This window comes from Gorilla gorilla, chromosome 17, assembly GCF_029281585.2.
Source record: "Gorilla gorilla gorilla isolate KB3781 chromosome 17, NHGRI_mGorGor1-v2.1_pri, whole genome shotgun sequence".
Classification (NCBI taxonomy): Eukaryota; Metazoa; Chordata; class Mammalia; order Primates; family Hominidae; genus Gorilla; species Gorilla gorilla.
The window spans coordinates 1,171,659-1,315,837 of NC_073241.2; positions in this window are offsets into that span (position 1 = coordinate 1,171,659).

A 144,179-nucleotide genomic window follows, 5' to 3' on the forward strand; every position below is an offset into this window, starting at 1 on the left:
TACAGTATATAATATATTTTTGGTGTACTTTCATATTTTATGTACAGTATATAATATATATTTTTTGAAATTTGATACATGTACAGTATATAATATATATTTGGTGAAATTTGATATTTTATGTAAAGAATATAATATATACTTGGTGTACTTTCATATTTTATGTACAGTATGTAATATATATTTTTTGAAATTTGATATTATATGTACAGTATTTAATATATATTTGGTGAAATTTGATATTTCATGGACAGTATATAATATATATTAGGTGAAATTTCATATTATATGTACAGTATATAATATATATTTGCTGTCTTTTCATATTTTATGTATAGTATATAATGCACATTTGCTGAAATTTGATATTTTATATACAGTATATCAAATATATTTGGTGAAATTTGATATTTTATGTACAGTATATTATATATAGTTGTTGAAATTTGATATTTTATGTACAGTATATAATGTATATTTGGTGAAATTTGATATTTCATATACAGTATATAATATATATTTGCTGTACTTTCATATTTTATATACAGTATATCATATATATTTTGTGAAATTTGATATTTTATGCACTGTATATAATACATATTTAGTGTACTTTCATGTTTTATGTACAGTATATAGTATATATTAGGTGAAATTTGATGTTTTATATACAGTATATAATATATGTTTCGTCTACTTTCATATTTCATATACAGTATAAAATAAATTTGGTGTACTTTCATATTTTATGTACAGCATATAATATATATTTGGTGTACTTTCCTATTTTATGTACAGTAGATAACATATATTTGGTGTACTTTCATATTTTATATACAGTATACAATATATATTTGGTGAAATTTCATATTTTATATACAGTATACAATATATATTTGGTGAAATTTGATATTTTATGTACAGTATATAATATATATTTGGTGAAATTTGATATTTTATGTACAGTATATAATATATTTTTGGTGTACTTTCATATTTTATGTACAGTATATAATATATATTTTTTGAAATTTGATACATGTACAGTATATAATATATATTTGGTGAAATTTGATATTTTATGTAAAGAATATAATATATACTTGGTGTACTTTCATATTTTATGTACAGTATGTAATATATATTTTTTGAAATTTGATATTATATGTACAGTATTTAATATATATTTGGTGAAATTTGATATTTCATGGACAGTATATAATATATATTAGGTGAAATTTCATATTATATGTACAGTATATAATATATATTTGCTGTCTTTTCATATTTTATGTATAGTATATAATGCACATTTGCTGAAATTTGATATTTTATATACAGTATATCAAATATATTTGGTGAAATTTGATATTTTATGTACAGTATATTATATATAGTTGTTGAAATTTGATATTTTATGTACAGTATATAATGTATATTTGGTGAAATTTGATATTTCATATACAGTATATAATATATATTTGCTGTACTTTCATATTTTATATACAGTATATCATATATATTTTGTGAAATTTGATATTTTATGCACTGTATATAATACATATTTAGTGTACTTTCATGTTTTATGTACAGTATATAGTATATATTAGGTGAAATTTGATGTTTTATATACAGTATATAATATATGTTTCGTCTACTTTCATATTTCATATACAGTATAAAATAAATTTGGTGTACTTTCATATTTTATGTACAGCATATAATATATATTTGGTGTACTTTCCTATTTTATGTACAGTAGATAACATATATTTGGTGTACTTTCATATTTTATGTACAGTATACAATATATATTTGGTGAAATTTCATATTTTATATACAGTATACAATATATATTTGGTGAAATTTGATATTTTATGTACAGTATATAATATATATTTGGTGAAATTTGATATTTTATGTACAGTATATAATATATTTTTGGTGTACTTTCATATTTTATGTACAGTATATAATATATATTTTTTGAAATTTGATACATGTACAGTATATAATATATATTTGGTGAAATTTGATATTTTATGGACAGTATATAATATATATTTGGTGAAATTTGATATTTTATGTAAAGTATATAATATATACTTGGTGTACTTTCATATTTTATGTACAGTATGTAATATATATTTTTTGAAATTTGATATTATATGTACAGTATTTAATATATATTTGGTGAAATTTGATATTTCATGGACAGTATATAATATATATTAGGTGAAATTTCATATTATATGTACAGTATATAATATATATTTGCTGTCTTTTCATATTTTATGTATAGTATATAATGCACATTTGCTGAAATTTGATATTTTATATACAGTATATCAAATATATTTGGTGAAATTTGATATTTTATGTACAGTATATTATATATAGTTGTTGAAATTTGATATTTTATGTACAGTATATAATGTATATTTGGTGAAATTTGATATTTCATATACAGTATATAATATATATTTGCTGTACTTTCATATTTTATATACAGTATATCATATATATTTTGTGAAATTTGATATTTTATGCACTGTATATAATACATATTTAGTGTACTTTCATGTTTTATGTACAGTATATAGTATATATTAGGTGAAATTTGATGTTTTATATACAGTATATAATATATATTTCGTCTACTTTCATATTTCATATACAGTATAAAATAAATTTGGTGTACTTTCATATTTTATGTACAGCATATAATATATATTTGGTGTACTTTCATATTTTATGTACAGTAGATAACATATATTTGGTGGACTTTCATATATTATGTACAGTAGATAACATATATTTGGTGTACTTTCATATTTTATATACAGTATACAATATATATTTGGTGAAATTTGATATTTTCTGTACAGTATATAATATATATTTGGTGAAATTTGATATTTTATGTACAGTATATAATATATTTTTGGTGTACTTTCATATTTTATGTACAGTATATAATATATATTTTTTGAAATTTGATACATGTACAGTATATAATATATATTTGGTGAAATTTGATATTTTATGGACAGTATATAATATATATTTGGTGAAATTTGATATTTTATGTAAAGTATATAATATATACTTGGTGTACTTTCATATTTTATGTACAGTATGTAATATATATTTTTTGAAATTTGATATTATATGTACAGTATTTAATATATATTTGGTGAAATTTGATATTTCATGGACAGTATATAATATATATTAGGTGAAATTTCATATTATATGTACAGTATATAATATATATTTGCTGTCTTTTCATATTTTATGTATAGTATATAATGCACATTTGCTGAAATTTGATATTTTATATACAGTATATCAAATATATTTGGTGAAATTTGATATTTTATGTACAGTATATTATATATAGTTGTTGAAATTTGATATTTTATGTACAGTATATAATGTATATTTGGTGAAATTTGATATTTCATATACAGTATATAATATATATTTGCTGTACTTTCATATTTTATATACAGTATATCATATATATTTTGTGAAATTTGATATTTTATGCACTGTATATAATACATATTTAGTGTACTTTCATGTTTTATGTACAGTATATAGTATATATTAGGTGAAATTTGATGTTTTATACACAGTATATAATATATGTTTCGTCTACTTTCATATTTCATATACAGTATAAAATAAATTTGGTGTACGTTCATATTTTATGTACAGCATATAATATATATTTGGTGTACTTTCCTATTTTATGTACAGTAGATAACATATATTTGGTGTACTTTCATATTTTATATACAGTATACAATATATATTTGGTGAAATTTCATATTTTATATACAGTATACAATATATATTTGGTGAAATTTGATATTTTATGTACAGTATATAATATATTTTTGGTGTACTTTCATATTTTATGTACAGTATATAATATATATTTTTTGAAATTTGATACATGTACAGTATATAATATATATTTGGTGAAATTTGATATTTTATGGACAGTATATAATATATATTTGGTGAAATTTGATATTTTATGTAAAGTATATAATATATACTTGGTGTACTTTCATATTTTATGTACAGTATGTAATATATATTTTTTGAAATTTGATATTATATGTACAGTATTTAATATATATTTGGTGAAATTTGATATTTCATGGAGAGTATATAATATATATTAGGTGAAATTTCATATTATATGTACAGTATATAATACATATTTGCTGTCTTTTCATATTTTATGTATAGTATATAATGCACATTTGCTGAAATTTGATATTTTATATACAGTATATCAAATATATTTGGTGAAATTTGATATTTTATGTACAGTATATTATATATAGTTGTTGAAATTTGATATTTTATGTACAGTATATAATGTATATTTGGTGAAATTTGATATTTCATATACAGTATATAATATATATTTGCTGTACTTTCATATTTTATATACAGTATATCATATATATTTTGTGAAATTTGATATTTTATGCACTGTATATAATACATATTTAGTGTACTTTCATGTTTTATGTACAGTATATAGTATATATTAGGTGAAATTTGATGTTTTATATACAGTATATAATATATGTTTCGTCTACTTTCATATTTCATATACAGTATAAAATAAATTTGGTGTACTTTCATATTTTATGTACAGCATATAATATATATTTGGTGTACTTTCATATTTTATGTACAGTAGATAACATATATTTGGTGTACTTTCATATTTTATGTACAGTATACAATATATATTTGGTGAAATTTCATATTTTATATACAGTATACAATATATATTTGGTGAAATTTGATATTTTCTGTACAGTATATAATATATATTTGGTGAAATTTGATATTTTATGTACAGTATATAATATATTTTTGGTGTACTTTCATATTTTATGTACAGTATATAATATATATTTTTTGAAATTTGATACATGTACAGTATATAATATATATTTGGTGAAATTTGATATTTTATGGACAGTATATAATATATATTTGGTGAAATTTGATATTTTATGTAAAGTATATAATATATACTTGGTGTACTTTCATATTTTATGTACAGTATGTAATATATATTTTTTGAAATTTGATATTATATGTACAGTATTTAATATATATTTGGTGAAATTTGATATTTCATGGACAGTATATAATATATATTAGGTGAAATTTCATATTATATGTACAGTATATAATATATATTTGCTGTCTTTTCATATTTTATGTATAGTATATAATGCACATTTGCTGAAATTTGATATTTTATATACAGTATATCAAATATATTTGGTGAAATTTGATATTTTATGTACAGTATATTATATATAGTTGTTGAAATTTGATATTTTATGTACAGTATATAATGTATATTTGGTGAAATTTGATATTTCATATACAGTATATAATATATATTTGCTGTACTTTCATATTTTATATACAGTATATCATATATATTTTGTGAAATTTGATATTTTATGCACTGTATATAATACATATTTAGTGTACTTTCATGTTTTATGTACAGTATATAGTATATATTAAGTGAAATTTGATGTTTTATATACAGTATATAATATATATTTCGTCTACTTTCATATTTCATATACAGTATAAAATAAATTTGGTGTACTTTCATATTTTATGTACAGCAGATAATATATATTTGGTGTACTTTCATATTTTATGTACAGTAGATAACATATATTTGGTGTACTTTCATATTTTATGTACAGTAGATAACATATATTTGGTGTACTTTCATATTTTATATACAGTATACAATATATATTTGGTGAAATTTGATATTTTCTGTACAGTATATAATATATATTTGGTGAAATTTGATATTTTATGTACAGTATATAATATATTTTTGGTGTACTTTCATATTTTATGTACAGTATATAATATATATTTTTTGAAATTTGATACATGTACAGTATATAATATATATTTGGTGAAATTTGATATTTTATGGACAGTATATAATATATATTTGGTGAAATTTGATATTTTATGTAAAGAATATAATATATACTTGGTGTACTTTCATATTTTATGTACAGTATGTAATATATATTTTTTGAAATTTGATATTATATGTACAGTATTTAATATATAGTTGGTGAAATTTGATATTTCATGGACAGTATATAATATATATTAGGTGAAATTTCATATTATATGTACAGTATATAATATATATTTGCTGTCTTTTCATATGTTATGTATAGTATATAATGCACATTTGCTGAAATTTGATATTTTATATACAGTATATCAAATATATTTGGTGAAATTTGATATTTTATGTACAGTATATTATATATAGTTGTTGAAATTTGATATTTTATGTACAGTATATAATGTATATTTGGTGAAATTTGATATTTCATATACAGTATATAATATATATTTGCTGTACTTTCATATTTTATATACAGTATATCATATATATTTTGTGAAATTTGATATTTTATGCACTGTATATAATACATATTTAGTGTACTTTCATGTTTTATGTACAGTATATAGTATATATTAGGTGAAATTTGATGTTTTATATACAGTATATAATATATGTTTCGTCTACTTTCATATTTCATATACAGTATAAAATAAATTTGGTGTACTTTCATATTTTATGTACAGCATATAATATATATTTGGTGTACTTTCATATTTTATGTACAGTAGATAACATATATTTGGTGTACTTTCATATTTTATGTACAGTATACAATATATATTTGGTGAAATTTCATATTTTATATACAGTATACAATATATATTTGGTGAAATTTGATATTTTCTGTACAGTATATAATATATATTTGGTGAAATTTGATATTTTATGTACAGTATATAATATATTTTTGGTGTACTTTCATATTTTATGTACAGTATATAATATATATTTTTTGAAATTTGATACATGTACAGTATATAATATATATTTGGTGAAATTTGATATTTTATGGACAGTATATAATATATATTTGGTGAAATTTGATATTTTATGTAAAGTATATAATATATACTTGGTGTACTTTCATATTTTATGTACAGTATGTAATATATATTTTTTGAAATTTGATATTATATGTACAGTATTTAATATATATTTGGTGAAATTTGATATTTCATGGACAGTATATAATATATATTAGGTGAAATTTCATATTATATGTACAGTATATAATATATATTTGCTGTCTTTTCATATTTTATGTATAGTATATAATGCACATTTGCTGAAATTTGATATTTTATATACAGTATATCAAATATATTTGGTGAAATTTGATATTTTATGTACAGTATATTATATATAGTTGTTGAAATTTGATATTTTATGTACAGTATATAATGTATATTTGGTGAAATTTGATATTTCATATACAGTATATAATATATATTTGCTGTACTTTCATATTTTATATACAGTATATCATATATATTTTGTGAAATTTGATATTTTATGCACTGTATATAATACATATTTAGTGTACTTTCATGTTTTATGTACAGTATATAGTATATATTAAGTGAAATTTGATGTTTTATATACAGTATATAATATATATTTCGTCTACTTTCATATTTCATATACAGTATAAAATAAATTTGGTGTACTTTCATATTTTATGTACAGCATATAATATATATTTGGTGTACTTTCCTATTTTATGTACAGTAGATAACATATATTTGGTGTACTTTCATATTTTATATACAGTATACAATATATATTTGGTGAAATTTCATATTTTATATACAGTATACAATATATATTTGGTGAAATTTGATATTTTATGTACAGTATATAATATATATTTGGTGAAATTTGATATTTTATGTACAGTATATAATATATTTTTGGTGTACTTTCATATTTTATGTACAGTATATAATATATATTTTTTGAAATTTGATACATGTACAGTATATAATATATATTTGGTGAAATTTGATATTTTATGTAAAGAATATAATATATACTTGGTGTACTTTCATATTTTATGTACAGTATGTAATATATATTTTTTGAAATTTGATATTATATGTACAGTATTTAATATATATTTGGTGAAATTTGATATTTCATGGACAGTATATAATATATATTAGGTGAAATTTCATATTATATGTACAGTATATAATATATATTTGCTGTCTTTTCATATTTTATGTATAGTATATAATGCACATTTGCTGAAATTTGATATTTTATATACAGTATATCAAATATATTTGGTGAAATTTGATATTTTATGTACAGTATATTATATATAGTTGTTGAAATTTGATATTTTATGTACAGTATATAATGTATATTTGGTGAAATTTGATATTTCATATACAGTATATAATATATATTTGCTGTACTTTCATATTTTATATACAGTATATCATATATATTTTGTGAAATTTGATATTTTTTGCACTGTATATAATACATATTTAGTGTACTTTCATGTTTTATGTACAGTATATAGTATATATTAGGTGAAATTTGATGTTTTATATACAGTATATAATATATGTTTCGTCTACTTTCATATTTCATATACAGTATAAAATAAATTTGGTGTACTTTCATATTTTATGTACAGCATATAATATATATTTGGTGTACTTTCCTATTTTATGTACAGTAGATAACATATATTTGGTGTACTTTCATATTTTATATACAGTATACAATATATATTTGGTGAAATTTCATATTTTATATACAGTATACAATATATATTTGGTGAAATTTGATATTTTATGTACAGTATATAATATATATTTGGTGAAATTTGATATTTTATGTACAGTATATAATATATTTTTGGTGTACTTTCATATTTTATGTACAGTATATAATATATATTTTTTGAAATTTGATACATGTACAGTATATAATATATATTTGGTGAAATTTGATATTTTATGTAAAGAATATAATATATACTTGGTGTACTTTCATATTTTATGTACTGTATGTAATATATATTTTTTGAAATTTGATATTATATGTACAGTATTTAATATATATTTGGTGAAATTTGATATTTCATGGACAGTATATAATATATATTAGGTGAAATTTCATATTATATGTACAGTATATAATATATATTTGCTGTCTTTTCATATTTTATGTATAGTATATAATGCACATTTGCTGAAATTTGATATTTTATATACAGTATATCAAATATATTTGGTGAAATTTGATATTTTATGTACAGTATATTATATATAGTTGTTGAAATTTGATATTTTATGTACAGTATATAATGTATATTTGGTGAAATTTGATATTTCATATACAGTATATAATATATATTTGCTGTACTTTCATATTTTATATACAGTATATCATATATATTTTGTGAAATTTGATATTTTATGCACTGTATATAATACATATTTAGTGTACTTTCATGTTTTATGTACAGTATATAGTATATATTAGGTGAAATTTGATGTTTTATATACAGTATATAATATATGTTTCGTCTACTTTCATATTTCATATACAGTATAAAATAAATTTGGTGTACTTTCATATTTTATGTACAGCATATAATATATATTTGGTGTACTTTCCTATTTTATGTACAGTAGATAACATATATTTGGTGTACTTTCATATTTTATGTACAGTATACAATATATATTTGGTGAAATTTCATATTTTATATACAGTATACAATATATATTTGGTGAAATTTGATATTTTATGTACAGTATATAATATATATTTGGTGAAATTTGATATTTTATGTACAGTATATAATATATTTTTGGTGTACTTTCATATTTTATGTACAGTATATAATATATATTTTTTGAAATTTGATACATGTACAGTATATAATATATATTTGGTGAAATTTGATATTTTATGGACAGTATATAATATATATTTGGTGAAATTTGATATTTTATGTAAAGAATATAATATATACTTGGTGTACTTTCATATTTTATGTACAGTATGTAATATATATTTTTTGAAATTTGATATTATATGTACAGTATTTAATATATAGTTGGTGAAATTTGATATTTCATGGACAGTATATAATATATATTAGGTGAAATTTCATATTATATGTACAGTATATAATATATATTTGCTGTCTTTTCATATGTTATGTATAGTATATAATGCACATTTGCTGAAATTTGATATTTTATATACAGTATATCAAATATATTTGGTGAAATTTGATATTTTATGTACAGTATATTATATATAGTTGTTGAAATTTGATATTTTATGTACAGTATATAATGTATATTTGGTGAAATTTGATATTTCATATACAGTATATAATATATATTTGCTGTACTTTCATATTTTATATACAGTATATCATATATATTTTGTGAAATTTGATATTTTATGCACTGTATATAATACATATTTAGTGTACTTTCATGTTTTATGTACAGTATATAGTATATATTAGGTGAAATTTGATGTTTTATATACAGTATATAATATATGTTTCGTCTACTTTCATATTTCATATACAGTATAAAATAAATTTGGTGTACTTTCATATTTTATGTACAGCATATAATATATATTTGGTGTACTTTCATATTTTATGTACAGTAGATAACATATATTTGGTGTACTTTCATATTTTATGTACAGTATACAATATATATTTGGTGAAATTTCATATTTTATATACAGTATACAATATATATTTGGTGAAATTTGATATTTTCTGTACAGTATATAATATATATTTGGTGAAATTTGATATTTTATGTACAGTATATAATATATTTTTGGTGTACTTTCATATTTTATGTACAGTATATAATATATATTTTTTGAAATTTGATACATGTACAGTATATAATATATATTTGGTGAAATTTGATATTTTATGGACAGTATATAATATATATTTGGTGAAATTTGATATTTTATGTAAAGTATATAATATATACTTGGTGTACTTTCATATTTTATGTACAGTATGTAATATATATTTTTTGAAATTTGATATTATATGTACAGTATTTAATATATATTTGGTGAAATTTGATATTTCATGGACAGTATATAATATATATTAGGTGAAATTTCATATTATATGTACAGTATATAATATATATTTGCTGTCTTTTCATATTTTATGTATAGTATATAATGCACATTTGCTGAAATTTGATATTTTATATACAGTATATCAAATATATTTGGTGAAATTTGATATTTTATGTACAGTATATTATATATAGTTGTTGAAATTTGATATTTTATGTACAGTATATAATGTATATTTGGTGAAATTTGATATTTCATATACAGTATATAATATATATTTGCTGTACTTTCATATTTTATATACAGTATATCATATATATTTTGTGAAATTTGATATTTTATGCACTGTATATAATACATATTTAGTGTACTTTCATGTTTTATGTACAGTATATAGTATATATTAAGTGAAATTTGATGTTTTATATACAGTATATAATATATATTTCGTCTACTTTCATATTTCATATACAGTATAAAATAAATTTGGTGTACTTTCATATTTTATGTACAGCATATAATATATATTTGGTGTACTTTCCTATTTTATGTACAGTAGATAACATATATTTGGTGTACTTTCATATTTTATATACAGTATACAATATATATTTGGTGAAATTTCATATTTTATATACAGTATACAATATATATTTGGTGAAATTTGATATTTTATGTACAGTATATAATATATATTTGGTGAAATTTGATATTTTATGTACAGTATATAATATATTTTTGGTGTACTTTCATATTTTATGTACAGTATATAATATATATTTTTTGAAATTTGATACATGTACAGTATATAATATATATTTGGTGAAATTTGATATTTTATGTAAAGAATATAATATATACTTGGTGTACTTTCATATTTTATGTACAGTATGTAATATATATTTTTTGAAATTTGATATTATATGTACAGTATTTAATATATATTTGGTGAAATTTGATATTTCATGGACAGTATATAATATATATTAGGTGAAATTTCATATTATATGTACAGTATATAATATATATTTGCTGTCTTTTCATATTTTATGTATAGTATATAATGCACATTTGCTGAAATTTGATATTTTATATACAGTATATCAAATATATTTGGTGAAATTTGATATTTTATGTACAGTATATTATATATAGTTGTTGAAATTTGATATTTTATGTACAGTATATAATGTATATTTGGTGAAATTTGATATTTCATATACAGTATATAATATATATTTGCTGTACTTTCATATTTTATATACAGTATATCATATATATTTTGTGAAATTTGATATTTTTTGCACTGTATATAATACATATTTAGTGTACTTTCATGTTTTATGTACAGTATATAGTATATATTAGGTGAAATTTGATGTTTTATATACAGTATATAATATATGTTTCGTCTACTTTCATATTTCATATACAGTATAAAATAAATTTGGTGTACTTTCATATTTTATGTACAGCATATAATATATATTTGGTGTACTTTCCTATTTTATGTACAGTAGATAACATATATTTGGTGTACTTTCATATTTTATATACAGTATACAATATATATTTGGTGAAATTTCATATTTTATATACAGTATACAATATATATTTGGTGAAATTTGATATTTTATGTACAGTATATAATATATATTTGGTGAAATTTGATATTTTATGTACAGTATATAATATATTTTTGGTGTACTTTCATATTTTATGTACAGTATATAATATATATTTTTTGAAATTTGATACATGTACAGTATATAATATATATTTGGTGAAATTTGATATTTTATGTAAAGAATATAATATATACTTGGTGTACTTTCATATTTTATGTACTGTATGTAATATATATTTTTTGAAATTTGATATTATATGTACAGTATTTAATATATATTTGGTGAAATTTGATATTTCATGGACAGTATATAATATATATTAGGTGAAATTTCATATTATATGTACAGTATATAATATATATTTGCTGTCTTTTCATATTTTATGTATAGTATATAATGCACATTTGCTGAAATTTGATATTTTATATACAGTATATCAAATATATTTGGTGAAATTTGATATTTTATGTACAGTATATTATATATAGTTGTTGAAATTTGATATTTTATGTACAGTATATAATGTATATTTGGTGAAATTTGATATTTCATATACAGTATATAATATATATTTGCTGTACTTTCATATTTTATATACAGTATATCATATATATTTTGTGAAATTTGATATTTTATGCACTGTATATAATACATATTTAGTGTACTTTCATGTTTTATGTACAGTATATAGTATATATTAGGTGAAATTTGATGTTTTATATACAGTATATAATATATGTTTCGTCTACTTTCATATTTCATATACAGTATAAAATAAATTTGGTGTACTTTCATATTTTATGTACAGCATATAATATATATTTGGTGTACTTTCCTATTTTATGTACAGTAGATAACATATATTTGGTGTACTTTCATATTTTATGTACAGTATACAATATATATTTGGTGAAATTTCATATTTTATATACAGTATACAATATATATTTGGTGAAATTTGATATTTTATGTACAGTATATAATATATATTTGGTGAAATTTGATATTTTATGTACAGTATATAATATATTTTTGGTGTACTTTCATATTTTATGTACAGTATATAATATATATTTTTTGAAATTTGATACATGTACAGTATATAATATATATTTGGTGAAATTTGATATTTTATGGACAGTATATAATATATATTTGGTGAAATTTGATATTTTATGTAAAGTATATAATATATACTTGGTGTACTTTCATATTTTATGTACAGTATGTAATATATATTTTTTGAAATTTGATATTATATGTACAGTATTTAATATATATTTGGTAAAATTTGATATTTCATGGACAGTATATAATATATATTAGGTGAAATTTCATATTATATGTACAGTATATAATATATATTTGCTGTCTTTTCATATTTTATGTATAGTATATAATGCACATTTGCTGAAATTTGATATTTTATATACAGTATATCAAATATATTTGGTGAAATTTGATATTTTATGTACAGTATATTATATATAGTTGTTGAAATTTGATATTTTATGTACAGTATATAATGTATATTTGGTGAAATTTGATATTTCATATACAGTATATAATATATATTTGCTGTACTTTCATATTTTATATACAGTATATCATATATATTTTGTGAAATTTGATATTTTATGCACTGTATATAATACATATTTAGTGTACTTTCATGTTTTATGTACAGTATATAGTATATATTAGGTGAAATTTGATGTTTTATATACAGTATATAATATATATTTCGTCTACTTTCATATTTCATATACAGTATAAAATAAATTTGGTGTACTTTCATATTTTATGTACAGCATATAATATATATTTGGTGTACTTTCATATTTTATGTACAGTAGATAACATATATTTGGTGGACTTTCATATATTATGTACAGTAGATAACATATATTTGGTGTACTTTCATATTTTATATACAGTATACAATATATATTTGGTGAAATTTGATATTTTCTGTACAGTATATAATATATATTTGGTGAAATTTGATATTTTATGTACAGTATATAATATATTTTTGGTGTACTTTCATATTTTATGTACAGTATATAATATATATTTTTTGAAATTTGATACATGTACAGTATATAATATATATTTGGTGAAATTTGATATTTTATGGACAGTATATAATATATATTTGGTGAAATTTGATATTTTATGTAAAGTATATAATATATACTTGGTGTACTTTCATATTTTATGTACAGTATGTAATATATATTTTTTGAAATTTGATATTATATGTACAGTATTTAATATATATTTGGTGAAATTTGATATTTCATGGACAGTATATAATATATATTAGGTGAAATTTCATATTATATGTACAGTATATAATATATATTTGCTGTCTTTTCATATTTTATGTATAGTATATAATGCACATTTGCTGAAATTTGATATTTTATATACAGTATATCAAATATATTTGGTGAAATTTGATATTTTATGTACAGTATATTATATATAGTTGTTGAAATTTGATATTTTATGTACAGTATATAATGTATATTTGGTGAAATTTGATATTTCATATACAGTATATAATATATATTTGCTGTACTTTCATATTTTATATACAGTATATCATATATATTTTGTGAAATTTGATATTTTATGCACTGTATATAATACATATTTAGTGTACTTTCATGTTTTATGTACAGTATATAGTATATATTAGGTGAAATTTGATGTTTTATATACAGTATATAATATATAGTTCGTCTACTTTCATATTTCATATACAGTATAAAATAAATTTGGTGTACTTTCATATTTTATGTACAGCAGATAATATATATTTGGTGTACTTTCATATTTTATGTACAGTAGATAACATATATTTGGTGTACTTTCATATTTTATGTACAGTAGATAACATATATTTGGTGTACTTTCATATTTTATATACAGTATACAATATATATTTGGTGAAATTTGATATTTTCTGTACAGTATATAATATATATTTGGTGAAATTTGATATTTTATGTACAGTATATAATATATTTTTGGTGTACTTTCATATTTTATGTACAGTATATAATATATATTTTTTGAAATTTGATACATGTACAGTATATAATATATATTTGGTGAAATTTGATATTTTATGGACAGTATATAATATATATTTGGTGAAATTTGATATTTTATGTAAAGAATATAATATATACTTGGTGTACTTTCATATTTTATGTACAGTATGTAATATATATTTTTTGAAATTTGATATTATATGTACAGTATTTAATATATATTTGGTGAAATTTGATATTTCATGGACAGTATATAATATATATTAGGTGAAATTTCATATTATATGTACAGTATATAATATATATTTGCTGTCTTTTCATATTTTATGTATAGTATATAATGCACATTTGCTGAAATTTGATATTTTATATACAGTATATCAAATATATTTGGTGAAATTTGATATTTTATGTACAGTATATTATATATAGTTGTTGAAATTTGATATTTTATGTACAGTATATAATGTATATTTGGTGAAATTTGATATTTCATATACAGTATATAATATATATTTGCTGTACTTTCATATTTTATATACAGTATATCATATATATTTTGTGAAATTTGATATTTTATGCACTGTATATAATACATATATAGTGTACTTTCATGTTTTATGTACAGTATATAGTATATATTAGGTGAAATTTGATGTTTTATATACAGTATATAATATATATTTCGTCTACTTTCATATTTCATATACAGTATAAAATAAATTTGGTGTACTTTCATATTTTATGTACAGCATATAATATATATTTGGTGTACTTTCATATTTTATGTACAGTAGATAACATATATTTGGTGTACTTTCATATTTTATGTACAGTAGATAACATATATTTGGTGTACTTTCATATTTTATATACAGTATACAATATATATTTGGTGAAATTTGATATTTTCTGTACAGTATATAATATATATTTGGTGAAATTTGATATTTTATGTACAGTATATAATATATTTTTGGTGTACTTTCATATTTTATGTACAGTATATAATATATATTTTTTGAAATTTGATACATGTACAGTATATAATATATATTTGGTGAAATTTGATATTTTATGGACAGTATATAATATATATTTGGTGAAATTTGATATTTTTTGTAAAGAATATAATATATACTTGGTGTACTTTCATATTTTATGTACAGTATGTAATATATATTTTTTGAAATTTGATATTATATGTACAGTATTTAATATATATTTGGTGAAATTTGATATTTTATGTACAGTATATAATATATTTTTGGTGTACTTTCATATTTTATGTACAGTATATAATATATATTTTTTGAAATTTGATACATGTACAGTATATAATATATATTTGGTGAAATTTGATATTTTATGTAAAGTATATAATATATACTTGGTGTACTTTCATATTTTATGTACAGTATGTAATATATATTTTTTGAAATTTGATATTATATGTACAGTATTTAATATATATTTGGTGAAATTTGATATTTCATGGACAGTATATAATATATATTAGGTGAAATTTCATATTATATGTATAGTATATAATACATATTTGCTGTCTTTTCATATTTTATGTATAGTATATAATGCACATTTGCTGAAATTTGATATTTTATATACAGTATATCAAATATATTTGGTGAAATTTGATATTTTATGTACAGTATATTATATATAGTTGTTGAAATTTGATATTTTATGTACAGTATATAATGTATATTTGGTGAAATTTGATATTTCATATACAGTATATTATATATTTGCTGTACTTTCATATTTTATATACAGTATATCATATATATTTTGTGAAATTTGATATTTTATGCACTGTATATAATACATATTTAGTGTACTTTCATGTTTTATGTACAGTATATAGTATATATTAGGTGAAATTTGATGTTTTATATACAGTATATAATATATGTTTCGTCTACTTTCATATTTCATATACAGTATAAAATAAATTTGGTGTACTTTCATATTTTATGTACAGCATATAATATATATTTGGTGTACTTTCATATTTTATGTACAGTAGATAACATATATTTGGTGTACTTTCATATTTTATGTACAGTAGATAACATATATTTGGTGTACTTTCATATTTTATATACAGTATACAATATATATTTGGTGAAATTTGATATTTTCTGTACAGTATATAATATATATTTGGTGAAATTTGATATTTTATGTACAGTATATAATATATTTTTGGTGTACTTTCATATTTTATGTACAGTATATAATATATATTTTTTGAAATTTGATACATGTACAGTATATAATATATATTTGGTGAAATTTGATATTTTATGGACAGTATATAATATATATTTGGTGAAATTTGATATTTTATGTAAAGAATATAATATATACTTGGTGTACTTTCATATTTTATGTACAGTATGTAATATATATTTTTTGAAATTTGATATTATATGTACAGTATTTAATATATATTTGGTGAAATTTGATATTTTATGTACAGTATATAATATATTTTTGGTGTACTTTCATATTTTATGTACAGTATATAATATATATTTTTTGAAATTTGATACATGTACAGTATATAATATATATTTGGTGAAATTTGATATTTTATGTAAAGTATATAATATATACTTGGTGTACTTTCATATTTTATGTACAGTATGTAATATATATTTTTTGAAATTTGATATTATATGTACAGTATTTAATATATATTTGGTGAAATTTGATATTTCATGGACAGTATATAATATATATTAGGTGAAATTTCATATAATATGTATAGTATATAATACATATTTGCTGTCTTTTCATATTTTATGTATAGTATATAATGCACATTTGCTGAAATTTGATATTTTATATACAGTATATCAAATATATTTGGTGAAATTTGATATTTTATGTACAGTATATTATATATAGTTGTTGAAATTTGATATTTTATGTACAGTATATAATGTATATTTGGTGAAATTTGATATTTCATATACAGTATATTATATATTTGCTGTACTTTCATATTTTATATACAGTATATCATATATATTTTGTGAAATTTGATATTTTATGCACTGTATATAATACATATTTAGTGTACTTTCATGTTTTATGTACAGTATATAGTATATATTAGGTGAAATTTGATGTTTTATATACAGTATATAATATATGTTTCGTCTACTTTCATATTTCATATACAGTATAAAATAAATTTGGTGTACTTTCATATTTTATGTACAGCATATAATATATATTTGGTGTACTTTCCTATTTTATGTACAGTAGATAACATATATTTGGTGTACTTTCATATTTTATATACAGTATACAATATATATTTGGTGAAATTTCATATTTTATATACAGTATACAATATATATTTGGTGAAATTTGATATTTTATGTACAGTATATAATATATATTTGGTGAAATTTGATATTTTATGTACAGTATATAATATATTTTTGGTGTACTTTCATATTTTATGTACAGTATATAATATATATTTTTTGAAATTTGATACATGTACAGTATATAATATATATTTGGTGAAATTTGATATTTTATGTAAAGTATATAATATATACTTGGTGTACTTTCATATTTTATGTACAGTATGTAATATATATTTTTTGAAATTTGATATTATATGTACAGTATTTAATATATATTTGGTGAAATTTGATATTTCATGGACAGTATATAATATATATTAGGTGAAATTTCATATCATATGTACAGTATATAATATATATTTGCTGTCTTTTCATATTTTATGTATAGTATATAATGCACATTTGCTGAAATTTGATATTTTATATACAGTATATCAAATATATTTGGTGAAATTTGATATTTTATGTACAGTATATTATATATAGTTGTTGAAATTTGATATTTTATGTACAGTATATAATGTATATTTGGTGAAATTTGATATTTCATATACAGTATATAATATATATTTGCTGTACTTTCATATTTTATATACAGTATATCATATATATTTTGTGAAATTTGATATTTTATGCACTGTATATAATACATATTTAGTGTACTTTCATGTTTTATGTACAGTATATAGTATATATTAGGTGAAATTTGATGTTTTATATACAGTATATAATATATATTTCGTCTACTTTCATATTTCATATACAGTATAAAATAAATTTGGTGTACTTTCATATTTTATGTACAGCAGATAATATATATTTGGTGTACTTTCATATTTTATGTACAGTAGATAACATATATTTGGTGTACTTTCATATTTTATGTACAGTAGATAACATATATTTGGTGTACTTTCATATTTTATATACAGTATACAATATATATTTGGTGAAATTTGATATTTTCTGTACAGTATATAATATATATTTGGTGAAATTTGATATTTTATGTACAGTATATAATATATTTTTGGTGTACTTTCATATTTTATGTACAGTATATAATATATATTTTTTGAAATTTGATACATGTACAGTATATAATATATATTTGGTGAAATTTGATATTTTATGGACAGTATATAATATATATTTGGTGAAATTTGATATTTTATGTAAAGAATATAATATATACTTGGTGTACTTTCATATTTTATGTACAGTATGTAATATATATTTTTTGAAATTTGATATTATATGTACAGTATTTAATATATATTTGGTGAAATTTGATATTTCATGGACAGTATATAATATATATTAGGTGAAATTTCATATTATATGTACAGTATATAATATATATTTGCTGTCTTTTCATATGTTATGTATAGTATATAATGCACATTTGCTGAAATTTGATATTTTATATACAGTATATCAAATATATTTGGTGAAATTTGATATTTTATGTACAGTATATTATATATAGTTGTTGAAATTTGATATTTTATGTACAGTATATAATGTATATTTGGTGAAATTTGATATTTCATATACAGTATATAATATATATTTGCTGTACTTTCATATTTTATATACAGTATATCATATATATTTTGTGAAATTTGATATTTTATGCACTGTATATAATACATATTTAGTGTACTTTCATGTTTTATGTACAGTATATAGTATATATTAGGTGAAATTTGATGTTTTATATACAGTATATAATATATGTTTCGTCTACTTTCATATTTCATATACAGTATAAAATAAATTTGGTGTACTTTCATATTTTATGTACAGCATATAATATATATTTGGTGTACTTTCATATTTTATGTACAGTAGATAACATATATTTGGTGTACTTTCATATTTTATGTACAGTATACAATATATATTTGGTGAAATTTCATATTTTATATACAGTATACAATATATATTTGGTGAAATTTGATATTTTCTGTACAGTATATAATATATATTTGGTGAAATTTGATATTTTATGTACAGTATATAATATATTTTTGGTGTACTTTCATATTTTATGTACAGTATATAATATATATTTTTTGAAATTTGATACATGTACAGTATATAATATATATTTGGTGAAATTTGATATTTTATGGACAGTATATAATATATATTTGGTGAAATTTGATATTTTATGTAAAGTATATAATATATACTTGGTGTACTTTCATATTTTATGTACAGTATGTAATATATATTTTTTGAAATTTGATATTATATGTACAGTATTTAATATATATTTGGTGAAATTTGATATTTCATGGACAGTATATAATATATATTAGGTGAAATTTCATATTATATGTACAGTATATAATATATATTTGCTGTCTTTTCATATTTTATGTATAGTATATAATGCACATTTGCTGAAATTTGATATTTTATATACAGTATATCAAATATATTTGGTGAAATTTGATATTTTATGTACAGTATATTATATATAGTTGTTGAAATTTGATATTTTATGTACAGTATATAATGTATATTTGGTGAAATTTGATATTTCATATACAGTATATAATATATATTTGCTGTACTTTCATATTTTATATACAGTATATCATATATATTTTGTGAAATTTGATATTTTATGCACTGTATATAATACATATTTAGTGTACTTTCATGTTTTATGTACAGTATATAGTATATATTAGGTGAAATTTGATGTTTTATATACAGTATATAATATATATTTCGTCTACTTTCATATTTCATATACAGTATAAAATAAATTTGGTGTACTTTCATATTTTATGTACAGCATATAATATATATTTGGTGTACTTTCATATTTTATGTACAGTAGATAACATATATTTGGTGGACTTTCATATATTATGTACAGTAGATAACATATATTTGGTGTACTTTCATATTTTATATACAGTATACAATATATATTTGGTGAAATTTGATATTTTCTGTACAGTATATAATATATATTTGGTGAAATTTGATATTTTATGTACAGTATATAATATATTTTTGGTGTACTTTCATATTTTATGTACAGTATATAATATATATTTTTTGAAATTTGATACATGTACAGTATATAATATATATTTGGTGAAATTTGATATTTTATGGACAGTATATAATATATATTTGGTGAAATTTGATATTTTATGTAAAGTATATAATATATACTTGGTGTACTTTCATATTTTATGTACAGTATGTAATATATATTTTTTGAAATTTGATATTATATGTACAGTATTTAATATATATTTGGTGAAATTTGATATTTCATGGACAGTATATAATATATATTAGGTGAAATTTCATATTATATGTACAGTATATAATATATATTTGCTGTCTTTTCATATTTTATGTATAGTATATAATGCACATTTGCTGAAATTTGATATTTTATATACAGTATATCAAATATATTTGGTGAAATTTGATATTTTATGTACAGTATATTATATATAGTTGTTGAAATTTGATATTTTATGTACAGTATATAATGTATATTTGGTGAAATTTGATATTTCATATACAGTATATAATATATATTTGCTGTACTTTCATATTTTATATACAGTATATCATATATATTTTGTGAAATTTGATATTTTATGCACTGTATATAATACATATTTAGTGTACTTTCATGTTTTATGTACAGTATATAGTATATATTAGGTGAAATTTGATGTTTTATATACAGTATATAATATATAGTTCGTCTACTTTCATATTTCATATACAGTATAAAATAAATTTGGTGTACTTTCATATTTTATGTACAGCAGATAATATATATTTGGTGTACTTTCATATTTTATGTACAGTAGATAACATATATTTGGTGTACTTTCATATTTTATGTACAGTAGATAACATATATTTGGTGTACTTTCATATTTTATATACAGTATACAATATATATTTGGTGAAATTTTATATTTTCTGTACAGTATATAATATATATTTGGTGAAATTTGATATTTTATGTACAGTATATAATATATTTTTGGTGTACTTTCATATTTTATGTACAGTATATAATATATATTTTTTGAAATTTGATACATGTACAGTATATAATATATATTTGGTGAAATTTGATATTTTATGGACAGTATATAATATATATTTGGTGAAATTTGATATTTTATGTAAAGAATATAATATATACTTGGTGTACTTTCATATTTTATGTACAGTATGTAATATATATTTTTTGAAATTTGATATTATATGTACAGTATTTAATATATATTTGGTGAAATTTGATATTTCATGGACAGTATATAATATATATTAGGTGAAATTTCATATTATATGTACAGTATATAATATATATTTGCTGTCTTTTCATATTTTATGTATAGTATATAATGCACATTTGCTGAAATTTGATATTTTATATACAGTATATCAAATATATTTGGTGAAATTTGATATTTTATGTACAGTATATTATATATAGTTGTTGAAATTTGATATTTTATGTACAGTATATAATGTATATTTGGTGAAATTTGATATTTCATATACAGTATATAATATATATTTGCTGTACTTTCATATTTTATATACAGTATATCATATATATTTTGTGAAATTTGATATTTTATGCACTGTATATAATACATATATAGTGTACTTTCATGTTTTATGTACAGTATATAGTATATATTAGGTGAAATTTGATGTTTTATATACAGTATATAATATATATTTCGTCTACTTTCATATTTCATATACAGTATAAAATAAATTTGGTGTACTTTCATATTTTATGTACAGCATATAATATATATTTGGTGTACTTTCATATTTTATGTACAGTAGATAACATATATTTGGTGTACTTTCATATTTTATGTACAGTAGATAACATATATTTGGTGTACTTTCATATTTTATATACAGTATACAATATATATTTGGTGAAATTTGATATTTTCTGTACAGTATATAATATATATTTGGTGAAATTTGATATTTTATGTACAGTATATAATATATTTTTGGTGTACTTTCATATTTTATGTACAGTATATAATATATATTTTTTGAAATTTGATACATGTACAGTATATAATATATATTTGGTGAAATTTGATATTTTATGGACAGTATATAATATATATTTGGTGAAATTTGATATTTTTTGTAAAGAATATAATATATACTTGGTGTACTTTCATATTTTATGTACAGTATGTAATATATATTTTTTGAAATTTGATATTATATGTACAGTATTTAATATATATTTGGTGAAATTTGATATTTTATGTACAGTATATAATATATTTTTGGTGTACTTTCATATTTTATGTACAGTATATAATATATATTTTTTGAAATTTGATACATGTACAGTATATAATATATATTTGGTGAAATTTGATATTTTATGTAAAGTATATAATATATACTTGGTGTACTTTCATATTTTATGTACAGTATGTAATATATATTTTTTGAAATTTGATATTATATGTACAGTATTTAATATATATTTGGTGAAATTTGATATTTCATGGACAGTATATAATATATATTAGGTGAAATTTCATATTATATGTATAGTATATAATACATATTTGCTGTCTTTTCATATTTTATGTATAGTATATAATGCACATTTGCTGAAATTTGATATTTTATATACAGTATATCAAATATATTTGGTGAAATTTGATATTTTATGTACAGTATATTATATATAGTTGTTGAAATTTGATATTTTATGTACAGTATATAATGTATATTTGGTGAAATTTGATATTTCATATACAGTATATTATATATTTGCTGTACTTTCATATTTTATATACAGTATATCATATATATTTTGTGAAATTTGATATTTTATGCACTGTATATAATACATATTTAGTGTACTTTCATGTTTTATGTACAGTATATAGTATATATTAGGTGAAATTTGATGTTTTATATACAGTATATAATATATGTTTCGTCTACTTTCATATTTCATATACAGTATAAAATAAATTTGGTGTACTTTCATATTTTATGTACAGCATATAATATATATTTGGTGTACTTTCATATTTTATGTACAGTAGATAACATATATTTGGTGTACTTTCATATTTTATGTACAGTAGATAACATATATTTGGTGTACTTTCATATTTTATATACAGTATACAATATATATTTGGTGAAATTTGATATTTTCTGTACAGTATATAATATATATTTGGTGAAATTTGATATTTTATGTACAGTATATAATATATTTTTGGTGTACTTTCATATTTTATGTACAGTATATAATATATATTTTTTGAAATTTGATACATGTACAGTATATAATATATATTTGGTGAAATTTGATATTTTATGGACAGTATATAATATATATTTGGTGAAATTTGATATTTTATGTAAAGAATATAATATATACTTGGTGTACTTTCATATTTTATGTACAGTATGTAATATATATTTTTTGAAATTTGATATTATATGTACAGTATTTAATATATATTTGGTGAAATTTGATATTTTATGTACAGTATATAATATATTTTTGGTGTACTTTCATATTTTATGTACAGTATATAATATATATTTTTTGAAATTTGATACATGTACAGTATATAATATATATTTGGTGAAATTTGATATTTTATGTAAAGTATATAATATATACTTGGTGTACTTTCATATTTTATGTACAGTATGTAATATATATTTTTTGAAATTTGATATTATATGTACAGTATTTAATATATATTTGGTGAAATTTGATATTTCATGGACAGTATATAATATATATTAGGTGAAATTTCATATTATATGTATAGTATATAATACATATTTGCTGTCTTTTCATATTTTATGTATAGTATATAATGCACATTTGCTGAAATTTGATATTTTATATACAGTATATCAAATATATTTGGTGAAATTTGATATTTTATGTACAGTATATTATATATAGTTGTTGAAATTTGATATTTTATGTACAGTATATAATGTATATTTGGTGAAATTTGATATTTCATATACAGTATATTATATATTTGCTGTACTTTCATATTTTATATACAGTATATCATATATATTTTGTGAAATTTGATATTTTATGCACTGTATATAATACATATTTAGTGTACTTTCATGTTTTATGTACAGTATATAGTATATATTAGGTGAAATTTGATGTTTTATATACAGTATATAATATATGTTTCGTCTACTTTCATATTTCATATACAGTATAAAATAAATTTGGTGTACTTTCATATTTTATGTACAGCATATAATATATATTTGGTGTACTTTCCTATTTTATGTACAGTAGATAACATATATTTGGTGTACTTTCATATTTTATATACAGTATACAATATATATTTGGTGAAATTTCATATTTTATATACAGTATACAATATATATTTGGTGAAATTTGATATTTTATGTACAGTATATAATATATATTTGGTGAAATTTGATATTTTATGTACAGTATATAATATATTTTTGGTGTACTTTCATATTTTATGTACAGTATATAATATATATTTTTTGAAATTTGATACATGTACAGTATATAATATATATTTGGTGAAATTTGATATTTTATGTAAAGTATATAATATATACTTGGTGTACTTTCATATTTTATGTACAGTATGTAATATATATTTTTTGAAATTTGATATTATATGTACAGTATTTAATATATATTTGGTGAAATTTGATATTTCATGGACAGTATATAATATATATTAGGTGAAATTTCATATCATATGTACAGTATATAATATATATTTGCTGTCTTTTCATATTTTATGTATAGTATATAATGCACATTTGCTGAAATTTGATATTTTATATACAGTATATCAAATATATTTGGTGAAATTTGATATTTTATGTACAGTATATTATATATAGTTGTTGAAATTTGATATTTTATGTACAGTATATAATGTATATTTGGTGAAATTTGATATTTCATATACAGTATATAATATATATTTGCTGTACTTTCATATTTTATATACAGTATATCATATATATTTTGTGAAATTTGATATTTTATGCACTGTATATAATACATATTTAGTGTACTTTCATGTTTTATGTACAGTATATAGTATATATTAGGTGAAATTTGATGTTTTATATACAGTATATAATATATATTTCGTCTACTTTCATATTTCATATACAGTATAAAATAAATTTGGTGTACTTTCATATTTTATGTACAGCAGATAATATATATTTGGTGTACTTTCATATTTTATGTACAGTAGATAACATATATTTGGTGTACTTTCATATTTTATGTACAGTAGATAACATATATTTGGTGTACTTTCATATTTTATATACAGTATACAATATATATTTGGTGAAATTTGATATTTTCTGTACAGTATATAATATATATTTGGTGAAATTTGATATTTTATGTACAGTATATAATATATTTTTGGTGTACTTTCATATTTTATGTACAGTATATAATATATATTTTTTGAAATTTGATACATGTACAGTATATAATATATATTTGGTGAAATTTGATATTTTATGGACAGTATATAATATATATTTGGTGAAATTTGATATTTTATGTAAAGAATATAATATATACTTGGTGTACTTTCATATTTTATGTACAGTATGTAATATATATTTTTTGAAATTTGATATTATATGTACAGTATTTAATATATATTTGGTGAAATTTGATATTTCATGGACAGTATATAATATATATTAGGTGAAATTTCATATTATATGTACAGTATATAATATATATTTGCTGTCTTTTCATATGTTATGTATAGTATATAATGCACATTTGCTGAAATTTGATATTTTATATACAGTATATCAAATATATTTGGTGAAATTTGATATTTTATGTACAGTATATTATATATAGTTGTTGAAATTTGATATTTTATGTACAGTATATAATGTATATTTGGTGAAATTTGATATTTCATATACAGTATATAATATATATTTGCTGTACTTTCATATTTTATATACAGTATATCATATATATTTTGTGAAATTTGATATTTTATGCACTGTATATAATACATATTTAGTGTACTTTCATGTTTTATGTACAGTATATAGTATATATTAAGTGAAATTTGATGTTTTATATACAGTATATAATATATATTTCGTCTACTTTCATATTTCATATACAGTATAAAATAAATTTGGTGTACTTTCATATTTTATGTACAGCATATAATATATATTTGGTGTACTTTCCTATTTTATGTACAGTAGATAACATATATTTGGTGTACTTTCATATTTTATATACAGTATACAATATATATTTGGTGAAATTTCATATTTTATATACAGTATACAATATATATTTGGTGAAATTTGATATTTTATGTACAGTATATAATATATATTTGGTGAAATTTGATATTTTATGTACAGTATATAATATATTTTTGGTGTACTTTCATATTTTATGTACAGTATATAATATATATTTTTTGAAATTTGATACATGTACAGTATATAATATATATTTGGTGAAATTTGATATTTTATGTAAAGAATATAATATATACTTGGTGTACTTTCATATTTTATGTACAGTATGTAATATATATTTTTTGAAATTTGATATTATATGTACAGTATTTAATATATATTTGGTGAAATTTGATATTTCATGGACAGTATATAATATATATTAGGTGAAATTTCATATTATATGTACAGTATATAATATATATTTGCTGTCTTTTCATATTTTATGTATAGTATATAATGCACATTTGCTGAAATTTGATATTTTATATACAGTATATCAAATATATTTGGTGAAATTTGATATTTTATGTACAGTATATTATATATAGTTGTTGAAATTTGATATTTTATGTACAGTATATAATGTATATTTGGTGAAATTTGATATTTCATATACAGTATATAATATATATTTGCTGTACTTTCATATTTTATATACAGTATATCATATATATTTTGTGAAATTTGATATTTTTTGCACTGTATATAATACATATTTAGTGTACTTTCATGTTTTATGTACAGTATATAGTATATATTAGGTGAAATTTGATGTTTTATATACAGTATATAATATATGTTTCGTCTACTTTCATATTTCATATACAGTATAAAATAAATTTGGTGTACTTTCATATTTTATGTACAGCATATAATATATATTTGGTGTACTTTCCTATTTTATGTACAGTAGATAACATATATTTGGTGTACTTTCATATTTTATATACAGTATACAATATATATTTGGTGAAATTTCATATTTTATATACAGTATACAATATATATTTGGTGAAATTTGATATTTTATGTACAGTATATAATATATATTTGGTGAAATTTGATATTTTATGTACAGTATATAATATATTTTTGGTGTACTTTCATATTTTATGTACAGTATATAATATATATTTTTTGAAATTTGATACATGTACAGTATATAATATATATTTGGTGAAATTTGATATTTTATGTAAAGAATATAATATATACTTGGTGTACTTTCATATTTTATGTACTGTATGTAATATATATTTTTTGAAATTTGATATTATATGTACAGTATTTAATATATATTTGGTGAAATTTGATATTTCATGGACAGTATATAATATATATTAGGTGAAATTTCATATTATATGTACAGTATATAATATATATTTGCTGTCTTTTCATATTTTATGTATAGTATATAATGCACATTTGCTGAAATTTGATATTTTATATACAGTATATCAAATATATTTGGTGAAATTTGATATTTTATGTACAGTATATTATATATAGTTGTTGAAATTTGATATTTTATGTACAGTATATAATGTATATTTGGTGAAATTTGATATTTCATATACAGTATATAATATATATTTGCTGTACTTTCATATTTTATATACAGTATATCATATATATTTTGTGAAATTTGATATTTTATGCACTGTATATAATACATATTTAGTGTACTTTCATGTTTTATGTACAGTATATAGTATATATTAGGTGAAATTTGATGTTTTATATACAGTATATAATATATGTTTCGTCTACTTTCATATTTCATATACAGTATAAAATAAATTTGGTGTACTTTCATATTTTATGTACAGCATATAATATATATTTGGTGTACTTTCCTATTTTATGTACAGTAGATAACATATATTTGGTGTACTTTCATATTTTATGTACAGTATACAATATATATTTGGTGAAATTTCATATTTTATATACAGTATACAATATATATTTGGTGAAATTTGATATTTTATGTACAGTATATAATATATATTTGGTGAAATTTGATATTTTATGTACAGTATATAATATATTTTTGGTGTACTTTCATATTTTATGTACAGTATATAATATATATTTTTTGAAATTTGATACATGTACAGTATATAATATATATTTGGTGAAATTTGATATTTTATGTAAAGAATATAATATATACTTGGTGTACTTTCATATTTTATGTACTGTATGTAATATATATTTTTTGAAATTTGATATTATATGTACAGTATTTAATATATATTTGGTGAAATTTGATATTTCATGGACAGTATATAATATATATTAGGTGAAATTTCATATTATATGTACAGTATATAATATATATTTGCTGTCTTTTCATATTTTATGTATAGTATATAATGCACATTTGCTGAAATTTGATATTTTATATACAGTATATCAAATATATTTGGTGAAATTTGATATTTTATGTACAGTATATTATATATAGTTGTTGAAATTTGATATTTTATGTACAGTATATAATGTATATTTGGTGAAATTTGATATTTCATATACAGTATATAATATATATTTGCTGTACTTTCATATTTTATATACAGTATATCATATATATTTTGTGAAATTTGATATTTTATGCACTGTATATAATACATATTTAGTGTACTTTCATGTTTTATGTACAGTATATAGTATATATTAGGTGAAATTTGATGTTTTATATACAGTATATAATATATGTTTCGTCTACTTTCATATTTCATATACAGTATAAAATAAATTTGGTGTACTTTCATATTTTATGTACAGCATATAATATATATTTGGTGTACTTTCCTATTTTATGTACAGTAGATAACATATATTTGGTGTACTTTCATATTTTATGTACAGTATACAATATATATTTGGTGAAATTTCATATTTTATATACAGTATACAATATATATTTGGTGAAATTTGATATTTTATGTACAGTATATAATATATATTTGGTGAAATTTGATATTTTATGTACAGTATATAATATATTTTTGGTGTACTTTCATATTTTATGTACAGTATATAATATATATTTTTTGAAATTTGATACATGTACAGTATATAATATATATTTGGTGAAATTTGATATTTTATGGACAGTATATAATATATATTTGGTGAAATTTGATATTTTATGTAAAGTATATAATATATACTTGGTGTACTTTCATATTTTATGTACAGTATGTAATATATATTTTTTGAAATTTGATATTATATGTACAGTATTTAATATATATTTGGTAAAATTTGATATTTCATGGACAGTATATAATATATATTAGGTGAAATTTCATATTATATGTACAGTATATAATATATATTTGCTGTCTTTTCATATTTTATGTATAGTATATAATGCACATTTGCTGAAATTTGATATTTTATATACAGTATATCAAATATATTTGGTGAAATTTGATATTTTATGTACAGTATATTATATATAGTTGTTGAAATTTGATATTTTATGTACAGTATATAATGTATATTTGGTGAAATTTGATATTTCATATACAGTATATAATATATATTTGCTGTACTTTCATATTTTATATACAGTATATCATATATATTTTGTGAAATTTGATATTTTATGCACTGTATATAATACATATTTAGTGTACTTTCATGTTTTATGTACAGTATATAGTATATATTAGGTGAAATTTGATGTTTTATATACAGTATATAATATATATTTCGTCTACTTTCATATTTCATATACAGTATAAAATAAATTTGGTGTACTTTCATATTTTATGTACAGCATATAATATATATTTGGTGTACTTTCATATTTTATGTACAGTAGATAACATATATTTGGTGGACTTTCATATATTATGTACAGTAGATAACATATATTTGGTGTACTTTCATATTTTATATACAGTATACAATATATATTTGGTGAAATTTGATATTTTCTGTACAGTATATAATATATATTTGGTGAAATTTGATATTTTATGTACAGTATATAATATATTTTTGGTGTACTTTCATATTTTATGTACAGTATATAATATATATTTTTTGAAATTTGATACATGTACAGTATATAATATATATTTGGTGAAATTTGATATTTTATGGACAGTATATAATATATATTTGGTGAAATTTGATATTTTATGTAAAGTATATAATATATACTTGGTGTACTTTCATATTTTATGTACAGTATGTAATATATATTTTTTGAAATTTGATATTATATGTACAGTATTTAATATATATTTGGTGAAATTTGATATTTCATGGACAGTATATAATATATATTAGGTGAAATTTCATATTATATGTACAGTATATAATATATATTTGCTGTCTTTTCATATTTTATGTATAGTATATAATGCACATTTGCTGAAATTTGATATTTTATATACAGTATATCAAATATATTTGGTGAAATTTGATATTTTATGTACAGTATATTATATATAGTTGTTGAAATTTGATATTTTATGTACAGTATATAATGTATATTTGGTGAAATTTGATATTTCATATACAGTATATAATATATATTTGCTGTACTTTCATATTTTATATACAGTATATCATATATATTTTGTGAAATTTGATATTTTATGCACTGTATATAATACATATTTAGTGTACTTTCATGTTTTATGTACAGTATATAGTATATATTAGGTGAAATTTGATGTTTTATATACAGTATATAATATATAGTTCGTCTACTTTCATATTTCATATACAGTATAAAATAAATTTGGTGTACTTTCATATTTTATGTACAGCATATAATATATATTTGGTGTACTTTCATATTTTATGTACAGTAGATAACATATATTTGGTGTACTTTCATATTTTATGTACAGTAGATAACATATATTTGGTGTACTTTCATATTTTATATACAGTATACAATATATATTTGGTGAAATTTGATATTTTCTGTACAGTATATAATATATATTTGGTGAAATTTGATATTTTATGTACAGTATATAATATATTTTTGGTGTACTTTCATATTTTATGTACAGTATATAATATATATTTTTTGAAATTTGATACATGTACAGTATATAATATATATTTGGTGAAATTTGATATTTTATGGACAGTATATAATATATATTTGGTGAAATTTGATATTTTATGTAAAGAATATAATATATACTTGGTGTACTTTCATATTTTATGTACAGTATGTAATATATATTTTTTGAAATTTGATATTATATGTACAGTATTTAATATATATTTGGTGAAATTTGATATTTCATGGACAGTATATAATATATATTAGGTGAAATTTCATATTATATGTACAGTATATAATATATATTTGCTGTCTTTTCATATTTTATGTATAGTATATAATGCACATTTGCTGAAATTTGATATTTTATATACAGTATATCAAATATATTTGGTGAAATTTGATATTTTATGTACAGTATATTATATATAGTTGTTGAAATTTGATATTTTATGTACAGTATATAATGTATATTTGGTGAAATTTGATATTTCATATACAGTATATAATATATATTTGCTGTACTTTCATATTTTATATACAGTATATCATATATATTTTGTGAAATTTGATATTTTATGCACTGTATATAATACATATTTAGTGTACTTTCATGTTTTATGTACAGTATATAGTATATATTAGGTGAAATTTGATGTTTTATATACAGTATATAATATATGTTTCGTCTACTTTCATATTTCATATACAGTATAAAATAAATTTGGTGTACTTTCATATTTTATGTACAGCATATAATATATATTTGGTGTACTTTCCTATTTTATGTACAGTAGATAACATATATTTGGTGTACTTTCATATTTTATGTACAGTATACAATATATATTTGGTGAAATTTCATATTTTATATACAGTATACAATATATATTTGGTGAAATTTGATATTTTATGGACAGTATGTAATATATATTTGGTGAAATTTGATATTTTTTGTAAAGAATATAATATATACTTGGTGTACTTTCATATTTTATGTACAGTATGTAATATATATTTTTTGAAATTTGATATTATATGTACAGTATTTAATATATATTTGGTGAAATTTGATATTTTATGTACAGTATATAATATATTTTTGGTGTACTTTCATATTTTATGTACAGTATATAATATATATTTTTTGAAATTTGATACATGTACAGTATATAATATATATTTGGTGAAATTTGATATTTTATGTAAAGTATATAATATATACTTGGTGTACTTTCATATTTTATGTACAGTATGTAATATATATTTTTTGAAATTTGATATTATATGTACAGTATTTAATATATATTTGGTGAAATTTGATATTTCATGGACAGTATATAATATATATTAGGTGAAATTTCATATTATATGTATAGTATATAATACATATTTGCTGTCTTTTCATATTTTATGTATAGTATATAATGCACATTTGCTGAAATTTGATATTTTATATACAGTATATCAAATATATTTGGTGAAATTTGATATTTTATGTACAGTATATTATATATAGTTGTTGAAATTTGATATTTTATGTACAGTATATAATGTATATTTGGTGAAATTTGATATTTCATATACAGTATATTATATATTTGCTGTACTTTCATATTTTATATACAGTATATCATATATATTTTGTGAAATTTGATATTTTATGCACTGTATATAATACATATTTAGTGTACTTTCATGTTTTATGTACAGTATATAGTATATATTAGGTGAAATTTGATGTTTTATATACAGTATATAATATATGTTTCGTCTACTTTCATATTTCATATACAGTATAAAATAAATTTGGTGTACTTTCATATTTTATGTACAGCATATAATATATATTTGGTGTACTTTCCTATTTTATGTACAGTAGATAACATATATTTGGTGTACTTTCATATTTTATATACAGTATACAATATATATTTGGTGAAATTTCATATTTTATATACAGTATACAATATATATTTGGTGAAATTTGATATTTTATGTACAGTATATAATATATATTTGGTGAAATTTGATATTTTATGTACAGTATATAATATATTTTTGGTGTACTTTCATATTTTATGTACAGTATATAATATATATTTTTTGAAATTTGATACATGTACAGTATATAATATATATTTGGTGAAATTTGATATTTTATGTAAAGAATATAATATATACTTGGTGTACTTTCATATTTTATGTACTGTATGTAATATATATTTTTTGAAATTTGATATTATATGTACAGTATTTAATATATATTTGGTGAAATTTGATATTTCATGGACAGTATATAATATATATTAGGTGAAATTTCATATTATATGTACAGTATATAATATATATTTGCTGTCTTTTCATATTTTATGTATAGTATATAATGCACATTTGCTGAAATTTGATATTTTATATACAGTATATCAAATATATTTGGTGAAATTTGATATTTTATGTACAGTATATTATATATAGTTGTTGAAATTTGATATTTTATGTACAGTATATAATGTATATTTGGTGAAATTTGATATTTCATATACAGTATATAATATATATTTGCTGTACTTTCATATTTTATATACAGTATATCATATATATTTTGTGAAATTTGATATTTTATGCACTGTATATAATACATATTTAGTGTACTTTCATGTTTTATGTACAGTATATAGTATATATTAGGTGAAATTTGATGTTTTATATACAGTATATAATATATGTTTCGTCTACTTTCATATTTCATATACAGTATAAAATAAATTTGGTGTACTTTCATATTTTATGTACAGCATATAATATATATTTGGTGTACTTTCCTATTTTATGTACAGTAGATAACATATATTTGGTGTACTTTCATATTTTATGTACAGTATACAATATATATTTGGTGAAATTTCATATTTTATATACAGTATACAATATATATTTGGTGAAATTTGATATTTTATGTACAGTATATAATATATATTTGGTGAAATTTGATATTTTATGTACAGTATATAATATATTTTTGGTGTACTTTCATATTTTATGTACAGTATATAATATATATTTTTTGAAATTTGATACATGTACAGTATATAATATATATTTGGTGAAATTTGATATTTTATGGACAGTATATAATATATATTTGGTGAAATTTGATATTTTATGTAAAGTATATAATATATACTTGGTGTACTTTCATATTTTATGTACAGTATGTAATATATATTTTTTGAAATTTGATATTATATGTACAGTATTTAATATATATTTGGTAAAATTTGATATTTCATGGACAGTATATAATATATATTAGGTGAAATTTCATATTATATGTACAGTATATAATATATATTTGCTGTCTTTTCATATTTTATGTATAGTATATAATGCACATTTGCTGAAATTTGATATTTTATATACAGTATATCAAATATATTTGGTGAAATTTGATATTTTATGTACAGTATATTATATATAGTTGTTGAAATTTGATATTTTATGTACAGTATATAATGTATATTTGGTGAAATTTGATATTTCATATACAGTATATAATATATATTTGCTGTACTTTCATATTTTATATACAGTATATCATATATATTTTGTGAAATTTGATATTTTATGCACTGTATATAATACATATTTAGTGTACTTTCATGTTTTATGTACAGTATATAGTATATATTAGGTGAAATTTGATGTTTTATATACAGTATATAATATATATTTCGTCTACTTTCATATTTCATATACAGTATAAAATAAATTTGGTGTACTTTCATATTTTATGTACAGCATATAATATATATTTGGTGTACTTTCATATTTTATGTACAGTAGATAACATATATTTGGTGGACTTTCATATATTATGTACAGTAGATAACATATATTTGGTGTACTTTCATATTTTATATACAGTATACAATATATATTTGGTGAAATTTGATATTTTCTGTACAGTATATAATATATATTTGGTGAAATTTGATATTTTATGTACAGTATATAATATATTTTTGGTGTACTTTCATATTTTATGTACAGTATATAATATATATTTTTTGAAATTTGATACATGTACAGTATATAATATATATTTGGTGAAATTTGATATTTTATGGACAGTATATAATATATATTTGGTGAAATTTGATATTTTATGTAAAGTATATAATATATACTTGGTGTACTTTCATATTTTATGTACAGTATGTAATATATATTTTTTGAAATTTGATATTATATGTACAGTATTTAATATATATTTGGTGAAATTTGATATTTCATGGACAGTATATAATATATATTAGGTGAAATTTCATATTATATGTACAGTATATAATATATATTTGCTGTCTTTTCATATTTTATGTATAGTATATAATGCACATTTGCTGAAATTTGATATTTTATATACAGTATATCAAATATATTTGGTGAAATTTGATATTTTATGTACAGTATATTATATATAGTTGTTGAAATTTGATATTTTATGTACAGTATATAATGTATATTTGGTGAAATTTGATATTTCATATACAGTATATAATATATATTTGCTGTACTTTCATATTTTATATACAGTATATCATATATATTTTGTGAAATTTGATATTTTATGCACTGTATATAATACATATTTAGTGTACTTTCATGTTTTATGTACAGTATATAGTATATATTAGGTGAAATTTGATGTTTTATATACAGTATATAATATATAGTTCGTCTACTTTCATATTTCATATACAGTATAAAATAAATTTGGTGTACTTTCATATTTTATGTACAGCATATAATATATATTTGGTGTACTTTCATATTTTATGTACAGTAGATAACATATATTTGGTGTACTTTCATATTTTATGTACAGTAGATAACATATATTTGGTGTACTTTCATATTTTATATACAGTATACAATATATATTTGGTGAAATTTGATATTTTCTGTACAGTATATAATATATATTTGGTGAAATTTGATATTTTATGTACAGTATATAATATATTTTTGGTGTACTTTCATATTTTATGTACAGTATATAATATATATTTTTTGAAATTTGATACATGTACAGTATATAATATATATTTGGTGAAATTTGATATTTTATGGACAGTATATAATATATATTTGGTGAAATTTGATATTTTATGTAAAGAATATAATATATACTTGGTGTACTTTCATATTTTATGTACAGTATGTAATATATATTTTTTGAAATTTGATATTATATGTACAGTATTTAATATATATTTGGTGAAATTTGATATTTCATGGACAGTATATAATATATATTAGGTGAAATTTCATATTATATGTACAGTATATAATATATATTTGCTGTCTTTTCATATTTTATGTATAGTATATAATGCACATTTGCTGAAATTTGATATTTTATATACAGTATATCAAATATATTTGGTGAAATTTGATATTTTATGTACAGTATATTATATATAGTTGTTGAAATTTGATATTTTATGTACAGTATATAATGTATATTTGGTGAAATTTGATATTTCATATACAGTATATAATATATATTTGCTGTACTTTCATATTTTATATACAGTATATCATATATATTTTGTGAAATTTGATATTTTATGCACTGTATATAATACATATATAGTGTACTTTCATGTTTTATGTACAGTATATAGTATATATTAGGTGAAATTTGATGTTTTATATACAGTATATAATATATATTTCGTCTACTTTCATATTTCATATACAGTATAAAATAAATTTGGTGTACTTTCATATTTTATGTACAGCATATAATATATATTTGGTGTACTTTCATATTTTATGTACAGTAGATAACATATATTTGGTGTACTTTCATATTTTATGTACAGTAGATAACATATATTTGGTGTACTTTCATATTTTATATACAGTATACAATATATATTTGGTGAAATTTGATATTTTCTGTACAGTATATAATATATATTTGGTGAAATTTGATATTTTATGTACAGTATATAATATATTTTTGGTGTACTTTCATATTTTATGTACAGTATATAATATATATTTTTTGAAATTTGATACATGTACAGTATATAATATATATTTGGTGAAATTTGATATTTTATGGACAGTATGTAATATATATTTGGTGAAATTTGATATTTTTTGTAAAGAATATAATATATACTTGGTGTACTTTCATATTTTATGTACAGTATGTAATATATATTTTTTGAAATTTGATATTATATGTACAGTATTTAATATATATTTGGTGAAATTTGATATTTTATGTACAGTATATAATATATTTTTGGTGTACTTTCATATTTTATGTACAGTATATAATATATATTTTTTGAAATTTGATACATGTACAGTATATAATATATATTTGGTGAAATTTGATATTTTATGTAAAGTATATAATATATACTTGGTGTACTTTCATATTTTATGTACAGTATGTAATATATATTTTTTGAAATTTGATATTATATGTACAGTATTTAATATATATTTGGTGAAATTTGATATTTCATGGACAGTATATAATATATATTAGGTGAAATTTCATATTATATGTATAGTATATAATACATATTTGCTGTCTTTTCATATTTTATGTATAGTATATAATGCACATTTGCTGAAATTTGATATTTTATATACAGTATATCAAATATATTTGGTGAAATTTGATATTTTATGTACAGTATATTATATATAGTTGTTGAAATTTGATATTTTATGTACAGTATATAATGTATATTTGGTGAAATTTGATATTTCATATACAGTATATTATATATTTGCTGTACTTTCATATTTTATATACAGTATATCATATATATTTTGTGAAATTTGATATTTTATGCACTGTATATAATACATATTTAGTGTACTTTCATGTTTTATGTACAGTATATAGTATATATTAGGTGAAATTTGATGTTTTATATACAGTATATAATATATGTTTCGTCTACTTTCATATTTCATATACAGTATAAAATAAATTTGGTGTACTTTCATATTTTATGTACAGCATATAATATATATTTGGTGTACTTTCATATTTTATTTACAGTAGATAACATATATTTGGTGTACTTTCATATTTTATATACAGTATACAATATATATTTGGTGAAATTTCATATTTTATATACAGTATACAATATATATTTGGTGAAATTTGATATTTTATGTACAGTATATAATATATATTTGGTGAAATTTGATATTTTATGTACAGTATATAATATATTTTTGGTGTACTTTCATATTTTATGTACAGTATATAATATATATTTTTTGAAATTTGATACATGTACAGTATATAATATATATTTGGTGAAATTTGATATTTTATGTAAAGTATATAATATATACTTGGTGTACTTTCATATTTTATGTATAGTATGTAATATATATTTTTTGAAATTTGATATTATATGTACAGTATTTAATATATATTTGGTGAAATTTGATATTTCATGGACAGTATATAATATATATTAGGTGAAATTTCATATCATATGTACAGTATATAATATATATTTGCTGTCTTTTCATATTTTATGTATAGTATATAATGCACATTTGCTGAAATTTGATATTTTATATACAGTATATCAAATATATTTGGTGAAATTTGATATTTTATGTACAGTATATTATATATAGTTGTTGAAATTTGATATTTTATGTACAGTATATAATGTATATTTGGTGAAATTTGATATTTCATATACAGTATATAATATATATTTGCTGTACTTTCATATTTTATATACAGTATATCATATATATTTTGTGAAATTTGATATTTTATGCACTGTATATAATACATATTTAGTGTACTTTCATGTTTTATGTACAGTATATAGTATATATTAGGTGAAATTTGATGTTTTATATACAGTATATAATATATATTTCGTCTACTTTCATATTTCATATACAGTATAAAATAAATTTGGTGTACTTTCATATTTTATGTACAGCAGATAATATATATTTGGTGTACTTTCATATTTTATGTACAGTAGATAACATATATTTGGTGTACTTTCATATTTTATGTACAGTAGATAACATATATTTGGTGTACTTTCATATTTTATATACAGTATACAATATATATTTGGTGAAATTTGATATTTTCTGTACAGTATATAATATATATTTGGTGAAATTTGATATTTTATGTACAGTATATAATATATTTTTGGTGTACTTTCATATTTTATGTACAGTATATAATATATATTTTTTGAAATTTGATACATGTACAGTATATAATATATATTTGGTGAAATTTGATATTTTATGGACAGTATATAATATATATTTGGTGAAATTTGATATTTTATGTAAAGAATATAATATATACTTGGTGTACTTTCATATTTTATGTACAGTATGTAATATATATTTTTTGAAATTTGATATTATATGTACAGTATTTAATATATATTTGGTGAAATTTGATATTTCATGGACAGTATATAATATATATTAGGTGAAATTTCATATTATATGTACAGTATATAATATATATTTGCTGTCTTTTCATATGTTATGTATAGTATATAATGCACATTTGCTGAAATTTGATATTTTATATACAGTATATCAAATATATTTGGTGAAATTTGATATTTTATGTACAGTATATTATATATAGTTGTTGAAATTTGATATTTTATGTACAGTATATAATGTATATTTGGTGAAATTTGATATTTCATATACAGTATATAATATATATTTGCTGTACTTTCATATTTTATATACAGTATATCATATATATTTTGTGAAATTTGATATTTTATGCACTGTATATAATACATATTTAGTGTACTTTCATGTTTTATGTACAGTATATAGTATATATTAGGTGAAATTTGATGTTTTATATACAGTATATAATATATGTTTCGTCTACTTTCATATTTCATATACAGTATAAAATAAATTTGGTGTACTTTCATATTTTATGTACAGCATATAATATATATTTGGTGTACTTTCATATTTTATGTACAGTAGATAACATATATTTGGTGTACTTTCATATTTTATGTACAGTATACAATATATATTTGGTGAAATTTCATATTTTATATACAGTATACAATATATATTTGGTGAAATTTGATATTTTCTGTACAGTATATAATATATATTTGGTGAAATTTGATATTTTATGTACAGTATATAATATATTTTTGGTGTACTTTCATATTTTATGTACAGTATATAATATATATTTTTTGAAATTTGATACATGTACAGTATATAATATATATTTGGTGAAATTTGATATTTTATGGACAGTATATAATATATATTTGGTGAAATTTGATATTTTATGTAAAGTATATAATATATACTTGGTGTACTTTCATATTTTATGTACAGTATGTAATATATATTTTTTGAAATTTGATATTATATGTACAGTATTTAATATATATTTGGTGAAATTTGATATTTCATGGACAGTATATAATATATATTAGGTGAAATTTCATATTATATGTACAGTATATAATATATATTTGCTGTCTTTTCATATTTTATGTATAGTATATAATGCACATTTGCTGAAATTTGATAATTTATATACAGTATATCAAATATATTTGGTGAAATTTGATATTTTATGTACAGTATATTATATATAGTTGTTGAAATTTGATATTTTATGTACAGTATATAATGTATATTTGGTGAAATTTGATATTTCATATACAGTATATAATATATATTTGCTGTACTTTCATATTTTATATACAGTATATCATATATATTTTGTGAAATTTGATATTTTATGCACTGTATATAATACATATTTAGTGTACTTTCATGTTTTATGTACAGTATATAGTATATATTAGGTGAAATTTGATGTTTTATATACAGTATATAATATATATTTCGTCTACTTTCATATTTCATATACAGTATAAAATAAATTTGGTGTACTTTCATATTTTATGTACAGCATATAATATATATTTGGTGTACTTTCCTATTTTATGTACAGTAGATAACATATATTTGGTGTACTTTCATATTTTATATACAGTATACAATATATATTTGGTGAAATTTCATATTTTATATACAGTATACAATATATATTTGGTGAAATTTGATATTTTATGTACAGTATATAATATATATTTGGTGAAATTTGATATTTTATGTACAGTATATAATATATTTTTGGTGTACTTTCATATTTTATGTACAGTATATAATATATATTTTTTGAAATTTGATACATGTACAGTATATAATATATATTTGGTGAAATTTGATATTTTATGTAAAGAATATAATATATACTTGGTGTACTTTCATATTTTATGTACAGTATGTAATATATATTTTTTGAAATTTGATATTATATGTACAGTATTTAATATATATTTGGTGAAATTTGATATTTCATGGACAGTATATAATATATATTAGGTGAAATTTCATATTATATGTACAGTATATAATATATATTTGCTGTCTTTTCATATTTTATGTATAGTATATAATGCACATTTGCTGAAATTTGATATTTTATATACAGTATATCAAATATATTTGGTGAAATTTGATATTTTATGTACAGTATATTATATATAGTTGTTGAAATTTGATATTTTATGTACAGTATATAATGTATATTTGGTGAAATTTGATATTTCATATACAGTATATAATATATATTTGCTGTACTTTCATATTTTATATACAGTATATCATATATATTTTGTGAAATTTGATATTTTATGCACTGTATATAATACATATTTAGTGTACTTTCATGTTTTATGTACAGTATATAGTATATATTAGGTGAAATTTGATGTTTTATATACAGTATATAATATATGTTTCGTCTACTTTCATATTTCATATACAGTATAAAATAAATTTGGTGTACTTTCATATTTTATGTACAGCATATAATATATATTTGGTGTACTTTCCTATTTTATGTACAGTAGATAACATATATTTGGTGTACTTTCATATTTTATATACAGTATACAATATATATTTGGTGAAATTTCATATTTTATATACAGTATACAATATATATTTGGTGAAATTTGATATTTTATGTACAGTATATAATATATATTTGGTGAAATTTGATATTTTATGTACAGTATATAATATATTTTTGGTGTACTTTCATATTTTATGTACAGTATATAATATATATTTTTTGAAATTTGATACATGTACAGTATATAATATATATTTGGTGAAATTTGATATTTTATGTAAAGAATATAATATATACTTGGTGTACTTTCATATTTTATGTACTGTATGTAATATATATTTTTTGAAATTTGATATTATATGTACAGTATTTAATATATATTTGGTGAAATTTGATATTTCATGGACAGTATATAATATATATTAGGTGAAATTTCATATTATATGTACAGTATATAATATATATTTGCTGTCTTTTCATATTTTATGTATAGTATATAATGCACATTTGCTGAAATTTGATATTTTATATACAGTATATCAAATATATTTGGTGAAATTTGATATTTTATGTACAGTATATTATATATAGTTGTTGAAATTTGATATTTTATGTACAGTATATAATGTATATTTGGTGAAATTTGATATTTCATATACAGTATATAATATATATTTGCTGTACTTTCATATTTTATATACAGTATATCATATATATTTTGTGAAATTTGATATTTTATGCACTGTATATAATACATATTTAGTGTACTTTCATGTTTTATGTACAGTATATAGTATATATTAGGTGAAATTTGATGTTTTATATACAGTATATAATATATGTTTCGTCTACTTTCATATTTCATATACAGTATAAAATAAATTTGGTGTACTTTCATATTTTATGTACAGCATATAATATATATTTGGTGTACTTTCCTATTTTATGTACAGTAGATAACATATATTTGGTGTACTTTCATATTTTATATACAGTATACAATATATATTTGGTGAAATTTCATATTTTATATACAGTATACAATATATATTTGGTGAAATTTGATATTTTATGTACAGTATATAATATATATTTGGTGAAATTTGATATTTTATGTACAGTATATAATATATTTTTGGTGTACTTTCATATTTTATGTACAGTATATAATATATATTTTTTGAAATTTGATACATGTACAGTATATAATATATATTTGGTGAAATTTGATATTTTATGGACAGTATATAATATATATTTGGTGAAATTTGATATTTTATGTAAAGTATATAATATATACTTGGTGTACTTTCATATTTTATGTACAGTATGTAATATATATTTTTTGAAATTTGATATTATATGTACAGTATTTAATATATATTTGGTGAAATTTGATATTTCATGGACAGTATATAATATATATTAGGTGAAATTTCATATTATATGTATAGTATATAATACATATTTGCTGTCTTTTCATATTTTATGTATAGTATATAATGCACATTTGCTGAAATTTGATATTTTATATACAGTATATCAAATATATTTGGTGAAATTTGATATTTTATGTACAGTATATTATATATAGTTGTTGAAATTTGATATTTTATGTACAGTATATAATGTATATTTGGTGAAATTTGATATTTCATATACAGTATATTATATATTTGCTGTACTTTCATATTTTATATACAGTATATCATATATATTTTGTGAAATTTGATATTTTATGCACTGTATATAATACATATTTAGTGTACTTTCATGTTTTATGTACAGTATATAGTATATATTAGGTGAAATTTGATGTTTTATATACAGTATATAATATATGTTTCGTCTACTTTCATATTTCATATACAGTATAAAATAAATTTGGTGTACTTTCATATTTTATGTACAGCATATAATATATATTTGGTGTACTTTCCTATTTTATGTACAGTAGATAACATATATTTGGTGTACTTTCATATTTTATATACAGTATACAATATATATTTGGTGAAATTTCATATTTTATATACAGTATATAATATATATTTGGTGAAATTTGATATTTTATGTACAGTATATAATATATTTTTGGTGTACTTTCATATTTTATGTACAGTATATAATATATATTTTTTGAAATTTGATACATGTACAGTATATAATATATATTTGGTGAAATTTGATATTTTATGTAAAGTATATAATATATACTTGGTGTACTTTCATATTTTATGTACAGTATGTAATATATATTTTTTGAAATTTGATATTATATGTACAGTATTTAATATATATTTGGTGAAATTTGATATTTCATGGACAGTATATAATATATATTAGGTGAAATTTCATATCATATGTACAGTATATAATATATATTTGCTGTCTTTTCATATTTTATGTATAGTATATAATGCACATTTGCTGAAATTTGATATTTTATATACAGTATATCAAATATATTTGGTGAAATTTGATATTTTATGTACAGTATATTATATATAGTTGTTGAAATTTGATATTTTATGTACAGTATATAATGTATATTTGGTGAAATTTGATATTTCATATACAGTATATAATATATATTTGCTGTACTTTCATATTTTATATACAGTATATCATATATATTTTGTGAAATTTGATATTTTATGCACTGTATATAATACATATTTAGTGTACTTTCATGTTTTATGTACAGTATATAGTATATATTAGGTGAAATTTGATGTTTTATATACAGTATATAATATATATTTCGTCTACTTTCATATTTCATATACAGTATAAAATAAATTTGGTGTACTTTCATATTTTATGTACAGCAGATAATATATATTTGGTGTACTTTCATATTTTATGTACAGTAGATAACATATATTTGGTGGACTTTCATATTTTATGTACAGTAGATAACATATATTTGGTGTACTTTCATATTTTTTATACAGTATACAATATATATTTGGTGAAATTTGATATTTTCTGTACAGTATATAATATATATTTGGTGAAATTTGATATTTTATGTACAGTATATAATATATTTTTGGTGTACTTTCATATATTATGTACAGTATATAATATATATTTTTTGAAATTTGATACATGTACAGTATATAATATATATTTGGTGAAATTTGATATTTTATGGACAGTATATAATATATATTTGGTGAAATTTGATATTTTATGTAAAGTATATAATATATACTTGGTGTACTTTCATATTTTATGTACAGTATGTAATATATATTTTTTGAAATTTGATATTATATGTACAGTATTTAATATATATTTGGTGAAATTTGATATTTCATGGACAGTATATAATATATATTAGGTGAAATTTCATATTATATGTACAGTATATAATATATATTTGCTGTCTTTTCATATTTTATGTATAGTATATAATGCACATTTGCTGAAATTTGATATTTTATATACAGTATATCAAATATATTTGGTGAAATTTGATATTTTATGTACAGTATATTATATATAGTTGTTGAAATTTGATATTTTATGTACAGTATATAATGTATATTTGGTGAAATTTGATATTTCATATACAGTATATAATATATATTTGCTGTACTTTCATATTTTATATACAGTATATCATATATATTTTGTGAAATTTGATATTTTATGCACTGTATATAATACATATTTAGTGTACTTTCATGTTTTATGTACAGTATATAGTATATATTAGGTGAAATTTGATGTTTTATATACAGTATATAATATATATTTCGTCTACTTTCATATTTCATATACAGTATAAAATAAATTTGGTGTACTTTCATATTTTATGTACAGCATATAATATATATTTGGTGTACTTTCATATTTTATGTACAGTAGATAACATATATTTGGTGGACTTTCATATATTATGTACAGTAGATAACATATATTTGGTGTACTTTCATATTTTATATACAGTATACAATATATATTTGGTGAAATTTGATATTTTCTGTACAGTATATAATATATATTTGGTGAAATTTGATATTTTATGTACAGTATATAATATATTTTTGGTGTACTTTCATATTTTATGTACAGTATATAATATATATTTTTTGAAATTTGATACATGTACAGTATATAATATATATTTGGTGAAATTTGATATTTTATGGACAGTATATAATATATATTTGGTGAAATTTGATATTTTATGTAAAGTATATAATATATACTTGGTGTACTTTCATATTTTATGTACAGTATGTAATATATATTTTTTGAAATTTGATATTATATGTACAGTATTTAATATATATTTGGTGAAATTTGATATTTCATGGACAGTATATAATATATATTAGGTGAAATTTCATATTATATGTACAGTATATAATATATATTTGCTGTCTTTTCATATTTTATGTATAGTATATAATGCACATTTGCTGAAATTTGATATTTTATATACAGTATATCAAATATATTTGGTGAAATTTGATATTTTATGTACAGTATATTATATATAGTTGTTGAAATTTGATATTTTATGTACAGTATATAATGTATATTTGGTGAAATTTGATATTTCATATACAGTATATAATATATATTTGCTGTACTTTCATATTTTATATACAGTATATCATATATATTTTGTGAAATTTGATATTTTATGCACTGTATATAATACATATTTAGTGTACTTTCATGTTTTATGTACAGTATATAGTATATATTAGGTGAAATTTGATGTTTTATATACAGTATATAATATATATTTCGTCTACTTTCATATTTCATATACAGTATAAAATAAATTTGGTGTACTTTCATATTTTATGTACAGCATATAATATATATTTGGTGTACTTTCATATTTTATGTACAGTAGATAACATATATTTGGTGGACTTTCATATATTATGTACAGTAGATAACATATATTTGGTGTACTTTCATATTTTATATACAGTATACAATATATATTTGGTGAAATTTGATATTTTCTGTACAGTATATAATATATATTTGGTGAAATTTGATATTTTATGTACAGTATATAATATATTTTTGGTGTACTTTCATATTTTATGTACAGTATATAATATATATTTTTTGAAATTTGATACATGTACAGTATATAATATATATTTGGTGAAATTTGATATTTTATGGACAGTATATAATATATATTTGGTGAAATTTGATATTTTATGTAAAGTATATAATATATACTTGGTGTACTTTCATATTTTATGTACAGTATGTAATATATATTTTTTGAAATTTGATATTATATGTACAGTATTTAATATATATTTGGTGAAATTTGATATTTCATGGACAGTATATAATATATATTAGGTGAAATTTCATATTATATGTACAGTATATAATATATATTTGCTGTCTTTTCATATTTTATGTATAGTATATAATGCACATTTGCTGAAATTTGATATTTTATATACAGTATATCAAATATATTTGGTGAAATTTGATATTTTATGTACAGTATATTATATATAGTTGTTGAAATTTGATATTTTATGTACAGTATATAATGTATATTTGGTGAAATTTGATATTTCATATACAGTATATAATATATATTTGCTGTACTTTCATATTTTATATACAGTATATCATATATATTTTGTGAAATTTGATATTTTATGCACTGTATATAATACATATTTAGTGTACTTTCATGTTTTATGTACAGTATATAGTATATATTAGGTGAAATTTGATGTTTTATATACAGTATATAATATATGTTTCGTCTACTTTCATATTTCATATACAGTATAAAATAAATTTGGTGTACTTTCATATTTTATGTACAGCATATAATATATATTTGGTGTACTTTCCTATTTTATGTACAGTAGATAACATATATTTGGTGTACTTTCATATTTTATATACAGTATACAATATATATTTGGTGAAATTTCATATTTTATATACAGTATACAATATATATTTGGTGAAATTTGATATTTTATGTACAGTATATAATATATATTTGGTGAAATTTGATATTTTATGTACAGTATATAATATATTTTTGGTGTACTTTCATATTTTATGTACAGTATATAATATATATTTTTTGAAATTTGATACATGTACAGTATATAATATATATTTGGTGAAATTTGATATTTTATGTAAAGTATATAATATATACTTGGTGTACTTTCATATTTTATGTACAGTATGTAATATATATTTTTTGAAATTTGATATTATATGTACAGTATTTAATATATATTTGGTGAAATTTGATATTTCATGGACAGTATATAATATATATTAGGTGAAATTTCATATTATATGTACAGTATATAATATATATTTGCTGTCTTTTCATATTTTATGTATAGTATATAATGCACATTTGCTGAAATTTGATATTTTATATACAGTATATCAAATATATTTGGTGAAATTTGATATTTTATGTACAGTATATTATATATAGTTGTTGAAATTTGATATTTTATGTACAGTATATAATGTATATTTGGTGAAATTTGATATTTCATATACAGTATATAATATATATTTGCTGTACTTTCATATTTTATATACAGTATATCATATATATTTTGTGAAATTTGATATTTTATGCACTGTATATAATACATATTTAGTGTACTTTCATGTTTTATGTACAGTATATAGTATATATTAGGTGAAATTTGACGTTTTATATACAGTATATAATATATATTTCGTCTACTTTCATATTTCATATACAGTATAAAATAAATTTGGTGTACTTTCATATTTTATGTACAGCAGATAATATATATTTGGTGTACTTTCATATTTTATGTACAGTAGATAACATATATTTGGTGTACTTTCATATTTTATGTACAGTAGATAACATATATTTGGTGTACTTTCATATTTTATATACAGTATACAATATATATTTGGTGAAATTTGATATTTTCTGTACAGTATATAATATATATTTGGTGAAATTTGATATTTTATGTACAGTATATAATATATTTTTGGTGTACTTTCATATTTTATGTACAGTATATAATATATATTTTTGAAATTTGATACATGTACAGTATATAATATATATTTGGTGAAATTTGATATTTTATGGACAGTATATAATATATATTTGGTGAAATTTGATATTTTATGTAAAGAATATAATATATACTTGGTGTACTTTCATATTTTATGTACAGTATGTAATATATATTTTTTGAAATTTGATATTATATGTACAGTATTTAATATATATTTGGTGAAATTTGATATTTCATGGACAGTATATAATATTTATTAGGTGAAATTTCATATTATATGTACAGTATATAATATATATTTGCTGTCTTTTCATATTTTATGTATAGTATATAATGCACATTTGCTGAAATTTGATATTTTATATACAGTATATCAAATATATTTGGTGAAATTTGATATTTTATGTACAGTATATTATATATAGTTGTTGAAATTTGATATTTTATGTACAGTATATAATGTATATTTGGTGAAATTTGATATTTCATATACAGTATATAATATATATTTGCTGTACTTTCATATTTTATATACAGTATATCATATATATTTTGTGAAATTTGATATTTTATGCACTGTATATAATACATATTTAGTGTACTTTCATGTTTTATGTACAGTATATAGTATATATTAGGTGAAATTTGATGTTTTATATACAGTATATAATATATGTTTCGTCTACTTTCATATTTCATATACAGTATAAAATAAATTTGGTGTACTTTCATATTTTATGTACAGCATATAATATATATTTGGTGTACTTTCATATTTTATGTACAGTAGATAACATATATTTGGTGTACTTTCATATTTTATGTACAGTATACAATATATATTTGGTGAAATTTCATATTTTATATACAGTATACAATATATATTTGGTGAAATTTGATATTTTCTGTACAGTATATAATATATATTTGGTGAAATTTGATATTTTATGTACAGTATATAATATATTTTTGGTGTACTTTCATATTTTATGTACAGTATATAATATATATTTTTTGAAATTTGATACATGTACAGTATATAATATATATTTGGTGAAATTTGATATTTTATGGACAGTATATAATATATACTTGGTGTACTTTCATATTTTATGTACAGTATGTAATATATATTTTTTGAAATTTGATATTATATGTACAGTATTTAATATATATTTGGTGAAATTTGATATTTCATGGACAGTATATAATATATATTAGGTGAAATTTCATATTATATGTACAGTATATAATATATATTTGCTGTCTTTTCATATTTTATGTATAGTATATAATGCACATTTGCTGAAATTTGATATTTTATATACAGTATATCAAATATATTTGGTGAAATTTGATATTTTATGTGCAGTATATTATATATAGTTGTTGAAATTTGATATTTTATGTACAGTATATAATGTATATTTGGTGAAATTTGATATTTCATATACAGTATATAATATATATTTGCTGTACTTTCATATTTTGTATACAGTATATCATATATATTTTGTGAAATTTGATATTTTATGCACTGTATATAATACATATTTAGTGTACTTTCATGTTTTATGTACAGTATATAGTATATATTAGGTGAAATTTGATGTTTTATATACAGTATATAATATATATTTCGTCTACTTTCATATTTCATATACAGTATAAAATAAATTTGGTGTACTTTCATATTTTATGTACAGCAGATAATATATATTTGGTGTACTTTCATATTTTATGTACAGTAGATAACATATATTTGGTGTACTTTCATATTTTATGTACAGTAGATAACATATATTTGGTGTACTTTCATATTTTTTATACAGTATACAATATATATTTGGTGAAATTTGATATTTTCTGTACAGTATATAATATATATTTGGTGAAATTTGATATTTTATGTACAGTATATAATATATTTTTGGTGTACTTTCATATTTTATGTACAGTATATAATATATATTTTTTGAAATTTGATACATGTACAGTATATAATATATATTTGGTGAAATTTGATATTTTATGGACAGTATATAATATATATTTGGTGAAATTTGATATTTTATGTAAAGTATATAATATATACTTGGTGTACTTTCATATTTTATGTACAGTATGTAATATATATTTTTTGAAATTTGATATTATATGTACAGTATTTAATATATATTTGGTGAAATTTGATATTTCATGGACAGTATATAATATATATTAGGTGAAATTTCATATTATATGTACAGTATATAATATATATTTGCTGTCTTTTCATATTTTATGTATAGTATATAATGCACATTTGCTGAAATTTGATATTTTATATACAGTATATCAAATATATTTGGTGAAATTTGATATTTTATGTACAGTATATTATATATAGTTGTTGAAATTTGATATTTTATGTACAGTATATAATGTATATTTGGTGAAATTTGATATTTCATATACAGTATATAATATATATTTGCTGTACTTTCATATTTTATATACAGTATATCATATATATTTTGTGAAATTTGATATTTTATGCACTGTATATAATACATATTTAGTGTACTTTCATGTTTTATGTACAGTATATAGTATATATTAGGTGAAATTTGATGTTTTATATACAGTATATAATATATATTTCGTCTACTTTCATATTTCATATACAGTATAAAATAAATTTGGTGTACTTTCATATTTTATGTACAGCATATAATATATATTTGGTGTACTTTCATATTTTATGTACAGTAGATAACATATATTTGGTGGACTTTCATATATTATGTACAGTAGATAACATATATTTGGTGTACTTTCATATTTTATATACAGTATACAATATATATTTGGTGAAATTTGATATTTTCTGTACAGTATATAATATATATTTGGTGAAATTTGATATTTTATGTACAGTATATAATATATTTTTGGTGTACTTTCATATTTTATGTACAGTATATAATATATATTTTTTGAAATTTGATACATGTACAGTATATAATATATATTTGGTGAAATTTGATATTTTATGGACAGTATATAATATATATTTGGTGAAATTTGATATTTTATGTAAAGTATATAATATATACTTGGTGTACTTTCATATTTTATGTACAGTATGTAATATATATTTTTTGAAATTTGATATTATATGTACAGTATTTAATATATATTTGGTGAAATTTGATATTTCATGGACAGTATATAATATATATTAGGTGAAATTTCATATTATATGTACAGTATATAATATATATTTGCTGTCTTTTCATATTTTATGTATAGTATATAATGCACATTTGCTGAAATTTGATATTTTATATACAGTATATCAAATATATTTGGTGAAATTTGATATTTTATGTACAGTATATTATATATAGTTGTTGAAATTTGATATTTTATGTACAGTATATAATGTATATTTGGTGAAATTTGATATTTCATATACAGTATATAATATATATTTGCTGTACTTTCATATTTTATATACAGTATATCATATATATTTTGTGAAATTTGATATTTTATGCACTGTATATAATACATATTTAGTGTACTTTCATGTTTTATGTACAGTATATAGTATATATTAGGTGAAATTTGATGTTTTATATACAGTATATAATATATATTTCGTCTACTTTCATATTTCATATACAGTATAAAATAAATTTGGTGTACTTTCATATTTTATGTACAGCATATAATATATATTTGGTGTACTTTCATATTTTATGTACAGTAGATAACATATATTTGGTGGACTTTCATATATTATGTACAGTAGATAACATATATTTGGTGTACTTTCATATTTTATATACAGTATACAATATATATTTGGTGAAATTTGATATTTTCTGTACAGTATATAATATATATTTGGTGAAATTTGATATTTTATGTACAGTATATAATATATTTTTGGTGTACTTTCATATTTTATGTACAGTATATAATATATATTTTTTGAAATTTGATACATGTACAGTATATAATATATATTTGGTGAAATTTGATATTTTATGGACAGTATATAATATATATTTGGTGAAATTTGATATTTTATGTAAAGTATATAATATATACTTGGTGTACTTTCATATTTTATGTACAGTATGTAATATATATTTTTTGAAATTTGATATTATATGTACAGTATTTAATATATATTTGGTGAAATTTGATATTTCATGGACAGTATATAATATATATTAGGTGAAATTTCATATTATATGTACAGTATATAATATATATTTGCTGTCTTTTCATATTTTATGTATAGTATATAATGCACATTTGCTGAAATTTGATATTTTATATACAGTATATCAAATATATTTGGTGAAATTTGATATTTTATGTACAGTATATTATATATAGTTGTTGAAATTTGATATTTTATGTACAGTATATAATGTATATTTGGTGAAATTTGATATTTCATATACAGTATATAATATATATTTGCTGTACTTTCATATTTTATATACAGTATATCATATATATTTTGTGAAATTTGATATTTTATGCACTGTATATAATACATATTTAGTGTACTTTCATGTTTTATGTACAGTATATAGTATATATTAGGTGAAATTTGATGTTTTATATACAGTATATAATATATGTTTCGTCTACTTTCATATTTCATATACAGTATAAAATAAATTTGGTGTACTTTCATATTTTATGTACAGCATATAATATATATTTGGTGTACTTTCCTATTTTATGTACAGTAGATAACATATATTTGGTGTACTTTCATATTTTATATACAGTATACAATATATATTTGGTGAAATTTCATATTTTATATACAGTATACAATATATATTTGGTGAAATTTGATATTTTATGTACAGTATATAATATATATTTGGTGAAATTTGATATTTTATGTACAGTATATAATATATTTTTGGTGTACTTTCATATTTTATGTACAGTATATAATATATATTTTTTGAAATTTGATACATGTACAGTATATAATATATATTTGGTGAAATTTGATATTTTATGTAAAGTATATAATATATACTTGGTGTACTTTCATATTTTATGTACAGTATGTAATATATATTTTTTGAAATTTGATATTATATGTACAGTATTTAATATATATTTGGTGAAATTTGATATTTCATGGACAGTATATAATATATATTAGGTGAAATTTCATATTATATGTACAGTATATAATATATATTTGCTGTCTTTTCATATTTTATGTATAGTATATAATGCACATTTGCTGAAATTTGATATTTTATATACAGTATATCAAATATATTTGGTGAAATTTGATATTTTATGTACAGTATATTATATATAGTTGTTGAAATTTGATATTTTATGTACAGTATATAATGTATATTTGGTGAAATTTGATATTTCATATACAGTATATAATATATATTTGCTGTACTTTCATATTTTATATACAGTATATCATATATATTTTGTGAAATTTGATATTTTATGCACTGTATATAATACATATTTAGTGTACTTTCATGTTTTATGTACAGTATATAGTATATATTAGGTGAAATTTGATGTTTTATATACATTATATAATATATATTTCGTCTACTTTCATATTTCATATACAGTATAAAATAAATTTGGTGTACTTTCATATTTTATGTACAGCAGATAATATATATTTGGTGTACTTTCATATTTTATGTACAGTAGATAACATATATTTGGTGTACTTTCATATTTTATGTACAGTAGATAACATATATTTGGTGTACTTTCATATTTTATATACAGTATACAATATATATTTGGTGAAATTTGATATTTTCTGTACAGTATATAATATATATTTGGTGAAATTTGATATTTTATGTACAGTATATAATATATTTTTGGTGTACTTTCATATTTTATGTACAGTATATAATATATATTTTTGAAATTTGATACATGTACAGTATATAATATATATTTGGTGAAATTTGATATTTTATGGACAGTATATAATATATATTTGGTGAAATTTGATATTTTATGTAAAGAATATAATATATACTTGGTGTACTTTCATATTTTATGTACAGTATGTAATATATATTTTTTGAAATTTGATATTATATGTACAGTATTTAATATATATTTGGTGAAATTTGATATTTCATGGACAGTATATAATATATATTAGGTGAAATTTCATATTATATGTACAGTATATAATATATATTTGCTGTCTTTTCATATTTTATGTATAGTATATAATGCACATTTGCTGAAATTTGATATTTTATATACAGTATATCAAATATATTTGGTGAAATTTGATATTTTATGTACAGTATATTATATATAGTTGTTGAAATTTGATATTTTATGTACAGTATATAATGTATATTTGGTGAAATTTGATATTTCATATACAGTATATAATATATATTTGCTGTACTTTCATATTTTATATACAGTATATCATATATATTTTGTGAAATTTGATATTTTATGCACTGTATATAATACATATTTAGTGTACTTTCATGTTTTATGTACAGTATATAGTATATATTAGGTGAAATTTGATGTTTTATATACAGTATATAATATATGTTTCGTCTACTTTCATATTTCATATACAGTATAAAATAAATTTGGTGTACTTTCATATTTTATGTACAGCATATAATATATATTTGGTGTACTTTCCTATTTTATGTACAGTAGATAACATATATTTGGTGTACTTTCATATTTTATATACAGTATACAATATATATTTGGTGAAATTTCATATTTTATATACAGTATACAATATATATTTGGTGAAATTTGATATTTTATGTACAGTATATAATATATATTTGGTGAAATTTGATATTTTATGTACAGTATATAATATATTTTTGGTGTACTTTCATATTTTATGTACAGTATATAATATATATTTTTTGAAATTTGATACATGTACAGTATATAATATATATTTGGTGAAATTTGATATTTTATGGACAGTATATAATATATATTTGGTGAAATTTGATATTTTATGTAAAGTATATAATATATACTTGGTGTACTTTCATATTTTATGTACAGTATGTAATATATATTTTTTGAAATTTGATATTATATGTACAGTATTTAATATATATTTGGTGAAATTTGATATTTCATGGACAGTATATAATATATATTAGGTGAAATTTCATATTATATGTATAGTATATAATACATATTTGCTGTCTTTTCATATTTTATGTATAGTATATAATGCACATTTGCTGAAATTTGATATTTTATATACAGTATATCAAATATATTTGGTGAAATTTGATATTTTATGTACAGTATATTATATATAGTTGTTGAAATTTGATATTTTATGTACAGTATATAATGTATATTTGGTGAAATTTGATATTTCATATACAGTATATTATATATTTGCTGTACTTTCATATTTTATATACAGTATATCATATATATTTTGTGAAATTTGATATTTTATGCACTGTATATAATACATATTTAGTGTACTTTCATGTTTTATGTACAGTATATAGTATATATTAGGTGAAATTTGATGTTTTATATACAGTATATAATATATGTTTCGTCTACTTTCATATTTCATATACAGTATAAAATAAATTTGGTGTACTTTCATATTTTATGTACAGCATATAATATATATTTGGTGTACTTTCCTATTTTATGTACAGTAGATAACATATATTTGGTGTACTTTCATATTTTATATACAGTATACAATATATATTTGGTGAAATTTCATATTTTATATACAGTATATAATATATATTTGGTGAAATTTGATATTTTATGTACAGTATATAATATATTTTTGGTGTACTTTCATATTTTATGTACAGTATATAATATATATTTTTTGAAATTTGATACATGTACAGTATATAATATATATTTGGTGAAATTTGATATTTTATGTAAAGTATATAATATATACTTGGTGTACTTTCATATTTTATGTACAGTATGTAATATATATTTTTTGAAATTTGATATTATATGTACAGTATTTAATATATATTTGGTGAAATTTGATATTTCATGGACAGTATATAATATATATTAGGTGAAATTTCATATCATATGTACAGTATATAATATATATTTGCTGTCTTTTCATATTTTATGTATAGTATATAATGCACATTTGCTGAAATTTGATATTTTATATACAGTATATCAAATATATTTGGTGAAATTTGATATTTTATGTACAGTATATTATATATAGTTGTTGAAATTTGATATTTTATGTACAGTATATAATGTATATTTGGTGAAATTTGATATTTCATATACAGTATATAATATATATTTGCTGTACTTTCATATTTTATATACAGTATATCATATATATTTTGTGAAATTTGATATTTTATGCACTGTATATAATACATATTTAGTGTACTTTCATGTTTTATGTACAGTATATAGTATATATTAGGTGAAATTTGATGTTTTATATACAGTATATAATATATATTTCGTCTACTTTCATATTTCATATACAGTATAAAATAAATTTGGTGTACTTTCATATTTTATGTACAGCAGATAATATATATTTGGTGTACTTTCATATTTTATGTACAGTAGATAACATATATTTGGTGGACTTTCATATTTTATGTACAGTAGATAACATATATTTGGTGTACTTTCATATTTTTTATACAGTATACAATATATATTTGGTGAAATTTGATATTTTCTGTACAGTATATAATATATATTTGGTGAAATTTGATATTTTATGTACAGTATATAATATATTTTTGGTGTACTTTCATATATTATGTACAGTATATAATATATATTTTTTGAAATTTGATACATGTACAGTATATAATATATATTTGGTGAAATTTGATATTTTATGGACAGTATATAATATATATTTGGTGAAATTTGATATTTTATGTAAAGTATATAATATATACTTGGTGTACTTTCATATTTTATGTACAGTATGTAATATATATTTTTTGAAATTTGATATTATATGTACAGTATTTAATATATATTTGGTGAAATTTGATATTTCATGGACAGTATATAATATATATTAGGTGAAATTTCATATTATATGTACAGTATATAATATATATTTGCTGTCTTTTCATATTTTATGTATAGTATATAATGCACATTTGCTGAAATTTGATATTTTATATACAGTATATCAAATATATTTGGTGAAATTTGATATTTTATGTACAGTATATTATATATAGTTGTTGAAATTTGATATTTTATGTACAGTATATAATGTATATTTGGTGAAATTTGATATTTCATATACAGTATATAATATATATTTGCTGTACTTTCATATTTTATATACAGTATATCATATATATTTTGTGAAATTTGATATTTTATGCACTGTATATAATACATATTTAGTGTACTTTCATGTTTTATGTACAGTATATAGTATATATTAGGTGAAATTTGATGTTTTATATACAGTATATAATATATATTTCGTCTACTTTCATATTTCATATACAGTATAAAATAAATTTGGTGTACTTTCATATTTTATGTACAGCATATAATATATATTTGGTGTACTTTCATATTTTATGTACAGTAGATAACATATATTTGGTGGACTTTCATATATTATGTACAGTAGATAACATATATTTGGTGTACTTTCATATTTTATATACAGTATACAATATATATTTGGTGAAATTTGATATTTTCTGTACAGTATATAATATATATTTGGTGAAATTTGATATTTTATGTACAGTATATAATATATTTTTGGTGTACTTTCATATTTTATGTACAGTATATAATATATATTTTTTGAAATTTGATACATGTACAGTATATAATATATATTTGGTGAAATTTGATATTTTATGGACAGTATATAATATATATTTGGTGAAATTTGATATTTTATGTAAAGTATATAATATATACTTGGTGTACTTTCATATTTTATGTACAGTATGTAATATATATTTTTTGAAATTTGATATTATATGTACAGTATTTAATATATATTTGGTGAAATTTGATATTTCATGGACAGTATATAATATATATTAGGTGAAATTTCATATTATATGTACAGTATATAATATATATTTGCTGTCTTTTCATATTTTATGTATAGTATATAATGCACATTTGCTGAAATTTGATATTTTATATACAGTATATCAAATATATTTGGTGAAATTTGATATTTTATGTACAGTATATTATATATAGTTGTTGAAATTTGATATTTTATGTACAGTATATAATGTATATTTGGTGAAATTTGATATTTCATATACAGTATATAATATATATTTGCTGTACTTTCATATTTTATATACAGTATATCATATATATTTTGTGAAATTTGATATTTTATGCACTGTATATAATACATATTTAGTGTACTTTCATGTTTTATGTACAGTATATAGTATATATTAGGTGAAATTTGATGTTTTATATACAGTATATAATATATATTTCGTCTACTTTCATATTTCATATACAGTATAAAATAAATTTGGTGTACTTTCATATTTTATGTACAGCATATAATATATATTTGGTGTACTTTCATATTTTATGTACAGTAGATAACATATATTTGGTGGACTTTCATATATTATGTACAGTAGATAACATATATTTGGTGTACTTTCATATTTTATATACAGTATACAATATATATTTGGTGAAATTTGATATTTTCTGTACAGTATATAATATATATTTGGTGAAATTTGATATTTTATGTACAGTATATAATATATTTTTGGTGTACTTTCATATTTTATGTACAGTATATAATATATATTTTTTGAAATTTGATACATGTACAGTATATAATATATATTTGGTGAAATTTGATATTTTATGGACAGTATATAATATATATTTGGTGAAATTTGATATTTTATGTAAAGTATATAATATATACTTGGTGTACTTTCATATTTTATGTACAGTATGTAATATATATTTTTTGAAATTTGATATTATATGTACAGTATTTAATATATATTTGGTGAAATTTGATATTTCATGGACAGTATATAATATATATTAGGTGAAATTTCATATTATATGTACAGTATATAATATATATTTGCTGTCTTTTCATATTTTATGTATAGTATATAATGCACATTTGCTGAAATTTGATATTTTATATACAGTATATCAAATATATTTGGTGAAATTTGATATTTTATGTACAGTATATTATATATAGTTGTTGAAATTTGATATTTTATGTACAGTATATAATGTATATTTGGTGAAATTTGATATTTCATATACAGTATATAATATATATTTGCTGTACTTTCATATTTTATATACAGTATATCATATATATTTTGTGAAATTTGATATTTTATGCACTGTATATAATACATATTTAGTGTACTTTCATGTTTTATGTACAGTATATAGTATATATTAGGTGAAATTTGATGTTTTATATACAGTATATAATATATGTTTCGTCTACTTTCATATTTCATATACAGTATAAAATAAATTTGGTGTACTTTCATATTTTATGTACAGCATATAATATATATTTGGTGTACTTTCCTATTTTATGTACAGTAGATAACATATATTTGGTGTACTTTCATATTTTATATACAGTATACAATATATATTTGGTGAAATTTCATATTTTATATACAGTATACAATATATATTTGGTGAAATTTGATATTTTATGTACAGTATATAATATATATTTGGTGAAATTTGATATTTTATGTACAGTATATAATATATTTTTGGTGTACTTTCATATTTTATGTACAGTATATAATATATATTTTTTGAAATTTGATACATGTACAGTATATAATATATATTTGGTGAAATTTGATATTTTATGTAAAGTATATAATATATACTTGGTGTACTTTCATATTTTATGTACAGTATGTAATATATATTTTTTGAAATTTGATATTATATGTACAGTATTTAATATATATTTGGTGAAATTTGATATTTCATGGACAGTATATAATATATATTAGGTGAAATTTCATATTATATGTACAGTATATAATATATATTTGCTGTCTTTTCATATTTTATGTATAGTATATAATGCACATTTGCTGAAATTTGATATTTTATATACAGTATATCAAATATATTTGGTGAAATTTGATATTTTATGTACAGTATATTATATATAGTTGTTGAAATTTGATATTTTATGTACAGTATATAATGTATATTTGGTGAAATTTGATATTTCATATACAGTATATAATATATATTTGCTGTACTTTCATATTTTATATACAGTATATCATATATATTTTGTGAAATTTGATATTTTATGCACTGTATATAATACATATTTAGTGTACTTTCATGTTTTATGTACAGTATATAGTATATATTAGGTGAAATTTGACGTTTTATATACAGTATATAATATATATTTCGTCTACTTTCATATTTCATATACAGTATAAAATAAATTTGGTGTACTTTCATATTTTATGTACAGCAGATAATATATATTTGGTGTACTTTCATATTTTATGTACAGTAGATAACATATATTTGGTGTACTTTCATATTTTATGTACAGTAGATAACATATATTTGGTGTACTTTCATATTTTATATACAGTATACAATATATATTTGGTGAAATTTGATATTTTCTGTACAGTATATAATATATATTTGGTGAAATTTGATATTTTATGTACAGTATATAATATATTTTTGGTGTACTTTCATATTTTATGTACAGTATATAATATATATTTTTGAAATTTGATACATGTACAGTATATAATATATATTTGGTGAAATTTGATATTTTATGGACAGTATATAATATATATTTGGTGAAATTTGATATTTTATGTAAAGAATATAATATATACTTGGTGTACTTTCATATTTTATGTACAGTATGTAATATATATTTTTTGAAATTTGATATTATATGTACAGTATTTAATATATATTTGGTGAAATTTGATATTTCATGGACAGTATATAATATATATTAGGTGAAATTTCATATTATATGTACAGTATATAATATATATTTGCTGTCTTTTCATATTTTATGTATAGTATATAATGCACATTTGCTGAAATTTGATATTTTATATACAGTATATCAAATATATTTGGTGAAATTTGATATTTTATGTACAGTATATTATATATAGTTGTTGAAATTTGATATTTTATGTACAGTATATAATGTATATTTGGTGAAATTTGATATTTCATATACAGTATATAATATATATTTGCTGTACTTTCATATTTTATATACAGTATATCATATATATTTTGTGAAATTTGATATTTTATGCACTGTATATAATACATATTTAGTGTACTTTCATGTTTTATGTACAGTATATAGTATATATTAGGTGAAATTTGATGTTTTATATACAGTATATAATATATGTTTCGTCTACTTTCATATTTCATATACAGTATAAAATAAATTTGGTGTACTTTCATATTTTATGTACAGCATATAATATATATTTGGTGTACTTTCATATTTTATGTACAGTAGATAACATATATTTGGTGTACTTTCATATTTTATGTACAGTATACAATATATATTTGGTGAAATTTCATATTTTATATACAGTATACAATATATATTTGGTGAAATTTGATATTTTCTGTACAGTATATAATATATATTTGGTGAAATTTGATATTTTATGTACAGTATATAATATATTTTTGGTGTACTTTCATATTTTATGTACAGTATATAATATATATTTTTTGAAATTTGATACATGTACAGTATATAATATATATTTGGTGAAATTTGATATTTTATGGACAGTATATAATATATACTTGGTGTACTTTCATATTTTATGTACAGTATGTAATATATATTTTTTGAAATTTGATATTATATGTACAGTATTTAATATATATTTGGTGAAATTTGATATTTCATGGACAGTATATAATATATATTAGGTGAAATTTCATATTATATGTACAGTATATAATATATATTTGCTGTCTTTTCATATTTTATGTATAGTATATAATGCACATTTGCTGAAATTTGATATTTTATATACAGTATATCAAATATATTTGGTGAAATTTGATATTTTATGTGCAGTATATTATATATAGTTGTTGAAATTTGATATTTTATGTACAGTATATAATGTATATTTGGTGAAATTTGATATTTCATATACAGTATATAATATATATTTGCTGTACTTTCATATTTTGTATACAGTATATCATATATATTTTGTGAAATTTGATATTTTATGCACTGTATATAATACATATTTAGTGTACTTTCATGTTTTATGTACAGTATATAGTATATATTAGGTGAAATTTGATGTTTTATATACAGTATATAATATATATTTCGTCTACTTTCATATTTCATATACAGTATAAAATAAATTTGGTGTACTTTCATATTTTATGTACAGCAGATAATATATATTTGGTGTACTTTCATATTTTATGTACAGTAGATAACATATATTTGGTGTACTTTCATATTTTATGTACAGTAGATAACATATATTTGGTGTACTTTCATATTTTTTATACAGTATACAATATATATTTGGTGAAATTTGATATTTTCTGTACAGTATATAATATATATTTGGTGAAATTTGATATTTTATGTACAGTATATAATATATTTTTGGTGTACTTTCATATTTTATGTACAGTATATAATATATATTTTTTGAAATTTGATACATGTACAGTATATAATATATATTTGGTGAAATTTGATATTTTATGGACAGTATATAATATATATTTGGTGAAATTTGATATTTTATGTAAAGTATATAATATATACTTGGTGTACTTTCATATTTTATGTACAGTATGTAATATATATTTTTTGAAATTTGATATTATATGTACAGTATTTAATATATATTTGGTGAAATTTGATATTTCATGGACAGTATATAATATATATTAGGTGAAATTTCATATTATATGTACAGTATATAATATATATTTGCTGTCTTTTCATATTTTATGTATAGTATATAATGCACATTTGCTGAAATTTGATATTTTATATACAGTATATCAAATATATTTGGTGAAATTTGATATTTTATGTACAGTATATTATATATAGTTGTTGAAATTTGATATTTTATGTACAGTATATAATGTATATTTGGTGAAATTTGATATTTCATATACAGTATATAATATATATTTGCTGTACTTTCATATTTTATATACAGTATATCATATATATTTTGTGAAATTTGATATTTTATGCACTGTATATAATACATATTTAGTGTACTTTCATGTTTTATGTACAGTATATAGTATATATTAGGTGAAATTTGATGTTTTATATACAGTATATAATATATATTTCGTCTACTTTCATATTTCATATACAGTATAAAATAAATTTGGTGTACTTTCATATTTTATGTACAGCATATAATATATATTTGGTGTACTTTCATATTTTATGTACAGTAGATAACATATATTTGGTGGACTTTCATATATTATGTACAGTAGATAACATATATTTGGTGTACTTTCATATTTTATATACAGTATACAATATATATTTGGTGAAATTTGATATTTTCTGTACAGTATATAATATATATTTGGTGAAATTTGATATTTTATGTACAGTATATAATATATTTTTGGTGTACTTTCATATTTTATGTACAGTATATAATATATATTTTTTGAAATTTGATACATGTACAGTATATAATATATATTTGGTGAAATTTGATATTTTATGGACAGTATATAATATATATTTGGTGAAATTTGATATTTTATGTAAAGTATATAATATATACTTGGTGTACTTTCATATTTTATGTACAGTATGTAATATATATTTTTTGAAATTTGATATTATATGTACAGTATTTAATATATATTTGGTGAAATTTGATATTTCATGGACAGTATATAATATATATTAGGTGAAATTTCATATTATATGTACAGTATATAATATATATTTGCTGTCTTTTCATATTTTATGTATAGTATATAATGCACATTTGCTGAAATTTGATATTTTATATACAGTATATCAAATATATTTGGTGAAATTTGATATTTTATGTACAGTATATTATATATAGTTGTTGAAATTTGATATTTTATGTACAGTATATAATGTATATTTGGTGAAATTTGATATTTCATATACAGTATATAATATATATTTGCTGTACTTTCATATTTTATATACAGTATATCATATATATTTTGTGAAATTTGATATTTTATGCACTGTATATAATACATATTTAGTGTACTTTCATGTTTTATGTACAGTATATAGTATATATTAGGTGAAATTTGATGTTTTATATACAGTATATAATATATATTTCGTCTACTTTCATATTTCATATACAGTATAAAATAAATTTGGTGTACTTTCATATTTTATGTACAGCATATAATATATATTTGGTGTACTTTCATATTTTATGTACAGTAGATAACATATATTTGGTGGACTTTCATATATTATGTACAGTAGATAACATATATTTGGTGTACTTTCATATTTTATATACAGTATACAATATATATTTGGTGAAATTTGATATTTTCTGTACAGTATATAATATATATTTGGTGAAATTTGATATTTTATGTACAGTATATAATATATTTTTGGTGTACTTTCATATTTTATGTACAGTATATAATATATATTTTTTGAAATTTGATACATGTACAGTATATAATATATATTTGGTGAAATTTGATATTTTATGGACAGTATATAATATATATTTGGTGAAATTTGATATTTTATGTAAAGTATATAATATATACTTGGTGTACTTTCATATTTTATGTACAGTATGTAATATATATTTTTTGAAATTTGATATTATATGTACAGTATTTAATATATATTTGGTGAAATTTGATATTTCATGGACAGTATATAATATATATTAGGTGAAATTTCATATTATATGTACAGTATATAATATATATTTGCTGTCTTTTCATATTTTATGTATAGTATATAATGCACATTTGCTGAAATTTGATATTTTATATACAGTATATCAAATATATTTGGTGAAATTTGATATTTTATGTACAGTATATTATATATAGTTGTTGAAATTTGATATTTTATGTACAGTATATAATGTATATTTGGTGAAATTTGATATTTCATATACAGTATATAATATATATTTGCTGTACTTTCATATTTTATATACAGTATATCATATATATTTTGTGAAATTTGATATTTTATGCACTGTATATAATACATATTTAGTGTACTTTCATGTTTTATGTACAGTATATAGTATATATTAGGTGAAATTTGATGTTTTATATACAGTATATAATATATGTTTCGTCTACTTTCATATTTCATATACAGTATAAAATAAATTTGGTGTACTTTCATATTTTATGTACAGCATATAATATATATTTGGTGTACTTTCCTATTTTATGTACAGTAGATAACATATATTTGGTGTACTTTCATATTTTATATACAGTATACAATATATATTTGGTGAAATTTCATATTTTATATACAGTATACAATATATATTTGGTGAAATTTGATATTTTATGTACAGTATATAATATATATTTGGTGAAATTTGATATTTTATGTACAGTATATAATATATTTTTGGTGTACTTTCATATTTTATGTACAGTATATAATATATATTTTTTGAAATTTGATACATGTACAGTATATAATATATATTTGGTGAAATTTGATATTTTATGTAAAGTATATAATATATACTTGGTGTACTTTCATATTTTATGTACAGTATGTAATATATATTTTTTGAAATTTGATATTATATGTACAGTATTTAATATATATTTGGTGAAATTTGATATTTCATGGACAGTATATAATATATATTAGGTGAAATTTCATATTATATGTACAGTATATAATATATATTTGCTGTCTTTTCATATTTTATGTATAGTATATAATGCACATTTGCTGAAATTTGATATTTTATATACAGTATATCAAATATATTTGGTGAAATTTGATATTTTATGTACAGTATATTATATATAGTTGTTGAAATTTGATATTTTATGTACAGTATATAATGTATATTTGGTGAAATTTGATATTTCATATACAGTATATAATATATATTTGCTGTACTTTCATATTTTATATACAGTATATCATATATATTTTGTGAAATTTGATATTTTATGCACTGTATATAATACATATTTAGTGTACTTTCATGTTTTATGTACAGTATATAGTATATATTAGGTGAAATTTGATGTTTTATATACATTATATAATATATATTTCGTCTACTTTCATATTTCATATACAGTATAAAATAAATTTGGTGTACTTTCATATTTTATGTACAGCAGATAATATATATTTGGTGTACTTTCATATTTTATGTACAGTAGATAACATATATTTGGTGTACTTTCATATTTTATGTACAGTAGATAACATATATTTGGTGTACTTTCATATTTTATATACAGTATACAATATATATTTGGTGAAATTTGATATTTTCTGTACAGTATATAATATATATTTGGTGAAATTTGATATTTTATGTACAGTATATAATATATTTTTGGTGTACTTTCATATTTTATGTACAGTATATAATATATATTTTTGAAATTTGATACATGTACAGTATATAATATATATTTGGTGAAATTTGATATTTTATGGACAGTATATAATATATATTTGGTGAAATTTGATATTTTATGTAAAGAATATAATATATACTTGGTGTACTTTCATATTTTATGTACAGTATGTAATATATATTTTTTGAAATTTGATATTATATGTACAGTATTTAATATATATTTGGTGAAATTTGATATTTCATGGACAGTATATAATATATATTAGGTGAAATTTCATATTATATGTACAGTATATAATATATATTTGCTGTCTTTTCATATTTTATGTATAGTATATAATGCACATTTGCTGAAATTTGATATTTTATATACAGTATATCAAATATATTTGGTGAAATTTGATATTTCATATACAGTATATAATATATATTTGCTGTACTTTCATATTTTATATACAGTATATCATATATATTTTGTGAAATTTGATATTTTATGCACTGTATATAATACATATTTAGTGTACTTTCATGTTTTATGTACAGTATATAGTATATATTAGGTGAAATTTGATGTTTTATATACAGTATACAATATATATTTGGTGAAATTTCATATTTTATATACAGTATACAATATATATTTGGTGAAATTTGATATTTTATGGACAGTATATAATATATATTTGGTGAAATTTGATATTTTATGTAAAGAATATAATATATACTTGGTGTACTTTCATATTTTATGTACAGTATACAATATATATTTGGTGAAATTTCATATTTTATATACAGTATACAATATATATTTGGTGAAATTTGATATTTTCTGTACAGTATATAATATATATTTGGTGAAATTTGATATTTTATGTACAGTATATAATATATTTTTGGTGTACTTTCATATTTTATGTACAGTATATAATATATATTTTTTGAAATTTGATACATGTACAGTATATAATATATATTTGGTGAAATTTGATATTTTATGGACAGTATATAATATATACTTGGTGTACTTTCATATTTTATGTACAGTATGTAATATATATTTTTTGAAATTTGATATTATATGTACAGTATTTAATATATATTTGGTGAAATTTGATATTTCATGGACAGTATATAATATATATTAGGTGAAATTTCATATTATATGTACAGTATATAATATATATTTGCTGTCTTTTCATATTTTATGTATAGTATATAATGCACATTTGCTGAAATTTGATATTTTATATACAGTATATCAAATATATTTGGTGAAATTTGATATTTTATGTGCAGTATATTATATATAGTTGTTGAAATTTCATATTTTATGTACAGTATATAATGTATATTTGGTGAAATTTGATATTTCATATACAGTATATAATATATATTTGCTGTACTTTCATATTTTGTATACAGTATATCATATATATTTTGTGAAATTTGATATTTTATGCACTGTATATAATACATATTTAGTGTACTTTCATGTTTTATGTACAGTATATAGTATATATTAGGTGAAATTTGATGTTTTATATACAGTATATAATATATATTTCGTCTACTTTCATATTTCATATACAGTATAAAATAAATTTGGTGTACTTTCATATTTTATGTACAGCATATAATATATATTTGGTGTACTTTCATATTTTATGTACAGTATATAACATATATTTGGTGGACTTTCATATATTATGTACAGTAGATAACATATATTTGGTGTACTTTCATATTTTATATACAGTATACAATATATATTTGGTGAAATTTGATATTTTCTGTACAGTATATAATATATATTTGGTGAAATTTGATGTTTTATGTACAGTATATAATATATTTTTGGTGTACTTTCATATTTTATGTACAGTATATAATATATATTTTTTGAAATTTGATACATGTACAGTATATAATATATATTTGGTGAAATTTGATATTTTATGGACAGTATATAATATATATTTGGTGAAATTTGATATTTTATGTAAAGTATATAATATATACTTGGTGTACTTTCATATTTTATGTACAGTATGTAATATATATTTTTTGAAATTTGATATTATATGTACAGTATTTAATATATATTTGGTGAAATTTGATATTTCATGGACAGTATATAATATATATTAGGTGAAATTTCATATTATATGTACAGTATATAATATATATTTGCTGTCTTTTCATATTTTATGTATAGTATATAATGCACATTTGCTGAAATTTGATATTTTATATACAGTATATCAAATATATTTGGTGAAATTTGATATTTTATGTACAGTATATTATATATAGTTGTTGAAATTTGATATTTTATGTACAGTATATAATGTATATTTGGTGAAATTTGATATTTCATATACAGTATATAATATATATTTGCTGTACTTTCATATTTTATATACAGTATATCATATATATTTTGTGAAATTTGATATTTTATGCACTGTATATAATACATATTTAGTGTACTTTCATGTTTTATGTACAGTATATAGTATATATTAGGTGAAATTTGATGTTTTATATACAGTATATAATATATATTTCGTCTACTTTCATATTTCATATACAGTATAAAATAAATTTGGTGTACTTTCATATTTTATGTACAGCATATAATATATATTTGGTGTACTTTCATATTTTATGTACAGTAGATAACATATATTTGGTGGACTTTCATATATTATGTACAGTAGATAACATATATTTGGTGTACTTTCATATTTTATATACAGTATACAATATATATTTGGTGAAATTTGATATTTTCTGTACAGTATATAATATATATTTGGTGAAATTTGATATTTTATGTACAGTATATAATATATTTTTGGTGTACTTTCATATTTTATGTACAGTATATAATATATATTTTTTGAAATTTGATACATGTACAGTATATAATATATATTTGGTGAAATTTGATATTTTATGGACAGTATATAATATATATTTGGTGAAATTTGATATTTTATGTAAAGTATATAATATATACTTGGTGTACTTTCATATTTTATGTACAGTATGTAATATATATTTTTTGAAATTTGATATTATATGTACAGTATTTAATATATATTTGGTGAAATTTGATATTTCATGGACAGTATATAATATATATTAGGTGAAATTTCATATTATATGTACAGTATATAATATATATTTGCTGTCTTTTCATATTTTATGTATAGTATATAATGCACATTTGCTGAAATTTGATATTTTATATACAGTATATCAAATATATTTGGTGAAATTTGATATTTTATGTACAGTATATTATATATAGTTGTTGAAATTTGATATTTTATGTACAGTATATAATGTATATTTGGTGAAATTTGATATTTCATATACAGTATATAATATATATTTGCTGTACTTTCATATTTTATATACAGTATATCATATATATTTTGTGAAATTTGATATTTTATGCACTGTATATAATACATATTTAGTGTACTTTCATGTTTTATGTACAGTATATAGTATATATTAGGTGAAATTTGATGTTTTATATACAGTATATAATATATGTTTCGTCTACTTTCATATTTCATATACAGTATAAAATAAATTTGGTGTACTTTCATATTTTATGTACAGCATATAATATATATTTGGTGTACTTTCCTATTTTATGTACAGTAGATAACATATATTTGGTGTACTTTCATATTTTATATACAGTATACAATATATATTTGGTGAAATTTCATATTTTATATACAGTATACAATATATATTTGGTGAAATTTGATATTTTATGTACAGTATATAATATATATTTGGTGAAATTTGATATTTTATGTACAGTATATAATATATTTTTGGTGTACTTTCATATTTTATGTACAGTATATAATATATATTTTTTGAAATTTGATACATGTACAGTATATAATATATATTTGGTGAAATTTGATATTTTATGTAAAGTATATAATATATACTTGGTGTACTTTCATATTTTATGTACAGTATGTAATATATATTTTTTGAAATTTGATATTATATGTACAGTATTTAATATATATTTGGTGAAATTTGATATTTCATGGACAGTATATAATATATATTAGGTGAAATTTCATATTATATGTACAGTATATAATATATATTTGCTGTCTTTTCATATTTTATGTATAGTATATAATGCACATTTGCTGAAATTTGATATTTTATATACAGTATATCAAATATATTTGGTGAAATTTGATATTTTATGTACAGTATATTATATATAGTTGTTGAAATTTGATATTTTATGTACAGTATATAATGTATATTTGGTGAAATTTGATATTTCATATACAGTATATAATATATATTTGCTGTACTTTCATATTTTATATACAGTATATCATATATATTTTGTGAAATTTGATATTTTATGCACTGTATATAATACATATTTAGTGTACTTTCATGTTTTATGTACAGTATATAGTATATATTAGGTGAAATTTGATGTTTTATATACAGTATATAATATATATTTCGTCTACTTTCATATTTCATATACAGTATAAAATAAATTTGGTGTACTTTCATATTTTATGTACAGCAGATAATATATATTTGGTGTACTTTCATATTTTATGTACAGTAGATAACATATATTTGGTGTACTTTCATATTTTATGTACAGTAGATAACATATATTTGGTGTACTTTCATATTTTATATACAGTATACAATATATATTTGGTGAAATTTGATATTTTCTGTACAGTATATAATATATATTTGGTGAAATTTGATATTTTATGTACAGTATATAATATATTTTTGGTGTACTTTCATATTTTATGTACAGTATATAATATATATTTTTGAAATTTGATACATGTACAGTATATAATATATATTTGGTGAAATTTGATATTTTATGGACAGTATATAATATATATTTGGTGAAATTTGATATTTTATGTAAAGAATATAATATATACTTGGTGTACTTTCATATTTTATGTACAGTATGTAATATATATTTTTTGAAATTTGATATTATATGTACAGTATTTAATATATATTTGGTGAAATTTGATATTTCATGGACAGTATATAATATATATTAGGTGAAATTTCATATTATATGTACAGTATATAATATATATTTGCTGTCTTTTCATATTTTATGTATAGTATATAATGCACATTTGCTGAAATTTGATATTTTATATACAGTATATCAAATATATTTGGTGAAATTTGATATTTTATGTACAGTATATTATATATAGTTGTTGAAATTTGATATTTTATGTACAGTATATAATGTATATTTGGTGAAATTTGATATTTCATATACAGTATATAATATATATTTGCTGTACTTTCATATTTTATATACAGTATATCATATATATTTTGTGAAATTTGATATTTTATGCACTGTATATAATACATATTTAGTGTACTTTCATGTTTTATGTACAGTATATAGTATATATTAGGTGAAATTTGATGTTTTATATACAGTATATAATATATGTTTCGTCTACTTTCATATTTCATATACAGTATAAAATAAATTTGGTGTACTTTCATATTTTATGTACAGCATATAATATATATTTGGTGTACTTTCATATTTTATGTACAGTAGATAACATATATTTGGTGTACTTTCATATTTTATGTACAGTATACAATATATATTTGGTGAAATTTCATATTTTATATACAGTATACAATATATATTTGGTGAAATTTGATATTTTCTGTACAGTATATAATATATATTTGGTGAAATTTGATATTTTATGTACAGTATATAATATATTTTTGGTGTACTTTCATATTTTATGTACAGTATATAATATATATTTTTTGAAATTTGATACATGTACAGTATATAATATATATTTGGTGAAATTTGATATTTTATGGACAGTATATAATATATATTTGGTGAAATTTGATATTTTATGTAAAGTATATAATATATACTTGGTGTACTTTCATATTTTATGTACAGTATGTAATATATATTTTTTGAAATTTGATATTATATGTACAGTATTTAATATATATTTGGTGAAATTTGATATTTCATGGACAGTATATAATATATATTAGGTGAAATTTCATATTATATGTACAGTATATAATATATATTTGCTGTCTTTTCATATTTTATGTATAGTATATAATGCACATTTGCTGAAATTTGATATTTTATATACAGTATATCAAATATATTTGGTGAAATTTGATATTTTATGTGCAGTATATTATATATAGTTGTTGAAATTTGATATTTTATGTACAGTATATAATGTATATTTGGTGAAATTTGATATTTCATATACAGTATATAATATATATTTGCTGTACTCTCATATTTTGTATACAGTATATCATATATATTTTGTGAAATTTGATATTTTATGCACTGTATATAATACATATTTAGTGTACTTTCATGTTTTATGTACAGTATATAGTATATATTAGGTGAAATTTGATGTTTTATATACAGTATATAATATATATTTCGTCTACTTTCATATTTCATATACAGTATAAAATAAATTTCGTGTACTTTCATATTTTATGTACAGCATATAATATATATTTGGTGTACTTTCATATTTTATGTACAGTATATAACATATATTTGGTGGACTTTCATATATTATGTACAGTAGATAACATATATTTGGTGTACTTTCATATTTTATATACAGTATACAATATATATTTGGTGAAATTTGATATTTTCTGTACAGTATATAATATATATTTGGTGAAATTTGATGTTTTATGTACAGTATATAATATATTTTTGGTGTACTTTCATATTTTATGTACAGTATATAATATATATTTTTTGAAATTTGATACATGTACAGTATATAATATATATTTGGTGAAATTTGATATTTTATGGACAGTATATAATATATATTTGGTGAAATTTGATATTTTATGTAAAGTATATAATATATACTTGGTGTACTTTCATATTTTATGTACAGTATGTAATATATATTTTTTGAAATTTGATATTATATGTACAGTATTTAATATATATTTGGTGAAATTTGATATTTCATGGACAGTATATAATATATATTAGGTGAAATTTCATATTATATGTACAGTATATAATATATATTTGCTGTCTTTTCATATTTTATGTATAGTATATAATGCACATTTGCTGAAATTTGATATTTTATATACAGTATATCAAATATATTTGGTGAAATTTGATATTTTATGTACAGTATATTATATATAGTTGTTGAAATTTGATATTTTATGTACAGTATATAATGTATATTTGGTGAAATTTGATATTTCATATACAGTATATAATATATATTTGCTGTACTTTCATATTTTATATACAGTATATCATATATATTTTGTGAAATTTGATATTTTATGCACTGTATATAATACATATTTAGTGTACTTTCATGTTTTATGTACAGTATATAGTATATATTAGGTGAAATTTGATGTTTTATATACAGTATATAATATATATTTCGTCTACTTTCATATTTCATATACAGTATAAAATAAATTTGGTGTACTTTCATATTTTATGTACAGCATATAATATATATTTGGTGTACTTTCCTATTTTATGTACAGTAGATAACATATATTTGGTGTACTTTCATATTTTATGTACAGTAGATAACATATATTTGGTGTACTTTCATATTTTATATACAGTATACAATATATATTTGGTGAAATTTGATATTTTCTGTACAGTATATAATATATATTTGGTGAAATTTGATATTTTATGTACAGTATATAATATATTTTTGGTGTACTTTCATATTTTATGTACAGTATATAATATATATTTTTTGAAATTTGATACATGTACAGTATATAATATATATTTGGTGAAATTTGATATTTTATGGACAGTATATAATATATATTTGGTGAAATTTGATATTTTATGTAAAGTATATAATATATACTTGGTGTACTTTCATATTTTATGTACAGTATGTAATATATATTTTTTGAAATTTGATATTATATGTACAGTATTTAATATATATTTGGTGAAATTTGATATTTCATGGAGAGTATATAATATATATTAGGTGAAATTTCATATTATATGTACAGTATATAATACATATTTGCTGTCTTTTCATATTTTATGTATAGTATATAATGCACATTTGCTGAAATTTGATATTTTATATACAGTATATCAAATATATTTGGTGAAATTTGATATTTTATGTACAGTATATTATATATAGTTGTTGAAATTTGATATTTTATGTACAGTATATAATGTATATTTGGTGAAATTTGATATTTCATATACAGTATATAATATATATTTGCTGTACTTTCATATTTTATATACAGTATATCATATATATTTTGTGAAATTTGATATTTTATGCACTGTATATAATACATATTTAGTGTACTTTCATGTTTTATGTACAGTATATAGTATATATTAGGTGAAATTTGATGTTTTATATACAGTATATAATATATGTTTCGTCTACTTTCATATTTCATATACAGAATAAAATAAATTTGGTGTACTTTCATATTTTATGTACAGCATATAATATATATTTGGTGTACTTTCCTATTTTATGTACAGTAGATAACATATATTTGGTGTACTTTCATATTTTATATACAGTATACAATATATATTTGGTGAAATTTCATATTTTATATACAGTATACAATATATATTTGGTGAAATTTGATATTTTATGTACAGTATATAATATATTTTTGGTGTACTTTCATATTTTATGTACAGTATATAATATATATTTTTTGAAATTTGATACATGTACAGTATATAATATATATTTGGTGAAATTTGATATTTTATGGACAGTATATAATATATATTTGGTGAAATTTGATATTTTATGTAAAGTATATAATATATACTTGGTGTACTTTCATATTTTATGTACAGTATGTAATATATATTTTTTGAAATTTGATATTATATGTACAGTATTTAATATATATTTGGTGAAATTTGATATTTCATGGAGAGTATATAATATATATTAGGTGAAATTTCATATTATATGTACAGTATATAATACATATTTGCTGTCTTTTCATATTTTATGTATAGTATATAATGCACATTTGCTGAAATTTGATATTTTATATACAGTATATCAAATATATTTGGTGAAATTTGATATTTTATGTACAGTATATTATATATAGTTGTTGAAATTTGATATTTTATGTACAGTATATAATGTATATTTGGTGAAATTTGATATTTCATATACAGTATATTATATATTTGCTGTACTTTCATATTTTATATACAGTATATCATATATATTTTGTGAAATTTGATATTTTATGCACTGTATATAATACATATTTAGTGTACTTTCATGTTTTATGTACAGTATATAGTATATATTAGGTGAAATTTGATGTTTTATATACAGTATATAATATATGTTTCGTCTACTTTCATATTTCATATACAGTATAAAATAAATTTGGTGTACTTTCATATTTTATGTACAGCATATAATATATATTTGGTGTACTTTCCTATTTTATGTACAGTAGATAACATATATTTGGTGTACTTTCATATTTTATATACAGTATACAATATATATTTGGTGAAATTTCATATTTTATATACAGTATACAATATATATTTGGTGAAATTTGATATTTTATGTACAGTATATAATATATATTTGGTGAAATTTGATATTTTATGTACAGTATATAATATATTTTTGGTGTACTTTCATATTTTATGTACAGTATATAATATATATTTTTTGAAATTTGATACATGTACAGTATATAATATATATTTGGTGAAATTTGATATTTTATGTAAAGTATATAATATATACTTGGTGTACTTTCATATTTTATGTACAGTATGTAATATATATTTTTTGAAATTTGATATTATATGTACAGTATTTAATATATATTTGGTGAAATTTGATATTTCATGGACAGTATATAATATATATTAGGTGAAATTTCATATCATATGTACAGTATATAATATATATTTGCTGTCTTTTCATATTTTATGTATAGTATATAATGCACATTTGCTGAAATTTGATATTTTATATACAGTATATCAAATATATTTGGTGAAATTTGATATTTTATGTACAGTATATTATATATAGTTGTTGAAATTTGATATTTTATGTACAGTATATAATGTATATTTGGTGAAATTTGATATTTCATATACAGTATATAATATATATTTGCTGTACTTTCATATTTTATATACAGTATATCATATATATTTTGTGAAATTTGATATTTTATGCACTGTATATAATACATATTTAGTGTACTTTCATGTTTTATGTACAGTATATAGTATATATTAGGTGAAATTTGATGTTTTATATACAGTATATAATATATATTTCGTCTACTTTCATATTTCATATACAGTATAAAATAAATTTGGTGTACTTTCATATTTTATGTACAGCATATAATATATATTTGGTGTACTTTCATATTTTATGTACAGTATATAACATATATTTGGTGGACTTTCATATATTATGTACAGTAGATAACATATATTTGGTGTACTTTCATATTTTATATACAGTATACAATATATATTTGGTGAAATTTGATATTTTCTGTACAGTATATAATATATATTTGGTGAAATTTGATGTTTTATGTACAGTATATAATATATTTTTGGTGTACTTTCATATTTTATGTACAGTATATAATATATATTTTTTGAAATTTGATACATGTACAGTATATAATATATATTTGGTGAAATTTGATATTTTATGGACAGTATATAATATATATTTGGTGAAATTTGATATTTTATGTAAAGTATATAATATATACTTGGTGTACTTTCATATTTTATGTACAGTATGTAATATATATTTTTTGAAATTTGATATTATATGTACAGTATTTAATATATATTTGGTGAAATTTGATATTTCATGGACAGTATATAATATATATTAGGTGAAATTTCATATTATATGTACAGTATATAATATATATTTGCTGTCTTTTCATATTTTATGTATAGTATATAATGCACATTTGCTGAAATTTGATATTTTATATACAGTATATCAAATATATTTGGTGAAATTTGATATTTTATGTACAGTATATTATATATAGTTGTTGAAATTTGATATTTTATGTACAGTATATAATGTATATTTGGTGAAATTTGATATTTCATATACAGTATATAATATATATTTGCTGTACTTTCATATTTTATATACAGTATATCATATATATTTTGTGAAATTTGATATTTTATGCACTGTATATAATACATATTTAGTGTACTTTCATGTTTTATGTACAGTATATAGTATATATTAGGTGAAATTTGATGTTTTATATACAGTATATAATATATGTTTCGTCTACTTTCATATTTCATATACAGTATAAAATAAATTTGGTGTACTTTCATATTTTATGTACAGCATATAATATATATTTGGTGTACTTTCCTATTTTATGTACAGTAGATAACATATATTTGGTGTACTTTCATATTTTATATACAGTATACAATATATATTTGGTGAAATTTCATATTTTATATACAGTATACAATATATATTTGGTGAAATTTGATATTTTATGTACAGTATATAATATATATTTGGTGAAATTTGATATTTTATGTACAGTATATAATATATTTTTGGTGTACTTTCATATTTTATGTACAGTATATAATATATATTTTTTGAAATTTGATACATGTACAGTATATAATATATATTTGGTGAAATTTGATATTTTATGTAAAGTATATAATATATACTTGGTGTACTTTCATATTTTATGTACAGTATGTAATATATATTTTTTGAAATTTGATATTATATGTACAGTATTTAATATATATTTGGTGAAATTTGATATTTCATGGACAGTATATAATATATATTAGGTGAAATTTCATATTATATGTACAGTATATAATATATATTTGCTGTCTTTTCATATTTTATGTATAGTATATAATGCACATTTGCTGAAATTTGATATTTTATATACAGTATATCAAATATATTTGGTGAAATTTGATATTTTATGTACAGTATATTATATATAGTTGTTGAAATTTGATATTTTATGTACAGTATATAATGTATATTTGGTGAAATTTGATATTTCATATACAGTATATAATATATATTTGCTGTACTTTCATATTTTATATACAGTATATCATATATATTTTGTGAAATTTGATATTTTATGCACTGTATATAATACATATTTAGTGTACTTTCATGTTTTATGTACAGTATATAGTATATATTAGGTGAAATTTGATGTTTTATATACAGTATATAATATATATTTCGTCTACTTTCATATTTCATATACAGTATAAAATAAATTTGGTGTACTTTCATATTTTATGTACAGCAGATAATATATATTTGGTGTACTTTCATATTTTATGTACAGTAGATAACATATATTTGGTGTACTTTCATATTTTATGTACAGTAGATAACATATATTTGCTGTACTTTCATATTTTATATACAGTATATCATATATATTTTGTGAAATTTGATATTTTATGCACTGTATATAATACATATTTAGTGTACTTTCATGTTTTATGTACAGTATATAGTATATATTAGGTGAAATTTGATGTTTTATATACAGTATATAATATATATTTCGTCTACTTTCATATTTCATATACAGTATAAAATAAATTTGGTGTACTTTCATATTTTATGTACAGCATATAATATATATTTGGTGTACTTTCATATTTTATGTACAGTAGATAACATATATTTGGTGGACTTTCATATATTATGTACAGTAGATAACATATATTTGGTGTACTTTCATATTTTATATACAGTATACAATATATATTTGGTGAAATTTGATATTTTCTGTACAGTATATAATATATATTTGGTGAAATTTGATATTTTATGTACAGTATATAATATATTTTTGGTGTACTTTCATATTTTATGTACAGTATATAATATATATTTTTTGAAATTTGATACATGTACAGTATATAATATATATTTGGTGAAATTTGATATTTTATGGACAGTATATAATATATATTTGGTGAAATTTGATATTTTATGTAAAGTATATAATATATACTTGGTGTACTTTCATATTTTATGTACAGTATGTAATATATATTTTTTGAAATTTGATATTATATGTACAGTATTTAATATATATTTGGTGAAATTTGATATTTCATGGACAGTATATAATATATATTAGGTGAAATTTCATATTATATGTACAGTATATAATATATATTTGCTGTCTTTTCATATTTTATGTATAGTATATAATGCACATTTGCTGAAATTTGATATTTTATATACAGTATATCAAATATATTTGGTGAAATTTGATATTTTATGTACAGTATATTATATATAGTTGTTGAAATTTGATATTTTATGTACAGTATATAATGTATATTTGGTGAAATTTGATATTTCATATACAGTATATAATATATATTTGCTGTACTTTCATATTTTATATACAGTATATCATATATATTTTGTGAAATTTGATATTTTATGCACTGTATATAATACATATTTAGTGTACTTTCATGTTTTATGTACAGTATATAGTATATATTAGGTGAAATTTGATGTTTTATATACAGTATATAATATATGTTTCGTCTACTTTCATATTTCATATACAGTATAAAATAAATTTGGTGTACTTTCATATTTTATGTACAGCATATAATATATATTTGGTGTACTTTCCTATTTTATGTACAGTAGATAACATATATTTGGTGTACTTTCATATTTTATATACAGTATACAATATATATTTGGTGAAATTTCATATTTTATATACAGTATACAATATATATTTGGTGAAATTTGATATTTTATGTACAGTATATAATATATATTTGGTGAAATTTGATATTTTATGTACAGTATATAATATATTTTTGGTGTACTTTCATATTTTATGTACAGTATATAATATATATTTTTTGAAATTTGATACATGTACAGTATATAATATATATTTGGTGAAATTTGATATTTTATGTAAAGTATATAATATATACTTGGTGTACTTTCATATTTTATGTACAGTATGTAATATATATTTTTTGAAATTTGATATTATATGTACAGTATTTAATATATATTTGGTGAAATTTGATATTTCATGGACAGTATATAATATATATTAGGTGAAATTTCATATTATATGTACAGTATATAATATATATTTGCTGTCTTTTCATATTTTATGTATAGTATATAATGCACATTTGCTGAAATTTGATATTTTATATACAGTATATCAAATATATTTGGTGAAATTTGATATTTTATGTACAGTATATTATATATAGTTGTTGAAATTTGATATTTTATGTACAGTATATAATGTATATTTGGTGAAATTTGATATTTCATATACAGTATATAATATATATTTGCTGTACTTTCATATTTTATATACAGTATATCATATATATTTTGTGAAATTTGATATTTTATGCACTGTATATAATACATATTTAGTGTACTTTCATGTTTTATGTACAGTATATAGTATATATTAGGTGAAATTTGATGTTTTATATACAGTATATAATATATATTTCGTCTACTTTCATATTTCATATACAGTATAAAATAAATTTGGTGTACTTTCATATTTTATGTACAGCAGATAATATATATTTGGTGTACTTTCATATTTTATGTACAGTAGATAACATATATTTGGTGTACTTTCATATTTTATGTACAGTAGATAACATATATTTGGTGTACTTTCATATTTTATATACAGTATACAATATATATTTGGTGAAATTTGATATTTTCTGTACAGTATATAATATATATTTGGTGAAATTTGATATTTTATGTACAGTATATAATATATTTTTGGTGTACTTTCATATTTTATGTACAGTATATAATATATATTTTTGAAATTTGATACATGTACAGTATATAATATATATTTGGTGAAATTTGATATTTTATGGACAGTATATAATATATATTTGGTGAAATTTGATATTTTATGTAAAGAATATAATATATACTTGGTGTACTTTCATATTTTATGTACAGTATGTAATATATATTTTTTGAAATTTGATATTATATGTACAGTATTTAATATATATTTGGTGAAATTTGATATTTCATGGACAGTATATAATATATATTAGGTGAAATTTCATATTATATGTACAGTATATAATATATATTTGCTGTCTTTTCATATTTTATGTATAGTATATAATGCACATTTGCTGAAATTTGATATTTTATATACAGTATATCAAATATATTTGGTGAAATTTGATATTTTATGTACAGTATATTATATATAGTTGTTGAAATTTGATATTTTATGTACAGTATATAATGTATATTTGGTGAAATTTGATATTTCATATACAGTATATAATATATATTTGCTGTACTTTCATATTTTATATACAGTATATCATATATATTTTGTGAAATTTGATATTTTATGCACTGTATATAATACATATTTAGTGTACTTTCATGTTTTATGTACAGTATATAGTATATATTAGGTGAAATTTGATGTTTTATATACAGTATATAATATATGTTTCGTCTACTTTCATATTTCATATACAGTATAAAATAAATTTGGTGTACTTTCATATTTTATGTACAGCATATAATATATATTTGGTGTACTTTCATATTTTATGTACAGTAGATAACATATATTTGGTGTACTTTCATATTTTATGTACAGTATACAATATATATTTGGTGAAATTTCATATTTTATATACAGTATACAATATATATTTGGTGAAATTTGATATTTTCTGTACAGTATATAATATATATTTGGTGAAATTTGATATTTTATGTACAGTATATAATATATTTTTGGTGTACTTTCATATTTTATGTACAGTATATAATATATATTTTTTGAAATTTGATACATGTACAGTATATAATATATATTTGGTGAAATTTGATATTTTATGGACAGTATATAATATATATTTGGTGAAATTTGATATTTTATGTAAAGTATATAATATATACTTGGTGTACTTTCATATTTTATGTACAGTATGTAATATATATTTTTTGAAATTTGATATTATATGTACAGTATTTAATATATATTTGGTGAAATTTGATATTTCATGGACAGTATATAATATATATTAGGTGAAATTTCATATTATATGTACAGTATATAATATATATTTGCTGTCTTTTCATATTTTATGTATAGTATATAATGCACATTTGCTGAAATTTGATATTTTATATACAGTATATCAAATATATTTGGTGAAATTTGATATTTTATGTGCAGTATATTATATATAGTTGTTGAAATTTGATATTTTATGTACAGTATATAATGTATATTTGGTGAAATTTGATATTTCATATACAGTATATAATATATATTTGCTGTACTCTCATATTTTGTATACAGTATATCATATATATTTTGTGAAATTTGATATTTTATGCACTGTATATAATACATATTTAGTGTACTTTCATGTTTTATGTACAGTATATAGTATATATTAGGTGAAATTTGATGTTTTATATACAGTATATAATATATATTTCGTCTACTTTCATATTTCATATACAGTATAAAATAAATTTCGTGTACTTTCATATTTTATGTACAGCATATAATATATATTTGGTGTACTTTCATATTTTATGTACAGTATATAACATATATTTGGTGGACTTTCATATATTATGTACAGTAGATAACATATATTTGGTGTACTTTCATATTTTATATACAGTATACAATATATATTTGGTGAAATTTGATATTTTCTGTACAGTATATAATATATATTTGGTGAAATTTGATGTTTTATGTACAGTATATAATATATTTTTGGTGTACTTTCATATTTTATGTACAGTATATAATATATATTTTTTGAAATTTGATACATGTACAGTATATAATATATATTTGGTGAAATTTGATATTTTATGGACAGTATATAATATATATTTGGTGAAATTTGATATTTTATGTAAAGTATATAATATATACTTGGTGTACTTTCATATTTTATGTACAGTATGTAATATATATTTTTTGAAATTTGATATTATATGTACAGTATTTAATATATATTTGGTGAAATTTGATATTTCATGGACAGTATATAATATATATTAGGTGAAATTTCATATTATATGTACAGTATATAATATATATTTGCTGTCTTTTCATATTTTATGTATAGTATATAATGCACATTTGCTGAAATTTGATATTTTATATACAGTATATCAAATATATTTGGTGAAATTTGATATTTTATGTACAGTATATTATATATAGTTGTTGAAATTTGATATTTTATGTACAGTATATAATGTATATTTGGTGAAATTTGATATTTCATATACAGTATATAATATATATTTGCTGTACTTTCATATTTTATATACAGTATATCATATATATTTTGTGAAATTTGATATTTTATGCACTGTATATAATACATATTTAGTGTACTTTCATGTTTTATGTACAGTATATAGTATATATTAGGTGAAATTTGATGTTTTATATACAGTATATAATATATATTTCGTCTACTTTCATATTTCATATACAGTATAAAATAAATTTGGTGTACTTTCATATTTTATGTACAGCATATAATATATATTTGGTGTACTTTCCTATTTTATGTACAGTAGATAACATATATTTGGTGTACTTTCATATTTTATGTACAGTAGATAACATATATTTGGTGTACTTTCATATTTTATATACAGTATACAATATATATTTGGTGAAATTTGATATTTTCTGTACAGTATATAATATATATTTGGTGAAATTTGATATTTTATGTACAGTATATAATATATTTTTGGTGTACTTTCATATTTTATGTACAGTATATAATATATATTTTTTGAAATTTGATACATGTACAGTATATAATATATATTTGGTGAAATTTGATATTTTATGGACAGTATATAATATATATTTGGTGAAATTTGATATTTTATGTAAAGTATATAATATATACTTGGTGTACTTTCATATTTTATGTACAGTATGTAATATATATTTTTTGAAATTTGATATTATATGTACAGTATTTAATATATATTTGGTGAAATTTGATATTTCATGGAGAGTATATAATATATATTAGGTGAAATTTCATATTATATGTACAGTATATAATACATATTTGCTGTCTTTTCATATTTTATGTATAGTATATAATGCACATTTGCTGAAATTTGATATTTTATATACAGTATATCAAATATATTTGGTGAAATTTGATATTTTATGTACAGTATATTATATATAGTTGTTGAAATTTGATATTTTATGTACAGTATATAATGTATATTTGGTGAAATTTGATATTTCATATACAGTATATAATATATATTTGCTGTACTTTCATATTTTATATACAGTATATCATATATATTTTGTGAAATTTGATATTTTATGCACTGTATATAATACATATTTAGTGTACTTTCATGTTTTATGTACAGTATATAGTATATATTAGGTGAAATTTGATGTTTTATATACAGTATATAATATATGTTTCGTCTACTTTCATATTTCATATACAGAATAAAATAAATTTGGTGTACTTTCATATTTTATGTACAGCATATAATATATATTTGGTGTACTTTCCTATTTTATGTACAGTAGATAACATATATTTGGTGTACTTTCATATTTTATATACAGTATACAATATATATTTGGTGAAATTTCATATTTTATATACAGTATACAATATATATTTGGTGAAATTTGATATTTTATGTACAGTATATAATATATTTTTGGTGTACTTTCATATTTTATGTACAGTATATAATATATATTTTTTGAAATTTGATACATGTACAGTATATAATATATATTTGGTGAAATTTGATATTTTATGGACAGTATATAATATATATTTGGTGAAATTTGATATTTTATGTAAAGTATATAATATATACTTGGTGTACTTTCATATTTTATGTACAGTATGTAATATATATTTTTTGAAATTTGATATTATATGTACAGTATTTAATATATATTTGGTGAAATTTGATATTTCATGGAGAGTATATAATATATATTAGGTGAAATTTCATATTATATGTACAGTATATAATACATATTTGCTGTCTTTTCATATTTTATGTATAGTATATAATGCACATTTGCTGAAATTTGATATTTTATATACAGTATATCAAATATATTTGGTGAAATTTGATATTTTATGTACAGTATATTATATATAGTTGTTGAAATTTGATATTTTATGTACAGTATATAATGTATATTTGGTGAAATTTGATATTTCATATACAGTATATTATATATTTGCTGTACTTTCATATTTTATATACAGTATATCATATATATTTTGTGAAATTTGATATTTTATGCACTGTATATAATACATATTTAGTGTACTTTCATGTTTTATGTACAGTATATAGTATATATTAGGTGAAATTTGATGTTTTATATACAGTATATAATATATGTTTCGTCTACTTTCATATTTCATATACAGTATAAAATAAATTTGGTGTACTTTCATATTTTATGTACAGCATATAATATATATTTGGTGTACTTTCCTATTTTATGTACAGTAGATAACATATATTTGGTGTACTTTCATATTTTATATACAGTATACAATATATATTTGGTGAAATTTCATATTTTATATACAGTATACAATATATATTTGGTGAAATTTGATATTTTATGTACAGTATATAATATATATTTGGTGAAATTTGATATTTTATGTACAGTATATAATATATTTTTGGTGTACTTTCATATTTTATGTACAGTATATAATATATATTTTTTGAAATTTGATACATGTACAGTATATAATATATATTTGGTGAAATTTGATATTTTATGTAAAGTATATAATATATACTTGGTGTACTTTCATATTTTATGTACAGTATGTAATATATATTTTTTGAAATTTGATATTATATGTACAGTATTTAATATATATTTGGTGAAATTTGATATTTCATGGACAGTATATAATATATATTAGGTGAAATTTCATATCATATGTACAGTATATAATATATATTTGCTGTCTTTTCATATTTTATGTATAGTATATAATGCACATTTGCTGAAATTTGATATTTTATATACAGTATATCAAATATATTTGGTGAAATTTGATATTTTATGTACAGTATATTATATATAGTTGTTGAAATTTGATATTTTATGTACAGTATATAATGTATATTTGGTGAAATTTGATATTTCATATACAGTATATAATATATATTTGCTGTACTTTCATATTTTATATACAGTATATCATATATATTTTGTGAAATTTGATATTTTATGCACTGTATATAATACATATTTAGTGTACTTTCATGTTTTATGTACAGTATATAGTATATATTAGGTGAAATTTGATGTTTTATATACAGTATATAATATATATTTCGTCTACTTTCATATTTCATATACAGTATAAAATAAATTTGGTGTACTTTCATATTTTATGTACAGCATATAATATATATTTGGTGTACTTTCATATTTTATGTACAGTATATAACATATATTTGGTGGACTTTCATATATTATGTACAGTAGATAACATATATTTGGTGTACTTTCATATTTTATATACAGTATACAATATATATTTGGTGAAATTTGATATTTTCTGTACAGTATATAATATATATTTGGTGAAATTTGATGTTTTATGTACAGTATATAATATATTTTTGGTGTACTTTCATATTTTATGTACAGTATATAATATATATTTTTTGAAATTTGATACATGTACAGTATATAATATATATTTGGTGAAATTTGATATTTTATGGACAGTATATAATATATATTTGGTGAAATTTGATATTTTATGTAAAGTATATAATATATACTTGGTGTACTTTCATATTTTATGTACAGTATGTAATATATATTTTTTGAAATTTGATATTATATGTACAGTATTTAATATATATTTGGTGAAATTTGATATTTCATGGACAGTATATAATATATATTAGGTGAAATTTCATATTATATGTACAGTATATAATATATATTTGCTGTCTTTTCATATTTTATGTATAGTATATAATGCACATTTGCTGAAATTTGATATTTTATATACAGTATATCAAATATATTTGGTGAAATTTGATATTTTATGTACAGTATATTATATATAGTTGTTGAAATTTGATATTTTATGTACAGTATATAATGTATATTTGGTGAAATTTGATATTTCATATACAGTATATAATATATATTTGCTGTACTTTCATATTTTATATACAGTATATCATATATATTTTGTGAAATTTGATATTTTATGCACTGTATATAATACATATTTAGTGTACTTTCATGTTTTATGTACAGTATATAGTATATATTAGGTGAAATTTGATGTTTTATATACAGTATATAATATATGTTTCGTCTACTTTCATATTTCATATACAGTATAAAATAAATTTGGTGTACTTTCATATTTTATGTACAGCATATAATATATATTTGGTGTACTTTCCTATTTTATGTACAGTAGATAACATATATTTGGTGTACTTTCATATTTTATATACAGTATACAATATATATTTGGTGAAATTTCATATTTTATATACAGTATACAATATATATTTGGTGAAATTTGATATTTTATGTACAGTATATAATATATATTTGGTGAAATTTGATATTTTATGTACAGTATATAATATATTTTTGGTGTACTTTCATATTTTATGTACAGTATATAATATATATTTTTTGAAATTTGATACATGTACAGTATATAATATATATTTGGTGAAATTTGATATTTTATGTAAAGTATATAATATATACTTGGTGTACTTTCATATTTTATGTACAGTATGTAATATATATTTTTTGAAATTTGATATTATATGTACAGTATTTAATATATATTTGGTGAAATTTGATATTTCATGGACAGTATATAATATATATTAGGTGAAATTTCATATTATATGTACAGTATATAATATATATTTGCTGTCTTTTCATATTTTATGTATAGTATATAATGCACATTTGCTGAAATTTGATATTTTATATACAGTATATCAAATATATTTGGTGAAATTTGATATTTTATGTACAGTATATTATATATAGTTGTTGAAATTTGATATTTTATGTACAGTATATAATGTATATTTGGTGAAATTTGATATTTCATATACAGTATATAATATATATTTGCTGTACTTTCATATTTTATATACAGTATATCATATATATTTTGTGAAATTTGATATTTTATGCACTGTATATAATACATATTTAGTGTACTTTCATGTTTTATGTACAGTATATAGTATATATTAGGTGAAATTTGATGTTTTATATACAGTATATAATATATATTTCGTCTACTTTCATATTTCATATACAGTATAAAATAAATTTGGTGTACTTTCATATTTTATGTACAGCAGATAATATATATTTGGTGTACTTTCATATTTTATGTACAGTAGATAACATATATTTGGTGTACTTTCATATTTTATGTACAGTAGATAACATATATTTGCTGTACTTTCATATTTTATATACAGTATATCATATATATTTTGTGAAATTTGATATTTTATGCACTGTATATAATACATATTTAGTGTACTTTCATGTTTTATGTACAGTATATAGTATATATTAGGTGAAATTTGATGTTTTATATACAGTATATAATATATATTTCGTCTACTTTCATATTTCATATACAGTATAAAATAAATTTGGTGTACTTTCATATTTTATGTACAGCATATAATATATATTTGGTGTACTTTCATATTTTATGTACAGTAGATAACATATATTTGGTGGACTTTCATATATTATGTACAGTAGATAACATATATTTGGTGTACTTTCATATTTTATATACAGTATACAATATATATTTGGTGAAATTTGATATTTTCTGTACAGTATATAATATATATTTGGTGAAATTTGATATTTTATGTACAGTATATAATATATTTTTGGTGTACTTTCATATTTTATGTACAGTATATAATATATATTTTTTGAAATTTGATACATGTACAGTATATAATATATATTTGGTGAAATTTGATATTTTATGGACAGTATATAATATATATTTGGTGAAATTTGATATTTTATGTAAAGTATATAATATATACTTGGTGTACTTTCATATTTTATGTACAGTATGTAATATATATTTTTTGAAATTTGATATTATATGTACAGTATTTAATATATATTTGGTGAAATTTGATATTTCATGGACAGTATATAATATATATTAGGTGAAATTTCATATTATATGTACAGTATATAATATATATTTGCTGTCTTTTCATATTTTATGTATAGTATATAATGCACATTTGCTGAAATTTGATATTTTATATACAGTATATCAAATATATTTGGTGAAATTTGATATTTTATGTACAGTATATTATATATAGTTGTTGAAATTTGATATTTTATGTACAGTATATAATGTATATTTGGTGAAATTTGATATTTCATATACAGTATATAATATATATTTGCTGTACTTTCATATTTTATATACAGTATATCATATATATTTTGTGAAATTTGATATTTTATGCACTGTATATAATACATATTTAGTGTACTTTCATGTTTTATGTACAGTATATAGTATATATTAGGTGAAATTTGATGTTTTATATACAGTATATAATATATGTTTCGTCTACTTTCATATTTCATATACAGTATAAAATAAATTTGGTGTACTTTCATATTTTATGTACAGCATATAATATATATTTGGTGTACTTTCCTATTTTATGTACAGTAGATAACATATATTTGGTGTACTTTCATATTTTATATACAGTATACAATATATATTTGGTGAAATTTCATATTTTATATACAGTATACAATATATATTTGGTGAAATTTGATATTTTATGTACAGTATATAATATATATTTGGTGAAATTTGATATTTTATGTACAGTATATAATATATTTTTGGTGTACTTTCATATTTTATGTACAGTATATAATATATATTTTTTGAAATTTGATACATGTACAGTATATAATATATATTTGGTGAAATTTGATATTTTATGTAAAGTATATAATATATACTTGGTGTACTTTCATATTTTATGTACAGTATGTAATATATATTTTTTGAAATTTGATATTATATGTACAGTATTTAATATATATTTGGTGAAATTTGATATTTCATGGACAGTATATAATATATATTAGGTGAAATTTCATATTATATGTACAGTATATAATATATATTTGCTGTCTTTTCATATTTTATGTATAGTATATAATGCACATTTGCTGAAATTTGATATTTTATATACAGTATATCAAATATATTTGGTGAAATTTGATATTTTATGTACAGTATATTATATATAGTTGTTGAAATTTGATATTTTATGTACAGTATATAATGTATATTTGGTGAAATTTGATATTTCATATACAGTATATAATATATATTTGCTGTACTTTCATATTTTATATACAGTATATCATATATATTTTGTGAAATTTGATATTTTATGCACTGTATATAATACATATTTAGTGTACTTTCATGTTTTATGTACAGTATATAGTATATATTAGGTGAAATTTGATGTTTTATATACAGTATATAATATATATTTCGTCTACTTTCATATTTCATATACAGTATAAAATAAATTTGGTGTACTTTCATATTTTATGTACAGCAGATAATATATATTTGGTGTACTTTCATATTTTATGTACAGTAGATAACATATATTTGGTGTACTTTCATATTTTATGTACAGTAGATAACATATATTTGCTGTACTTTCATATTTTATATACAGTATATCATATATATTTTGTGAAATTTGATATTTTATGCACTGTATATAATACATATTTAGTGTACTTTCATGTTTTATGTACAGTATATAGTATATATTAGGTGAAATTTGATGTTTTATATACAGTATATAATATATATTTCGTCTACTTTCATATTTCATATACAGTATAAAATAAATTTGGTGTACTTTCATATTTTATGTACAGCATATAATATATATTTGGTGTACTTTCATATTTTATGTACAGTAGATAACATATATTTGGTGGACTTTCATATATTATGTACAGTAGATAACATATATTTGGTGTACTTTCATATTTTATATACAGTATACAATATATATTTGGTGAAATTTGATATTTTCTGTACAGTATATAATATATATTTGGTGAAATTTGATATTTTATGTACAGTATATAATATATTTTTGGTGTACTTTCATATTTTATGTACAGTATATAATATATATTTTTTGAAATTTGATACATGTACAGTATATAATATATATTTGGTGAAATTTGATATTTTATGGACAGTATATAATATATATTTGGTGAAATTTGATATTTTATGTAAAGTATATAATATATACTTGGTGTACTTTCATATTTTATGTACAGTATGTAATATATATTTTTTGAAATTTGATATTATATGTACAGTATTTAATATATATTTGGTGAAATTTGATATTTCATGGACAGTATATAATATATATTAGGTGAAATTTCATATTATATGTACAGTATATAATATATATTTGCTGTCTTTTCATATTTTATGTATAGTATATAATGCACATTTGCTGAAATTTGATATTTTATATACAGTATATCAAATATATTTGGTGAAATTTGATATTTTATGTACAGTATATTATATATAGTTGTTGAAATTTGATATTTTATGTACAGTATATAATGTATATTTGGTGAAATTTGATATTTCATATACAGTATATAATATATATTTGCTGTACTTTCATATTTTATATACAGTATATCATATATATTTTGTGAAATTTGATATTTTATGCACTGTATATAATACATATTTAGTGTACTTTCATGTTTTATGTACAGTATATAGTATATATTAGGTGAAATTTGATGTTTTATATACAGTATATAATATATGTTTCGTCTACTTTCATATTTCATATACAGTATAAAATAAATTTGGTGTACTTTCATATTTTATGTACAGCATATAATATATATTTGGTGTACTTTCCTATTTTATGTACAGTAGATAACATATATTTGGTGTACTTTCATATTTTATATACAGTATACAATATATATTTGGTGAAATTTCATATTTTATATACAGTATACAATATATATTTGGTGAAATTTGATATTTTATGTACAGTATATAATATATATTTGGTGAAATTTGATATTTTATGTACAGTATATAATATATTTTTGGTGTACTTTCATATTTTATGTACAGTATATAATATATATTTTTTGAAATTTGATACATGTACAGTATATAATATATATTTGGTGAAATTTGATATTTTATGTAAAGTATATAATATATACTTGGTGTACTTTCATATTTTATGTACAGTATGTAATATATATTTTTTGAAATTTGATATTATATGTACAGTATTTAATATATATTTGGTGAAATTTGATATTTCATGGACAGTATATAATATATATTAGGTGAAATTTCATATTATATGTACAGTATATAATATATATTTGCTGTCTTTTCATATTTTATGTATAGTATATAATGCACATTTGCTGAAATTTGATATTTTATATACAGTATATCAAATATATTTGGTGAAATTTGATATTTTATGTACAGTATATTATATATAGTTGTTGAAATTTGATATTTTATGTACAGTATATAATGTATATTTGGTGAAATTTGATATTTCATATACAGTATATAATATATATTTGCTGTACTTTCATATTTTATATACAGTATATCATATATATTTTGTGAAATTTGATATTTTATGCACTGTATATAATACATATTTAGTGTACTTTCATGTTTTATGTACAGTATATAGTATATATTAGGTGAAATTTGATGTTTTATATACAGTATATAATATATATTTCGTCTACTTTCATATTTCATATACAGTATAAAATAAATTTGGTGTACTTTCATATTTTATGTACAGCAGATAATATATATTTGGTGTACTTTCATATTTTATGTACAGTAGATAACATATATTTGGTGTACTTTCATATTTTATGTACAGTAGATAACATATATTTGCTGTACTTTCATATTTTATATACAGTATATCATATATATTTTGTGAAATTTGATATTTTATGCACTGTATATAATACATATTTAGTGTACTTTCATGTTTTATGTACAGTATATAGTATATATTAGGTGAAATTTGATGTTTTATATACAGTATATAATATATATTTCGTCTACTTTCATATTTCATATACAGTATAAAATAAATTTGGTGTACTTTCATATTTTATGTACAGCATATAATATATATTTGGTGTACTTTCATATTTTATGTACAGTAGATAACATATATTTGGTGGACTTTCATATATTATGTACAGTAGATAACATATATTTGGTGTACTTTCATATTTTATATACAGTATACAATATATATTTGGTGAAATTTGATATTTTCTGTACAGTATATAATATATATTTGGTGAAATTTGATATTTTATGTACAGTATATAATATATTTTTGGTGTACTTTCATATTTTATGTACAGTATATAATATATATTTTTTGAAATTTGATACATGTACAGTATATAATATATATTTGGTGAAATTTGATATTTTATGGACAGTATATAATATATATTTGGTGAAATTTGATATTTTATGTAAAGTATATAATATATACTTGGTGTACTTTCATATTTTATGTACAGTATGTAATATATATTTTTTGAAATTTGATATTATATGTACAGTATTTAATATATATTTGGTGAAATTTGATATTTCATGGACAGTATATAATATATATTAGGTGAAATTTCATATTATATGTACAGTATATAATATATATTTGCTGTCTTTTCATATTTTATGTATAGTATATAATGCACATTTGCTGAAATTTGATATTTTATATACAGTATATCAAATATATTTGGTGAAATTTGATATTTTATGTACAGTATATTATATATAGTTGTTGAAATTTGATATTTTATGTACAGTATATAATGTATATTTGGTGAAATTTGATATTTCATATACAGTATATAATATATATTTGCTGTACTTTCATATTTTATATACAGTATATCATATATATTTTGTGAAATTTGATATTTTATGCACTGTATATAATACATATTTAGTGTACTTTCATGTTTTATGTACAGTATATAGTATATATTAGGTGAAATTTGATGTTTTATATACAGTATATAATATATGTTTCGTCTACTTTCATATTTCATATACAGTATAAAATAAATTTGGTGTACTTTCATATTTTATGTACAGCATATAATATATATTTGGTGTACTTTCCTATTTTATGTACAGTAGATAACATATATTTGGTGTACTTTCATATTTTATATACAGTATACAATATATATTTGGTGAAATTTCATATTTTATATACAGTATACAATATATATTTGGTGAAATTTGATATTTTATGTACAGTATATAATATATATTTGGTGAAATTTGATATTTTATGTACAGTATATAATATATTTTTGGTGTACTTTCATATTTTATGTACAGTATATAATATATATTTTTTGAAATTTGATACATGTACAGTATATAATATATATTTGGTGAAATTTGATATTTTATGTAAAGTATATAATATATACTTGGTGTACTTTCATATTTTATGTACAGTATGTAATATATATTTTTTGAAATTTGATATTATATGTACAGTATTTAATATATATTTGGTGAAATTTGATATTTCATGGACAGTATATAATATATATTAGGTGAAATTTCATATTATATGTACAGTATATAATATATATTTGCTGTCTTTTCATATTTTATGTATAGTATATAATGCACATTTGCTGAAATTTGATATTTTATATACAGTATATCAAATATATTTGGTGAAATTTGATATTTTATGTACAGTATATTATATATAGTTGTTGAAATTTGATATTTTATGTACAGTATATAATGTATATTTGGTGAAATTTGATATTTCATATACAGTATATAATATATATTTGCTGTACTTTCATATTTTATATACAGTATATCATATATATTTTGTGAAATTTGATATTTTATGCACTGTATATAATACATATTTAGTGTACTTTCATGTTTTATGTACAGTATATAGTATATATTAGGTGAAATTTGATGTTTTATATACAGTATATAATATATATTTCGTCTACTTTCATATTTCATATACAGTATAAAATAAATTTGGTGTACTTTCATATTTTATGTACAGCAGATAATATATATTTGGTGTACTTTCATATTTTATGTACAGTAGATAACATATATTTGGTGTACTTTCATATTTTATGTACAGTAGATAACATATATTTGCTGTACTTTCATATTTTATATACAGTATATCATATATATTTTGTGAAATTTGATATTTTATGCACTGTATATAATACATATTTAGTGTACTTTCATGTTTTATGTACAGTATATAGTATATATTAGGTGAAATTTGATGTTTTATATACAGTATATAATATATATTTCGTCTACTTTCATATTTCATATACAGTATAAAATAAATTTGGTGTACTTTCATATTTTATGTACAGCATATAATATATATTTGGTGTACTTTCATATTTTATGTACAGTAGATAACATATATTTGGTGGACTTTCATATATTATGTACAGTAGATAACATATATTTGGTGTACTTTCATATTTTATATACAGTATACAATATATATTTGGTGAAATTTGATATTTTCTGTACAGTATATAATATATATTTGGTGAAATTTGATATTTTATGTACAGTATATAATATATTTTTGGTGTACTTTCATATTTTATGTACAGTATATAATATATATTTTTTGAAATTTGATACATGTACAGTATATAATATATATTTGGTGAAATTTGATATTTTATGGACAGTATATAATATATATTTGGTGAAATTTGATATTTTATGTAAAGTATATAATATATACTTGGTGTACTTTCATATTTTATGTACAGTATGTAATATATATTTTTTGAAATTTGATATTATATGTACAGTATTTAATATATATTTGGTGAAATTTGATATTTCATGGACAGTATATAATATATATTAGGTGAAATTTCATATTATATGTACAGTATATAATATATATTTGCTGTCTTTTCATATTTTATGTATAGTATATAATGCACATTTGCTGAAATTTGATATTTTATATACAGTATATCAAATATATTTGGTGAAATTTGATATTTTATGTACAGTATATTATATATAGTTGTTGAAATTTGATATTTTATGTACAGTATATAATGTATATTTGGTGAAATTTGATATTTCATATACAGTATATAATATATATTTGCTGTACTTTCATATTTTATATACAGTATATCATATATATTTTGTGAAATTTGATATTTTATGCACTGTATATAATACATATTTAGTGTACTTTCATGTTTTATGTACAGTATATAGTATATATTAGGTGAAATTTGATGTTTTATATACAGTATATAATATATGTTTCGTCTACTTTCATATTTCATATACAGTATAAAATAAATTTGGTGTACTTTCATATTTTATGTACAGCATATAATATATATTTGGTGTACTTTCCTATTTTATGTACAGTAGATAACATATATTTGGTGTACTTTCATATTTTATATACAGTATACAATATATATTTGGTGAAATTTCATATTTTATATACAGTATACAATATATATTTGGTGAAATTTGATATTTTATGTACAGTATATAATATATATTTGGTGAAATTTGATATTTTATGTACAGTATATAATATATTTTTGGTGTACTTTCATATTTTATGTACAGTATATAATATATATTTTTTGAAATTTGATACATGTACAGTATATAATATATATTTGGTGAAATTTGATATTTTATGTAAAGTATATAATATATACTTGGTGTACTTTCATATTTTATGTACAGTATGTAATATATATTTTTTGAAATTTGATATTATATGTACAGTATTTAATATATATTTGGTGAAATTTGATATTTCATGGACAGTATATAATATATATTAGGTGAAATTTCATATTATATGTACAGTATATAATATATATTTGCTGTCTTTTCATATTTTATGTATAGTATATAATGCACATTTGCTGAAATTTGATATTTTATATACAGTATATCAAATATATTTGGTGAAATTTGATATTTTATGTACAGTATATTATATATAGTTGTTGAAATTTGATATTTTATGTACAGTATATAATGTATATTTGGTGAAATTTGATATTTCATATACAGTATATAATATATATTTGCTGTACTTTCATATTTTATATACAGTATATCATATATATTTTGTGAAATTTGATATTTTATGCACTGTATATAATACATATTTAGTGTACTTTCATGTTTTATGTACAGTATATAGTATATATTAGGTGAAATTTGATGTTTTATATACAGTATATAATATATATTTCGTCTACTTTCATATTTCATATACAGTATAAAATAAATTTGGTGTACTTTCATATTTTATGTACAGCAGATAATATATATTTGGTGTACTTTCATATTTTATGTACAGTAGATAACATATATTTGGTGTACTTTCATATTTTATGTACAGTAGATAACATATATTTGGTGTACTTTCATATTTTATATACAGTATACAATATATATTTGGTGAAATTTGATATTTTCTGTACAGTATATAATATATATTTGGTGAAATTTGATATTTTATGTACAGTATATAATATATTTTTGGTGTACTTTCATATTTTATGTACAGTATATAATATATATTTTTGAAATTTGATACATGTACAGTATATAATATATATTTGGTGAAATTTGATATTTTATGGACAGTATATAATATATATTTGGTGAAATTTGATATTTTATGTAAAGAATATAATATATACTTGGTGTACTTTCATATTTTATGTACAGTATGTAATATATATTTTTTGAAATTTGATATTATATGTACAGTATTTAATATATATTTGGTGAAATTTGATATTTCATGGACAGTATATAATATATATTAGGTGAAATTTCATATTATATGTACAGTATATAATATATATTTGCTGTCTTTTCATATTTTATGTATAGTATATAATGCACATTTGCTGAAATTTGATATTTTATATACAGTATATCAAATATATTTGGTGAAATTTGATATTTTATGTACAGTATATTATATATAGTTGTTGAAATTTGATATTTTATGTACAGTATATAATGTATATTTGGTGAAATTTGATATTTCATATACAGTATATAATATATATTTGCTGTACTTTCATATTTTATATACAGTATATCATATATATTTTATGAAATTTGATATTTTATGCACTGTATATAATACATATTTAGTGTACTTTCATGTTTTATGTACAGTATATAGTATATATTAGGTGAAATTTGATGTTTTATATACAGTATATAATATATGTTTCGTCTACTTTCATATTTCATATACAGTATAAAATAAATTTGGTGTACTTTCATATTTTATGTACAGCATATAATATATATTTGGTGTACTTTCATATTTTATGTACAGTAGATAACATATATTTGGTGTACTTTCATATTTTATGTACAGTATACAATATATATTTGGTGAAATTTCATATTTTATATACAGTATACAATATATATTTGGTGAAATTTGATATTTTATGTACAGTATATAATATATATTTGGTGAAATTTGATATTTTATGTACAGTATATAATATATTTTTGGTGTACTTTCATATTTTATGTACAGTATATAATATATATTTTTTGAAATTTGATACATGTACAGTATATAATATATATTTGGTGAAATTTGATATTTTATGGACAGTATATAATATATATTTGGTGAAATTTGATATTTTATGTAAAGTATATAATATATACTTGGTGTACTTTCATATTTTATGTACAGTATGTAATATATATTTTTTGAAATTTGATATTATATGTACAGTATTTAATATATATTTGGTGAAATTTGATATTTCATGGACAGTATATAATATATATTAGGTGAAATTTCATATTATATGTACAGTATATAATATATATTTGCTGTCTTTTCATATTTTATGTATAGTATATAATGCACATTTGCTGAAATTTGATATTTTATATACAGTATATCAAATATATTTGGTGAAATTTGATATTTTATGTGCAGTATATTATATATAGTTGTTGAAATTTGATATTTTATGTACAGTATATAATGTATATTTGGTGAAATTTGATATTTCATATACAGTATATAATATATATTTGCTGTACTTTCATATTTTGTATACAGTATATCATATATATTTTGTGAAATTTGATATTTTATGCACTGTATATAATACATATTTAGTGTACTTTCATGTTTTATGTACAGTATATAGTATATATTAGGTGAAATTTGATGTTTTATATACCGTATATAATATATATTTCGTCTACTTTCATATTTCATATACAGTATAAAATAAATTTGGTGTACTTTCATATTTTATGTACAGCATATAATATATATTTGGTGTACTTTCATATTTTATGTACAGTATATAACATATATTTGGTGGACTTTCATATATTATGTACAGTAGATAACATATATTTGGTGTACTTTCATATTTTATATACAGTATACAATATATATTTGGTGAAATTTGATATTTTCTGTACAGTATATAATATATATTTGGTGAAATTTGATGTTTTATGTACAGTATATAATATATTTTTGGTGTACTTTCATATTTTATGTACAGTATATAATATATATTTTTTGAAATTTGATACATGTACAGTATATAATATATATTTGGTGAAATTTGATATTTTATGGACAGTATATAATATATATTTGGTGAAATTTGATATTTTATGTAAAGTATATAATATATACTTGGTGTACTTTCATATTTTATGTACAGTATGTAATATATATTTTTTGAAATTTGATATTATATGTACAGTATTTAATATATATTTGGTGAAATTTGATATTTCATGGACAGTATATAATATATATTAGGTGAAATTTCATATTATATGTACAGTATATAATATATATTTGCTGTCTTTTCATATTTTATGTATAGTATATAATGCACATTTGCTGAAATTTGATATTTTATATACAGTATATCAAATATATTTGGTGAAATTTGATATTTTATGTACAGTATATTATATATAGTTGTTGAAATTTGATATTTTATGTACAGTATATAATGTATATTTGGTGAAATTTGATATTTCATATACAGTATATAATATATATTTGCTGTACTTTCATATTTTATATACAGTATATCATATATATTTTGTGAAATTTGATATTTTATGCACTGTATATAATACATATTTAGTGTACTTTCATGTTTTATGTACAGTATATAGTATATATTAGGTGAAATTTGATGTTTTATATACAGTATATAATATATGTTTCGTCTACTTTCATATTTCATATACAGAATAAAATAAATTTGGTGTACTTTCATATTTTATGTACAGCATATAATATATATTTGGTGTACTTTCCTATTTTATGTACAGTAGATAACATATATTTGGTGTACTTTCATATTTTATATACAGTATACAATATATATTTGGTGAAATTTCATATTTTATATACAGTATACAATATATATTTGGTGAAATTTGATATTTTATGTACAGTATATAATATATTTTTGGTGTACTTTCATATTTTATGTACAGTATATAATATATATTTTTTGAAATTTGATACATGTACAGTATATAATATATATTTGGTGAAATTTGATATTTTATGGACAGTATATAATATATATTTGGTGAAATTTGATATTTTATGTAAAGTATATAATATATACTTGGTGTACTTTCATATTTTATGTACAGTATGTAATATATATTTTTTGAAATTTGATATTATATGTACAGTATTTAATATATATTTGGTGAAATTTGATATTTCATGGACAGTATATAATATATATTAGGTGAAATTTCATATTATATGTACAGTATATAATATATATTTGCTGTCTTTTCATATTTTATGTATAGTATATAATGCACATTTGCTGAAATTTGATATTTTATATACAGTATATCAAATATATTTGGTGAAATTTGATATTTTATGTGCAGTATATTATATATAGTTGTTGAAATTTGATATTTTATGTACAGTATATAATGTATATTTGGTGAAATTTGATATTTCATATACAGTATATAATATATATTTGCTGTACTTTCATATTTTGTATACAGTATATCATATATATTTTGTGAAATTTGATATTTTATGCACTGTATATAATACATATTTAGTGTACTTTCATGTTTTATGTACAGTATATAGTATATATTAGGTGAAATTTGATGTTTTATATACCGTATATAATATATATTTCGTCTACTTTCATATTTCATATACAGTATAAAATAAATTTGGTGTACTTTCATATTTTATGTACAGCATATAATATATATTTGGTGTACTTTCATATTTTATGTACAGTATATAACATATATTTGGTGGACTTTCATATATTATGTACAGTAGATAACATATATTTGGTGTACTTTCATATTTTATATACAGTATACAATATATATTTGGTGAAATTTGATATTTTCTGTACAGTATATAATATATATTTGGTGAAATTTGATGTTTTATGTACAGTATATAATATATTTTTGGTGTACTTTCATATTTTATGTACAGTATATAATATATATTTTTTGAAATTTGATACATGTACAGTATATAATATATATTTGGTGAAATTTGATATTTTATGGACAGTATATAATATATATTTGGTGAAATTTGATATTTTATGTAAAGTATATAATATATACTTGGTGTACTTTCATATTTTATGTACAGTATGTAATATATATTTTTTGAAATTTGATATTATATGTACAGTATTTAATATATATTTGGTGAAATTTGATATTTCATGGACAGTATATAATATATATTAGGTGAAATTTCATATTATATGTACAGTATATAATATATATTTGCTGTCTTTTCATATTTTATGTATAGTATATAATGCACATTTGCTGAAATTTGATATTTTATATACAGTATATCAAATATATTTGGTGAAATTTGATATTTTATGTACAGTATATTATATATAGTTGTTGAAATTTGATATTTTATGTACAGTATATAATGTATATTTGGTGAAATTTGATATTTCATATACAGTATATAATATATATTTGCTGTACTTTCATATTTTATATACAGTATATCATATATATTTTGTGAAATTTGATATTTTATGCACTGTATATAATACATATTTAGTGTACTTTCATGTTTTATGTACAGTATATAGTATATATTAGGTGAAATTTGATGTTTTATATACAGTATATAATATATGTTTCGTCTACTTTCATATTTCATATACAGAATAAAATAAATTTGGTGTACTTTCATATTTTATGTACAGCATATAATATATATTTGGTGTACTTTCCTATTTTATGTACAGTAGATAACATATATTTGGTGTACTTTCATATTTTATATACAGTATACAATATATATTTGGTGAAATTTCATATTTTATATACAGTATACAATATATATTTGGTGAAATTTGATATTTTATGTACAGTATATAATATATTTTTGGTGTACTTTCATATTTTATGTACAGTATATAATATATATTTTTTGAAATTTGATACATGTACAGTATATAATATATATTTGGTGAAATTTGATATTTTATGGACAGTATATAATATATATTTGGTGAAATTTGATATTTTATGTAAAGTATATAATATATACTTGGTGTACTTTCATATTTTATGTACAGTATGTAATATATATTTTTTGAAATTTGATATTATATGTACAGTATTTAATATATATTTGGTGAAATTTGATATTTCATGGAGAGTATATAATATATATTAGGTGAAATTTCATATTATATGTACAGTATATAATACATATTTGCTGTCTTTTCATATTTTATGTATAGTATATAATGCACATTTGCTGAAATTTGATATTTTATATACAGTATATCAAATATATTTGGTGAAATTTGATATTTTATGTACAGTATATTATATATAGTTGTTGAAATTTGATATTTTATGTACAGTATATAATGTATATTTGGTGAAATTTGATATTTCATATACAGTATATAATATATATTTGCTGTACTTTCATATTTTATATACAGTATATCATATATATTTTGTGAAATTTGATATTTTATGCACTGTATATAATACATATTTAGTGTACTTTCATGTTTTATGTACAGTATATAGTATATATTAGGTGAAATTTGATGTTTTATATACAGTATATAATATATGTTTCGTCTACTTTCATATTTCATATACAGAATAAAATAAATTTGGTGTACTTTCATATTTTATGTACAGCATATAATATATATTTGGTGTACTTTCCTATTTTATGTACAGTAGATAACATATATTTGGTGTACTTTCATATTTTATATACAGTATACAATATATATTTGGTGAAATTTCATATTTTATATACAGTATACAATATATATTTGGTGAAATTTGATATTTTATGTACAGTATATAATATATTTTTGGTGTACTTTCATATTTTATGTACAGTATATAATATATATTTTTTGAAATTTGATACATGTACAGTATATAATATATATTTGGTGAAATTTGATATTTTATGGACAGTATATAATATATATTTGGTGAAATTTGATATTTTATGTAAAGTATATAATATATACTTGGTGTACTTTCATATTTTATGTACAGTATGTAATATATATTTTTTGAAATTTGATATTATATGTACAGTATTTAATATATATTTGGTGAAATTTGATATTTCATGGAGAGTATATAATATATATTAGGTGAAATTTCATATTATATGTACAGTATATAATACATATTTGCTGTCTTTTCATATTTTATGTATAGTATATAATGCACATTTGCTGAAATTTGATATTTTATATACAGTATATCAAATATATTTGGTGAAATTTGATATTTTATGTACAGTATATTATATATAGTTGTTGAAATTTGATATTTTATGTACAGTATATAATGTATATTTGGTGAAATTTGATATTTCATATACAGTATATAATATATATTTGCTGTACTTTCATATTTTATATACAGTATATCATATATATTTTGTGAAATTTGATATTTTATGCACTGTATATAATACATATTTAGTGTACTTTCATGTTTTATGTACAGTATATAGTATATATTAGGTGAAATTTGATGTTTTATATACAGTATATAATATATGTTTCGTCTACTTTCATATTTCATATACAGTATAAAATAAATTTGGTGTACTTTCATATTTTATGTACAGCATATAATATATATTTGGTGTACTTTCCTATTTTATGTACAGTAGATAACATATATTTGGTGTACTTTCATATTTTATATACAGTATACAATATATATTTGGTGAAATTTCATATTTTATATACAGTATACAATATATATTTGGTGAAATTTGATATTTTATGTACAGTATATAATATATATTTGGTGAAATTTGATATTTTATGTACAGTATATAATATATTTTTGGTGTACTTTCATATTTTATGTACAGTATATAATATATATTTTTTGAAATTTGATACATGTACAGTATATAATATATATTTGGTGAAATTTGATATTTTATGTAAAGTATATAATATATACTTGGTGTACTTTCATATTTTATGTACAGTATGTAATATATATTTTTTGAAATTTGATATTATATGTACAGTATTTAATATATATTTGGTGAAATTTGATATTTCATGGACAGTATATAATATATATTAGGTGAAATTTCATATTATATGTACAGTATATAATATATATTTGCTGTCTTTTCATATTTTATGTATAGTATATAATGCACATTTGCTGAAATTTGATATTTTATATACAGTATATCAAATATATTTGGTGAAATTTGATATTTTATGTACAGTATATTATATATAGTTGTTGAAATTTGATATTTTATGTACAGTATATAATGTATATTTGGTGAAATTTGATATTTCATATACAGTATATAATATATATTTGCTGTACTTTCATATTTTATATACAGTATATCATATATATTTTGTGAAATTTGATATTTTATGCACTGTATATAATACATATTTAGTGTACTTTCATGTTTTATGTACAGTATATAGTATATATTAGGTGAAATTTGATGTTTTATATACAGTATATAATATATATTTCGTCTACTTTCATATTTCATATACAGTATAAAATAAATTTGGTGTACTTTCATATTTTATGTACAGCATATAATATATATTTGGTGTACTTTCATATTTTATGTACAGTAGATAACATATATTTGGTGTACTTTCATATTTTATGTACAGTAGATAACATATATTTGGTGTACTTTCATATTTTATATACAGTATACAATATATATTTGGTGAAATTTGATATTTTCTGTACAGTATATAATATATATTTGGTGAAATTTGATATTCCATGTACAGTATATAATATATTTTTGGTGTACTTTCATATTTTATGTACAGTATATAATATATATTTTTTGAAATTTGATACATGTACAGTATATAATATATATTTGGTGAAATTTGATATTTTATGGACAGTATATAATATATATTTGGTGAAATTTGATATTTTATGTAAAGTATATAATATATACTTGGTGTACTTTCATATTTTATGTACAGTATGTAATATATATTTTTTGAAATTTGATATTATATGTACAGTATTTAATATATATTTGGTGAAATTTGATATTTCATGGAGAGTATATAATATATATTAGGTGAAATTTCATATTATATGTACAGTATATAATACATATTTGCTGTCTTTTCATATTTTATGTATAGTATATAATGCACATTTGCTGAAATTTGATATTTTATATACAGTATATCAAATATATTTGGTGAAATTTGATATTTTATGTACAGTATATTATATATAGTTGTTGAAATTTGATATTTTATGTACAGTATATAATGTATATTTGGTGAAATTTGATATTTCATATACAGTATATAATATATATTTGCTGTACTTTCATATTTTATATACAGTATATCATATATATTTTGTGAAATTTGATATTTTATGCACTGTATATAATACATATTTAGTGTACTTTCATGTTTTATGTACAGTATATAGTATATATTAGGTGAAATTTGATGTTTTATACACAGTATATAATATATGTTTCGTCTACTTTCATATTTCATATACAGTATAAAATAAATTTGGTGTACGTTCATATTTTATGTACAGCATATAATATATATTTGGTGTACTTTCCTATTTTATGTACAGTAGATAACATATATTTGGTGTACTTTCATATTTTATATACAGTATACAATATATATTTGGTGAAATTTCATATTTTATATACAGTATACAATATATATTTGGTGAAATTTGATATTTTATGTACAGTATATAATATATTTTTGGTGTACTTTCATATTTTATGTACAGTATATAATATATATTTTTTGAAATTTGATACATGTACAGTATATAATATATATTTGGTGAAATTTGATATTTTATGGACAGTATATAATATATATTTGGTGAAATTTGATATTTTATGTAAAGTATATAATATATACTTGGTGTACTTTCATATTTTATGTACAGTATGTAATATATATTTTTTGAAATTTGATATTATATGTACAGTATTTAATATATATTTGGTGAAATTTGATATTTCATGGAGAGTATATAATATATATTAGGTGAAATTTCATATTATATGTACAGTATATAATACATATTTGCTGTCTTTTCATATTTTATGTATAGTATATAATGCACATTTGCTGAAATTTGATATTTTATATACAGTATATCAAATATATTTGGTGAAATTTGATATTTTATGTACAGTATATTATATATAGTTGTTGAAATTTGATATTTTATGTACAGTATATAATGTATATTTGGTGAAATTTGATATTTCATATACAGTATATAATATATATTTGCTGTACTTTCATATTTTATATACAGTATATCATATATATTTTGTGAAATTTGATATTTTATGCACTGTATATAATACATATTTAGTGTACTTTCATGTTTTATGTACAGTATATAGTATATATTAGGTGAAATTTGATGTTTTATATACAGTATATAATATATGTTTCGTCTACTTTCATATTTCATATACAGTATAAAATAAATTTGGTGTACTTTCATATTTTATGTACAGCATATTATATATATTTGGTGTACTTTCCTATTTTATGTAAAGTAGATAACATATATTTGGTGTACTTTCATATTTTATATACAGTATACAATATATATTTGGTGAAATTTCATATTTTATATACAGTATACAATATATATTTGGTGAAATTTGATATTTTATGTACAGTATATAATATATATTTGGTGAAATTTGATATTTTATGTACAGTATATAATATATTTTTGGTGTACTTTCATATTTTATGTACAGTATATAATATATATTTTTTGAAATTTGATACATGTACAGTATATAATATATATTTGGTGAAATTTGATATTTTATGTAAAGTATATAATATATACTTGGTGTACTTTCATATTTTATGTACAGTATGTAATATATATTTTTTGAAATTTGATATTATATGTACAGTATTTAATATATATTTGGTGAAATTTGATATTTCATGGACAGTATATAATATATATTAGGTGAAATTTCATATTATATGTACAGTATATAATATATATTTGCTGTCTTTTCATATTTTATGTATAGTATATAATGCACATTTGCTGAAATTTGATATTTTATATACAGTATATCAAATATATTTGGTGAAATTTGATATTTTATGTACAGTATATTATATATAGTTGTTGAAATTTGATATTTTATGTACAGTATATAATGTATATTTGGTGAAATTTGATATTTCATATACAGTATATAATATATATTTGCTGTACTTTCATATTTTATATACAGTATATCATATATATTTTGTGAAATTTGATATTTTATGCACTGTATATAATACATATTTAGTGTACTTTCATGTTTTATGTACAGTATATAGTATATATTAGGTGAAATTTGATGTTTTATATACAGTATATAATATATATTTCGTCTACTTTCATATTTCATATACAGTATAAAATAAATTTGGTGTACTTTCATATTTTATGTACAGCATATAATATATATTTGGTGTACTTTCATATTTTATGTACAGTAGATAACATATATTTGGTGTACTTTCATATTTTATGTACAGTAGATAACATATATTTGGTGTACTTTCATATTTTATATACAGTATACAATATATATTTGGTGAAATTTGATATTTTCTGTACAGTATATAATATATATTTGGTGAAATTTGATATTTTATGTACAGTATATAATATATTTTTGGTGTACTTTCATATTTTATGTACAGTATATAATATATATTTTTTGAAATTTGATACATGTACAGTATATAATATATATTTGGTGAAATTTGATGTTTTATGGACAGTATATAATATATATTTGGTGAAATTTGATATTTTATGTAAAGTATATAATATATACTTGGTGTACTTTCATATTTTATGTACAGTATGTAATATATATTTTTTGAAATTTGATATTATATGTACAGTATTTAATATATATTTGGTGAAATTTGATATTTCATGGAGAGTATATAATATATATTAGGTGAAATTTCATATTATATGTACAGTATATAATACATATTTGCTGTCTTTTCATATTTTATGTATAGTATATAATGCACATTTGCTGAAATTTGATATTTTATATACAGTATATCAAATATATTTGGTGAAATTTGATATTTTATGTACAGTATATTATATATAGTTGTTGAAATTTGATATTTTATGTACAGTATATAATGTATATTTGGTGAAATTTGATATTTCATATACAGTATATAATATATATTTGCTGTACTTTCATATTTTATATACAGTATATCATATATATTTTGTGAAATTTGATATTTTATGCACTGTATATAATACATATTTAGTGTACTTTCATGTTTTATGTACAGTATATAGTATATATTCGGTGAAATTTGATGTTTTATATACAGTATATAATATATGTTTCGTCTACTTTCATATTTCATATACAGTATAAAATAAATTTGGTGTACTTTCATATTTTATGTACAGCATATAATATATATTTGGTGTACTTTCCTATTTTATGTACAGTAGATAACATATATTTGGTGTACTTTCATATTTTATATACAGTATACAATATATATTTGGTGAAATTTCATATTTTATATACAGTATACAATATATATTTGGTGAAATTTGATATTTTATGTACAGTATATAATATATTTTTGGTGTACTTTCATATTTTATGTACAGTATATAATATATATTTTTTGAAATTTGATACATGTACAGTATATAATATATATTTGGTGAAATTTGATATTTTATGGACAGTATATAATATATATTTGGTGAAATTTGATATTTTATGTAAAGTATATAATATATACTTGGTGTATTTTCATATTTTATGTACAGTATGTAATATATATTTTTTGAAATTTGATATTATATGTACAGTATTTAATATATATTTGGTGAAATTTGATATTTCATGGAGAGTATATAATATATATTAGGTGAAATTTCATATTATATGTACAGTATATAATACATATTTGCTGTCTTTTCATATTTTATGTATAGTATATAATGCACATTTGCTGAAATTTGATATTTTATATACAGTATATCAAATATATTTGGTGAAATTTGATATTTTATGTACAGTATATTATATATAGTTGTTGAAATTTGATATTTTATGTACAGTATATAATGTATATTTGGTGAAATTTGATATTTCATATACAGTATATAATATATATTTGCTGTACTTTCATATTTTATATACAGTATATCATATATATTTTGTGAAATTTGATATTTTATGCACTGTATATAATACATATTTAGTGTACTTTCATGTTTTATGTACAGTATATAGTATATATTAGGTGAAATTTGATGTTTTATATACAGTATATAATATATGTTTCGTCTACTTTCATATTTCATATACAGTATAAAATAAATTTGGTGTACTTTCATATTTTATGTACAGTATATAATATATATTTGGTGTACTTTCCTATTTTATGTACAGTAGATAACATATATTTGGTGTACTTTCATATTTTATATACAGTATACAATATATATTTGGTGAAATTTCATATTTTATATACAGTATACAATATATATTTGGTGAAATTTGATATTTTATGTACAGTATATAATATATATTTGGTGAAATTTGATATTTTATGTACAGTATATAATATATTTTTGGTGTACTTTCATATTTTATGTACAGTATATAATATATATTTTTTGAAATTTGATACATGTACAGTATATAATATATATTTGGTGAAATTTGATATTTTATGTAAAGTATATAATATATACTTGGTGTACTTTCATATTTTATGTACAGTATGTAATATATATTTTTTGAAATTTGATATTATATGTACAGTATTTAATATATATTTGGTGAAATTTGATATTTCATGGACAGTATATAATATATATTAGGTGAAATTTCATATTATATGTACAGTATATAATATATATTTGCTGTCTTTTCATATTTTATGTATAGTATATAATGCACATTTGCTGAAATTTGATATTTTATATACAGTATATCAAATATATTTGGTGAAATTTGATATTTTATGTACAGTATATTATATATAGTTGTTGAAATTTGATATTTTATGTACAGTATATAATGTATATTTGGTGAAATTTGATATTTCATATACAGTATATAATGTATATTTGCTGTACTTTCATATTTTATATACAGTATATCATATATATTTTGTGAAATTTGATATTTTATGCACTGTATATAATACATATTTAGTGTACTTTCATGTTTTATGTACAGTATATAGTATATATTAGGTGAAATTTGATGTTTTATATACAGTATATAATATATATTTCGTCTACTTTCATATTTCATATACAGTATAAAATAAATTTGGTGTACTTTCATATTTTATGTACAGCATATAATATATATTTGGTGTACTTTCATATTTTATGTACAGTAGATAACATATATTTGGTGTACTTTCATATTTTATGTACAGTAGATAACATATATTTGGTGTACTTTCATATTTTATATACAGTATACAATATATATTTGGTGAAATTTGATATTTTCTGTACAGTATATAATATATATTTGGTGAAATTTGATATTTTATGTACAGTATATAATATATTTTTGGTGTACTTTCATATTTTATGTACAGTATATAATATATATTTTTTGAAATTTGATACATGTACAGTATATAATATATATTTGGTGAAATTTGATATTTTATGGACAGTATATAATATATATTTGGTGAAATTTGATATTTTATGTAAAGTATATAATATATACTTGGTGTACTTTCATATTTTATGTACAGTATGTAATATATATTTTTTGAAATTTGATATTATATGTACAGTATTTAATATATATTTGGTGAAATTTGATATTTCATGGAGAGTATATAATATATATTAGGTGAAATTTCATATTATATGTACAGTATATAATACATATTTGCTGTCTTTTCATATTTTATGTATAGTATATAATGCACATTTGCTGAAATTTGATATTTTATATACAGTATATCAAATATATTTGGTGAAATTTGATATTTTATGTACAGTATATTATATATAGTTGTTGAAATTTGATATTTTATGTACAGTATATAATGTATATTTGGTGAAATTTGATATTTCATATACAGTATATAATATATATTTGCTGTACTTTCATATTTTATATACAGTATATCATATATATTTTGTGAAATTTGATATTTTATGCACTGTATATAATACATATTTAGTGTACTTTCATGTTTTATGTACAGTATATAGTATATATTAGGTGAAATTTGATGTTTTATATACAGTATATAATATATGTTTCGTCTACTTTCATATTTCATATACAGTATAAAATAAATTTGGTGTACTTTCATATTTTATGTACAGCATATAATATATATTTGGTGTACTTTCCTATTTTATGTACAGTAGATAACATATATTTGGTGTACTTTCATATTTTATATACAGTATACAATATATATTTGGTGAAATTTCATATTTTATATACAGTATACAATATATATTTGGTGAAATTTGATATTTTATGTACAGTATATAATATATTTTTGGTGTACTTTCATATTTTATGTACAGTATATAATATATATTTTTTGAAATTTGATACATGTACAGTATATAATATATATTTGGTGAAATTTGATATTTTATGTACAGTATATAATATATATTTGGTGAAATTTGATATTTTATGTACAGTATATAATATATTTTTGGTGTACTTTCATATTTTATGTACAGTATATAATATATATTTTTTGAAATTTGATACATGTACAGTATATAATATATATTTGGTGAAATTTGATATTTTATGTAAAGTATATAATATATACTTGGTGTACTTTCATATTTTATGTACAGTATGTAATATATATTTTTTGAAATTTGATATTATATGTACAGTATTTAATATATATTTGGTGAAATTTGATATTTCATGGACAGTATATAATATATATTAGGTGAAATTTCATATTATATGTACAGTATATAATATATATTTGCTGTCTTTTCATATTTTATGTATAGTATATAATGCACATTTGCTGAAATTTGATATTTTATATACAGTATATCAAATATATTTGGTGAAATTTGATATTTTATGTACAGTATATTATATATAGTTGTTGAAATTTGATATTTTATGTACAGTATATAACGTATATTTGGTGAAATTTGATATTTCATATACAGTATATAATATATATTTGCTGTACTTTCATATTTTATATACAGTATATCATATATATTTTGTGAAATTTGATATTTTATGCACTGTATATAATACATATTTAGTGTACTTTCATGTTTTATGTACAGTATATAGTATATATTAGGTGAAATTTGATGTTTTATATACAGTATATAATATATATTTCGTCTACTTTCATATTTCATATACAGTATAAAATAAATTTGGTGTACTTTCATATTTTATGTACAGCATATAATATATATTTGGTGTACTTTCATATTTTATGTACAGTAGATAACATATATTTGGTGTACTTTCATATTTTATGTACAGTAGATAACATATATTTGGTGTACTTTCATATTTTATATACAGTATACAATATATATTTGGTGAAATTTGATATTTTCTGTACAGTATATAATATATATTTGGTGAAATTTGATATTCCATGTACAGTATATAATATATTTTTGGTGTACTTTCATATTTTATGTACAGTATATAATATATATTTTTTGAAATTTGATACATGTACAGTATATAATATATATTTGGTGAAATTTGATATTTTATGGACAGTATATAATATATATTTGGTGAAATTTGATATTTTATGTAAAGTATATAATATATACTTGGTGTACTTTCATATTTTATGTACAGTATGTAATATATATTTTTTGAAATTTGATATTATATGTACAGTATTTAATATATATTTGGTGAAATTTGATATTTCATGGACAGTATATAATATATATTAGGTGAAATTTCATATTATATGTACAGTATATAATACATATTTGCTGTCTTTTCATATTTTATGTATAGTATATAATGCACATTTGCTGAAATTTGATATTTTATATACAGTATATCAAATATATTTGGTGAAATTTGATATTTTATGTACAGTATATTATATATAGTTGTTGAAATTTGATATTTTATGTACAGTATATAATGTATATTTGGTGAAATTTGATATTTCATATACAGTATATAATATATATTTGCTGTACTTTCATATTTTATATACAGTATATCATATATATTTTGTGAAATTTGATATTTTATGCACTGTATATAATACATATTTAGTGTACTTTCATGTTTTATGTACAGTATATAGTATATATTAGGTGAAATTTGATGTTTTATACACAGTATATAATATATGTTTCGTCTACTTTCATATTTCATATACAGTATAAAATAAATTTGGTGTACGTTCATATTTTATGTACAGCATATAATATATATTTGGTGTACTTTCCTATTTTATGTACAGTAGATAACATATATTTGGTGTACTTTCATATTTTATATACAGTATACAATATATATTTGGTGAAATTTCATATTTTATATACAGTATACAATATATATTTGGTGAAATTTGATATTTTATGTACAGTATATAATATATTTTTGGTGTACTTTCATATTTTATGTACAGTATATAATATATATTTTTTGAAATTTGATACATGTACAGTATATAATATATATTTGGTGAAATTTGATATTTTATGGACAGTATATAATATATATTTGGTGAAATTTGATATTTTATGTAAAGTATATAATATATACTTGGTGTACTTTCATATTTTATGTACAGTATGTAATATATATTTTTTGAAATTTGATATTATATGTACAGTATTTAATATATATTTGGTGAAATTTGATATTTCATGGACAGTATATAATATATATTAGGTGAAATTTCATATTATATGTACAGTATATAATATATATTTGCTGTCTTTTCATATTTTATGTATAGTATATAATGCACATTTGCTGAAATTTGATATTTTATATACAGTATATCAAATATATTTGGTGAAATTTGATATTTTATGTACAGTGTATTATATATAGTTGTTGAAATTTGATATTTTATGTACAGTATATAATGTATATTTGGTGAAATTTGATATTTCATATACAGTATATAATATATATTTGCTGTACTTTCATATTTTATATACAGTATATCATATATATTTTGTGAAATTTGATATTTTATGCACTGTATATAATACATATTTAGTGTACTTTCATGTTTTATGTACAGTATATAGTATATATTAGGTGAAATTTGATGTTTTATATACAGTATATAATATATATTTCGTCTACTTTCATATTTCATATACAGTATAAAATAAATTTGGTGTACTTTCATATTTTATGTACAGCTTATAATATATATTTGGTGTACTTTCATATTTTATGTACAGTAGATAACATATTTGGTGTACTTTCATATTTTATGTACAGTAGATAACATATATTTGGTGTACTTTCATATTTTATATACAGTATACAATATACATTTGGTGAAATTTGATATTTTCTGTACAGTATATAATATATATTTGGTGAAATTTGATATTTTATGTACAGTATATAATATATTTTTGGTGTACTTTCATATTTTATGTACAGTATATAATATATATTTTTTGAAATTTGATACATGTACAGTATATAATATATATTTGGTGAAATTTGATATTTTATGGACAGTATATAATATATATTTGGTGAAATTTGATATTTTATGTAAAGTATATAATATATACTTGGTGTACTTTCATATTATATGTACAGTATGTAATATATATTTTTTGAAATTTGATATTATATGTACAGTATTTAATATATATTTGGTGAAATTTGATATTTCATGGACAGTATATAATATATATTAGGTGAAATTTCATATTATATGTACAGTATATAATATATATTTGCTGTCTTTTCATATTTTATGTATAGTATATAATGCACATTTGCTGAAATTTGATATTTTATATACAGTATATCAAATATATTTGGTGAAATTTGATATTTTATGTACAGTATATTATATATAGTTGTTGAAATTTGATATTTTATGTACAGTATATAATGTATATTTGGTGAAATTTGATATTTCATATACAGTATATAATATATATTTGCTGTACTTTCATATTTTATATACAGTATATCATATATATTTTGTGAAATTTGATATTTTATGCACTGTATATAATACATATTTAGTGTACTTTCATGTTTTATGTACAGTATATAGTATATATTAGGTGAAATTTGATGTTTTATATACAGTATATAATATATATTTCATCTACTTTCATATTTCATATACAGTATAAAATAAATTTGGTGTACTTTCATATTTTATGTACAGCATATAATATATATTTGGTGTACTTTCATATTTTATGTACAGTAGATAACATATATTTGGTGTACTTTCATATTTTATATACAGTATACAATATATATTTGGTGAAATTTGATATTCTCTGTACTGTAAATAATATATATTTGGTGAAATTCGATATTTTATGGACAGTATATAATATATATTTGGTGAAATTTGATATTTTATGTACAGTATATAATATATATTTAGTGAAATTTCATATTTTATGTACAGTAGATAACATATATTTGGTGTACTTTCATATTTTATATACAGTATACAATATATATTTGGTGAAATTTGATATTTTCTGTACAGTATATAATATACATTTGGTGAAATTTGATATTTTATGTACAGTATATAATATATACTTGGTGTACTTTCATATTTTATGTACAGTATGTAATATATATTTTTTGAAATTTGATATTATATGTACAGTATTTAATATATATTTGGTGAAATTTGATATTTCATGGACAGTATATAATATATATTAGGTGAAATTTCATATTATATGTACAGTATATAATATATATTTGCTGTCTTTTCATATTTTATGTATAGTATATAATGCACATTTGCTGAAATTTGATATTTTATATACAGTATATCAAATATATTTGGTGAAATTTGATATTTTATGTACAGTATATTATATATAGTTGTTGAAATTTGATATTTTATGTACAGTATATAATGTATATTTGGTGAAATTTGATATTTCATATACAGTATATAATATATATTTGCTGTACTTTCATATTTTATATACAGTATATCATATATATTTTGTGAAATTTGATATTTTATGCACTGTATATAATACATATTTAGTGTACTTTCATGTTTTATGTACAGTATATAGTATATATTAGGTGAAATTTGATGTTTTATATACAGTATATAATATATATTTCGTCTACTTTCATATTTCATATACAGTATAAAATAAATTTGGTGTACTTTCATATTTTATGTACAGCATATAATATATATTTGGTGTACTTTCATATTTTATGTACAGTAGATAACATATTTTTGGTGTACTTTCATATTTTATATACAGTATACAATATATATTTGGTGAAATTTGATATTTTCTGTACAGTATAAAATATATATTTGGTGAAATTTGATATTTTATGGACAGTATATAATATATATTTGGTGAAATTTGATATTTTATGTACAGTATATAATATATATTTAGTGAAATTTCATATTTTATGTACAGTAGATAACATATATTTGGTGTACTTTCATATTTTATATACAGTATACAATATATATTTGGTGAAATTTGATATTTTCTGTACAGTATATAATATATATTTGGTGAAATTTGATATTTTATGTACAGTATATAATATATTTTTGGTGTACTTTCATATTTTATGTACAGTATATAATATATATTTTTTGAAATTTGATGCATGTACAGTATATAATATATATTTGGTGAAATTTGATATTTTATGGACAGAATATAATATATATTTGGTGAAATTTGATATTTTATGTAAAGTATATAATATATACTTGGTGTACTTTCATATTTTATGTACAGTATGTAATATATATTTTTTGAAATTTGATATTATATGTACAGTATTTAATATATATTTGGTGAAATTTGATATTTCATGGACAGTATATATTATATATTAGGTGAAATTTCATATTATATGTACAGTATATAATATATATTTGCTGTCTTTTCATATTTTATGTATAGTATATAATGCACATTTGCTGAAATTTGATATTTTATATACAGTATATCAAATATATTTGGTGAAATTTGATATTTTATGTACAGTATATTATATATAGTTGTTGAAATTTGATATTTTATGTACAGTATATAATGTATATTTGGTGAAATTTGATATTTCATATACAGTATATAATATATATTTGCTGTACTTTCATATTTTATATACAGTATATCATATATATTTTGTGAAATTTGATATTTTATGCACTGTATATAATACATATTTAGTGTACTTTCATGTTTTATGTACAGTATATAGTATATATTAGGTGAAATTTGATGTTTTATATACAGTATATAATATATATTTCGTCTACTTTCATATTTCATATACAGTATAAAATAAATTTGGTGTACTTTCATATTTTATGTACAGCATATAATATATATTTGGTGTACTTTCCTATTTTATGTACAGTAGATAACATATATTTGGTGTACTTTCATATTTTATATACAGTATACAATATATATTTGGTGAAATTTGATATTTTCTGTACAGTATATAATATATATTTGGTGAAATTTGATATTTTATGTACAGTATATAATATATTTTTGGTGTACTTTCATATTTTATGTACAGTATATAATATATATTTTTTGAAATTTGATACATGTACAGTATATAATATATATTTGGTGAAATTTGATATTTTATGGACAGTATATAATATATATTTGGTGAAATTTGATATTTTATGTAAAGTATATAATATATACTTGGTGTACTTTCATATTTTATGTACAGTATGTAATATATATTTTTTGAAATTTGATATTATATGTACAGTATTTAATATATATTTGGTGAAATTTGATATTTCATGGACAGTATATATTATATATTAGGAGAAATTTCATATTATATGTACAGTATATAATATATATTTGCTGTCTTTTCATATTTTATGTATAGTATATAATGCACATTTGCTGAAATTTGATATTTTATATACAGTATATCAAATATATTTGGTGAAATTTGATATTTTATGTACAGTATATTATATATAGTTGTTGAAATTTGATATTTTATGTACAGTATATAATGTATATTTGGTGAAATTTGATATTTCATATACAGTATATAATATATATTTGCTGTACTTTCATATTTTATATACAGTATATCATATATATTTTGTGAAATTTGATATTTTATGCACTGTATATAATACATATTTAGTGTACTTTCATGTTTTATGTACAGTATATAGTATATATTAGGTGAAATTTGATGTTTTATATACAGTATATAATATATATTTCGTCTACTTTCATATTTCATATACAGTATAAAATAAATTTGGTGTACTTTCATATTTTATGTACAGCATATAATATATATTTGGTGTACTTTCATATTTTATGTACAGTAGATAACATATATTTGGTGTACTTTCATATTTTATATACAGTATACAATATATATTTGGTGAAATTTGATATTTTCTGTACAGTATATAATATATATTTGGTGAAATTTGATATTTTATGGACAGTATATAATATATATTTGGTGAAATTTGATATTTTATGTACAGTATATAATATATATTTAGTGAAATTTCATATTTTATGTACAGTAGATAACATATATTTGGTGTACTTTCATATTTTATATACAGTATACAATATATATTTGGTGAAATTTGATATTTTCTGTACAGTATATAATATATATTTGGTGAAATTTGATATTTTATGTACAGTATATAATATATTTTTGGTGTACTTTCATATTTTATGTACAGTATATAATATATATTTTTTGAAATTTGATACATGTACAGTATATAATATATATTTGGTGAAATTTGATATTTTATGGACAGTATATAATATATATTTGGTGAAATTTGATATTTTATGTAAAGTATATAATATATACTTGGTGTACTTTCATATTTTATGTACAGTATGTAATATATATTTTTTGAAATTTGATATTATATGTACAGTATTTAATATATATTTGGTGAAATTTGATATTTCATGGACAGTATATATTATATATTAGGTGAAATTTCATATTATATGTACAGTATATAATATATATTTGCTGTCTTTTCATATTTTATGTATAGTATATAATGCACATTTGCTGAAATTTGATATTTTATATACAGTATATCAAATATATTTGGTGAAATTTGATATTTTATGTACAGTATATTATATATAGTTGTTGAAATTTGATATTTTATGTACAGTATATAATGTATATTTGGTGAAATTTGATATTTCATATACAGTATATAATATATATTTGCTGTACTTTCATATTTTATATACAGTATATCATATATATTTTGTGAAATTTGATATTTTATGCACTGTATATAATACATATTTAGTGTACTTTCATGTTTTATGTACAGTATATAGTATATATTAGGTGAAATTTGATGTTTTATATACAGTATATAATATATATTTCGTCTACTTTCATATTTCATATACAGTATAAAATAAATTTGGTGTACTTTCATATTTTATGTACAGCATATAATATATATTTGGTGTACTTTCATATTTTATGTACAGTAGATAACATATATTTGGTGTACTTTCATATTTTATGTACAGTAGATAACATATATTTGGTGTACTTTCATATTTTATATACAGTATACAATATATATTTGGTGAAATTTGATATTTTCTGTACAGTATATAATATATATTTGGTGAAATTTGATATTTTATGTACAGTATATAATATATTTTTGGTGTACTTTCATATTTTATGTACAGTATATAATATATATTTTTTGAAATTTGATACATGTACAGTATATAATATATATTTGGTGAAATTTGATATTTTATGGACAGTATATAATATATATTTGGTGAAATTTGATATTTTATGTAAAGTATATAATATATACTTGGTTTACTTTCATATTTTATGTACAGTATGTAATATATATTTTTTGAAATTTGATATTATATGTACAGTATTTAATATATATTTGGTGAAATTTGATATTTCATGGACAGTATATAATATATATTAGGTGAAATTTCATATTATATGTACAGTATATAATATATATTTGCTGTCTTTTCATATTTTATGTATAGTATATAATGCACATTTGCTGAAATTTGATATTTTATATACAGTATATCAAATATATTTGGTGAAATTTGATATTTTATGTACAGTATATTATATATAGTTGTTGAAATTTGATATTTTATGTACAGTATATAATGTATATTTGGTGAAATTTGATATTTCATATACAGTATATAATATATATTTGCTGTACTTTCATATTTTATATACAGTATATCATATATATTTTGTGAAATTTGATATTTTATGCACTGTATATAATACATATTTAGTGTACTTTCATGTTTTATGTACAGTATATAGTATATATTAGGTGAAATTTGATGTTTTATATACAGTATATAATATATATTTCGTCTACTTTCATATTTCATATACAGTATAAAATAAATTTGGTGTACTTTCATATTTTATGTACAGCATATAATATATATTTGGTGTACTTTCATATTTTATGTACAGTAGATAACATATATTTGGTGTACTTTCATATTTTATGTACAGTAGATAACATATATTTGGTGTACTTTCATATTTTATATACAGTATACAATATATATTTGGTGAAATTTGATATTTTCTGTACAGTATATAATATATATTTGGTGAAATTTGATATTTTATGTACAGTATATAATATATTTTTGGTGTACTTTCATATTTTATGTACAGTATATAATATATATTTTTTGAAATTTCATACATGTACAGTATATAATATATATTTGGTGAAATTTGATATTTTATGGACAGTATATAATATATATTTGGTGAAATTTGATATTTTATGTAAAGTATATAATATATACTTGGTGTACTTTCATATTTTATGTACAGTATGTAATATATATTTTTTGAAATTTGATATTATATGCACAGTATTTAATATATATTTGGTGAAATTTGATATTTCATGGACAGTATATAATATATATTAGGTGAAATTTCATATTATATGTACAGTATATAATATATATTTGCTGTCTTTTCATATTTTATGTATAGTATATAATGCACATTTGCTGAAATTTGATATTTTATATACAGTATATCAAATATATTTGGTGAAATTTGATATTTTATGTACAGTATATTATATATAGTTGTTGAAATTTGATATTTTATGTACAGTATATAATGTATATTTGGTGAAATTTGATATTTCATATACAGTATATAATATATATTTGCTGTACTTTCATATTTTATATACAGTATATCATATATATTTTGTGAAATTTGATATTTTATGCACTGTATATAATACATATTTAGTGTACTTTCATGTTTTATGTACAGTATATAGTATATATTAGGTGAAATTTGATGTTTTATATACAGTATATAATATATATTTCGTCTACTTTCATATTTCATATACAGTATAAAATAAATTTGGTGTACTTTCATATTTTATGTACAGCATATAATATATATTTGGTGTACTTTCATATTTTATGTACAGTAGATAACATATATTTGGTGTACTTTCATATTTTATGTACAGTAGATAACATATATTTGGTGTACTTTCATATTTTATATACAGTATACAATATATATTTGGTGAAATTTGATATTTTCTGTACAGTATATAATATATATTTGGTGAAATTTGATATTTTATGTACAGTATATAATATATTTTTGGTGTACTTTCATATTTTATGTACAGTATATAATGTATATTTTTTGAAATTTGATACATGTACAGTATATAATATATATTTGGTGAAATTTGATATTTTATGGACAGTATATAATATATATTTGGTGAAATTTGATATTTTATGTAAAGTATATAATATATACTTGGTGTACTTTCATATTTTATGTACAGTATGTAATATATATTTTTTGAAATTTGATATTATATGTACAGTATTTAATATATATTTGGTGAAATTTGATATTTTATGGACAGTATATAATATATATTTGGTGAAATTTGATATTTTATGTACAGTATATAATATGTATTTGCTGTATTTTCATATTTTATGTATAGTATATAATATACTTTTGGTGAAATTTGATATTTTATATACAGTATATCAAATATATTTGGTGAAATTTGATATTTTATGGACAGTATGATATATGTATTTGGTGTACTTTCACAATTTATGTACAATATATATTATATATTTGGTTAAATTTGATATATTGTGTACAGTATATAATATGCATTCGGTGTACTTTCATATTTTATTTACAGTATATAATATATATTTGCTGTAGTTTGATATTTTATGTAGAGTATATAATATAAATTTGGTGTACTTTCATATTTTATGTACAGTAGATAACATATTTTTGGGGTACTTTCATATCTTATGTATAGTATGTAATATATATTTGGTTAAATTTGATATTATATATACAGTATATAATATATATTTGGTGAAATTTGATATTTTATGGACAGTATATAATATATATTTGGTGAAATTTGATATTTTATGTACAGCATATAATATATATTTGGTGTACTTTCATCTTTTATGTACAGTATGTAATATACATTTGGTGAAATTTGATATTTTATATACGGTATATCAAATATATTTGGTGAAATTTGATATTTTATGGACAGTATGATATATATATTTGGTGTACTTTCACAATTTATGTACAATATATATTATATATTTTGTTAAATTTGATATTTTGTGTACAGTTTATAATATGCATTTGGTGTACTTTCATATTTTATTTACAGTATATAATATATATTTGCTGTAGTTTGATATTTTATGTAGAGTATATAATATAAATTTGGTGTACTTTCATATTTTATGTACAGTAGATAACATATTTTTGGGGTACTTTCATATCTTATGTACAGTATGTAATATATATTTGGTTAAATTTGATATTATATGTACAGTATATAATATATATTTGGTGAAATTTGATATTTTATGGACAGTATATAATATATATTTGGTGAAATTTGATATTTTATGTACAGCATATAATATATATTTGGTGTACTTTCATCTTTTATGTACTGTATGTAATATTTATTTTTTGAAATTTGATATTTTATGTACAGTATATAATATATATTTCGTGGAATTTGATATTTTATGGACAGTATATAATATATATTTGGTGAAATTTGATATTTTATGTACAGTATATAATATGTATTTGCTGTATTTTCATATTTTATGTACAGTATATAATATACATTTGCTGAAATTTGATATTTTATATACAGTATATCAAATATATTTGGTGAAATTTGATATTTTATGTACAGTATGATATATATTTGGTGTACTTTCATAATTTATGTACAATATATATTATATATTTGGATAAATTTGATATTTTGTGTACAGTATATAATATGCATTTGGTGTACTTTCATATTTTATTTACAGTATATAATATATATTTGCTGTACTTTGATATTTTATGTAGAGTATATAATATAAATTTGGTGTACTTTCATATTTTATGTACAGTAGATAACATATTTTTGGGGTACTTTCATATTTTATGTACAGTATACAATATATATTTGGTGAAATTTGATATTTTATGGACAGTATATAATATATATTTGGTGAAATTTGATATTTTATGTACAGCATATAATATATATTTGGTGTACTTTCATCTTTTATGTACTGTATGTAATATTTATTTTTTGAAATTTGATATTTTATGTACAGTATATAATATATATTTCGTGGAATTTGATATTTTATGGACAGTATATAATATATATTTGGTGAAATTTGATATTTTATGTACAGTATATAATATGTATTTGCTGTATTTTCATATTTTATGTACAGTATATAATATACATTTGGTGAAATTTGATATTTTATATACAGTATATCAAATATATTTGGTGAAATTTGATATTTTATGTACAGTATGATATATATATTTGGTGTACTTTCATAATTTATGTACAATATATATTATATATTTGGTTAAATTTGATATTTTGTGTACAGTATATAATATGCATTTGGTGTACTTTCATATTTTATTTACAGTATATAATATATATTTGCTGTACTTTGATATTTTATGTAGAGTATATAATATAAATTTGGTGTACTTTCATATTTTATGTACAGTAGATAACATATTTTTGGGGTACTTTCATATTTTATGTACAGTATACAATATATATTTGGTGAAATTTGATATTTTATGGACAGTATATAATATATTTTTGGTGTACTTTCATGTTTTATGTACAGTATATAATATATATTTTTTGAAATTTGATATTATATGTACAGTATATAATATATATTTGGTGAAATTTGATATTTTATGGACAGTATATAATATATATTTGGTGAAATTTGATATTTTATGTAAAGTATATAATATATACTTGGTGTACTTTCATATTTTATGTACAGTATGTAATATATATTTTTTGAAATTTGATATTATATGTTCAGTATTTAATATATATTTGGTGAAATTTGATATTTCATGGACAGTATATAATATATATTAGGTGAAATTTCATATTATATGTACAGTATATAATATATATTTGCTGTCTTTTCATATTTTATGTATAGTATATAATGCACATTTGCTGAAATTTGATATTTTATGTACAGTATATCAAATATATTTGGTGAAATTTGATATTTTATGTACAGTATATTACATATAGTTGTTGAAATTTGATATTTTATGTACAGTATATAATGTATATTTGGTGAAATTTGATATTTCATATACAGTATATAATATATATTTGCTGTACTTTCATATTTTATATACAGTATATCATATATATTTTGTGAAATTTGATATTTTATGCACTGTATATAATACATATTTAGTGTACTTTCATGTTTTATGTACAGTATATAGTATTTATTAGGTGAAATTTGATGTTTTATATACAGTATATAATATATATTTCGTCTACTTTCATATTTCATATACAGTATAAAATAAATTTGGTGTACTTTCATATTTTATGTACAGCATATAATATATATTTGGTGTACTTTCATATTTTATGTACAGTAGATAACATATATTTGGTGTACTTTCATATTTTATGTACAGTAGATAACATATATTTGGTGTACTTTCATATTTTATATACAGTATACAATATATATTTGGTGAAATTTGATATTTTCTGTACAGTATATAATATATATTTGGTGAAATTTGATATTTTATGTACAGTATATAATATATTTTTCGTGTGCTTTCATATTTTATGTACAGTATATAATATATATTTTTTGAAATTTGATACATGTACAGTATATAATATATATTTGGTGAAATTTGATATTTTATGGACAGCATATAATATATATTTGGTGAAATTTGATATTTTATGTAAAGTATATAATATATACTTGGTGTACTTTCATATTTTATGTACAGTATGTAATATATATTTTTTGAAATTTGATATTATATGTACAGTATTTAATATATATTTGGTGAAATTTGATATTTCATGGACAGTATATAATATATATTAGGTGAAATTTCATATTATATGTACAGTATATAATATATATTTGCTGTCTTTTCATATTTTATGTATAGTATATAATGCACATTTGCTGAAATTTGATATTTTATATACAGTATATCAAATATATTTGGTGAAATTTGATATTTTATGTACAGTATATTATATATAGTTGTTGAAATTTGATATTTTATGTACAGTATATAATGTATATTTGGTGAAATTTGATATTTCATATACAGTATATAATATATATTTGCTGTACTTTCATATTTTATATACAGTATATCATATATATTTTGTGAAATTTGATATTTTATGCACTGTATATAATACATATTTAGTGTACTTTCATGTTTTATGTACAGTATATAGTATTTATTAGGTGAAATTTGATGTTTTATATACAGTATATAATATATATTTCATCTACTTTCATATTTCATATACAGTATAAAATAAATTTGGTGTACTTTCATATTTTATGTACAGCATATAATATATATTTGGTGTACTTTCATATTTTATGTACAGTAGATAACATATATTTGGTGTACTTTCATATTTTATGTACAGTAGATAACATATATTTGGTGTACTTTCATATTTTATATACAGTATACAATATATATTTGGTGAAATTTGATATTTTCTGTACAGTATATAATATATATTTGGTGAAATTTGATATTTTATGTACAGTATATAATATATTTTTGGTGTACTTTCATATTTTATGTACAGTATATAATATATATTTTTTGAAATTTGATACATGTACAGTATATAATATATATTTGGTGAAATTTGATATTTTATGGACAGTATATAATATATATTTGGTGAAATTTGATATTTTATGTAAAGTATATAATATATACTTGGTGTACTTTCATATTTTATGTACAGTATGTAATATATATTTTTTGAAATTTGATATTATATGTACAGTATTTAATATATATTTGGTGAAATTTGATATTTCATGGACAGTATATAATATATATTAGGTGAAATTTCATATTATATGTACAGTATATAAGATATATTTGCTGTCTTTTCATATTTTATGTATAGTATATAATGCACATTTGCTGAAATTTGATATTTTATATACAGTATATCAAATATATTTGGTGAAATTTGATATTTTATGTACAGTATATTATATATAGTTGTTGAAATTTGATATTTTATGTACAGTATATAATGTATATTTGGTGAAATTTGATATTTCATATAGAGTATATAATATATATTTGCTGTACTTTCATATTTTATATACAGTATATCATATATATTTTGTGAAATTTGATATTTTATGCACTGTATATAATACATATTTAGTGTACTTTCATGTTTTATGTACAGTATATAGTATATATTAGGTGAAATTTGATGTTTTATATAGAGTATATAATATATATTTCGTCTACTTTCATATTTCATATACAGTATAAAATAAATTTGGTGTACTTTCATATTTTATGTACAGCATATAATATATATTTGGTGTACTTTCATATTTTATGTACAGTAGATAACATATATTTGGTGTACTTTCATATTTTATGTACAGTAGATAACATATATTTGGTGTACTTTCATATTTTATATACAGTATACAATATATATTTGGTGAAATTTGATATTTTCTGTACAGTATATAATATATATTTGGTGAAATTTGATATTTTATGTACAGTATATAATATATTTTTGGTGTACTTTCATATTTTATGTACAGTATATAATATATATTTTTTGAAATTTGATACATGTACAGTATATAATATATATTTGGTGAAATTTGATATTTTATGGACAGTATATAATATATATTTGGTGAAATTTGATATTTTATGTAAAGTATATAATATATACTTGGTTTACTTTCATATTTTATGTACAGTATGTAATATATATTTTTTGAAATTTGATATTATATGTACAGTATTTAATATATATTTGGTGAAATTTGATATTTCATGGACAGTATATAATATATATTAGGTGAAATTTCATATTATATGTACAGTATATAATATATATTTGCTGTCTTTTCATATTTTATGTATAGTATATAATGCACATTTGCTGAAATTTGATATTTTATATACAGTATATCAAATATATTTGGTGAAATTTGATATTTTATGTACAGTATATTATATATAGTTGTTGAAATTTGATATTTTATGTACAGTATATAATGTATATTTGGTGAAATTTGATATTTCATATACAGTATATAATATATATTTGCTGTACTTTCATATTTTATATACAGTATATCATATATATTTTGTGAAATTTGATATTTTATGCACTGTATATAATACATATTTAGTGTACTTTCATGTTTTATGTACAGTATATAGTATATATTAGGTGAAATTCGATGTTTTATATACAGTATATAATATATATTTCGTCTACTTTCATATTTCATATACAGTATAAAATAAATTTGGTGTACTTTCATATTTTATGTACAGCATATAATATATATTTGGTGTACTTTCATATTTTATGTACAGTAGATAACATATATTTGGTGTACTTTCATATTTTATATACAGTATACAATATATATTTGGTGAAATTTGATATTTTCTGTACAGTATATAATATATACTTGGTGAAATTTGATATTTTATGGACAGTATATAATATATATTTGGTGAAATTTGATATTTTATGTACAGTATATAATATATATTTAGTGAAATTTCATATTTTATGTACAGTAGATAACATATATTTGGTGTACTTTCATATTTTATATACAGTATACAATATATATTTGGTGAAATTTGATATTTTCTGCACAGTATATAATATATATTTGGTGAAGTTTGATATTTTATGTACAGTATATAATATATTTTTGGTGTACTTTCATATTTTATGTACAGTATATAATATATATTTTTTGAAATTTGATACATGTACAGTATATAATATATATTTGGTGAAATTTGATATTTTATGGACAGTATATAATATATATTTGGTGAAATTTGATATGTTATGTAAAGTATATAATATATACTTGGTGTACTTTCATATTTTATGCACAGTATGTAATATATATTTTTTGAAATTTGATATTATATGTACAGTATTTAGTATATATTTGGTGAAATTTGATATTTCATGGACAGTATATAATATATATTAGGTGAAATTTCATATTATATGTACAGTATATAATATATATTTGCTGTCTTTTCATATTTTATGTATAGTATATAATGCACATTTGCTGAAATTTGATATTTTATATACAGTATATCAAATATATTTGGTGAAATTTGATATTTTATGTACAGTATATTATATATAGTTGTTGAAATTTGATATTTTATGTACAGTATATAATGTATATTTGGTGAAATTTGATATTTCATATACAGTATATAATATATATTTGCTGTACTTTCATATTTTATATACAGTATATCATATATATTTTGTGAAATTTGATATTTTATGCACTGAATATAATACATATTTAGTGTACTTTCATGTTTTATGTACAGTATATAGTATATATTAGGTGAAATTTGATGTTTTATATACAGTATATAATATATATTTCGTCTACTTTCATAATTCATATACAGTATAAAATAAATTTGGTGTACTTTCATATTTTATGTACAGCATATAATATATATTTGGTGTACTTTCATATTTTATGTACAGTAGATAACATATATTTGGTGTACTTTCATATTTTATATACAGTATACAATATATATTTGGTGAAATTTGATATTTTCTGTACAGTATATAATATATATTTGGTGAAATTTGATATTTTATGTACAGTATATAATATATTTTTGGTGTACTTTCATATTTTATGTACGGTATATAATATATATATTTTGAAATTTGATACATGTACAGTATATAATATATATTTGGTGAAATTTGGTATTTTATGGACAGTATATAATATATATTTGGTGAAATTTGATATTTTATGTAAAGTATATAATATATATTGGTGTACTTTCATATTTTATGTACAGTATGTAATATATATTTTTTGAAATTTGATATTATATGTACAGTATTTAATATATATTTGGTGAAATTTGATATTTCATGGACAGTATATAATATATATTAGGTGAAATTTCATATTATATGTACAGTATATAATATATATTTGCTGTCTTTTCATATTTTATGTATAGTATATAATGCACATTTGCTGAAATTTGATATTTTATATACAGTATATCAAATATATTTGGTGAAATTTTATATTTTATGTAGATTATATTATATATAGTTGTTGAAATTTGATATTTTATGTACAGTATATAATGTATATTTGGTGAAATTTGATATTTCATATACAGTATATAATATATATTTGCTGTACTTTCATATTTTATATACAGTATATCATATATATTTTGTGAAATTTGATATTTTATGCACTGTATATAATACATATTTAGTGTACTTTCATGTTTTATGTACAGTATATAGAATATATTATGTGAAATTTGATGTTTTATATACAGTATATAATATATATTTCGTCTACTTTCATATTTCATATACAGTATAAAATAAATTTGGAGTACTTTCATATTTTATGTACAGCATATAATATATATTTGGTGTACTTTCATATTTTATGTACAGTAGATAACATATATTTGGTGTACTGTCATATTTTATATAGAGTATACAATATATATTTGGTGAAATTTGATATTTTCTGTACTGTATATAATATATATTTGGTGAAATTTGATATTTTATGTACAGTATATAATATATATTTGGTGTACTTTCATCTTTTATGTACAGTATGTAATATATATTTTTTGAAATTTGATATTTTATGTACAGTATATAATATATATTTCGTGGAATTTGATATTTTATGGACAGTATATAATATATATTTGGTGAAATTTGATATTTTATGGACAGTATATGATATATATTTGGTGAAATTTGATATTTTTTGTACTGCATATAACATATATTTGGTGTACTTTCATCTTTTATGTACAGTATGTAATATATATTTTTTGAAATTTGATATTTTATGTACAGCATATAATATATATTTCGTGGAATTTGATATTTTATGGACAAAATATAATATATATTTGGTGAAATTTGATATTTTATGTACAGTATATAATATGTATTTGCTGTATTTTCATATTTTATGTATAGTATATAATATACATTTGGTGAAATTTGATAATTTATATACAGTATATCAAATATTTTTAGTGAAATTTGATATTTTATGTACAGTATGTTATATATATTTGGTGTACTTTCATAATTTATGTACAATACATATTATGTATTTGGTTAAATTTGATTTTTTTTTACAGTATATAATATGCCTTTGGTGTACTTTCATATTTTATTTACAGTATATAATATATATTTGCTGTACTTTGATATTTTATGTAGAGTATATAATATATATTTGGTGTACTTTCATATTTTATGTACAGTAGATAACACATTTTTGGGGTACTTTCATATTTTATGTACAGTATACAATATATATTTGGTGAAATTTGATATTTTCTGTACTGTATATAATATATATTTGGTGAAATTTGATATTTTATGTACAGTATATAATATATATTTGGTGTACTTTCATCTTTTATGTACAGTATGTAATATATATTTTTTGAAATTTGATATTTTATGTACAGTATATAATATATATTTCGTGGAATTTGATATTTTATGGACAGTATATAATATATATTTGGTGAAATTTGATATTTTATGTACAGTATATAATATGTATTTGCTGTATTTTCATATTTTATGTATACTATATAATATACACTTGGTGGAATATGATATTTTATATACAGTATATGAAATATATTTGGTGAAATTTGTTATTTTATGTACAGTATATAATATATATTTGGTGAAATTTTATATTTTATGTAGAGTATATAATACGTATTTGCTGTATTTTCATATTTTATGTATAGTATATAATATACATTTGGTGAAATTTGATATTTTATATACAGTATATCAAATATATTTGGTGAAATTTGATATTTTATGTACAGTATGATTTATATATTTGGTGAACTTTCATAATTTATGTACAAAATATATTATATATTTGGTTAAATTTGATATTTTGTGTACAGTATATAATATGCATTTGGTGTACTTTCATATTTTATTTACAGTATATAATATATATTTGCTGTAGTTTGATATTTTATGTAGAGTATATAATATAAATTTGGTGTACTTTCATATTTTATGTACAGTAGATAACATATTTTTTGGGTACTTTCATATCTTATGTACAGTATACAATATATATTTGGTGAAATTTGATATTTTATGTACAGTATATAATATATTTTTGGTGTACTTTCATCTTTTATGTACAGTATGTAATATATATTTTTTGAAATTTGATATTATATGTACAGTATATAATATATATTTCGTGAAATTTGATATTTTATGGACAGTATATAATATATATTTGGTGAAATTTGATATTTTATGTACAGTATATAATATGTATTTGCTGTATTTTCATATTTTATGTATAGTATATAATATACATTTGGTGAAATTTGATATTTTATATACAGTATATCAAATATATTTGGTGAAATTTGATATTTTATATACAGTATGATATATATATTTGGTGTACTTTCATAATTTATGTACAATACATATTATATATTTGGTTAAATTTGATATTTTGTGTACAGTATATAATATGCCTTTGGTGTACTTTCATATTTTATTTACAGTATATAATATATATTTGCTGTACTTTGATATTTTATGTAGAGTATATAATATATATTTGGTGTACTTTCATATTCTATGTACAGTAGATAACATATTTTTGGGGTACTTTCATATTTTATGTACAGTATACAATATATATTTGGTGAAATTTGATATTTCATGTACGGCATATAATATATATTTGTTGATATTTGATATTTTATGTTCAGTATATAATATATATTTGCTGTATTTTCATATTTTATGTATGGTATATAACATATATTTGGTGAAATTTGATATTTTATGGACCGTATATAATATATATTTGGTGAAATTTGATATTTTATGTACAGTATATAATATATATTTGGTGTACTTTCATCTTGTATGTACAGTATGTAATATATATTTCTTGAAATTTGATATTTTATGTACAGTATATAATATATATTTCGTGGAATTTGATATTTTATGGACAGTATATAATATATATATTTGGTGAAATTTGATATTTTATGTACAGTATATAATATGTATTTGCTGTATTTTCATACTTTATGTATAGTATATAATATACATTTGGTGAAATTTGATATTTTATATACAGTATATCAAATATATTTGGTGAAATTTGATATTTTATGTAAAGTATGTTATATATATTTGGTGTACTTTCATAATTTATGTACAATACATATTATATATGTGGTTAAATTTGATATTTTGTGTACAGTATATAATATGCTTTGGTGTACTTTCATATTTTATTTACAGTATATAATATATATTTGCTGTACTTTGATATTTTATATAGAGTATATAATATATATTTGGTGTACTTTCATATTTTATGTACAGTAGATAACATATTTTTGGGGTACTTTCATATTTTATGTACAGTATACAATATATATTTGGTGAAATTTGATATTTTCTGTACTGTATATAATATATATTTGGTGAAATTTGATATTTTATGTACAGTATATAATATATATTTGGTGTACTTTCATATTTTATGTAGAGTATATAATATATATTTTTTGAAATTTGATATTACATGTACACTATATAACATATATTTGGTGAAATTTGATATTTTATGGACAGTATATAATATATATTTGGTGAAATTTGATATTTTATGTACAGTATATAATATATATTTGGTGTAATTTCATCTTTTATGTACAGTATGTAATATATATTTTTTGAAATTTGATATTTTATGTACAGTATATAATATATATTTCGTGGAATTTGATATTTTATGGACAGTATATAATATATATTTGGTGAAATTTGATATTTTATGTACAGTATATAATATGTATTTGCTGTATTTTCATATTTTATGTATAGTATATAATATACATTTGGTGAAATTTGATAATTTATATACAGTATATCAAATATTTTTAGTGAAATTTGATATTTTATGTACAGTATGTTATATATATTTGGTGTACTTTCATAATTTATGTACAATACATATTATGTATTTGGTTAAATTTGATATTTTGTGTACAGTATATAATATGCCTTTGGTGTACTTTCATATTTTATTTACAGTATATAATATATATTTGCTGTACTTTGATATTTTATGTAGTGTATATAATATATATTTGGTGTACTTTCATATTTTATGTACAGTAGATAACATATTTTTGGGGTAATTTCATATTTTATGTACAGTATACAATATATATTTTGTGAAATTTGATATTTTCTGTACTGTATATAATATATATTTGGTGAAATTTGATATTTTATGTACAGTATATAATATATATTTGGTGTACTTTCATCTTTTATGTACAGTATGTAATATATATTTTTTGAAATTTGATATTTTATGTACAGTATATAATATATATTTCGTGGAATTTGATATTTTATGGACAGTATATCATATATATTTGGAGAAATTTGATATTTTATGTACAGTATATAGTATGTATTTGCTGTATTTTCATATTTTATGTATACTATAAAATATACACTTGGTGAAATTTGATATTTTATATACAGTATATCAAATATATTTGGTGAAATTTGTTATTTTATGTACAGTATATAATATATATTTGGTGTAATTTTATATTTTATGTATAGTATATAATATGTATTTTCTGTATTTTCATATTTTATGTATAGTATATAATATACATTTGCTGAAATTTGATATTTCATATACAGTATATCAAATATATTTGGTGAAATTTGATATTTTATGTACAGTATGATATATATATTTGGTGAACTTTCATAATTTATGTACAATATATATTATATATTTGGTTAAATTTGATATTTTGTGTACAGTATATAATATGCATTTGGTGTATTTTCATATTTTATTTACAGTATATAATATATATTTGCTGTAGTTTGATATTTTATGTAGAGTATATAATATAAATTTGGTGTACTTTCATATTTTATGTACAGTAGATAACATATTTTTGGGGTACTTTCATATCTTATGTACAGTATACAATATATATTTGGTGAAATTTGATATTTTATGTACAGTATATAATATATTTCTGGTGTACTTTCATATTTTATGAACAGTATATAATATATATTTTTTGAAATTTGATATTATATGTACAGTATATAATATGTATTTGGTGAAATTTGATATTTTATGGACAGTATATAATATATATTTGGTGAAATTTGATATTTTATGTACAGCATAGAATATATATTTTGTGTACTTTCATCTTTTATATACAGTATGTAATATATATTTTTTGAAATATGATATTATATGTACAGTATATAATATATATTTCGTGAAATTTGATATTTTATGGACAGTATATAATATATATATGGTGAAATTTGATATTTTATGTACAGTATATAATATGTATTTGCTGTATTTTCATATTTTATGTATAGTATATAATATACATTTGGTGAAATTTGATATTTTATATACAGTATATCAAATATTTTTGGCTGAAATTTGATATTTTATGTACAGTATGATATATATATTTGGTGTACTTTCATAATTTATGTACAATACATACTATATATTTGGTTAAATTTGATATTTTGTGTACAGTATATAATATGCCTTTGGTGTACTTTCATATTTTATTTACAGTATATAATATATATTTGCTGTACTTTGATATTTTATGTAGAGTATATAATATATATTTGGTGTACTTTCATATTCTATGTACAGTAGATAACATATTTTTGGGGAACTTTCATATTTTATGTACAGTGTACAATATATATTTGGTGAAATTTGATATTTTCTGTACTGTGTATAATATATATTTGGTGAAATTTGATATTTTATGTACAGTATATAATATATTTTTGGTGTACTTTCATATTTTATGTAGAGTATATAATATATATTTTTTGAAATTTGATATTACATGTACAGTATATAACATATATTTGGTGAAATTTGATATTTTATGGACAGTATATAATATATATTTGGTGAAATTTGATATTTTATGTACAGTATATAATATATATTTGGTGTACTTTCATCTTTTATGTACAGTATGTAATATATATTTTTTGAAATTTGATATTTTATGTACAGTATATAATATATATTTCGTGGAATTTGATATTTTATGGACAGTATATAATATATATTTGGTGAAATTTGATATTTTATGTACAGTATATAATATGAATTCGCTGTATTTTCATATTTTATTTATAGTATATAATATACATTTGGTGAAATTTGATATTTTATATACAGTATATCCAATATATTTGGTGAAATTTGGTATTTTATGTACTGTATATAATATATATTTGGTGAAATTTGATATTTTATGTACAGTACATAATATATTTTTGGTGTACTTTCATTTTTTATGTACAGTATACAATATATATTTTTTGAAATTTGATATTATATGTACAGTATATAATATATATTTGGTGAAATTTGATATTTTATGGACAGTATATAATATTTATTTGGTGAAATTTGATATTTTATGTACAGTATATAATATACATTTATTGAAATTTCATATTTTATGTACAGTATATAATATATATTTGGTGTACTTTCATATTTCATATACAGTATATAGTATATATTTTCTGAAATTTGATATCTTATGTACAGTATATAATATATATTTGGTGAAATTTGATATTTCATGTACGGCATATAATATATATTTGTTGAAATTTGATATTTTATGTTCAGTATATAATATATATTTGCTGTATTTTCATATTTTATGTATGGTATATAATATATATTTGGTGAAATTTGATATTTTATACACAGCATATAATATATATTAGGTGAAATTCGATATTTTATGTACAGTGTATAATATATTTCTGGTGTACTTTCATATTTTATGAACAGTATATAATATTTATTTTTTGAAATTTGATATTACATGTACAGTATATAATATATATTTGGTAAAATTTGATATTTTATGGACAGTATATAATATATATTTCGTGAAATTTGATATTTTATGTACAGCATATAATATATATTTGGTGTACTTTCATCTTTTATGTACAGTATGTATTATATATTTTTTGAAATTTGATATTTTATGTACAGTATATAATATATATTTCGTGGAATTTGATATTTTATGGACAGTATATAATATATATTTGGTGAAATTTGATATTTTATGTACAGTATATAATATGTATTTGCTGTATTTTCATATTTTATGTATAGTATATAATATACAATTGGTGAAATTTGATATTTTATATACAGTATAACAAATATATTTGGTGAAATTTGATATTTTATGTACAGTATGTTATATATATTTGGTGTACTTTCATAATTTATGTACAATACATATTATATATTTGGTTAAATTTGATATTTTGTGTACAGTATATAATATGCCTTTGGTGTACTTTCATATTTTATTTACAGTATATAATATATATTTGCTGTACTTTGATATTTTATGTAGAGTATATAATATATATTTGGTGTACTTTCATATTTTATGTACAGTAGATAACATATTTTTGGGGTACTTTCATATTTTATGTACAGTATACAATATATATTTGGTGAAATTTGATATTTTCTGTACTGTATATAATATATATTTGGTGAAATTTGATATTTTATGTACAGTATATAATATATTTTTGGTGAACTTTCATATTTTATGTAGAGTATATAATATATATTTTTTAAATTTGATATTACATGTAGAGTATATAACATATATTTGGTGAAATTTGATATTTTATGGACCGTATATAATATATATTTGGTGAAATTTGATATTTTATGTACAGTATATAATATATATTTGGTGTACTTTCATCTTGTATGTACAGTATGTAATATATATTTATTGAAATTTGAAATTTTATGTACAGTATATAATATATATTTCGTGGAATTTGATATTTTATGGACAGTATATAATATATATATTTGGTGAAATTTGATATTTTATGTACAGTATATAATATGTATTTGCTGTATTTTCATACTTTATGTATAGTATATAATATACATTTGGTGAAATTTGATATTTTATATACAGTATATCAAATATATTTGGTGAAATTTGATATTTTATGTAAAGTATGTTATATATATTTGGTGTACTTTCATAATTTATGTACAATACATATTATATATGTGGTTAAATTTGATATTTTGTGTACATTATATAATATGCTTTGGTGTACTCTCATATTTTATTTACAGTATATAATATATATTTGCTGTACTTTGATATTTTATGTAGAGTATATAATATATATTTGGTGTACTTTCATATTTTATGTACAGTAGATAACATATTTTTGGGGTACTTTCATATTTTATGTACAGTATACAATATATATTTGGTGAAATTTGATA